This window comes from Daktulosphaira vitifoliae, unplaced genomic scaffold (genome assembly GCF_025091365.1).
Source record: "Daktulosphaira vitifoliae isolate Bord-2020 unplaced genomic scaffold, ASM2509136v1 Scaffold_5, whole genome shotgun sequence".
Classification (NCBI taxonomy): domain Eukaryota; kingdom Metazoa; phylum Arthropoda; class Insecta; order Hemiptera; family Phylloxeridae; genus Daktulosphaira; species Daktulosphaira vitifoliae.
The window spans coordinates 23812586-23913904 of record NW_026099576.1 but is presented as its reverse complement, the minus strand read 5'-3'; the positions used below and the strand labels follow the sequence as shown (position 1 = coordinate 23913904).

The 101319-nt window shown below is 27.3% G+C and overlaps 10 protein-coding genes and 2 long non-coding RNA genes across 19 annotated transcripts in view; 1 reads left to right on the top strand and 11 right to left on the bottom strand.

Annotated features, from left to right (window-relative positions):
- Positions 1-4780, bottom strand: part of LOC126908250 (uncharacterized) — a 5122-nt gene extending 342 nt beyond the window's left edge. The window contains exons 1-2 of the mRNA XM_050690162.1: positions 366-4780; positions 22-332 (exon numbers count right to left, since the gene is read on the bottom strand). Coding sequence (XP_050546119.1) covers positions 22-332; positions 366-3084 — 3030 coding nt within the window. The 5' untranslated portion in view covers positions 3085-4780. The remainder of the gene's footprint in view (positions 1-21; positions 333-365) is intronic.
- An 8647-nt stretch (positions 4781-13427) lies between these two features.
- Positions 13428-23679, bottom strand: LOC126906967 (uncharacterized). 2 transcript variants are annotated; one of them, XM_050687940.1, is made up of 9 exons: positions 23540-23679; positions 23385-23429; positions 23247-23297; positions 23121-23150; positions 21125-21172; positions 20809-20862; positions 17722-17782; positions 17582-17658; positions 13428-14481 (listed from the first exon to the last, which is right to left on the bottom strand). In XM_050687940.1, exons 1-9 carry the CDS (start codon positions 23627-23629, stop codon positions 13723-13725), a joined length of 1215 nt encoding a protein of 404 aa, XP_050543897.1. In that variant the 5' UTR covers positions 23630-23679; the 3' UTR covers positions 13428-13722. The 2 variants fall into 2 exon arrangements, with proteins under 2 accessions (XP_050543897.1, XP_050543898.1); XM_050687941.1 differs by lacking the exons at positions 23121-23150; positions 23247-23297; positions 23385-23429; positions 23540-23679 and adding an exon at positions 22607-22636.
- Positions 14845-15981, bottom strand: LOC126906994 (uncharacterized). Its single transcript, XR_007704402.1, has 2 exons — positions 15229-15981; positions 14845-15166 (listed from the first exon to the last, which is right to left on the bottom strand). It is a non-coding gene; the product is annotated as an uncharacterized LOC126906994 (long non-coding RNA).
- A 5149-nt stretch (positions 23680-28828) lies between the features above and the next one.
- LOC126906971 (uncharacterized) lies at positions 28829-37092 on the bottom strand. The gene is made up of 9 exons (XM_050687950.1): positions 37003-37092; positions 36805-36849; positions 36667-36717; positions 36538-36567; positions 35355-35402; positions 35046-35096; positions 31881-31944; positions 31685-31761; positions 28829-30480 (listed from the first exon to the last, which is right to left on the bottom strand). Exons 1-9 carry the CDS (start codon positions 37078-37080, stop codon positions 29725-29727), a joined length of 1200 nt encoding a protein of 399 aa, XP_050543907.1. The 5' UTR covers positions 37081-37092; the 3' UTR covers positions 28829-29724.
- A 1928-nt stretch (positions 37093-39020) lies between these two features.
- Positions 39021-47525, bottom strand: LOC126906969 (uncharacterized). Its single transcript, XM_050687944.1, has 9 exons — positions 47408-47525; positions 47213-47254; positions 47090-47140; positions 46960-46989; positions 45140-45187; positions 44844-44894; positions 42723-42783; positions 42582-42658; positions 39021-40526 (listed from the first exon to the last, which is right to left on the bottom strand). The coding sequence occupies exons 1-9, from the start codon at positions 47495-47497 to the stop codon at positions 39771-39773; spliced, it is 1206 nt and encodes a 401-aa protein (XP_050543901.1). The 5' UTR covers positions 47498-47525; the 3' UTR covers positions 39021-39770.
- Positions 47526-48029: 504 nt separating this feature from the next.
- LOC126906977 (uncharacterized) lies at positions 48030-53740 on the top strand. Of its 4 annotated transcripts, XM_050687959.1 has the most exons (9): positions 48034-48212; positions 50148-50217; positions 51450-51587; positions 51685-51816; positions 51914-52045; positions 52143-52274; positions 52372-52503; positions 53067-53198; positions 53275-53740. In XM_050687959.1, exons 1-9 carry the CDS (start codon positions 48210-48212, stop codon positions 53571-53573), a joined length of 1170 nt encoding a protein of 389 aa, XP_050543916.1. In that variant the 5' UTR covers positions 48034-48209; the 3' UTR covers positions 53574-53740. The 4 variants fall into 4 exon arrangements, with proteins under 4 accessions (XP_050543919.1, XP_050543916.1, XP_050543917.1 ...); XM_050687962.1 differs by lacking the exon at positions 51685-51816 and having other exon boundaries at positions 48030-48212; XM_050687960.1 differs by lacking the exon at positions 51914-52045 and having other exon boundaries at positions 48035-48212.
- A 2488-nt stretch (positions 53741-56228) lies between these two features.
- Positions 56229-66295, bottom strand: LOC126906962 (zinc finger MYM-type protein 1-like). Of its 3 annotated transcripts, XM_050687930.1 has the most exons (9): positions 66121-66295; positions 65815-65859; positions 65666-65716; positions 65556-65585; positions 64254-64301; positions 63816-63872; positions 62923-62986; positions 62721-62800; positions 56259-57235 (listed from the first exon to the last, which is right to left on the bottom strand). In XM_050687930.1, the coding sequence occupies exons 1-9, from the start codon at positions 66208-66210 to the stop codon at positions 56501-56503; spliced, it is 1200 nt and encodes a 399-aa protein (XP_050543887.1). In that variant the 5' UTR covers positions 66211-66295; the 3' UTR covers positions 56259-56500. The 3 variants fall into 3 exon arrangements, with proteins under 3 accessions (XP_050543886.1, XP_050543888.1, XP_050543887.1); XM_050687931.1 differs by lacking the exon at positions 63816-63872 and having other exon boundaries at positions 56254-57235; XM_050687929.1 differs by lacking the exons at positions 62721-62800; positions 62923-62986; positions 63816-63872; ... (3 more) ...; positions 65815-65859; positions 66121-66295 and adding an exon at positions 58038-60047 and having other exon boundaries at positions 56229-57235.
- Positions 66296-70637: 4342 nt separating this feature from the next.
- Positions 70638-72976, bottom strand: LOC126906986 (uncharacterized). 2 transcript variants are annotated; one of them, XR_007704395.1, is made up of 3 exons: positions 72852-72976; positions 71675-72726; positions 70638-71074 (listed from the first exon to the last, which is right to left on the bottom strand). It is a non-coding gene; the product is annotated as an uncharacterized LOC126906986 (long non-coding RNA). The 2 variants fall into 2 exon arrangements; XR_007704394.1 differs by having other exon boundaries at positions 71711-72726.
- Positions 72977-74642: 1666 nt separating this feature from the next.
- On the bottom strand, positions 74643-76121 carry LOC126908249 (uncharacterized). The gene has a single exon (XM_050690161.1). It carries the CDS (start codon positions 76119-76121, stop codon positions 74643-74645), a length of 1479 nt encoding a protein of 492 aa, XP_050546118.1.
- Positions 76122-77260: 1139 nt separating this feature from the next.
- LOC126908248 (uncharacterized) lies at positions 77261-78241 on the bottom strand. The gene has a single exon (XM_050690160.1). It carries the CDS (start codon positions 78239-78241, stop codon positions 77261-77263), a length of 981 nt encoding a protein of 326 aa, XP_050546117.1.
- A 296-nt stretch (positions 78242-78537) lies between these two features.
- Positions 78538-83589, bottom strand: LOC126908247 (uncharacterized). The gene is made up of 2 exons (XM_050690159.1): positions 83505-83589; positions 78538-79536 (listed from the first exon to the last, which is right to left on the bottom strand). Exons 1-2 carry the CDS (start codon positions 83587-83589, stop codon positions 78539-78541), a joined length of 1083 nt encoding a protein of 360 aa, XP_050546116.1. The 3' UTR covers position 78538.
- Positions 83590-86404: 2815 nt separating this feature from the next.
- Positions 86405-97783, bottom strand: LOC126906974 (uncharacterized). Its single transcript, XM_050687953.1, has 9 exons — positions 97655-97783; positions 97351-97395; positions 97200-97250; positions 97081-97107; positions 92849-92896; positions 92514-92558; positions 90602-90665; positions 90396-90472; positions 86405-87253 (listed from the first exon to the last, which is right to left on the bottom strand). Exons 1-9 carry the CDS (start codon positions 97742-97744, stop codon positions 86510-86512), a joined length of 1191 nt encoding a protein of 396 aa, XP_050543910.1. The 5' UTR covers positions 97745-97783; the 3' UTR covers positions 86405-86509.
- Between the last annotated feature and the right edge of the window lie 3536 nt (positions 97784-101319).

The window sequence follows — 101319 nt, the reverse complement described above, 5'->3', positions numbered from 1 at the left end:
TTTACGGATTATATCACTTACTGGCTCATTCCATGTAATACGTTCCTTCCATAGACTTTGTAATATTAATTTAGCCTTTATGATTACTGGACCGATCAGCCCTAACGGGTCATAAATTCGAGCAATTTCCGATAAAATATTACGCTTGGAGAGAATCTCGGCAGTTAAATTTTTATTTATCTCGATTTTGTACTGCAACATATCTTTATGCGAGTCCCAGCACAAACCTAGTATTTTTGTTATCGAATTATTTATATCAGGTAATTGGGTTAAATTCTTTTCAATGCCATTCACACTATTTATCAACGACGATTCATTCGACGACCATTTGCCTAGTTCAAGACCGGCTGCTGATAGTATTNTACCTAGTTCAAGACCGGCTGCTGACAGTATTTTGATAAGCCCGTCACGTAATTCAGTAGTTGCCGCCTGCGATACGTCACCACTCAAAAAATCATCCATATAAAAATCGCAACCTATAGCGGCGGCAGCACTGGGAAACCTGTTTTGTTCAGTTATCGACAATATCTTTAAGCAACCCGTGGCAATATACGAGGCAGGTACCGTTCCATAAGACAGAGTATTTAAACGGTATACACTTATCGGTTCATTTTCTTCTTCTCTCCATAAAATACGCTGATAATCCCAATGTTTATTTACGACTAATATTTGTCGGTACATTTTTTTTATATCGGCGGTTAAAACATAATTATGAGTTCTAAAACGCGTTAATATATAAATTAAGTCTTCCTGAACCGTTGGCCCTTTTAACAAAGTGTCATTTAAACTAATTCCACTTTCGGTTTTTGTTGAAGCGTCAAATACTACACGTAATTTGGTAGTAATACTATTTTCATTATATACACCATGATGTGGTAAATAGCAAATTTTTCCCGGTACATCTGTTGATTTAACCACTAACCTTTCCATGTGATTCAAATTCTCGTACTCTCTTATAAATTTGACATATCTTCGTTTTAGTCCTGGATCCCTACGAAATCTTTTTTCCATGGACAGTAATCTTCTTTTTGCAATTTTATAAGATTCACCCAACTGGTTTACATTTTCCTTGAACGGCAGGTGTACCATAAAACGTCCTGTGACATCTCTAATTACCGTTTTTTCAAATATTTTTTTACATGCCTTTTCTTCAGCCGTGTATGGAACCACAAGATTACATTCTTCGATGTGCCAAAACTGCTGTATTAAATTTTCTAAAACCCCACCATTTATTGAATCATCTACAGAAACAACACATGATGTCGATTTATTAAGTATGCTAGTACTAGGTATGGCACCCGATACAACAAAACCAAACTCAGTTTCTTGGTAAATAAGTCCCTTATCTGCACTCTTAAACTGTTTTTTACCGATTAAATTGAAAAAATGGCTAGCTCCAATTAAAATATCAACTGGTTGCGGCACATTATATAATGGGTCCGCTAAGGTAACTCCAGCGGGCGTGTTTTTATCATCTCCGATTTTCTTCATAGGCAACTCCCCCGTTATCTTTGGCACCACCAATAATCGAGTGAATAGTTGAAAGTCACTATTACGCGATTTTATTTTTAATTCAACCGTTGACGAAATACTTTGGGTCGTTTGCCCTATACCACAAACCATATGATTAATTTTTTGTCTTTTTAACCGTAAACTATTAGCTAACTCTACTGTAATAAAGTTGTTCATTGATGCTGAGTCAAGTAGCACCCTTGCTACGGACGTTTGGCCAATAGAATTGCTGACTTGTACTAGTGCTGTCGCTAACAAAACTTGATCTAAAGTATTAGATACATGTGCAGTGGTCGAAATAGTAGTGGCTGTCTCACTTGAATTATTTTCTGTTTGGGTTTCAGGCCGATTGGATACTACACTTTTATTTAAATGCAACAACGTATTATGGGGATTATTACACTTCAGACAATATTTACCAAAACATTTTATTTTATCGTGTTTTCGTAAACAAATTTTACACAAGCCTATTGTGTTCACCTTAGATATGCGCTCGGCTACCGATAACGCAATAAACGACGGACACTTATATATTGTATGCGGTTGATTACAAACATAACATTTAATGGCAGTAGTTATCAGAGTATTTGACCGAGTCGTTAATTTACGATGATTGTTCACATGTTTTATAAAACTACTTTTCCTGTCAACAGTTGATAAATAATTATTACTGCATTGCGAAGATTCTATGGATTCCATTATCTGAAAACGTTCGCCTAAAAATGTTGTTAATTCCTTAACAGTTGGTACTTTATCCTTGGATGATTTTATCTCCCACGACTTCAGCGTTTCTCGATCCAGCTTTGAACACACTATGTGCAACAGTAAAGGGCCCCAATCTCCTGGTTTTTCGCCTAAAGTTTCTAAAGCTTTCATATTACCATTTAAGTCGTCTATTAACATACGTAATCTTCTGGCAGTACTATCTTGTAACGGTTCTAACTCGACAATATTTCGGACGTGTCTTTGAACTAACACCTTTTTATTATTATAACGTTCAATTAATGTAGTCCAAGCGGCCTCATAGTTTGCGTCCGTTGTTTCAATGCATCTAATACTACTAGCTGCTTCTCCATTTAATGATGACTTTAAATAAAAGAATTTTTGAACTGGCGTTATCTCCGCATTAAAATGTACTAGGCGTTGAAACATATCAAAAAAGGCTGACCAATCTTCATATTTGCCACTAAAAGTTGGTATATTTAATGCAGCTAAATTAATTGTCGATTGCGTCGAAGTAGTTCCTGTATTTTGCGCTGTTTGTACAAGACCTTGCTGAATTATAGGGTTTAATACTTTCTCTGCCTCCGCTACTGCTTTAAAATAAGTATCCTCAAACTCTATCCGATATGGAAAATTCTCATTATTATTTTTTACTTCATCTGCCTCGTCTTCCATGGCAGACTGGACTTGTTGAAATTCATTCCACGTATCTTCTAACTTTTCTCTTCGTATCCTAAGTTGATATTTATCGATAGTTTCCCCATGTATAAAAGTCACAAATCGCGTTAACGTAGCCTTTAATTGACCTCTTCTTACTGTAAGTGACGCTGAATCATTTGTAGGGGCCATTATAGAGAAATGAAGCAAATCGATGATTACCCCCTGACCTTACTTTACCTACTACTTTTATCGCTACTATACATATACCGATAATAAATTTACTATTCCGACTGTTTATCAGTGCGGTCTAACATACTACTAATAATAAATACTATTGCAATTTCCCCTGATTTTTCTCTCTTTTTTTTTTTTACAACAAACGCTATTATTAAATAGCCAAACAAAAGCGTGCTTAACGAATAGGGAATTCTTTTTTCTTTTTTTTAATATATAACGATACTTAGGAAAAGAATGTAATTCTGTTACCTTGACAATATTTTCTCTCTTCCAGCAGTTTTTTCTCGAGAGAAAATGTTCGAAATGGACGGGTTGGTCACCTAATTATCCAAACTTGATACTTGACGAATACGAATTATCCCGTCTACGACTCCCTTACTATAATATTACGATTATAATAACACTTATTTGTCAAATATACACGATATTACACGATGTACTAAAATATTATTTAGTACCACGATACTACACGATGTATTAAAATATTATTCAGTACCACGAAAATACGATATGATCGTATTTAAAACGCACTTTACATAAACTGATCCGGCACGTAATTGGACCAAATGTTACGACTGTGGACTGTATTTTAACTATTTACGATAATAATATTAATTAGGTCGCTTAACTATAAATTAATAACAAGAACCTTTTCTATATGTACATAGTGGGCGTTTATTAGGAGACTGGTTTTTCTCCGCTGAGTAAAACCAATCGTTCGCTTATCACAATATAATAATAAAAAAAAATCATAATAATACTCATACAATAGAGCACGCCGTAACAGTGCTCTTATTGGCCTCTGACGTCGATAACATTCGTTTATAATAATCGGTCGTTTTCATTGTCGTAAAGTGAGTCGACTACCAATTTATCAATGATGAGCATATGCTTCCTTAACAAATTTGCGTACACTATTCGGTATACCGACTAAATTGTGCAGAGTATACACGTGGACCAATCGGTTTTCCATATTGATCGGTCTATTTAACACTGTATTATACACGAGGGATTACAAATATTGGTAGCTAATTGGCTTTTTTATGATATCGCTATCACAGATATGGAGCGTTTATTGTAATTCAAGATTTAATCAACAGATGTGCTAAAGTGAGACACATTGGTCTTACAACTACACTTTAAGCATTTCTGTAGATTAAGTCGTTAGTTACAATAAACACTCCATAACTGTGAATAAGCGACGTCATAAAAAAGAAATTAGCTACCTGCAATTGTAATCCTTTGCATATTATACATGTATATTAGCTCAAAAATATGAAACTTTAAATGTTTTTATCTAATAAACAAATAAAGTTAAATTACGTTGTATTAGTTATTATGGGTTAAGATAAAATAGTCATTCTGTATATCTATCTTAAAATCGTATAACTATAAGCTTAAAAATATTTTATTTAAAGGGTTTTGGAAAAATAATAATTTTATGTCACTCACTCTTGCTTTCTTTCGTAGGTAGTTTACAATGAAAATAACGATTTAAAATTTTGTTTACATACTAAACTGGGCGAGACGATTATTTTTGTTATTGACATCTTTAATCTAAAAACTACTAGTGTACAACTTTTATTGAGATGTGCATCAAAACCCCGTGTTCCCCTATTATTAAAACTGTAATAATGTTTACTTAAAATAATTCTCACCAATATTAAAGGACCACACTGTAAATATTTCTAAAATAAAAAATTGCACACGTTAATAGTACAGTAAAATGTTATTATTAAATATTGAAAAATAATAACACTATCTATATGGTAACAATACACAATAAAAACTTACTTTTGAAGGTTTGAACATATAGTTCTTTTCAATAAACTTAGCATCTGTATGCTATAAATAACCATCGAATGTTAATATTATTGAATTAAATTTCAAAATAGTTGATTCTTAAAATTTATTGAAGTTAATAATAATAATAATTAAACCTACATATCCAATTCTTGCGTGTGTATTATTTATAAACACTTTATCCTGTATAAAAAAACAATATTTAAAAATTTTAAATAAATATTTGATGTTTGTAATCACAATTAGCATTAAAAATTATATATTTAAATATTAATACTTTAAGGTGTATATTAAAAATTAAACTATATAATGACTATCTTAGTTCTAAGAAATTGTTAAATTTTAATTGGTGTCTTATACTAAAAATTTCACATGAAAATTAAATAAAAAATATCTATAATAAACTATTAAATAAATCACCCCCTCAATTAAAAGTATATTTCCAAAGACTTCTTCAAAAAAATGTCCACACATAAAAATTAATAAAAAAGAATTTATTTTGTAAAACATTTCACAAGAATAATTAGATTTATATAATATAATTGACCGAATACTAACTTAGAATATAGTTTAGTAAATTTCTTTTAAATTTTTGCGTTTTTATTGGTGTTAAAAGTAAGTAAATAATTGAACAGCGTAAATAAATAAACAAACATTAAAAATAAGCGAAAATTATTTTAAAGTAATAATAACATATTATTCACATTTTCTATGACAATAATATATAAATTATACATTTTTTTTTTATATATATGACGTGTGATAAAAATTGGTATTTACTTTTACATTTTTTAAATTAAAAGAGATTGAATAGAATGAATTAAAAAAAACATAATGAATAAATTCTAAATTTTTTATCAGTAAATCTAAATTTTAATATGCCTATTATACAAAGTGATTTTTTTATCATAACCCACTCAATTACTTACAGAATAATAATAATTTAAAATTTTTTTTTATTACTATTTTTAGTTACACATTATTCTTGAATTATTAACTATGTAATACTTTTTAAGTTCATCCCTTATGCTTGGTAAGGGTGTCAACTTTGTTTTTTTAAATGGTAACACGTATTTTTTATTTAATAAAATGTTTGAGTTTTCAATTCAATAGTAAATAGCATTTGAATTTTTAATGAAACTTAATTTGTTTATTAGTTATAAACATTTAAAGTTTCAAATTTTTCTTCCCTTCAAGGTTAAAAAACATTAACTTGAGTTTTTTTAAATGAGAACACGTATTTTGAATTTAATAAAATATTTGAGTTTTTAATTTAATAACAAATGACATTTGAATTTTTAATATAACTTTATTCGTTTATTAGATATAAACATATAAAGTTTTAAATTTTTGAGTTAATATACATGTATAATACACTAGGGATTAAAATTACAGGTAGCTAATTGGTTTTTTATGACATCGATATTAGCAGGTACATTGTTGTGAGTTTATAAATACACTAACTGACAATACAGAATGTATATCTATTGATAGTCATAATTGATAATAAACAATCCGTGACTGTGATAGCAATATCATAAAAAACCAATTAGCTACCTGTATTTGTAATCCCTTNAAACAATCCGTGACTGTGATAGCAATATCATAAAAAACCAATTAGCTACCAGTATTTGTAATCCCTTGTGTATTATACCTATATATTAACTCAAAAAATTGAAACTTTAAATGTTTATATCTAATAAACGAATAAAGTTATATTAAAAATTTAAATGACATTTGTTATTAAATTAAAAATATGCGTTCCCATTTAAAACCCTTACAAGGCATAAGGGATGAACATAAAAAGTTTTAAATCTTATTATATAATAGAACAAGGAAAATAGTTAATAATTAAAGAATAATGTGTAACTAAAGATAATAATAAAAAAAAAATTTTAAATTATTATTATTCTGTAAGTAATTGAGTGGGTTATGATAAAAAAATCACTCTGTATATTTATTTGTTTTTTAGCATCAATTCCAAACTTAAAAGGTATATATATAATTTTAATGTAAAGTTCATTTATGAAGCGATCTACTTAGTTCAGTGGGCAAAGTATCGTACCTCAGTGCGAAGATATCGGGTTCGATTCCTATTAGCTGGGCTATGTAGTTTTTCTTGTCATATCATGCACAGCAATACCTTATAAAAGGCACGTTAAACATTTTTAACGATAAATGAAATGTAAAATTTATTATTTTTATTTTTGATATAGTCACTACATTTCTTAATTTTCTCTGATCCGATTTTACTGGATAATACATCAAATGATCACAAATCATATCTAGTTGAAGGCATTAATATCAAAAATGGTAAAACTATCATTTCCCATAAATAGGGGAAATCCTAAAAATTTGTAATTTTTAAAATGGGTAAAATTCAACATTTTTAAATATTTTTACTTAAAATTGGCATTTTTCAAGGTAAGTGTATTGGTAAAGAAATTATATTTTTTGTATTAATTAGAAGATTTCTAATAGAATTTCTGTAACAGAAATAGAGGATATGAATAAAACATTCATTTAATTTAACGTATCAAACTTACATTTAACCTATAGCTTATCTCGTTCTCTACCAACATATCTTTACTATTATTTGATTAATTTCTTCATTTCATCACAAATGTTTCTAAAACTCCGCATCCTATTAACTTTGTTAAATAAAAGTTTATACNACTCCGCATCCTATTAACTTTGTTAAATAAAAGTTTATACATTTTGATTTTTTAAGTATATTACAATTAAATTTTCATAAAAAATGGATTCAAATTTAGTTAATTTATAAAAACTATAGTAAATATCAATCTAGTTTATTTAAAAAAACTATTTCTAGTGGTAAGTTTAAATGGAAACTTTCGTTAGTTAATTGGGAACTGTTTTGTTATTCCTTGTAATAAATAATTGTTAATTGATTTTATCAAATTACTATAAATAATTACACCGCTGAAAATAATCGTGACTTCTTTATAAGCGCGCGATGTTTTATCAATGTTATCAATACAAGCACCTATAATTAATATTGTACTACTAAATGGAGAATAATTTAAATAAAATTGTATATGGTCGATAACCAGTATTGTATTATTACCTTTTGAGTTGTTATGATTATTAGTTACAGACAAGCAAATTAAATAAATTAAAATCCTTTAAAATTCCTCAACATTTAATTAATGACTTGAAATTACTAACTAAAATGGTCGGTTTTACTATTATGTGGTTCTTCCAACTACATTACTTTTAAGCATTTACCATACAAAAATTATTCTTCCGTGTGGCCACCGACGTCGGTAATATTCGTTTATAATCTTCGGCCACTTTCGTTGCCGTAAAATGAGTGGACTACCAATGTATCAATGATGGGCAAATGCACCTTAACGAATAGTCGTGCACCAATCAGTATACCATAAATTGTACAGAGCATACTTGTGGCCGAACCAGTGTGCCACAATGATCGGTCCATTGTACTGTCTGTGCATCTCGTACGTACTGATATATTCTCCAGCTAACAACTCGGCGGATAACACGAATATCAATGTATGTGGAGCTTCTACCGACAGTAACCAATGGGACACTACCGTGCAAAGTGCTGGTATCGGTTTGTTGGTTTTTAAATAACCTGGTGTCGCTTATATAAATGCTATAAATGGTCTACGGGTCGATGATGTTGATATTCCAAATGAAAAAAAAAAGGAAATATATTCAACCTAAATACAATCATATATTTATTTTTCCTGAAATAGAAGTACTTCATTATATGAAACATTAATTCTTTTACTACTATCAGAATTATTGTTTGATTTTGTAATTTCAAACATTTTAGTTTTAATTTCAACTGTTAAATTAGTATCGAAAAATGCAAGTGCCGGTGTTTCAGGTTCTAAGTACTACAAATGTGCACATAGTTTTTTAAAAGTTAACTGAGATATAGGTTTTTAGTCGCTATGACTTTTCAAAAAAAAAGATCATGACAAGGAGCTAATGAAACAATAGGTGCATCAAACCACGCTTTAATATATAATCGAATGAGAAATGTACAAATATTGCGCAATGAATTTTCTTCACCTTTCGATAGTTTAAATTGATCACGAAACATAAAAAGATTTAGTGAATATATGNGAATTTTCTTCACCTTTCGATAGTTAAAATTGATCACGAAACATAAAAAGATTTAGTGAATATATGGCTTTAGACACCAAACGATCATGATGCATTGCTCCAGAATATTTCAAATATATGTCACGAGTAGGAGTACAATTGAAATTTTCGATTTTAAAATGCTACAGATAATTTAATACTGAAAAATAATAATATGTAGTAAAAATATGATATTTTTCATCCCTTCGAGGTTAAAAAACATTAACTTAAGTTTTTTTTAAATGGTAACACATATTTTTAATTTAATAAAATGTTTGAGTTTTTAATTTAATAACAAATGACATTTGAATTTTTAATATAACTTTATTCGTTTATTAGATATAAACATATAAAGTTTCAAATTTTTGAGTTAATATACATGTATACACTTGGGATTACAAATACAGGTAGCTAATTGGTTTTATATGACATCGATAATAGCAGCATTGTTATTATCAACGGTAGTAAGGCACATTGTTGTGAGTTTATAAATACACTAACTGACAATACAAAAAATATATCTATTGATAGTCATAATTGATAATAAACAATCCGTGACTGTGACAGCAATGTAATAAAAAATCAATTAGCTACCCGTATTTATAATCCTTTGTGTATTATACATCTTTATTAACTCAAAAATTTGAAACTTTAAATTTTTATACCTAATAAACTAATTAAGTTATACTAAAAACTCAAACATTTTATTAAATTCAAAGTATGTGTTTCCATTTAATAGATTTTATAGATTACTGTATAGTGTCCCACCGCGATTTATTAATTTCAACATTAGTATTTGTAATCCTTAGTGTATTATACATGTATAATTAACTCAATAATTTGAAACTTTAAATGTTTATATCTAATAAACGAATAAAGTTATATAGTAATACCGAAGGTATCTTTCACGTGGTACGTTTATGACATTAAGTTTTCATTTTGTGTATTGTTTTATTGTGTTTTAAGTGTATCTTTATTTTGTATGTTTTACATTGTTTAAATTATATCTATAATAATTACATTTGCGTTATTATTGAACTTTTATTACTTTAAGTTAAGACAGTAGGGTTGTTTCTTTTTTGATACAACATATCATATATTTCATTTGGTATAGCCTGAAAATTGTATGGGCGTGTCGTCGGTTTCGTGGAGGTTGGAAAATCCTAAAAATACTTTATTCAATACCTCATCTTTACCATGTGTGTATTCGAATTATCCGATTTTGATTTAGTGGTTTCTTCTAAATTATATTGTGCAAAATGCCGGCTATATTTTACTTTAGTATGGGCGGCAATTTGCGCTTGTGTAACATTTTAGTTTGTTTAATAAAAATGTTGACCATGTCTTAGCGGAAGGAAAGGAGAATATAAGATGTGAAAATTGAGCCTTACGATATATTAGATGGAAAAAGAAATAACAACATAATATATATATATAATAATCACAATATGAAATTTTCAGTAACGAAAAAATAATAAACAAACAAGAGCTAATGATAAATGAAATTAGTACACATTAATAATGGAATAAATAACATATATCTCCTGTTTATAACTAATACATATCTTATGGGGACTGTAAATCCGTTAAATAAACAATAAAAAAATTATTAATAATTACCCACTGCCGTTTGAAGGTGATGAATATTGTGACACTTCGGATGCAGGGAATGCAACAAAAAAAAAAATACCGTAACATATAACAAGCCGTTGAGCAACTCAAATTTAACAATGTGGCGACAAGGCAATACTCGGCCCAAAAAATACCTGGCGTCGATATAACCGAAACGGCCGACTAATTGGGCGCGAATTATTTAGTTTTCAATGCCGTAAGTTGCAGGGACCGGTCTAAACAGCAACGCCGCCGTGCCGTTACGAAGGTGGTGGTTTTTTAGTGGGAAAAAACACATTGGAGATCGCGGCGTATATTGAGACGCGGAATCTCCGGCCACTAGACGGCTACAGAAAATGAAAATAAATTTGCGTGGGGTCAGTGACACCACAGAAACACAAACGTGTATGACGTGATCGACTGACCTGCTTGCCCTCACTTACTGTGTTTTCATGTTTAATTAAATATATAGCGTCACATTAATGTGTATCTAACATATATTTTTGCTTTTCTTCGGGTGTTAAGATAACATTTGCGATAGTCTTTACCGTGGAACTCAAAATACGCATTTTATAAAAGTGAATGGGTCTAAGATAATTTGACTTATGTTATAGCTTAAGTAAGTGGAGCTATTCAATTTTACGTGTGCTTCAATCAATTTATTAAAAACATCATTAAAATGCTCCCAATATTCTAATGATGAACAATCAATACGTAGCGCCTCATATGTATTTGTGACTAGTAAAGCGAATACTTAAAAGTTGGTCTGTTCATGATTGTTATAGATTTTTCTAGAGTTTTATTAACAGTTAATTGGTACGTTGTTGAGTTATTAATCAATTGTTATATGGGAATGTATAGAATAATTTAATTCAATAGATCCTCTTTGGCATATTTCCATAAAGACGAATTTCCGATTTTTCTTATCGACTTATGATCTCTCTGTCGTAAATCCTATCATGATCTAGAGGTCTATTAATAGGAAGATTAAAAGATAAATTTAAATTTTATATCGCAATTGTATAAGTGTGTCAGCGGGACGTATGTAGGTAATTGTTTTTTTTTTTTACTAAAATGGTCATAAAATGATTTGTGTACTATTACTCTGTCGATTAATGATCATATACGATTTAAAAATTATAAGAATACCTTCATGTATACTTAAAAATTCAATTAAATTTAAATTTTTCTTTCCAGTGAAACCAAATTTTTTTATTTATTGAGGTTCAACTCTAAAAGAAATAAGAAGAAATTGCTAAATAATTCATTATGACTGTCGTGTTTGAACCACATAACCTGAGCGTGAAAAACAAAGTGTTACCGACGCGGCAACCGTACATCGCATTTATTGGTAGATAGATAAGTGAGAGCTGAGAAAAAGTTGCTACAGATATATATATATATACAAGATGATTTTTTTATCATAACCCCCCACTCAATTACTTGCAGAATATATATAATTTAAAAATTTTTTTTTTTTGTTTTCTATAGTTACACATTTTTCTTGAATTATTAACTATTTAAAACTTTTTATGTTCATCCCTTATGCCTTGTAAGGGTTTTAAATGGGAACGCATATTTTTAATTTTATAATATTATATAAAAAAAAAATTACAAGTAACTTTGTACGTACAATTTTTTTTCTGATTAACCGTTCGTCTGTTACGGCTTGTTAAAGTAAAGTGATTTTAGGCCAAGTTTCTATTGTTATTTTACTATATTAAATACAGAAGTCATTATTTTGAAGTCATAATAGTAATAAACTTTAAATTATTATTTTTCGATTAAATAAGTGAATAAAATAATGTCTATGTATTGTTCTTTGAAATTACGAAAAATAAAATATTTATTTATAATATATCATTTTTTTTTTTTTTTTTTACAACCGTTAGGTTGGTTAATACCAATTAAATTGGTATATTCTGAGGAAATTTAAGTGCAGTTGTGCTTTTTCGCCACCTTAAAAGCGCACGCATGGTCACCCGTCCGTTTACCTACGGTGGTATGTACGGCTTAACACTAGAGTTTTGTCAACAAATAGTGTGACCACTGCGCCACACCACGTCCCTGATAATTTATCATATAAGATGGTAAACTCTTCATTTTACAGCACAATGATTTTTTGAATTAAATTTTTCTTGCTATAAAAATCAAACAAATTATTATTGCAATTTTCTATAAAAATATATATACACTGTGGGATTTATTGAGTATATTGCCTCCCATTTTTTCGAAAAATAATCATTTTTATCACAAAATCATTATTCATGTATATATACTTGTTTTATTTTAAAATAATAAATTGCATAGTCTTAAGTAAAATTTAATTTTATCATAAATAAATATTGACAATACTTTATATAGCTATCATATATATAAATTATTTATTATTTAAATGATTATCATTTTTGTGTTACATTGATAGAAAAATGGTACTGTAAATAATCGAATACACGTTTAATTGAATTATTATAAAAGTTTTTAGATTAGAAGTTTAATAAATATCTACTATACAGAGTAATTTGTTTATCACAACCTACTAAATTATTTACAGTTTAAAAATAATTTAACCATTTTTTGTTTGGTTACTGTTTACACATTATACTTGAATTATAACTACGTAATACTTGTTAAACTGCGACTGTGATAGCAACGTCATAAAAAACCAATTTTCTACCTGTATTTGAAATCCCTTGTATATTATACATTTATATTAACTTAAAAATTTGAAACCTTAAAATTTTATAAAAAAAAAAAAAGAATAAAGTTATATTTTAAATTCAAATGCCATTTATAATTAAATTAAAAACTCAAACATTTTATTAAATTCAAAATATGTGTTCCTATTAAAAAAAATAAAGTTAACACCCTAACAAGGCATAAGGATGAACTTCATAAGTTTTAAATAGTTAATAATTCAAGAATAATGTGTAACCAAAGAAAACCAAATAAAAAAAACGTTTAAATTATTTATATTCTGCAAGTAATTGAGTGAGTTATGATAAAAAAATCAACCTTTATAAACAAAGTGATCAAAAGTTATTAATTTTCTTCAGGACATTTTTCGTACTCTGTGTCAATAAGTTCAAAAATTATAAACAATTTTTCATTTATATCATCAAGTGAAAATGGTATGACATCAAAATCGTATGCGAAGTCGTGATTTTGTAGAGGTTTGGGAAATCCTATAAATAAATCTATTAATATGTCTTCTGTTAATATGTGTGTATTCGTTTCGTTCGATTTTGATTCATCAGCCTTAATTAAATCTTCTTCATTAATTATCCTAGACCTTACAGTATATTTTACGAATTTTGTGACCAATTGATTCAAATTAAACAATTTTTGAGTGCTATAGAACGTAAAATCCATTAGACTCAATGCATATGATATGTTTATAGAAAAAGAACTTTTTTTGTGACAGCCTTCCAAATATTTCTCTGCTTTACCCAATTTTTCTAAATATTGTATTACTTTTTCCCAATTTCCTGTTAGTGCTTCATTAATACGTAGTGCTTCATATGCATATACGACTAGTAAACACGCATATCTAGCAGTTCGATGTTTCATGATATCTATTGCCGTAATTAAGGTTTTTTCAATAGTTTTTCGATATGTTGTTGAATTATTTATTAAATGTTCAAGTGTTATATTAGGACATGAAGGATATAAAATTGAAACAAGATCCTCTTTGGCGTATTTCCATAAAAACAAATTTTCGACATTTGAAAGTTGATTTCTGATTTCTTCATCATAAACCGTATTATTCACTAAATTTCCATTAATAGGGAAATTACTATTCTGTAAAAAATACAATTATAAATTATATAAAATTTTACTATAATTATCTGTCTTTATTAATAATATATTTTACGACAGCAAACGTTTAGATGAGATTAAAAATTAAAATAATTTGATGTATCTTGTTTGTATACGACACAATGTCATCGGATATGTTTACCCCGTACGCCACTTACTCTTCACTGGATCGGAGAAACCTTAGTGCTGAATAGAGAGACACTAGTATGGTCTATGAAATATGAATGCAGTTAAAGAATAATCTGTCCGTAGCAGTAGAAGTATTATAAATTGAACATAACGTTTTTCAAAAACTCGACTTTCTACGATTTCTCATACTAGAACAATCGCCATAATCATCGGAAATTTTTTTTTTTTTATAGTACACTTTAAATCTTTAATTTGGCATAGGTTAGACGTTGTCAACAGCAATCATACAGTCAAAAATCAAGTATAAATCAATGTAAAATTATTTAAACATTTTTTTTTACATGCTTAAGTAGTCTCTTTCAAACACTTCCTGTGCTTTTTTTTTATTGGACTTTCATAAAAACTGCATCAAAAGAATGCTTAATACCGTCATGATGTACACAATATATCATTAATGTCATAATTTACTATTTAAGACTTTAATTGAGAAACCGCGCAAAATGATTTGTATACCAATAAAAATACGATGTAAATATACCTATTAAATGTATAAAAATATACTAATGAAGCTTNCATGTAAATTTTATTATATAAATATACCTATTAAATGTATAAAAATATACTAATGAAGCTTCGCAGAAAAAAGGCATATAATAATTATATAAAACAAACAGGAAATAACAAACAATATGTAACGGTAGCACATAAGATTTAGGGTAATCAAATTTATTATAAAAAGCCCAAAATATGAAGCATTCTGGCTCAGATACGGTCAATTATTCCTAGAGGCACTCAGTACGTTAAGTTACGGTCAATCAGTTGTGTCATAGTGAAATTTATACGAGAAGTGATCTACCGTGTTTCTATTACAACATCTATTTATTTCAAAGTGCCATTGAAAATATCGAGGTAGGAAAGTAATAATTATACCAAAAATATAAAAGGTTTAGAATTATATTTTATGAATACATAGATTAAGTATACAGGAAAATCAAGTGATCATCAATAATAGGAAATATACAAAGTAAATTTAATAAATCGATAATGTTTTTACAGAGTTACATCTTCGATACGTGTATGTTTTAGAAGTTAGTTATATAGCCATCATACCACTCTAAGTAGACACACGAGGTGACTAAATCTCACCTATTATCGATATCCGTCAAAACTCGTGGCATTATTGATATTAAAAATTGACAATTAATCACAATAAATCTCATATTAATAAAATTAAGGTCACTTTATCTTTCTATCATCTTCTATCTTTCTTACAGACCCTGGTACTCATTCCCCGAGAAACAATATTATTAATACAACAAAGACAGTAGCTCAAACACAACATCCTCTATTCATTTTATTTTATTCTCTCTTTTTGATTTACTACAATACTTCTAGTATATTTACTTAGATGAGTGTTTTAAAAGTTACATGATTTTTAAAATGCCAAAAAATCGACAGACATTTGCACAAAGAAGATAAGTCGTCGGAACAAATTTTTTTTTTTTAATTTAAACTATATTACATAAGCTTAAATTTGACATATGTTTTAAAAATGCAGTGTTTCTGGAACATTTTTAAAACTTAAATTGAAAAACTTTAGTTTTGTAAAAAATTTGCTATTTTAAATCACCCTCTGTGGGCAGGTAAAGGATCAGGTTTTCAAAAATATTATATCAAATAAAAGGGAAATACATAAGGTTTCAATAAAAAAAAAATGATTTCGGTTCGTTAATTATTCAATAAGTTATGGAAGTTTAAGCACCGAAATAACATTAATTTTTTACACGAAAATTACATTTCTCTTCAATTTTAATGGTCATTTGCACATAGAAGATAGGTCGTCGGGAAATTTTTTTTTATCTAATAGTGCATAATGTAAGCTTTGATTTAAGATATGTTTAAAGGACGCAGTATTTCAGGAACATTTTCAAAAGTTAAGTTGGTAAAGATTTATTTTGTAAAAAAGTTACTATTTTGAAACCCTTCTTGTAGGTAGATAAAGAATCAGATTTTGAAAAATATTATATCAAATAAAATGGAAATGTATGAGGTTTCATTATAAAAAAAAATTATTTTGATTTGTTCATTTTTAATAAGTTATATAACTTTTCAGTAAAACTTTTAGAGAAAAAGTAAAAAAAAAGTCGAAATTTACTAATTTTAAAAATCATAATTTTTAGGAGATTTTCATCATTAACGGGGAACGAAGGAAAAATTTTCAATTTTTTAGGGTAATATCTTCAACTAGATACGATATGTGATATTTTAACGTAAATATATAAACACATCATGATAAAATTAATATGTTCTCAGCTTCGCATCGAAGCTAATAATATGTATTATTAAGAGTAAAATTTATAAATTACCGAATTTATTTTATATGATCACTAAAATTCACCAAAAATAAGCTTAACCCGCTTTTTAGCTTAGTAACAATCAAGGAAACCTAGTTTTAGTCATTAGATTTTTGACCCCCCCACGTAAAAAATAGTTCCGACGCCCCTGACATTATGTACATTCATTAGATTCTGTGATTAGTCCGGCATTTATTTTAAAATTAATTTTATTCAAAAAAGATTGAAATGCAAAATCAAGTACACGAAGTGGTCCAAGTGAGGATAGATGGAAGAGAACGGAGCCCCCTTCTTATTTGAAGAACAATCTAGCAGCACTATAAATGGAATACCCAAATGCCGAGGGGGCGCTTTAATTTTGAGCACTTAATAGTAGAAAGCGTATTAGATAGGCAACAATCTATTACTTTATTGAGATAATTTTTTTTTGAGTAAGTAAGTATATTTGATTATTATAATAAATATCAGTTTTAGTCTTTGAGGGAGACAATTCAGTGTGGCTCAGGAACGTCCCTCATTTTTTAAGAATTACAGTTGTAGTTTTTTTAACTTTAACTACTGTGATCACGCAAATATTTTAAACATAATGATAAACTTACATAGATTTTAACTACTTTGAAATAAATGTTTTTGTTTATATTTTCAAGAGATGTCTGCAATGCATTAAAACCATTTGCTGTAAATAAATGATTTCATAATATGATAAATTATTCAAAAATATTACAATCATGATATTTACCATTGTATAAGAACTTATGTTCATTTTTGTAAGTTAAAATAATGTTTTGATTTCCAAAAGTCTTAAAAATACAATTAACAGTGATTAAAAAATAATATTTTGTGGTATCTGAAAAGGTCAAAGGAAAATTCAATTTTTTTTCGAAAAGAATGTAATTTTAGACAACAAAATAAACGATTTTAATTTTCTAATATTTGTTCTGTGTTGGTCTTTTATAGGCCCTGTAGAAAACCACAGTAATTTTACACGTGTTGAAATATTATGCAATAATATCGATATTGATATTATTATTATATATTGCGATTTTATTGAAATCGGTTTAAATAGGCTAGTCAAAAATATAACTTTAAGTTTAATTTAATTTTATTTTATTTTATAATTTCACGGGCAGAAGCCCTTTTTACAAATAATACAAGTACATAAATTAGGTTATTGTAACATAGAAAGATATATACTAAAAATATGCAAAATAATTATTAAACGTAAAGATAAAAAAAAAAAAATGAAAATTAATTTAATTATAAAACATAAAGAAAAATACAAAAATTAAAATGAAAAGTTAAGGTCAACATTGGCATTAGTCATAAGACGCCTAAGTGGCTCATTTTTTGCATAATTAGTTAGGTAGTGAGGGACAACAAGTGGAGCATTATTTCTTGTTGCGCGCTGAGGTACTCTGAAACATATGAGGGACAACAGGCTCGGCGAATCAATATTACCATTCAATAAACCAATTAGGAAATTAATTCCAGCATTGCGCCTACGCTCAACTAATGAGGATAGGCCAAGCAAATACGAGACAGGGGCATAATCGTGGTTTGGACAGACTATGTTGTGCGAGTAGCTGACAAAGCGTAGGAACTTTCGCTGNAACTAATGAGGATAGGCCATGCAAATACGAGACAGGGGCATAATCGTGGTTTGGACAGACTATGTTGTGCGAGTAGCTGACAAAGCGTAGGAACTTTCGCTGAACTCGCTCAAGCTGTAGCGAGCCCAAGGCAGTATAAGGATCCCTACTACACTACTATATTCTAGAATAGGTCTGACTATAGAACAGAATAGCACTTTAAGTGAAAGTCTTTGCTTGAATCTTTGGCCAAACGCATAATAAATATTATAATAATAATTTGAATTTAACATAGACCAATTATATCTGTTTCAATGTTAATTCTAAATCATCTAATTTGAACATGACGTGAATTTTTTGAAAAAAAAAAACTATATTTTGTTTCTTCTTCTTCCTCGTCTTGACCCAACTACTTAGGATCCACCCTTATCCTAAACTTCCAATTGACACGATCTCCCACATCAGCTGTCCTCAAATCGCAAATATCATATTTGTTTATGAATTATTTATTCTCATATCACTTAAACATATTACCAATACATTAAAACTCAAAATGTAGTTTTTTCACATTAAAATATTGTAGGTCGTCTATTTAATTAAAAAACATTAAACTATGGAAATCATAAAATAACAATAAACACTGTGTTGCACAAGCACTGACAGATCTGCCACAGCAGCGGATACTAGTACTGGACCAATACTGACATGTCAGAGATTTGATAAAGTTTACCGATGTCAGTTGATAACGAGCCGTCATCCAGGGACGGCTAGCGAATAGTTTCACTGTCATAATGGAACTAATCGCTGCACTAATTAGGAAATCTGAAAATTTAAATAAATACATTAAAGAAACACTTCAATACAATGTTGAATACGCGTACTGTGTGTGAAATTAAAAACTATTTATAATAGTGTAAATGTAATTTCGCAAAACCGCATATTAAGTTGGAAAATTTGAAAAATTACATCGAACGGTAAAAGCGGCATGTGAGTGCTGTCACGATAGGGACGAGACTGATATGTCTAAGATGATGAAATTTTATCACAATTTTATCCTTCTCACTTGTCTTTTTATTTTATTAAGTTTTGAGTTACGATATAAAAAGTTTTCGGGCGAAAACAAAATGTATAATAATTATTTTAGATCCCAGTGACTAAAAATGAAATGTGTAACGGCTTTGATATAAAGTTAAAACCACGAGCGAACCTAATACTTAAAATTATTAATCGTAATAAAATATTTAATATTTTTGGGATAAATATATTAAAAATCATCTAGAAACAATGATCACTATTTAGAATAATATGTCTAAAAGAACAAATCTTAAGGAAAAAACATTTACATAACTCATTCAGATTTCATGTAAGAATATTTATTGACCAAGAACTCTCGTTTTTATTAAAAAATCGACTTTTTACAGTCTGCAAAAGTGTTTTAGCGATCTCTAGTGAGATTCTTTAGATATGTTTATTTGGATTTGATTAGTCAATTTAATAAAATCTTTTGAGTTCCGGTTTCATGGAATATTTTTTTGACTTAATTTTTTTAACGAACATTAATATTATGATTTCCATAATTTCTTAGTTAGTGTGAAGATAACATTTTTTAACTTCACATCATATATGAAAAATACAAATCATATAATGCATATTATAATATACATCAAAACAGCAATAACAAATTAACAAAAAAATCACCGTCAATTAGTTTATGTACCAAATCAACAATGTGTTTAGTAGTATATATAATGAATATACTCTATAAGTGATTATTTAATTAATGACACTTTAATTAACCAAAAATAAATACATAATATTATATAATATTATAAACTTATAATATTGATAATTTTACTAGTGATTTCTTTTAGTGTTATGTTTTTAGTTAATTTACAAATCATTAAGTATTTTTCATATTCTTCCCTTTTACTTTATAAGAGAGACAACTTTATTTTTCAAAAATTTAAAGTATTGACTAGAAATGACGAGCGGGTCCTGCAATGTTTTCATTTAACGTTTCTTAGACGCATACTAAAGTTAATAAATAAAGTGGATAAAATATGGAACTAAAATAAATCAAAAGTAAAATTCTCAATACTATATTCATTTTTTTTTTTATTAATTAAATGATTAGTAATAAACAAATCACCTTGTATTTGTGTTTGAATGATACATGATACATATTACTTATAGATGTAATAAATAATGCGAGAAAATATATAATAAAAGATACATACGATTATAATATCTATAATGTCTTTTTTTTTAATTGAAGTACCACGGTAATCATCCTATAATAATAAATTAAAATACCTATAAATTTTCAAGTTTTTACTAAAAGTTAATATTTACATATTTTATTTATAATTATTATTGTTATTTAAGATAGATGCGAGCTAAAGACTTTTTCATATAAAAATGTTACAATTAAGAAAAATTATTACTGCCCTCACCCATCGAAATAATGTACCCACACCAATTTTATTTCTAATTTTTTGGGTGGGTTGATTTCTACCCTCTCTTGCTAATCACACTTATGGTCAAGATACTTACATAACGCAAACGAATTTCTGCAAAAATGTTTGCTTCGTTTACAAAAGTCTGAAATAAAATCCAAAAGTACAATTATTCAGTTTGGTAATAGTTAAAAGTTTTATTCTGGGGAGGCAAAAGCAAAAACTTAAAATAAAAAATACTATATATCTAACAGATATACATGGATATTTGGCTTTTTTTATAGGCGTAGTGGTCACACTAGTTGTTGACAAAACTCTAGTCTTAAGTCGCGCCTACCGCCGTAGGTGAATGGATGGATGACCTTTTACGGTACCGAAAAAACACCATGTTCCCAGTGTAAAAGACAACGGAAAACCACTACACTTGATTTTTCCAGGATATACCAATTCAAATGATATTTAACCAACTTGATGATTGAAAAAAAAAGAAATTAGCCATAGATAGTATAACTTATAACAAAATCTCATAAGGCACAAAAATGAGCTTTTAATAAAATCTTTATTTTTTAATTCAATGCAAAGGTAAGAAGGTATTGTTTTTGTAATAATGTGTTCTTTTATGACTTTTCATGAAAATTCTCAGCTCTCTTTGTTCCGAATTTAATGATCAATACGTCAATAGAACCCGATTTCATCTATTTAGACTTTAAGTTGCTAAAAGTTGAAAAGAAACTTCAATTTTTTTTAATTTAGACAAATATGTCATATTACACTGCCGTTAAAAGTGGCATTTTCAAAAAAAAAATTTTGCATTTTAAAACTACTATGACTTCTTCAAAAAAACACCGATCTTAATAAGATTTCAAAAAGGCATACTAGATACAATAAAGTTTTCTTTTGCAGTGCATTTTTGTGATAATTCAATGAAAAACCAAAGTACTGGAAGATTTTAAAAATAACCACCCACGCATGTTAAACTTTTTTTTCAACTAAAATTTTAAAAATATTCCGAAAGGTCTGACAATGTCTAACCTATATCAAATTGATGCCCTTGAAGTTTACTCCAAAATTAAAAAAAAAATTTGCTCGGCGATTGTTTTACTATGAGAATCGTAAAAAAATCATATTTTTGCCAAAGCGATAATATAACGTTTATTTCAATAAAGCAAATAATCAAACAAGTATTTACTATTCTGATGAAATTTTAAATCATTGAAATTGTAAAATAAATATAAATATAAAAATCTGAAATCGAACAGATTCGAATTGAACCGTTTTTTTATGATACAGATGTTAATCGCTGTAAATTGTCATTTATACTTGTCCCAACTATCCCACAGTACTGCGCTTATAAAGCCGTTTATACACATTTATTTTTTTTTGACCTGAGTTTTTAATCCAATATTATCTCTGAGGCTTGTATCCAAAATAATAAGCCACAAAATTTTTATTTTTTGTTTGATAGAGCATCGTAGAACCTTTCAAGGAACAAATTACAATACCCCCCCCCTTTTATGTTTTATAAATTACTTCAAGTCACTAAATACAGAATCAAGAACAACCACACGTTTTTCCTTACCATTTTTACTATCATAATAATTTTCAAACAAATTGCGTATTATTCTAAAATAATGAGAAGCAATGTTTTATTAGTTGTGACAATTCTCGTTTAATTTATTCGCATTATTCCCTCAAAACAATGACACAGTATTTTGCTAAATGAGTTTAAAAAAAATATTCTTTATAAATTTCAAATATTATTACACTAATCAAGAACATAATTAAATTAAGGTAAACATTTATGTAATGTATAATTATATTATAATTATTGATAATTATGTGATAAAATCATTAATTTTATTTTAAATTATTAGACTTAGAGGTTTTTGAAAAATTTTTAATTTTATAATGCTCACTTTCATTTATACATTTTTGGTAGTAAGCAATAAAAATAAAAACAATTATGCTATCACATTTTATGATCATGTTAAACTGGGTTAAACGATATGGTCAAACTAAAAACTATTAGTTTGTTCCCCGTGTTTCTCATATTATATTACTTAGTATAATGCCTGCTTAAAATTAGTTCTCACCATTTCTAAAGCCTTGCACCTTACAAACTCCTAAAATAAATTAAAACATTTGTACGACAAAATAGTTTTATTAAACATTGTACAATGATATCACAATCTAAGTGATAACAGTACGATAAAACTTACCCTTACGCCATATATACAACTATCTTTCTTAATAAATTTAGCATCAAGCACCTAAAATATAATTAAATTTTTAAATTATTAACATTCAATAATTTAAATATAGATTAATTAAAAAAATTTATTGATACTGCAACTTACAAAGTGATTATGATATAAAGACTCAAAAATATCTATATATTCTCCCTATATGAAAAAAAGATACTTTAAAATTTAATAAAATATAATAACAGTAAATGTGTTTTATATATCAAGACGTCATATAAAATTAAATGAACAAAGTTTATTTAAATTACTTGGCCAATTACAAGTACATTTCCAAAAACATTTTCAAAAAAAAAACCATACACGAAAATTAATAAAACGAATTTTGTTTTATAAAACATTTTTTAAGAATTTAATTATTATACCGATTTATACCTTAAGATATATTTTATTATTTTCCATTAAAATTTTCCTATTTTATAGGTATTAAAGTAAATAAAATATTAATAAACATAAATTAAACAAAAAAAAAAAATATTAAAAAGATGTGAAACATATTTTTTAATTATTTGTTAATATCGTATTTTCACATATTAGTCGATAAAAATATATAAATTATTTTAATATTCATAAATGGAGTGTGAAAAAAATGCTATTTACTGTTTCGTTTTTAAATTTTAAAGACTATCTAATAGAATGAACTTTAATGGATCTCAATAATAAATTTTAACATTTTTCTTTTTAAGTGTTAATTTTTATATTATGTCAAATAGGTAACTATAGTTCTAATTATAGCTATAATTAGATTACAACTTAGCAGGGAAATTTGTTATATTTTATTATTAATATTATTTCTTTTTTTTAATAAAACTATAAAATAGTTTTAAAAACGCATATGGATTACCAAGAAATCTTTAAAGAAACTTGAAGAACAAAGGTATTCTTAAGAAAATTTAGTTGTCATATTTTAACCCAAAATATTACTTACCGGTAAAAATATAAAAATAAATTGTTTTTCAATTTGCATTACTCGTTTAAAAAATTTATACACGTTTCTCACAGTTTAAACAGACTAACTAAATATTACACATTTTATTTATTTTTAAAATAAATATAGATTTAGTTACTTAAAATTTAAGAGCTTGAAATTTTTATAAACGGAATATTATATTGTTTTCAAAAATAAAAACGAAAAATATTATAGTAATTTAATTTATTTATTGTATTTATAAATTTTGATAAGTTATTCCAAACACATCATCAGCCACTATAAATTTGTACTAATATGTCTGAAAACTTAGTTATGTGATCTAACTGGGATTGTAGTATTGGGTGGCTGGTGTGGACTAACAAGTGGGTAAATGCTATTGCCGCAGAAGAATCGCTACGCATAAGCAAAACGTAGCCAAACAATTGGCAAAGAAATATCTAAAAATATTTCACTTATAATTTTTGTTAATTTAAGTACAAACACAAAGGGGATATTTGTTAACAAATTAAACACTATCCACAAATTTGCTATGAAGCGTTTTTTATGATAGTGATTTTAATCACTATCAGATGTCATCTGTACTTGTTCCACAACTAAGCCACGTCCCCACTGTGTTGTATTTTTTTATTTATACTTAAATGAGTCAAAGGAGCTGAAATTTAAAATTTTAATAAGACCTATTATACATTATACAATGTATAATATATTAAATAATATTTTCTATACGATAAATATGAAATTACTCGATATTTTTTATAAAAATTTAAAATGAATGGCGAAATCTGCTTGGGGTTCTAATGACTTCTTGCTATATATCCAAAGTACCACCTCTTGTGTCTCTTAGGGCAGTAGAATTTAAAACGTAAAAATAAAACAAAGTTAGATATTACAGGCAGTTACAATGAAACAGCTTTTGATCCATTTAGAAACATTGAAATGTGATGTTTCAAAAGTAACAAGCAATATACATTCCAGATATGTTGGAAACAACAAATGTTTAGTGGATATGTTTCACTTAATACCTTTAAAAACACAAGTGTTAAAAACAATTTTTTTTTAAAACTTTATGGATCTTTGATGATCTGTTTCACAAGAAAAATTAAATTTCTATCATCATAACTTGTACTTAGAACTTGTATAAACTTCAGATTTGCAAATGCCAACCCCATGATATTTTTATGTTTTTGTTCGTCATAAAAAAAAAAAAATTAAAAACTTATGAATTTTAAATAAGATACGCTATTTTAAAATGTACGATATTTTAAGAAAAAATTCAGTATTTATCCAACGCGGTGACATTATTATTTTATGTAGCGATAAAAGCTACCTGTTTACTGTTTCAACGCACATAGTCAGAATAGCGCTTATCGAATTACGACCTGTAATGTTCGAATCTGTTATAATTTTTTCTTAATAAACCCTAAACTTTAGAGAGCCGTGGAACACTTAATATTAAATAAATAAAATATTTTTTTTTTATTAAACTAAATCTAATGGCGTAAAAAAAAATAGGGTTGCTATTTGAAAATATGAAGTGATATAAGTTTTAAGCATAAGAGATGATGGACAGGGACGGCGTCATAGGGGGGCGAGGGTGGGCAGTCACCCCCCTAGGACAGATTCTCGCCCTTCTCTCGCTCACTCAGTCCTCACAGAAATTTTGATTTGAGTGGGTGATTTATCGGTTATTGTTGTATAATATGGTCCGTGGTATTGAAGAGAGTAAATAATCATATTTTATCGTCAAGTAATATAGAAATAGTTTTCATTTGTCGAAATGCCGATATTATTGAAATTTGTACGATTTAAATTCAAAAGAATTATTAATAACCACGTTCGTCTAAATTATGTTAAACGTGGATATTCTACACAGCGTGTCCTCGTACAGTGTGTACAGTTCACAGTTGTGTGTGTGTGTGATAATATTTCCGTTGATGTATATATTTATAGGTATTTTTGTGTCTTATTTTTAATTTTATTATCTAAATTACGACGTCAAGCGGACGATTGACGAAATGACAACTATTAGCTGAGTATTACTACACAGATATTAAAAGATTATTTTTATTTATTTTCAATTTGTTATAAACGATTGTAGTTCGTAATAGGGACTGTAGGTACTTTTGCTGTTTTATCGCATAATGCGTATACTGTCCATGTGTTCGATCTATCGTTCAATAAAATTATTTCCTTAATATATTTTAATAAATTAACTATAAAATTGAATATCCATAAAATAAAATTCCAACATTAGTATTCGATAAATTGATTTCTACTATGGTCCTCAAACAAGTGTTTCAAATGAGTCAACTAATGATAATAGATTACAAAAAAAAAAAAAACAAAAAACTACAAATACAGTGGCTGATATTACAAATTTGGTGCAACCGTGGGACGTTCAAAGTGATTTATATGTCAACATAAGTAAGCATNGATTAAAAAAAATTTAATCATTTTTGTTCAGAATAAATAATTTTAAAAATAAAATATGAAGTTTATTATGTTTTGTGGGAGTTTTTGGGCAATTTAATTTTAAATTCTTGATTAAAAGCCTGAAAAAAATATTATTATTTCTATTATCTAATAACAGAAAAATCACAAAAATTAGGTATTATAGTCATGATTATTCTTTTTTTTCGGTATTGAAATTAAAATTGTCTTTAAAATGAATATTTTTACATAAAATAANTAGTCATGATTATTATTTTTTTTCGGTATTGAAATTAAAATTGTCTTTAAAATGAATATTTTTACATAAAATAATGATGTTTTCAATCAAAAATTTGTACAACTTTGAATTTTTTATTCAATTCACATTTGTTTTGCCAAAATAACCGCCACATATTTTCTAAGTTTTATAAAGTATAGGTAACAAACTCAACAAATTTTTTTTATATTAATATAATGTTTGAATTTTGAAATTGAATATTTCAAATGACTTGTTTTTATATAAAATTTGATATATATTTTTGTTTTTAAGTTCCTACATTTTATTATTTTTATTTGTTACTTATTAGGTTTTACATTTTTAAACAAGCTTTTCTATATGTAGGCTTAGCAATATTTGACATTAGTTCCTTGTATTTAAATACTTTTATTTGGTATCAAATATCCTATAGATGTATTTTAAATTATTTTATTTTATATCCTTCTTGTGTGTTGTAATTTTATTCAATATCAAAATATTAAATCTTCTAGATAATAATTTGATGAATAATGATCAATGAATTACAAAGAAAATTTTCTGATAATAATCCAATATTATCTGGTATTAGTTCTTTAAATCCTCAAAATAATTTTTTTTAGACTTGCAAGTATTATTACCTTTTGCCAAACATTATAAAGTGGATATTGAAAGCTCGGAATCTGAATTGAAGTTAATACCCAAACTCATAGATAGACATCAAAAACAAAAAAAAACTAAAATTAATACTATACTTGATTTCATACAGTTGCTTGAAAATTACAAATTGGCCTTTTCTGAACTATATTTGTTGTGTACTATAGCAATTATCATACCTCCTTCAAGTGCCGGTGTTGAGAGAACATTTTCTAGTCTCCGACAAATTAAAACTTATATGAGAAATAAAATAATCAATACAGGATTATCAGATTTAGCAGTTCTTTCAATAGAGAAAAATATTTCCAAAAACCTAGATTTGGAATCCATTGTGGACAAATCTTCTGCTGCTCATGACAACCCCAGAATAATGCTTGTTTAAAAAAATCTTACATATTTCATTTTAAACATTACTAGTGTGTTAAAATTTTATATTATATGCAGTAGGTTATGCAAAGTTAATTAGTGTATTATATATAAATCATTACTTTTTTTTTTTTACCAATAGATGTAGTGTTGTGTTCGCCCATTCAAAAAAATTGCTTGCCCTTTACCGCCCCTAAGGAAAAAAATTCTGGCGCCGTCCCTGATGGTGGACAATGATCAATGATCCAAAATGTTTATAAACACTTTTATTTTTTAAGATATGACGTGAAACATAGTTAGCTAATCACGCTGTATAGTATCCTGTTGTAACACTGGCCCCTTTTTTAACTCGTCATTTAGGATCACACGCGTTCCTGTTTTACTCAGGACATCGAATACTACACATGATTTGGTAGTTGTACTATTTTGATTACGCACCACGTGCGAGCCTAGTAGTAACCTTTCGTTGTTTTTTTATCCTGTGTTTACATATATCAGACCTGCTTCTGTAGGCATACCTGAGATCCTTTCATTTTAATGTTATTATTGCCAGTCACCCAACTTATCCCTATGTCGACTAGACCAATAGACCGCCAACAGGCCGCTACCGCCTACCGCCATTTATAAAACTATGCCCCACTTTACTTTTTGTTTATTACAGCCCGTACTAGTATAGTATTGGCTGGCGTTTTGTCTAAATACTGTCCTAGTATTAGTGGTCAGTACTTAACTGTCATTGCTGACAGCTATACAGAAAATCTTCATCATCTCAGATATTTGCCAATATTAGTCCAGTACTAGTTAAGCGAAAGTGAGTAAGTACTACTAAGCGAAAAAACTCCATTTTGAGAACTAATCTATTGGTAATATATTTAAGTGATATGACAATAAATAATTCATAAACAAAATAATGTGTTGGGACCAATACATTAATCGATTTAACGTTGAATAGATTTAAAATAGTGTCGTACTGGAGAAACAGTTACACGCGAATTTATTTAGTACTAAAAGTCGCATAGTTTCAAGTGCGTACAAGGACGTATGTGCACACATATCGCTAACATCGACTACAAGAGTCCTTACAACCGAATATTTGTGTTGTTGTGATAATTAGAGAGAGTTATGTGAAACCATTTGTTTATATAGTAAACCTTCACTGAAAGAGTTTTAGTAATATACAGTTATAAGTTGTCGGAGATGACTAAATAGCTACATAAAATATAACGATAGTCACAGATCATACAGACTCGTGTGCATAATATTTTTTATGTAGGAGTAGTAACCTTTCATTGGCCTTTTATCTTATGGTCATGATAAAAGAATCACTCTATGTATAGTATATTTTTTTTTGTTATAACAAAAAGTAAAAATCATTTTTAATTTATCATATAAGATGGGTTAGATTCTTATCTTACCGAGGCATATGTTTAAAATTGATGGGTTTAATTTTTAAACTATTGAAATCTTTGCGAATTATTCAAGTATTTTTTTATAATTTGTATACCCCGATTTTCGATAAAATTGTAAAGTAATCATTTTAATGATAGAATCGTTTTTTGAGTTGAAGCACCTCTTCCACCTCAGTGGCACTTTTCTGTTTTATATTTTTTTTTTTTGAACCACCTACTGTAATCACCTACGTCAGTAATATACAAATTACTTCTTATCTAAATGATTATCGTATTTATATTACATTAATAGAAAATTGGTAATATATATAATAGAATACACGTTTAATTGAACTATTGTAATGATTTTTAGAAAATTAATATTTATTATACAAACAAAATGATCAAAAGTTATTTATTTTCTTCTAAAAATATTTCGTACTCTGTTTCAATAAGTTCAACAATTGTAAACAATTTTTGATGTATTTTATCGAGTGAAAATGGTATGACATCAAAATTGTATGCGAAGAAGTGTTTTTTTAGAGGTTTGGGAAATCCCTGGAATAATTTTATCAATATGTCTACTGGTAATTTGTGTGTATTCGTTTCGTACGATTTTGAATGTTTGGTCTCTTTTAAATCTTCTTTATTAATATCCTTAGATGTTAAAATCTGTGTTACGAATTTTTCCACCAAAAAATTCAACTTGAACAATTTATCATAAGAATCAGGATTTATTTGATTTAAGGCATATGATATATTAATAAATAAAAGACTTCTTTCGTCATGGGCCTTCAAATATTCCTGTGCTTCACTCAATACATTTAAAAGTTTTATTACTTTTTCCCAATATTCTTTTTGTGATTCATTGATATATAGTGTTTCATATGCATATACGACAAGTAAACACGCATACCTAGCAGTTCGATAATTCATGGTTTCAATTGCCCCAGTTAGGGTTTTTTCAATAGTACATTGGTATGTTGTTGAATTATTAATGAAATTTTGAAGTGTTACATAATGTACTGAAGGATATAAAACTTTAACAAGATCTTCCTTGGCATATTTCCATAAAAACAAATTTGCGATTTTTTTTAGTTGGTTTATGGTTTTCTCATCATAAACTGTATCATTCACTAAATTCCCACTAATAGGGAGATTACTATTCTGTAAAAATAAATTTAAAATTATATAATATTGTACTATAATTATCTATCTATATTAATAACATATTTATTGCAGAAAACGTTCATTTGAGAGTGTAAAACTACAATAATATGATTTCATTAGTTTGTATAAAACACAATGTCATCGGATCTGTTTATTCCATATGTCACCAACTTAAATGGTCAATAGTGAGAATAGTATGGTCATGAAATATAAATGCAGTTTAAGGATAATCTTTTCGTAATAGTAAAAGTATAATAAATGAAAAATCAAATATTATTATATTGTAATATTTATAGACACAAACTTATATTACACATATATTAAATAAAAAAACCCAGCACAGTATGATCACTAGTAGTGGGAACACGACAGAGTTGTAACGAGTATAGAAAACATTTTATAGCGATTCCCATCATTATCATTAAATGCGCTTCGATGCGAATCGGATAAATTTCATAATTTGTATATTTGTAATTTTAAAACTTCAACGATTTAAAATTTCACTGGAATATTTGCTTTATTAAAAATAACATTTTTCGTTTATCAAAAATACGCCTTTCTTCGATTTCTCATAGTAAAACAATCGTCAAAAATCTTAGGGAATTTTTTTTTTCAATACAAATGTATCAAAATTTCCGGAATATTTTCAAAAGTGAAGTAAATATGTTCAACATTTAATACACGTGTTTCAAGTTTTGAACTCCTCCTTAATAAGGAAATAGATACAGATTATCAAAAAAGTAATGTCTGATGTATAAGATAAGTCGTTCGTTATAAAGAAAATTGTTTGAATTTAAATATTTTTCAAAAATTCAAATGTTAAAATTAATAATAAAAATATACACACATCATTTTTTTGAATACGTTAGCCATTTTTACTACGAAAACAAGTGCTGAGTTCCAAGTTTTTATTTCAAAATAATGTATAATATTACATTAGATTTAATTTAATATGCATATAAAGTTGTTAGTATTTCCGTTGAAAGTTAAGTTAAGTTGAATAATTTAATTTATTGTGCTCAATTTTCCAAATTCTAATAAACATTTTATTTAAAAAAAACTCATTTATATCAAGTTTTATGTATATTCCTATACTTTTCGCGATTAGTCCTGCATTATCTTTAAAATTAAATTTATTCACAAAATATTTATATTAAAAATCAAGTACACTCAATTATTTTTAATATAATGATCAACTTACATAGATTTTAACTACTTTGAAATGAATATTATAGTCTATGTTTTTGATAGATGTCTGCAATGTATTAATACCATTTTCTGCAGATAAAATGATTTCATAATTTGATAATTTTTCAAAGATAATACAATGAATGATACAGTTATAAGTTTCAACGGTTGATATTAAACAGAATTTATTCAATATGATCTATACTTACTGTCGTATGAGCAATATACATGTCTATTTCCGTGACTTAAAATAATGTTTTCTTTTTCAAAAGTCTTGAAAAAATAAATAACAGTAATTAAAAAAAAAAAAATTATATTATTTGGGAAAATCAAAGAAACATTGATTTTTTTTTTTTTTTTGAAATGACGATGGAAAATATTACAAAGATATGTAAAAAAATATTGTACTTATCATAAAAATGAATATATCTTAAAATGTAGACATTAATAATTAAAGAAACAGTAGCTCGATGGAATCATGGCATAGTGGGATAAGAATAAATGATATCTGACAATATTTAAAATCACTATGTAAATTTATCACTAAATATGTGGATAATCTTTAATTATAAGAAATTGGTTGATTATTTTTAAAGCTAAAATAACTCCTATTTCTATCATTATTCCTAATTAGTAGATGCTTTGAAAGTATAATTTATGAATAAATATCTATTAATGTAATTCAATGTAGTACAAAATTGATATTTAATAATTTAGTATAGTAATTTTTTCGGATATTTATAAAAAAAAAATAAAGCAGTTATTACTTTTATGGCAAACGTATATAAAAATTAAAGCACTTGACTCAGAAATGTTTAGATAATAATTTCTTGTTAACTATGAATAAATGGTCTGCAAAAAATTTTCTTCTGTGTCGAAAATATACTATAATTATTCAATTTTTCGTGCTAATTTCAAATCAGCAATTGTATTTTTTCTATCATCAATAATTTTTTATATTATTATTAATTAATTAAAGCCTATAGGAACTGTGTAACTATATAAATATAAGAAAAATAGTTCTGAATATTTCAATTGTAACATCTATTTAAAGACCAAGAGTTACATAGATATTATTAAAAATTCTTTTGATGATTTATTACGACAATAAAATAATTAAAAACACAAAATAATTGTTTTTTAATTGTTACAGATTTTGATTTTTAATATGTTAAACATAATCATTGCAAAATATAATTTTTAACCTATTTTTTTGGCCTTTCAAGTTAATTTTTTGAATGTTTATAATAACAAAAAGTTGAATTTGTTACAATAACTTTTAGCATAACGTTAAGTTTAAAATTTACATTATTAAATAGAAAATTTTATGATAATAAAAAAATAGTATTTTTAAGATTAATATATAGTGATTAAGATTACTATATAGTGTAAATTTATCAGAAAATCTCAATATCTTTTTTGCATTTTTATTGTAGTAGATCACTTAAATAGAAATCATAGTAATCATTTCTAAGTAATTTTTGGTGTTTAAAAAGATTCTACAATTGAAATATTTAGAACATAATTAATCTTAATGATTTAGTTTAACTAAAAAACCAATCAAAATGTTGTTGAAAATATCTATTCAATTGAGTGTAAATACAAAATTTTATTATAATTGTAAAATTTTTTTGTTAAATTCAGGCGAAACTAAAAATTATTTTTTTTTAGATTTATAGACTTTATGTTACCAAAAAATTTGGAATATTATAGACTTAGTAACACACACACAAATAAAGTTCAAAAATTAATATATTACGAAGTACAATTATTTAATTTTGTAGTTGAAACCTATCAAACCTAATTCGACAATAAATTATTTAAAAACATTACAAATTAATGATTTATATGAATTGTTTGTATGGGGAATGTGGGTTAAGTAACTTTCTAATTGATAAAATAGAATCTTTTTCAATTTATAAGGACAATATCTTTAACTAGATAATAGTTGTGATTATTTGATGTATCGTTAAAAAAAGTTGGTCAAGTGTGAGATTTAAATGAGAGCCATAATAAAAATCACATAGTAAAGAAACTTTAATATGAATAAGAAATTTCTTCGAACGAGCGGAGATTATAGTGACGGGGTCCTTGATTTAAGTTGTTGAATATAAATGAGATAAAAATCAAATAAGTAAAAATTATATTTCTAACTTAAAAACGTTGTAAGGTATTTTAAAATAAAAAAAAAACATAATAAAATCGAAAATTTTAACATAAAAATAGCATATGGTAGCCTTTTTCACCATCAAGTTGGAAATTTTTTTTTCCATATTAATGTACATTATATTAGCTTTAATTTAAGATACAAATAAAGTGTCAGTATTTCCGGAACACTTTCAAAAATTAAGTTGAAAAAGTTATTTTTGTGAAAAAATTGTCACTTTGATACCCTCCTCGTGGGCAGGTAATGGGTCAGATTTATAAAAAAGATATACAAAATGATAGGTGATTATTTCACGTACTTATAAAAGAAAAGTTACATGATGATATGGTGATGTACAGGGGTACAGGGGACTCGCAGGGCGAATTTACTACATTTGCTTACTAAGGTACACGCGAATCGATGGGGCGATTGTCTATATAAAAACTAACTATTATATATGTAAAGGCATTATAGAACACTTTGGCAAGGGCTAAAATGGTAACAGCGACACATACACTGCGACTCAAAGGATTTCCACATCGACCGCGTAATGAATCTCTCGCACAACAATCCTAAATAGAAAAAATANCTCGCACAACAATCCTAACAAAATATTTACACATACTGACGCAGATTTCATGAAAGGAAATACTGACCAAGAACTCTCGTTTTTAGTAAATAAATGCCTTTTTATAGTCTCCAAAAGTGGTTTTAAGATTTATGGTGAGATTCTTGAAATATGTTGAATTGGATTCGTTTGGTCAATGTGATTAAATGTTTCTAATGTCGGTGTTGTGGATTGCGTAAGAAGTTAGTTGATTGTTGTGTAAGAAAACGTATTATTTTGTTTTTGAAATATCTTATCCACAGGGGAATACTAATTTAGCGGTGTACTTTTATTAAGTATATATAAAAAGATAATTAGTTATTACATGAGTGACTACAGGGCTAGCTAATGGTTATTTGTCAATATCCGTGCTTGGGATTTAAAATTAAGTTGACACTATAGTAAAATATAAGAAATGAATACAAAACTTTTTCTTAATAAACAAATTGAATAAAATATGGAATTAAAAGTAAAATTATCAATAATGTATTAATCTTTTGATTAATTTAGTGATTACTGATGATACAAGGTGATATACGACTAACATTGTATTTATTTTAATAATATGTGATTTATAAATGTAAAAATGACGTATTTAAATATTCAATAAGACATACATACGATTATAAGATTTATTTTAGTTTTTGAATGACTAGTACTACTGTTATCATCCTATAAAAATAAAGTACAATACCAATACATTTTTAATTTTTCACTATAAATATTTAGAAAATTTTAATTATAACTATTATTATTGTCAAAAATATCTGCGAGCCAAATACATTCTCATTTTTTTATGTAACAAATAAAAAAAATTACCACCATCTCCCATAAAAAAAAAAATGAACCAATAACGAGTAAATTTTAATTTCTTGGGAAAGTTAATCTCTACCCACTCACACTGGGCACACTTATGATCAAGATACTTACATAACGCAAAAGAATTTCTGCAAAAATTTTTTTCTCATTCACAAAAGTCTAAAATAAAATCAAGTACAATTATTCAGTTTGGTGATAATAGAAACATTAAATCAACAGCACTACGTATATTTATGGCTTAATAAATAAGTCACAATAATAGTTTTTCAAAATTTTATAGAGGTAAAAGAAAAAACTTAAAATAAACTTCTAATAAAAATATAATAGATATACATAGTTATTTGGCTTTTATTATAGCAATAAATAGTATTATAACTTATAACAAAATCTAATAAGTCTCAACTTCTAAGAAATATCTAATTGTACTACAATATTAAAAGTTTCCCTGACCATTGTTTTATTATGAGAATCGTAAAAAATACTATTTATTATCAAAGTGAAAATGAAACGGTATTTTCAATAAAGCAATAATTTAATAAGCATTATATTCGAGTGTAAATCAAAGAAATTATAAAATTACAAATATATATATATACAGAGTGATTCATTAAGGATAAGACACTCGTTTACTCAGTAACTATTGAAAATTTTTAATTTTTGGTTCCCATTTATAAAAACTCGAGTTAATGGTTTTTAACCTAGAAGGGATGAAAAATATCATGTTTTTACTACATATTTTGTAGTGTTTTTTGAATCAAACAATATTTTCCTTACCAAAAATTAAAAATTTTCAATAGTTACTCAGTAAACGAGCGTCTTATCCTTAATGAATCACTCTGTATATATAAAAAGATAGCATAGTGTGGACATGGCATAATTTGCTGATTTCAACTAATTGATTCGCTTGATTACCCTAAACTAAATGTAAAGTATTGCAGTAAATGAGTAAAAAAATTAATATTCTTTATAAATTTCACTTAATATTACACTAATTAAAAACATATTTTTATTAAGAGTATGTGCTATATAATATATAATTATATAAAAAATCATAAATTTTATTTTAAATGTATTTGGTTTAGGGTTTTTGAAAAATTAGAAATGTTATATTGCTCACTTGCATTTATACCTTTTTGATAGTTAGCAATAAAAATAAAAACAATAATGCTATCAAATTTTACAATCATATTAAACTGGGTTATACGATATGGTCAAACTAAAAACTATTAGTTTGTTTCCCGTGTTTCTCATATTATATTACTTAGTATAATGCCTGCTTAAAATAAGTTCTCACCATTTCTAAAGCCTTGCACCTTACAAACTCCTAAAATAAATTAAAACATTTGTACGACAAAATAGTTTTATTTAACATTGTACAATGATATCACAATCTAAGTGATAACAATACGCCATAAAAACTTACTCTTAGGCCTAATATACAACTTGGAATGGTAATAAATTTAGCATCAAACACCTATAATATAATTAAATTTTTAAATTATTAACATTCAATAATTTAAAAATAGATTAATTTAATTAATTTATTGATGCTGCAACTTACATATCTACTACCGTATAAGGACTTGAATATATTTATTCTTCCTTTCTATATGAAAAAAAAAAACTTTTTAATTTGATAAATTATAATAACAGTAATTGTTATGTTTTATATTTCAAGATGTCACATGAAAATTATATTAAAAGCATCTTATCTAAATTATTAAATTAATCACTAATTATTAAACTTTATTTAAATTACATTGTTAATTAAAAGTATATTTCCAAAAAAAAAACTAAACAGAAAAATTAAAAAAACAGATTTTGTTTTATAAAACATTTTTTAAGAATATGATAATTTAATTATTATACCCTCTTAAATTTTAGAATATATTGTATTGATTTTATCATTTTTATGGATATTAAAGTAAATAAAATATTAAAAAACATAAATTAAAGTATTAAAAATATTGGAAAAATGTTTTTAATATTTTGNAAAACATAAATTAAAGTATTAAAAATATTGGAAAAATGTTTTTAATATTTTGTTAATAGCGTATTTACACATATTAGATGACAAAAATATACAAAGTATTTTATTATTTATACATGAAGTGTGAAAAAAATACTATTTACTTTTTCACTTTTAAATTTAAAAGACTGCCTAGTAGAATGAACACTTATGAATCGCAATAAAAAATTCTAATATTTTTCTCTTTAAGTGTTAATTTTTAGTGATTGGCATTTTCGAATATTTTAAACTATCGAATAACTATTCGAATAGTTTTTATACAACCGAATAGTTTATTTTTGGCATAAACTATTCGAATAGACTATCGAATAGTTTGTTGTGGTTGATGATTTTTACCGCACTCGCGTTAAAGTACTAAGGAAAAGAAACACAACACCTTTTTTTGGTTCCAAGTAATGTTGTAAGATTATTTGATGTTGAACAAAACTTTAGATTGCTCTATATAAAATGTATAACGGAAACAAAACACAGTAAGCAGTTTTGACGGAAGATATACACATGTGTGTACGCGGAGACAACATATCGTAACGGCGTGTTCGGCGCTGTGTTGCTGACGGCCAGCGATCCAATCTGTACGGTGTCGCGGAGATGACTTGACGTACATTTGCGGCGGGTCGTAGATGGACGTGCGGCACTTGCTGGACTTTGTACCGTGGCGTATGGCACGCGGTGTTAGTCAGTCAAACTACCATATGCACGCAGTAGGGCGACGGCTGATAAAGGTGTCACGGGGCTCCGTGTATAGAGAACGCCGCGGGACCGTGTCGAGTTTTAAAGACTATTCGAATATATTGTGTAACTATCGAATATTTTTTGAATGACTATCGAATAGTTCGATAGTTTCTATTCGATATTTCCCATCACTATTAATTTTATTATTATGCCAAATAAATAAGTATAGTTTTAGATATAGCTGTAATTAGTTTACAACTTAATAGGGAAATTTGTTAAACTTTGTTATTAATATTATTTCTTTTTTTTAGTAAAACTATAATATAGTTTTAAAAATGTATATGGGTTACCAATAAATCTTTAGGGTGTCTTTAATATGATTTTATAAATCACATTCAAATATTCTAATATTTTTCTCTGTAAACGTAAATTTTCATAATATACCAAATTCAGAACTATAGTCCTAATTATAGTTACAATTAGAGAACATCTTAACAGGGAATTATTTTACTTCTTTCTTTTAATAAAACTATAAAAAAATTTTAAAAACGCATATACATTACCAAAAATCTTTAGGGTGACTCGAAGAACAAAGGTATTCTTAAGATGTACATTTAGGTCATCTTTTAACCTAACCCAACCGGTAAAAAATTAAAAATAAATTGTTTTTCAATTTGCATACTCGTTTAAAAAAAAATCTATACATGTTCTTGACAGTTTAATCAGACTAAGTATTATAAATTTTATTTATTTTTAAAATGAATATAGATTTAGTTACTTAAAAGTTAAGAGCTAAAAATGTTTATAAACAGAATATTGTATTGTTTAAAAAAAAATTGAAAAGTATTGCATTATTATAATTTATTTAATGGGTATTATTAAAAAGCAAATTTACATGCATTTATCAAATTTTTTAAGTTTTACAAACATATCATCAGCCAGTATAAACCAGACCGTAGCATAGTAGAATTTAAATGTAAATGACCCACCTGATTTTTTCATATAGTACTATGTTCGACGTACTAAGTTTTTTCCATAACTCTAGGGAAAAAGGAATAAAAAAACTGTCAGACTAGTAGTATGGGCGATGACGATCTATTTTAATACAATTCAAACAACTAATAACAATTTAAATAAATTGAAAAATACATTGTTCAAAATAAAACCAAATTTACAAATTCTTATATTTTTAACACATTTCAAGTCGTGATTAACAATTATTACAGATTTTGAAATGACATAATGACAAATAAAATAAAATAGGCGTAAGTTTGGATAACCTTTGATATTGCTGCATTGACTGTGTTCTATTGGACCATGGAAAATTATTTGTATTTAATACTATTTAGTATAATAAAATGGTTATCATTGCAATAATGCTCAAACAGGCGACTTGACATCGGTCAATATGAATGTAGGTCTTTTATACCGAGCCTTAAGATTGCAAAGCACGTCTTCATTGATAAAATGTGAGGCTTACTACACTCGACATGACAAAATAGTTAACGTACTAATTTATGAAAAAATTTTTATTTTAAAATAAATAATTTACGAATATTCAATGAGCAAAAATAAGCAATGTGTCAGAATGATAAGGTAGAATAGAATAATTATATTAAAATAATTAAAGTATATTAATTCAATTAAAGTTCATGTTTCATAGAAAAACTCGTGGCAATGTACGTGTAAAAATGAATGGACTAAATAAAAGAAGATTATTGTACAGATTTAAAGTTTGATTAATTGCAAGTAGAAGATCGGTCGTCGAGATAATTTTTTTTTTTTTAATCTATAGTACATAACATAAACCTTCATTTGACATATGTTTAAAGGTCGCTGTTGAAAAATATTTCATATTCTGTTTCAATAAGTGTACAAATTTTAAACAATTTTTCATTTATATTATTTAGTGTAGTTGGTATTTCCTCAAACTTGTATGTCAAGACGTGTTCTTCGAGAGGTTTCGGAAATCCTTTAAATAATTTTTCTAATGCATATACTGGTAATATATGTGTATTCATTGTGTTACATTTTGAATGTCTGGTTTGTATTAAATCTTCGTCGTTTATTTCCTCAGATGTTAAAAGAATTTTGGTGAAATTTGTCACCATAACAGACAACATAAACAATGTATCATAGCTATTGGTTTTCAAACCCATTTTTCTAAATATATCTGATATATTTAAAAAAAAATATATATTTTTATTGTGCCGGGACAAATATAACTGTGCTGCGTTTAATATTTTTATAAACTTTAATACTTTGTCCCAACATAGTGTTTGACTAATATATAGTGCTTCATATGCATATACGACAAGCAAACACGCATACTTAGCAGTTCGATAGCTCATAATATCCAATGCCGTAGTTAGAGTTTCTTGAACAGTTTTTCGAAATGTCGTTGAATTATTAATGAAATTTTCAAGTGTTATATTAGGACATGAAGGATATAAAATTGAAACAAGATCCTCTTTGGCGTATTTCCATAAAAAAAAATTTTGGACCTTAAAAAGTTGATTTTTGATTTCTTCATCATAAACCGTAGTATTCTCTAATTTTTCATTAATATAAATATTACTGTCCTGTTAAAAATAAAATTACAAATTATATAAAATTTTACTATAATTATCTGTCAATATTAATCATTTATTTAACAGCAACAAGCGTTTAGTTGAGGTAACAAAAACTAAAATAATATTATTAACACAATATCATCGCATATATTTACCCACTTACTCTTAGCTGGGTCGAAAAAACTCAAGTTATGAATAAAGAGGCTAGTATGGTCATGAAATATGGTTGCAATTAAAGAATAACGTGTCAGCAGATGTATTATTAATTAAAAATAAAAATTTTCTAATTTTGTAATATTTATAAACTATAACATTAATTACACATTTATTAAATAAAAAAATCAGCATAGTGAGATCACTATTAGTGGGGATACGGAAGAGTTGGAACAAATATTGATAAAATTTTACAGCTATTAACATCATTATCATACAAACGATTCAATGCAAATCTGTTAAATTACATAATTTGTACATTTGTAATTCTAAAATTTCACTCGTATATTAAATTATTTGCTTTATTGAAAAAATAACGTCTTTCGTTTTTCCAAAATACGACTTTCTACGATTTCTCATAGTAGAGCAATCGTCAAGAAACATCAGGAAAATAAATTTTTTTTTAATACATAGGTATCAGAATTATAATAAAAGAATTAGTCGTAATAAAAAAATTGTATTAATTCAAACATTTATCAAAAAATCAAATATAAAATTAATAATTAACACATCCACACACCCATCTTGTTTTTAAATACGTTAGCCATTTTTAATACGAAAACAAGCACTGAAGTCAATTTTTTTATTTCAAAATAAATTATAAAATATATTATATTAGCTTTAATTTAAGATACATACAAAGTTATTAGTATTCTCTTAACATTTTTAAAAGTTAAGTTGAATAAGTTTTTTTTTTGCAAAATTTATTATGTTGAATCTCCTCTTTTTATTCGATTTTATAACGTATAAATTAAGTTAATTTAAATGTTATAATTCAAAAGCATTTTAAAAGTGAGTGTGATAATAGAAGGACGGAGTCCCCCTACTTATTTGGAGTACAATCTGGCTTCCCCTTTAAGTGGAATCCCAAAAATCCGGGGAGATGCTTTAATTTTGAGCACTGAAGAGTAGAAACCGTATTAGGAAGTTACTAATATTTTCCTTTATTCTTTTCTTCTTCTTCCTCACTTTAATCCCAACTACTTGGAATCGGCCACCTTTATCCTAAACTTCCACTTGACATGATCTCCCACATTATCTACGCTCACATCAGCTATCCTCAAATCGCATTTAATAGCATCCGTCCATCACTTTTTTGGTCTTCTTCTACCTCTTCTTCCTTCAACATTCATTTCTATNACGCTTTAATTTTGAGCACTGAAGAGTAGAAACCGTATTAGGAAGTTACTAATATTTTTCTTTATTCTTCTCTTCTTCTTCCTCACTTTAATCCCAACTACTTGGAATCGGCCACCTTTATCCTAAACTTCCATTTGACATGATCTCCCTATTATCTACGCTCACATCAGCTGTCCTCAAATCGCATTTAATAGCATCCGTCCATCACTTTTTTGGTCTTCTTCTACCTCTTCTTCCTTCAACATTCATTTCTATAACTGTTCTTACAGCTTCCGATTCTTCTTCCTCATAACATGACCAAACCAACTAAGTCTATTTTCTCTCATCTTATCCTCGACTGACGCTACACCTATACTCCCTCTTATATACTCGTTCCTTATTCTATCATCTCTAGTCACTCCACTCATCCATCTAAGCATTCTCATCACTGCTACACTCATTCTCTACTCTACTTACTTATCAACCGCCCAACACTCTGAACCATAAAATATAGCTGGCCTTATTACAGTCTCACTAATCTATTCCTTTAATGAGATAATTTTTTTTAAGTAAGTATGTTTGCTTATTATAATCAATACCATTTTTAGCCTTTGATAGGAGAAAATTCGATGTGATTCGGGAATTTTTTAAGAACTATAGTCCCCTCTCGTAGTTTTTCCAACTTAAACCACTGAGTTCACGCAAATATTTTAATCATAATAATATACTTACATAAATTTTAACTACTTTGAAATAAATGTTTTTGTTGACTTTATTAAAAAATGTCTGCAGACCATAAAAACCATATGCTGTAAATAAAATGATTTCATAATTTCATAATTTTTTCAAAAATATTACAATCATGATATTTACCATCGTATGAGAACTTATGTTTTTTTTTGTAACTTAAAATAATGTTTTCTTTACCAAAAGTCTTAAAAATACAAATAACAATGATTAAAAGATAATATTTTATAATATATGGAAAGGTCAGGCAAAATTGTGTTTATTTTTTCGAAAAGAATATTTAATGAAATTTTAGACAACAAAATAAACGATTTTAATTTTCCAATATTTTTTCTGTGTTTGTCTTTTTTGGGCTCTGTTGAAAAACCATAGTAATTATACATGTGTTTAAATATTGTGATATTATCGACATTGATATTATATTGAAAAATTTTGATTTTATTGAAATCGGTTTAAATAGGCTTGTCAAAAATTTAATTTTAAGTTTAATTTGAATTTTACATAGACTAATCATATCTGTTTCAATGTTAATTCTGAATCGTCTATTTTGAATATGACGTGAATTTTTTGAAAAAACATATTATCAATACATTAAAACTCAAAATGTGGTTTTTTGGTATAAACAATTAAAAGTCGTCTATTTAATTAAAAACATTAAACTATGGAAATCATAAATTAATAATAGACACTGTGTTGCACAAGCACTGACAGTTCTACCACAGCAGCGAATACTAGTACTGGACCAATACTGGCATGTCAAAGATTTGATAAAGTTTACCGATGTCGGTTGGCAATGAGCGGTCATCTGGGGATGGGCAACGAATAGTTTTACTGCCATATTGAAACGCCAGTGTTCTGCCAGCAATGGCAGCCAATTATTGATCACTAATAGTAGGACAGTATTTAGACAAGACGTCAGCCAATACTATACTAGTGTGGATTCTAATAAACAAAAAATATAGTGGGGTATAATTTTAAAATGGCTGTCGTTGGTAGAGGTCTAATAACGGTCTAACTATCGGTCTCGTCAACACAGTGGTAAGTTGGGTTACTAACAATAATAATATTGAAGTAAAAGGATCGCGGGTTATGTGTGCTTACAGAAGCTGGTCTGATATATGTTAACATAGCAAAAAATTTTAATAACATTTAATATGGCTCCTATATAAAAATATTATACACATAAATCAGAATAAAGATTTGATATAAAGTTGCAAACACGAACGAACGCTAAAATTTTAAATAATATTAATTTCTTATGGAAATATTTAAATAAAAATGAATTGAAAAAAACTTATTTTGGGTAAAAATATGATAAATCATCTAGAAACAATGATCACTACACCCAGAGAAAAACCTCGATCTATATAATAAATTCATTGTTCAATTTGATAAATATATCATTACTATTGAATCAATGATATCTTTATCAATATGATATTTTTTTTTCTTGTCTTGAACAATAATTATTTATAAGAATAGTTATTTTGTTCGTATTAATAAAACATTATCATAAACCCTTGATAAAATTTCACTTTCAATTTTGATTGAGGTTTTTCTTTGGGTGTAGATGAAATAATATGTGTAAAAACAAAGTCCTAAGAAAAAAATATTTACATAACTGACGCACATTTCATATGTGAAAATATTAACTAAATACATAATATTTTTTCTGTAATATATAAAAATTATCTGTATAAGTGATTTAGCGATCTCTGGTGATATTCTTATGATATGTTTAATTGGATTTTAATTTTCAATGCAATTGAATTTTTTTAGTGACGGTGTTATGGATTGTGTAAGAAGTTAGTTGATTATTGTGTAAGAAAACGTATTATTTTGTTTTTGAAATTTCTATTCCACTGAGGAATACTATATTAGGGTTATATTTTTATTAAGTATAAATAGAAAGTTTATTAGTTATAAAATATATGACTACATGGCTAGCTAATAGATATTTGTCAATACCGTTGCTTGACAACAATTTTTGCTTGGAATTTAAAATTATTTGTTAAAATAAAGTTGATACCATTAAAAAGTATAAGATATGAATATAAAACTTTTCAAAAATAAACAAATGGAATAAAATATGGATTAAAATTATTTTAAGCAAAATTCTCAATAATATATTTATTTATGATTAATTAAATGATTACTGATAAACAAATAACCTTTTTAGTTTTTTATTATACGTGATTTTTAGATGTTAAAAATGTTGTGTTTAAATTTATAATGAAAGATACATACAATATTAATATGTATTGTGTTTTTTTGTTTACTCGTACTACTGTCGTCATCCTATAAAAATAAAATAAAATACTTATACATTTTTTACTAAAAATAAATATATTTAGAGTATTTTATTTATTATTATTATTAAAGATAGCTGCTAGCTATAGAAATTTTCATGTTTTTTTTTAATTATTACCCACCTCTCCCTTCAAAAAAAAAAAAAATTAACTCGTAACAAGTAGATTTCAGATTTTTAGAAGGATTGATCTCTACCCTCTCACATGGAGTACACTTATTATCAAGATACTTACATAACGCAAACCAATTTCTGCAAAAATTCTTCTCTCATTTACAAAAGTCTGAAATAAAATCCAGTACAATTATTCAGTTTGGTAATAATCAGAAATTTTATTTTGGTGGCACTACATAAATCTATGGCTTATAATAAAAGCTCATAAGTCAAAAAATAGATAATATAATTACTTATGACAAAGTCTCATAAGTTTCAACTTCTAACTATAATATTGTATTATTACTTATAATATTAATATATGATAATATGATCTTATCATTTTTACATGTATGTCAACATATTATGATAATACAAAATTACTAATACTTGGTTCTCTTATTTAAAATACAAAATAACCAGTTAATTATGGGAAAAAATCTACTTATTGTAGAGTTTATTAAGTATCGCCTACACACAGGGCCCACATTATAATTAACCAATAAAAATTGAAAGTCCCTGCTTCCAAGATCACGCTAAGGATTGCTAGATTACCCCTTCTGAAAATAAAAAGCCATTTTTCAACGTCAATATCAGTTCTTTCAGTAATTTTAAAATACACAAAATCTACAACACTCTACTCAATATTTCACTCTCCGAGACTTGGTCGTTTATTTTAATTAATTTGGATTTAAATTATTTTTCTTTAAAACTAAATGATACATAGAAATTTCAAAGTGAATTTTTAATTTTTGTTAATTTATTCATTAAATAATAATGTTTTATTTTTCTTATTGTGAAAATAAATATCAAATAATATTTTAAAAAATTAAACTTTTTTTTAATTATTTTATTTTAATAAAAAATCCAACCCAACTTTAAATTTTTATGTAATAGTAAAAATTTTTTGTGAGCTTTTCTTATTGAGTAGCTAGAATTAGATTTTAATGTCTTTGTTTTAGCGAACATGCCGCCGATTTCTGACGATTTCTTTAATCGTAAAAAATAGTATTTATTGTCAAAGCAAAAATAAAACTATATTTTAAATAAAACAAATAATTTAAAAAGCATTTGATATTCGAGTGTAAATCATAGAAGTTATAAAATTACAAATTGGAAATACAACAGATATGCATCGAACAACTTTATGATTTTTACCACTGTCTAATATCATCTATACCATATTGCAATCTCACAGTGTTAAGCTACAAAATTTTTATTTATTGTAAGATAAAGGATCGTAGATTGTTTTTGGGAACAAATTACTTTATTTTCTTGATCAGTCTCCAATTTGTGTTATAAAAATTACTTGGAGTCGCTCAATCCGGAATCAAGAACATTTACAGATTAATAATACAATATTTACTAAAACTACATTAATAATAATTATCAGAAATAATTATTTTTTAACAAACTGTATATTGTTCAAACGTTATGTAAATCAATGTTTTATTAGATATGACAATAATCGTTTCATTAATTCGCTTGATTTCCCCAAACCAAATACACTGTATTGCCCAAAATGGGTTAAAAATAATTTCTTTTTAAAATTCCACGTATTATTACACTAATTAAGAACATATTTTAATTAAGAGTATTTACTATGTAATATATAATTATATAAAAAAATAAATTTTATTTTAATTGTATTGTTGGCTTAAGGTTATTTAAAAAATTAGATATTTTATATTGCTCACTTTCATTTATACTTTTTTGGTAGTTAACAATAAAACAATATCAATAATGTTATCAAATTTTATGATCATGTTAAACTGAGTTATACGATATAGTTAAACTAGAATCTGTATAAGTAAAAAATTCTAGTTTATGAGAGTGTCATTCTCCCATTTTCCCTTATTATTTTTAACTCGGTTATAATGCCTGCTTAAAATAACTTCTTACCATTTTTAAATTCTTACACTCAACATATTTCTAAAATAAATAAAAAAAAATTTTGCAACAAAGTATATTTGATAAACATTGCAAAATAATAACACAATCTAAGTGATAACTATATATGATAAAAACTTACTTTTAAACTATTTAAACAGTTTGGTTCATAAATCGAATGAGCATTTGAATTCTATAATATAATTCATGAATGTTAATAATTTATAATAGATTAATTTATAAAATTGTTGATGATGCAACTTACATTATTATTATTTATAGGCGAACTAATAATTATTCCTCCTTCCTATATAAAAAAAAGATACTTTTAAATTTGGTAAATTATATTAACAGTAATTGTTATGTTTTATATTTCAAAATGCCACGTGAAAATTATATTAAAAGCACCTTAACTAAATTATTAAATTAATTATTAATTAATAAACTTTGTTTAAATTACATGGTCAATTAAAATTATATTTCCATTAACATTTCCAAAAAAAAAACCATACGCAAAAATTAAAAAAACAAAATTTGTTTTATAATTCATTTTTTAAGAATATTATAATCTAATTATTTTACCGACTTAAATTTTAGAATATATTGTAATAAACTTCTATTTTTATAGGTATTAAAGTAAATAAAATATTAAAAAACATAAATTAAAGGAAAACAACATTATTTTATTATTCATGTATGAAGTGTGAAAAAATGCTATTTACTTTTACGCTTTTAAATTTAAAAAACAACCAAAACGAATGGACTTAAATAAATCACAAAAAATATTCTAATATATTTTTCTGTAAATGTAAGATTTTATAATATGCGAAATTAATAACTAATTATATTACAATTATAATAACAAGTGTTATTGTAGATCTAAAAATTGAAATTTTGAGGTACGGTTTTCACTAGTATATACAGTACTATACATTGAATAACGCCGACATAAAAAAAAGATAAGAGCTTCACGCTGCTTGAAATACAGAATGTTCAGTAAGTCAGGAAACGGGTATCTATTGTTCTCATTGTTACAAACAATGAGAACAATAGAAACCCGTTTCCTGACTTACTGAACACTCTGTATAATCGATTGAAAAATAATGTAGAAATGACGCCAATTGGCGTCAATCGCATACTACGAACGAGCCAAATGGCGTCATCCGCAATAAACGTGTTAAAGTTGCATTCTCACCACCAGCACCCACGAGCCACCACTGGGTGTACTCCTATAGAGGATAAAGGACGAACCATAACTGCAAATGGTAAGGGTTTAAATTTACCTCTTCCCTTCAACCTTGGTGAATATGTGAGTATATTCGATGTTATGTATAGAACCTTCCTTTACTTCCAGGAAGGAAAAAAAAACTTTTAGGAAAATGAAAAGTTTTTATTAATTTATCGATAGTTTAAATATCTGTACTTAAGGTGTTTCTGAAATGAAATTTGATGCGTAACTGTAAAATGAAAATTGACATATTGACTGTTTATTACCCTTTTAAGGGTAATCAAACAATTTTTATTTAAACATTTCAAAGTTCAACATTTTATTCAAAACCATATGTAAATACTTTAAATATTATAATATAATATTTAACGTATTTTATATAATAACTAAGACCCATTTTTATTCAAACCTCTAATGTTTTAAATTTCTTATCGTAAATTACTTCTGAAAGACAGATAACTTGGTATTTAATATTACCAAATTTGAATTTAAATAAAACTAATAGATTACTATAAACTACTTCAAACTTTCAGTGTTACATTAACGTCAAGTAAACAATTTTTCCGGAGTAGAAGTGATAACAATTTAAAATCTCAATTAAGTTATGAAGTGATTGATTTATGGTGGACTACCAAAATTTCTCCTAAAATTTTAATAAAAAAAAAAATTTTAATGTTATCTTGTTTATTATAAGGATGTCAACTTTTTTTTTAATTACAACATACATATACAGGGTGTTCAGTAAGTCAGGAAACGGGTATCTATTGTTCTCATTGTTTGTAAAAATTGACCTGTTTTTTTACTTAACAATTATATATCTAGTTTTATAATAGAAAATTATCAACTAAGAAAATGGACCTGTCATTTTCTTAGATAAAGCAGTAAAATATGAACATGACGATTAAAAAAAATAAAGTTGGTACTCTAATAAAAGCTAATGCTAACTTAAAAAACGTTTATATACTTAAAATCAAGAAATAAATAATAATTAAAAAAAAATAAAAATTTACTCGAATTATTACTATTTTAGGCGAATCTAGTAATCAACGATAAATCAATCGTCCTATATACTTTTATACTAAGAGAATATTAATTATTCAGAATTTTTATCTGGATACATATTAAATAATTTTAATAATTATTAAATTTCGTCTATGAGTGTTAAGATGAGATCGACTTACATGACGGATATAACAAAATAACGATAGCTGTTTAAAATTAGTTTAACACAAACTGTATCAGCAATTTTTACAGAAAACAGTAATAATTAAAAAAAAAAAAATTAACTTCAGTAGGAGACTGCAGCCCCCCTAACCCCTCTAGCTACATTACAGCAGAATTTACATAAGTATATTTCCTACTAAAGAAAATTTCCATCAGAAAAGTGCAATTGAACTTCTCTGTGAAAGATTTCTTAAAGAATATAATTGAATATTTTGTAAAATATTGAGTAGTTGGTTCAAAACAATTTTCATAGAAACTATACATGTATATATTTCATATGTATATATATTTACTAACGACGTATATTTCGATTAAAACCTTAACAATTTTCTTTCAAACAAACTGCTACATTTAGATTCAAACTTTTTTGTAAGTTGATAAAATGTCTACTAATAAAAAATCTACCGTAAGTATATTACAATTGTATTTTATATAGTTTTATCGGTTCCATTTGAAATAATATAATTTGAATAGTTTTTAATGTTACATAATGTAACTAAATCGTTAAATTTAATTATTACCATTCTTGCACAATTTACTTCTAATTTAAGAATAGATTTTATTTATATAAGCGAGTTTTAAATGCTGTTATGACGAAAACTTGAAAGCATTTCTTTATAAATTAATAAAATTACTTTCGTTTATAAAAGATAATCTTTTTTTTCTAAATTCTATTTTTTTTTTTTGTTATATATTTAACATTTAAAACTAAATTTATACTTAAGTTATTTAATTACTTCTATTTTAGACGCCTAACTTTTTACATTCAGCGATTAGAAAAGTAAAGAAAAGACTTGGCTTCAAATCAAAAAAAAAGGGTAATACATGTATTTTAACTTTTAGAAAATTGACACATACCTCGTTATAGGAGATATTAAAATGTACATATAAAGTTCAATAACGGTAGTCAACACGCATTTGATATAATTTATGGACCGTTTATTGAAATGAAAATAATTTAATCTATGAAATTGATACATTCACTAACATTATTATTAAAGATGTGCAGAGTACCCGGCCTTCTTTTTTAGAACTTTGTTTTTACCTGGTACTTAGGTTGTAAGCATTTTTTACTTAATTTTTTAATCGGTATTGGATATTTTTCCTAAATATACCTAAAAAAATTAGTATGTTATACAGGAATATTTTTAATTATAGTTTGTTGTTTTTCATTATTATCAAAAATAAACAACTTTTTCGAATACCTAGGAATATTTTTTTGAGTTATTATATTAAATATAAAAATGATTTTATATTTTATTTATTAAATAAAACACATTGTTCAGCCCAAAATAATTAAAATTGGTGCCCAAACATTATTAATACTCACATTTTGCATTTAAAATTTTCTCTTTTTTTTTTGCAAAGTATTCCTAAATATTATAAACCGTACAAAAACTCGAATACTTATTGAAAAATATAAATTATACATTAAAATTTTGGTATTTAGAATAAAAATACATCCGTTAAAATTTTATAACATTGAATACTATTATTATATAATTCCATAATTTAGCTTTATTAATAATATTATTTAGATTACTTAAAAATAATGGTAGTATTATGGTTATTGTTATCTACAATCGTTTAAGTTTCAACTATTGAGTAGATTAAAATGTTAGTTATTTTAACTCCCAGGAATCACAAATATTATTTATGATATAACCCTACGCCAATAATTTGGTTTTGATTTAAATGAGGAGGGAATGTTAGAATTTTAATATTTTTAACCTCTTTATATCATTAATACTGATCATTTGGCTATCCGGATTTTACTCAATAGTCGATCTGTACATATTTTTTTACTTTACTTACGCAGTACCCTCTCAAGTCGTAATAAAAATATTTTTACAACATAACAATTTTTAAAAATAAACATTTTTAAAAATGCTATCAGACTGTTAGTACATGTATTTACTAAACAAAACATTTCTAATTATTAACGAGAGATAGGACATGTAAGGGAGATCTATAAATCACAGATATAAAATTTAATGATATATAAATCACAGCAAACATAACGTTTACCGAGATAATAATTATTTTATAGTAAATTTAGCTAATCGTACCACCGACACTGCTGTGAACTCAACCGAAAATGAATCACAAGCAATATATACTGAAGTAATTAATGCTCCTCATCCCTCTACAATCCAAGAACCAAACACAAACCCATTACTGTTGCAAGGTATTTATTATAATAAAAATATAATATTTTATTATTTTTTAATCAACGTTTTGTATTGATTTTCTCACTTCAATTTATACTAATCAATTTTTATAAGATTTGCCACATCGATCCTCGGGTAAGAACATTGAGGTTAACTCAGCTAAATACGAATCACAAGAAAAATATGTAGAAATGGCTAATGCTCCCATTCGCTCGACAATCCAAGAAAATCCATTATTGTTGAAAGGTATTTATTGTAATAAAAATATAATATTTTATTATATTTTAATCAACGATTTATGTTGATTTTTTCATTTCAATTTATACTAATCAATTTTTATAAGATTTGCCACATCGATCCTTGGGTAAGAATAATGAGGTGAATTCAGCTAAATATGAATCACAAGATAAATATGTTGAAATGGCTAATGCTCCTATTCGCTCGACAATCCAACAAAACCCATTATTGTTGAAAGGTATTTATTGTAATAAAAATATAATATTTTATTATATTTTAATCAACGATTTATGTTGATTTTTTCATTTCAATTTATACTAATCAATTTTTATAAGATTTGCCACATCGATCCTTGGGTAAGAATAATGAGGTGAATTCAGCTAAATATGAATCACAAGATAAATATGTTGAAATGGCTAATGCTCCTATTCGCTCGACAATCCAACAAAACCCATTATTGTTGAAAGGTATTTATTGTAATAAAAATATAATATTTTATTATATTTTAATCAACGATTTATGTTGATTTTTTCATTTCAATTTATACTAATAAATTTGTATAAGATTTACCACATCGATCCTTGGGTAAGAACATTGAGGTTAACTCAGCTAAATATGAATCACAAGATAAATATGTTGAAATGGCTAATGCTGCTCATTCTCCAATTCACCAAGGAGAGTTATCATTCTTGAAAGGTATTTATTTTATTGAAAGTATAACATTTGATGTTTTTTATTTAACATTACATGTTGATGATTTTTTCACTTAAATTTAACTTAATAAATTTTTTGTGGTGATTGAAGTGATCTCGGCGGAAATGTTTAGGGTCTTAGAAAAACATGTTGAAATTGAAGGTTAATTTATTAAGGATTAAAAAATAATCAGTTTTATATCCTTCTATTTCCCGAACTTAACATGCTATAGTGTTGTGATTCTCTTTCACATATTAAGGAGTCAAAGATCATTCTTGGCAAGGCCAAAGGTATACGGTCAAGTATTATAGCCGGCTTGCACCTGAGACCAGACACCTCCCCTGAGAAGATCAAAAGCGAATCTCATTTGTTACTCTGGGGATCGAACCCTAGAGTCCGTGTATTGATGTATACGTTTCTATCTACTAGGCCGACGGATCCTGAAATATTTTCTCGATATTAAACAACAATTTTTCAATTTACATTTTTACGCTAATTTAAACATTTTTATATAATCAGTTAAATAATTACATTTTTTTTATAATATTATTTAATATTAACTCTAGATATACATCAAGAGTGGTATTTATGCTGCTCAAAAGAAGTCGACGAATGTTGCTGCATGAATAATTTAAGAAAATCATATGTTAATGAACTTCATATTAAACAAATTATTTTAAATTTAGAATTTAACAAAGGTATTATAAAAAAACTTTACTGAACTCTCAACAAATTTAATCAAATTTTTATCCTATTAATTATACTCTTTGGTAGAAAAAACTGCATCAATATTAGTCCGTGCATGTCAGCTCCTTGAAAAAGTTGTGAAATTACAATCAATTTTCAAATTGCATAACATACCTAAAGAAATAACAGAATTGAGCGTAAACAGCTGTTTAAAAATAACAAGACAACTTATAAAAGCTTCTACTCGTGGTTGTATGGAGAATTGCTATTCATCGTCGGGAGTTCTGAAAAATTTGGAAATTTTATATCATGAAGCTTTGATAAAAATCGAAGACCTCATGATCTTAGTTGATAAAATTTTTATAAACCAAAAGGCACAGGATTAATATAAATCACGATTTTTCAGTAATGTTAAAAAAAAATAAGCTACTTAAGCAGTTGAATTTCTATGTCATCTTTTTAGTGTTATTTACATATTTTTTTTACAACTAAATTATAATTCAAAAATTGATCATCATTACTAATATAATAATTATTTTTCTTATAAATGATGTTACGCAAAAAATATATATTTTTTGTATTATTTTACCAATAATTTGAAATAACATCCAAAACCTAATTAATGTTCAAAGTATTATATAAAACAAGAGAATTTATATCTCTATCAAAAAATAGTATTAAAATTTAATTACTAAGCAACATTATAAAACAATTAATATCAAATGAATTTTATATTTAATACAGTTAGTATACTAAATATGAAATACATGAACTAGTAACAAAATGTTTTCATAAACACTTATCGTTATCAATACAATAATTCTATAATGATAAATCGTCGAAACAAGAATGATGTTTATTAAATTTTCATTTTTTATGTTCATTATAAATTTTAGTCTTATAATAAAATAATTGACATAGTAAATCTACTCAATTTTTTTTATTTATTAAGCTCTTTTTATTTGCTATCTTTATTAATTTTAATTTAAAAAGTATATTTTTTGAATAAAATTAAAAATGTTTACACAAGCGTGATATAAAAAATTGAACACGCGCAGGAGAAAGTAATTTATATGTTTTAAATATCACGTCATATATATATGCAAAATATGTTTATAACTCGTCATATGTGTAACAACTATTTTTTTTGTATTGAACTTTATAATAATAAGACGACAATTGTGTTATTGTAGTATCCTTGCACCTCGTAATTAACCTTTTGAAAATTTTCCTTAAGTTTTTAGTGAAAATTATTTATGTATTTGTATATNTAAATTTTGGTCTTATAATAAAATAATTGACATAGTAAATCTACTCAATTTTTTTATTTAAAAAGCTCTTTTTATTTGCTATTTTTATTAATTTTAATTTAAAAAGTATATTTTTTGAATAAAATTAAAAATTTTTAAACAAGGGTGATATAAAAAATTAAACACGCGCAGAAGAAAGTAATTTATATGATTTAAATATTACGTCATATATATATGCAAAATATGTTTATAACTCGTCATATGTGTAACAACTATTTTTTTTGTATTGAACTTTATAATAATAAGACGACAATCGTGTTATTGTAGTATCCTTGCACCTCGTAATTAACCTTTTGAAAATTTTCCTTAAGTTTTTAGTGAAAATTATTTATGTATTTGTATATAAGAAAATATAAGAAAACACATGTCAGGTGATCACAGTGTCGTAGAGACATAATAAATACATCAAATTAAACATGACAAAGTTATCTAACTTCTTTAAGTTATCTAACTGTNTATAACTGTTAAATTCTGCACAGGGATGATTTTTGGCTAATCAATTTTCAACAAAGGCATAACAGTTAATAAGAAAAAACACTAATAGCCCTACTGGTGTTGACATTGTACATTACACACCTGCAAAATTGTGTGCGCAATTATTCGACACTGAAATTCTTAAGCGGTTTATTTATCAATTGTATAGTTTTAACTAAATTAAAATTTTATCATGCCACTGCATCTAAATGATGACTGGACTAAGTAACGATAGTAAAAAACCAAGTATACTATACATTAGTGTCGACTTAAATTTTGATAACAGTCTACTTTCATTCTTTTCGAATTCTTCATTTAACACTATCACAGGTAAGTATGCCCAAGAACGCGTACCATCACAGAACCATTCGAATGGTGTAACAGTTTGAAAAAACTTACACCTCTGAACAACAACAGATTACTTAAAATACGAAAACACGAACGTAATAAATAGAAACCTTTCAATAATATCGCGGCACTGTCACAGGAGTCGGCGGCACGGTGACCGACTCGATCATAGGACGTCAAAAGTTGGACACACTGATGGTGACGGTGCGCTGGTGCGGTATCAGTTCGCCGTGTCCGGTCGTACGGTACGTTCGGAGCTGATCCTCGAAGACTTGAAGAAGACTAACGTATGCTTACGGCGGGTCGTCGTCGGGCGTACGGCATTTGCTGGACTTTGTACCGTGGCGTATGACGTGCGGTGTTGGTCAGTCAAACTATCACTTACACGGACTATCTAAGGTTGGTATTCAGTGTATCAAGAAGCGACGCTAGACCGTGTAAAGATCTTAACGTAACGCCTATCCGCTGGGTTCCTATCATAATTAGGCAATCGCGGTTACAATTCTTAGCTCCCAGAGTTATGTTAGAGATAACTGAACACGCTAAGTTTACTGTAAAATGCAATTTTTATTAACGAAAAATACTAGTATTTTACTAAAATACTAGTTCCGTCATTAGATTAAGAAAAATAACTGGTTGTTTACAACTTTTGGACTAGTAATTTATAATTTTTTAATATATTTAACCTCCAGGCAAATACATTAAATTTTTATTAACTTGTAAAATATTGGTCCAAAAGTTGTTATCGAACAGTCATTTTCTTAATTAGATCGCAATTTATCTCATAAATAAATAAGTTAATTAATGAAAAATTAAGTAGACACCCTTATAAGGTGTAAGGAATATTAAAAATACTTCATGATCGATTAATTGAGAAAGTATAATACTAAACATAAAATATATAAACATTATTTTTACGTTTCAAATAAATAGGTGGATTATGATAAAAGAATCACTCCATATCTTTCAATGTAATTATGAAAAATAAAAAATATTTATTATTTATTAAAAATTTATGATTTTCAATTAATTTTTTTTATATAAATCCACCAAATTACTTTCATAAATTTTTATTAAATTGAACAATATGTTCTTGGCTTATTTTAAAATAATAAATTATACAATCTTTAGTAAGAATTCAATTAATTTTTTTAGAATATTAGATAAGACATTATTAAAAATCAAAATTTTATTTCTAAAATATGTGTGTACTCTACTTTAATTAAGCTAATAATTTTTTGAAATTTTTCCTCTATATCACTTATATTTGTTGGAATGTCATAAAATTCCTCGTCTTTGTGAGGTTTGGGAAATCCATTTAATATTTTTTTTAATAGATATTGTGGTAATATATCTTGTTCATTGATATTAGATGGTGTAAAGTTGTTTTCATTTAAATCATTCGAGTAGGTATTTTTTTCTTCGGGCGATAATAATAATTGCACGTATTCACATACCATGGATTTTAACTTATTCATTTCTTTATATACAATCTCTTCAGGGTTAAGTTTATAAAATTTTTTTCGTATGACATTGTTGTCTGTCATTGTTATCAGCGCGTCACTTAACTTATTTAAATTTTCTTTTATTTGGTCCCAATATGGGTCCATAGACTTTCTAATTCTTATTGCCTCAAAGGCATAAGAAATTAGTAAAATTGCATACTTAATAGTTCGTAATTCAATGATTTTTATTGCTCTCGTAATAACAAATTCAATACTTCTCTTGTATATTGTTGAATTATTAATGAAATTATTAAGTGTTGTAAGAGGTAGTGTAGAATCATACGATTGAACAAGATCCTCTTTAGCATATTTCCATAACGACAAGTTCTGGATTGTATATAAATGATTTTTGGTTTCTACATCATAGACCGTATCATTACATATGGGTGTGTTATTATCCAGATTACTGTTCTGTAAAAAATTAATTCAAATTTTTTATAAAATTGTACATTAGCTGTATTAAATTGTTTTATTACTATAATTACATTAAATAATAAAACCTAATACAGTCAGTACCCCACATAATGAATATAAGAATAGATAAAAATCTTATACTAATATATATATATATATATATCACTATCATATTACGCTCGGATAAAAGTGTGCACTGAGAAAAATTTTGGATTAAAATTAAAAAATTTCTAATTTTGACTTAGGCATAAAAAAGAGATCTGGTAAAGATATTTTTCCTATAGTTTTCAAGTACATTGATAAAATGTAATAAAATTTGTTGTTTAATTACAAAACAGAAAAATGTTTTTTGATTTTCTAAAAAAAATAATTGCTTTATGCTTATAACAGTAATATTATACAGTAAACCGAATGCGAAAACAATTTCTAGCGATTGTAAATTAAACGTTATTATATATGTTAATGATTAGTACAGGTTAAAGCTAAAATATAAATTAATAGTCACAATTGTTATTAAAATATTACGTATTTGCATACTTTTTAACTTTATATTTAAGTAATAAAAGAATAAGTAATAAAAAGAATAAACACAGCCAGTGGTGGAACTACGTTTACTGAGGCCCGTGAATACAATTTTTCGGAGGCTTTATTATATCTGTAACCAAATTCAGCTGACATAAGGATTTTAGTTTATACACATTTAAAAATGTGTATATAATTATGTATACTGTATAGTTTATTAAGAACTTATTGAATTATAAATTGAATTAAAAAATTACAAATATGAATATACTTATACTTGAAAACTTTTTTTTCTGCTACGATCTTGAGAAAATAACTTAACTAATGACGACAAATTCAATTTTTTAGCCCGTTCATTTTCAATTGAAATCATTGCAAGGCCACTGAGCCGTGTTTGGCACATGGTGCTCCTGAGATAATTCTTTATTAATTTAAGTTTTGAGAATGTCCTCTCTGCGCTTGCCACAGTAACCGGTAATGTAAGGAACAAATAAAATGCTGTTAACAAATCTGGGAAACTAGCAATTAAATTATTATTATCAATTATTAGTAATTTAGTCATATCAAAAACGCTGCGACAAGATTTAAGCTCAGAAGCAAACAGAAATTTAAATGATTCGATTTGTGTTGTAAGTTCTGCTGGATTAAAGTCCTCAAATGCCTCTGCCAACTTTTTTGCACTCTTACCGATCTCTTCATCAGATATTACAGTTGGTCGTAAAATACAACTAAATAAATCATTTATTTCACTAAGGCCTACAAATCTTGTTTTCAATTGTGTAACAACAGTATCAATACATCGATATAAAACTTGAGTTTTAAAATAATGGTTTCCTTCTGAAAGACGTTTATCTTGACATAGCTCACCATAAAATTTTTTTACTTTTCTCGTTCGTATGCAAGAAAACTCGGGCGTTACATTCCATTGTAATGCTTTAGAATTAGCTTCTTCTATTAAAATGTTAAAGTTATCGCGAATTTTCCCCATATTTTCCAATGTGCTTTTTATCAAATCAACAGCTTTGCCAATATCAGCTCCAGGCGATTGAAGTATTTTAGATGCTAAATTAATTTTTGACAATATTTTATACATCAATAGAATTAAAATAATTGTTTCATAACTTTCGAAATATTTTTTGAGTGTGGAGGCATTGTTTTGTTCATCCTTATTACGCCCGGTCAACGTAATGTTGTTTAAAACTTTCATAACATCTGGGTACATATGGTTGAGTGATATCAAACAATCAGTTCTAGACGACCATCGTGTTGGGCACAGCCTTTTGAGTGATCTAGAAATTTCACAGCTTTCTTTTTTCAATTTTGCCCATCGAAGTATACTGTTTCCGAAAAAAGTATATAGAGTTTCTAACATCTCAAAAAATTGTCTGATTTCCGTAATATCTTTCACAGAATCGTTTATCACCAAATTTAAATTATGCGATGCACAATGAACATATTTTGCTTTTTTCTGTCGTTTCCGAAGTCGAGCCTGCAAGCCATTATGTTTACCACTCATACTTGCTGCTCCGTCTAATCCAATTCCTCTAAATTTACCAATATCAAGACCATTATCTTTAAATGTTTTAACTGTTTGTTCTTCTATTTCTTCACCTGTATTTCCTTCTGCTTCAGAAAAACCTATGAAATCTTCTTTTATTTCAATACTTTTAGGAATTCCAAGTTCATCTATATGTACATACCGATATATCGTAGAAACTTGGTCAACCTTGCTTATATCTTGTGTTGAATCTAGAATTAAGGAAAAAAATGGCGCGGAGGTAACATCAGATATTATATTTTTCTTTATTTCACTTTCTATTAATGCAATTATTTGATTTTGAATTTGGTGGCTAAGATATTTTATGCTTCCCTTTGGCTTCTCTAGAAGTGTTGCCAATATTGGATCATATTTGGCTAGAAGTCTTATTAAAGCCATAAAATTTCCATTATTTTTGAAGTTAGCATCTTCTCTATGGCCTCTGAAAGACAAATTTTGGCCACCTAATGTGATCGATATATCTATTATACGTGTCAAAACTGCGGTCCAATATTCAGATTCAGAAGCGTCTTGCTTTTTTATTTGACAGTCTATACTTAAATTTTTATGATACATATTATAAGCTTTACATGACACAAGATGAAATGTAGAACTTTCATGACGGTTCATAGCAATCGTTATGTGATCCCAGTCATCAAATCCGTCAATCCATGACGTTTGTTTATTTTTTAATCTATTCCCGAACAGAGTACATGGCTGGCAATATGCAACTTGACGAATAATCGAATAACTCAACCANTATTTATTTTTTAATCTATTCCGGAACAGAGTACATTGCTGGCAATATGCAACTTGACGTATAATCGAATAACTCAACCATAGTCTAATTGTCTTTCCACCAGACATTGATGACCCAGAATAATAATATTTCTCATTGAACGATAAATTAGATACACGATTATCTGAATATCTATAGAATGGTCCTTTAGGTTGGCATGGTCCATATTCAACAATAAATTTTTTTGCTGCGTCAGGCAACTGATNACATTTTTTTGCTGTGTCAGGCAACTGATTTAGATGGCTAAATGGCCAATATCAGTAGGGTTTGGTAACATTAGAAGCTTAGTAAAAAAATTTAAATCTGATATATTGTTACGTGGGGACGAAGATGAAGAGCTGGATGGTATTTTACCTAAAAATTCGTTGGTCGATAAAGGTGAGAAACTAGATGATGTTTCGTGTGCAATAGTGGTGACTGAAGAAGAAGGTAAGGGACTTGATGGCATATTTTGTGTTACATTGGCTGAAAAAGAGTTTGTAGAAAAAGATGGTTCAATTTCCGAATTTTTGATAAAGTACTTTGAAACAGACGGCAACAATTTAATCTTTTGCTCTTCTTCTGCTTTACGTTTTCGTTTACTCGCTCCACTCTCAAATCTTTTTTTATTCGGACCATTCATTATAAAACGAAATTCTCAAAGTCAAGTTGTGCACTAAAATTATAACACAAGAACAATACGTTTTCTTTCTATATTTTATATTATTATTAATATTATTTGTATAAGCAATTAGAATTTTAAATGAAATATCAGAATAAATTTAATATTGAAATTTCAAATATTATGTTGAAAATAATTAACCCGTCGTTGGTAAACATGTGAGCGCGGCGCTCACACAAATAGCATTTTAAACGTCAGTCACATAAATGTTTGTTATTTTGCTTGATTCTCTTATTACCTTCAAATAAAAGCTTACCAATAATTACAAAAAAAAAAGCCGCTATCTGTATTTCCCGAAGTTTTCAGTGTGCAAAATTAACTGTACCAATAAAGTGAGCGTCGCTTTCACAGTTTATCAATTTCATATTTTTTGAATTGCTTATACGTTTATTTTTTTTCAAAATAATGGCCAATAAAGTTTAATCTTTGTTGGAGAAGACTGTAGAACAGTTTTTAGAAGACTTATGTCAACCCAAGTGTTGACCCCGTCCAATTTTTTGAAAATGAATCGGACAGTGACATTTCTGAACCTGCGCCTGGTACTCACAATACCAGTCGCATAAATAATAAAAATACTAGTATTTTACAAAAAATATTTTACCAATTGGTAGTGAGCAAAATGATACTTTTCTATGTATGATTCAATTTTTTGAGTTGATCGAGTAATTAATAATAAAGGAAAAAGTAACGTGTGAGCGCGGTGCTCACAGTTTAGCAATCGTGATCCGTAACATAAGTTTACCAACGACGGGTTAAAAAATTAAAAATTACATAGACAATAATAACATCAGTTCTTTAGATTAAATCTTAAGTCTACTTTATAATGTTTTATGATGTATTAGATTAAATTAAAAACAAATAACGATACTATTTTATACCTACTAATACTATGTTTAAACTTAAATAATTACATGTTATACCTTGTCGGTAAGTACGTAAAAAAATATATTCAGTCATTAGTTTTAATATCAGATTGTTTAATTTTAGTATTTACCTAAGTACTACAAATGACGTCTAAGACGTTGATTTTCTCTGTCGCCGAATAATAGGATCGTCTTAAAAATGATAATTTATAATCACCAAAGTTAACGTAGTTCCGCCACTGAACAAGTAAAATACATTTCGAGTAACGCATCGCCGCCTAACAGCGATAAGAAAATATATTTTTATAAATAATTCTCGTATTGACATCAGATAACGCATATACACAACACAAAACACGTTTAAAAATATACTATAGTCTATACCCTTATCGGTTCGTTTTCGTGGTGAATATTAGAATAATAATATTTCAATATCTCATGTTTTTGTTTACTTGAAATGTTACAAAATGCATTGCATCTAATATTTCTATGATTAATACAATGAACTAATTTTTTTATTAAATAAGATAAATAATTAAAAATTTCGCTATGAGGCCCCTTTAACAACGAGGCCCGCGGAAAATCCCGCCTTTACACATATGTAGTTCCGCCTCTGAACACAGCGTGTCAGTAAAATTACTTTCAATGTTACACTCCCAAATCAGAACCCGAATTCACCAGTATATGAATTTTTTATAAACGTTTGAGAGTAATATTTTAAAAATATAATAAATTAACAATTAAATGATTATTGAATCATTGACACGGCTACGGTGTTGTCTCACCGGAACCCCGGGCCTAATAAAAACTCCCCTCCCCTTCCCTTCCATGAACACTAGGCGGATCATGACCACCCACCCCATCAAACATACAACGTAAGTATTGCGGCTTTTTACTGTGTTTTCGGCATTAACATATTTGACTATATATATATATAGTGTTAATTTTTATAAGTAATTTATATAAAAAATATAATTTGTATCATATTTACAGTCGTATGCATTCCGTAATGAGTCCTACATCTACTTTAAATTACATTTTAACGGCGTAAAATTGTAATTCTAATTTAAATACACGTATATACATATTCATGAACTTACTTGGATTTTAACTATTTTAAATTCAATATTTCTGTCTATTTTCTCCAAATAATAATTTAAATATTCATTCGTTTCTTGTGCTGTAAATGAAATTATTTCATAATTTGACAATTTTGATATATACATTACATGGAATTTCTGTTTTGTCTTAATGAAACATTAATATGTTTCAACAAGTGACATAAACATGACATATACATACTATTGTATTCGAAAATTGTATCTCGTCCTTCATAATTTAAAATAATGTTTTTTTCTTCGAACGTCTTAAAAATATAAATAATAGTTATAATAAAAAATTAGATAAAATTATAATTTTTGGAAAGTGATACGATCACATAAGTGTGATTATATCTAACATTATTATTGTAACGCTGACTAGGCTTAAATCGTTGACACTGTGACAACTTATTACTACAGGAGGACAGACTGCACACATAAACACTTTTGCAATTCACGGTCAATGTACCATAATAATATATCCCTAACGCTAGTTGACATTTTACCATCATTGCGATTCTTGTCTTTTATTTAACTTAACTGAACTTACTAACACTTGAATAGTGTGTGTGTGTATCACCGTTGGATTATATCATCTCTAGGTGTCCAGCAGGTTGTACTATTTATTTAATATATCTTTACTTAATAAAAATTGATATCGTTGTCAAGCAAGAGTGTTTTATATATATATTTTGGTGCAACCCTTGGTAGTTCCTCATGAGAATATAAATTAAATAGGAAACCTAAGTACCTAATGTAGATATAGCCTAGCCAGCTCCCCTTATTGGTCCCTTAGAATACTGTTGACGGGCAATTAGGTTCAACCCCTAAATAGCGACGTAACAAAAGTTAAAGAGTATAATTGTATCTTAGGGCGAGAATTTCTAATCTTTGAGGATAAAGTTACCAACTGGATAGTTTGGGTTCCCTTGACGTATTATCAGTTTAGTAGAAGCTAATAATCGAGGCTTAAAATAGTTTACCAGTGATTACCGAAAACCGATAAAAAAAATTACCTCATGAAATACGGTAATTGATTTGCATCATAAATAAATTAAAACTAATTATTCAACATTTATAATAAAAGTAACATACGATTTTAAATTGTATTATTATTTTTGGTTTATCGGTAATATAATTTTGGGTCTGGCGCTAAAAAATAAAAATATAACAATAATTATTTACTAAAAATAAAATCGTCAAATGGCCATCTTGGGACATTTTGATCATTTTAACAATATTTGTTATGATTTTACTAATATTGTAGATTGATACAACTAGAATGACATTTAAATGTCCCCTGTTTATCATCCTCTCTAAATAGGCCCATCTGACGATACCTTAAAATTTAAAGTATATTATTTATAATTTTTATTATAAAAAGTTTAAGAATTTATTATATAAAAAGTATAAAATATAAGATAAATTACCCACTCCCATCAAAATTAAAATACACGAAACATTTTTATTTATCTATTAGGTAGCTGATTTCTAACTTCTCTTACTGAGTTCACTTATGATAAAAATACTTACATAATTCAAATAAATTTCTGCATTCATTTTTTTTTTAATTACAAAATCCTGAAATAAAATCCAGTACCATTATTCAGTTTGGTAATAATCAGAAATTTCACTTAGGAATGATTCAAGCAGTAACTTAAAATAAACAGCATTATGTATAACTATGGCTTTTAACAAAAGCTCATAAGTAACAAAATTGGGTTTTTAAGACTTTGGATTTGTATAGAAAAAGATGTGCTCTGTCATAACCTACAAATTATAGGCAAGTTTCATCAGGAAGGATTACCTTTTGTACTATTGCAATGGATGAATACAAGCCTATTTGCTGTAGCAAAGATACGTATTGTTGTAAACGAAACGAAATGAATTGATAGCGATATGTTTTTTATTATCCATGATTTCTTGATAAATTTTCAATGTTCGTTGGTTAGAAGGTGTAAATCAAATTATTAAATATAATTCTAAAGAAATATTGAAAAAAATTTCATCAATATAGTTTCAGGACATTCACGCCATAAACGCTTCAATTTTTTTATATTTATTATAACTTGAAAGAAATGAGTGACTTCGTCACGATGGGCACTAAAAGAAAAAAGCGCGGACTACATAAAATGTCGACGAAAAAACACTGACTGGTTAATTGATGGGTAGACACAATAAAAATAAAATACTTCTAAGCAAAAGCTTAAAATTTATAAGTATAAAGTTATGATTATAAAATATAGTTATAGAAAACGTTGATATCCTTAATTTCAATTTACTTGATTAGTATAATAAATTGTGAAATTTATAGCAGAAAATATTTTTTAAAGTTATTTGGGATAATATTAGGCATACGATTTAGGTGGAATCATACGACCTTGTTAAATGTGGATTGTCATATTTAATAAAACAGTTTCACATTTTATTAGAAAAATGTACAAATTGTTTGAAAAAATTAGAAAAGCAAAACTTTAAAAGAATGATAAGTTATTGTTAAGCTGCTCCAAATAATTTTTAAAATTTAAAAGGGAGACTGATCAAGGAAAATAATGATAATGTTCCCTTTAAAATATTATAATACAAAGTAATTACATAGATATTAATAATTCATTCAACGAAAAGTTTGTCTAATTCAAATATAACTGTTTATAGCTCAAACATTGACTCCAATGTTAAAACCTTTTCGAATACTTGAAATGGGACTCTAGTAATTCTCGCTTTTAATAACCAAAACATTGACAAATTACACCCATTAAAAATGGAAAAGCTTTATTTATATTAAGTATTATCCGACTAAAAATTTTACAATATTTGCATTAAATAAATTCTCACCAATTTTAAAGGACCACACTTTATATATTTCTAAAGTAAAAATAAAAAAACTGTAAATATTTTAAAATGATAACGTAATCAACGTCGTAATAAAAAACAATAAAACATACTTCTGGAGAGCTGAACCAACGTGGTTCTAAAATCCCCTTAGCATAGGTATGCTATAATATAATCAATAAATGTTAATAGTATTTTTTTTTTGATATCAAAAGTGGTAATTCATAAAATTGATGTTTTATTTAATTGTGATTATACTTACAATACTATCTTTGATGATTGTTGGATGTTTAATCATTTTTCCATTCTATATGAATAAGAAATACTTTATTCGAAAATTTTATACAAAGATTTTATATTTATAATCACAGTTAAAAAATTATATTTATTAAAAAAATAATGATTTAAGATGTTTACAAAAAATAAAATTATATCATGACTTTTAGTTCTATGAAAGTGTTAAATTTTAACTGATGATTTATACTAAAACTGTCATATAAAAATCAAATAAAAAGTATCTACACTAAATTATTAAATTAATTATCATTTAATAATCTGTTTAAATTACCGTGTCAATTAAAAAAATATTTCCAAAAACATCTCCAAAAAAAAAACCACACTTAATAATTAATACAAAAGAATATATTTTGGAAAACATTTTCAAGAATACTGAGTTGTGTATAATTATTTTTTTTATAATTGACCGATTTATAACTTTGAATATATTTTATTAAATTTTCATTAAATCATTGCATTTTTATAGGTATTAAAATAAATAAAATATTACAAATAAGCAAAAATTATATAGAAATGTACCGTAATGGCATATTTTCATATTTTCAAGACAAAAAAACATAAATCATATTATTATTATATTTATGTATGAAGTGTGAAAAAAATGCTATTTACTTTTAATGCTTTAAACTTTTAATTTAAAAAATAATTCAATGAATTACAAAAACTACACAATAAATGAATTCTAGTTTATTACATTTTAGTTTATAATTATAATTTTTTATAATTGTAAAGAGGATTCTAATTGGGTTCTTGTAATTATTTTTTAAACCATATTACATAATGATTAACACGTTTGATGTATTAAGTAACCATTATAGGGACAAAAATAATACGGGTATCCTTAAGGTAATTAAGTTACAAAATTTTTATAGTACAAAATGAAAATTATTCGTATAATAATTTTAAAAATAAAGTGTTTTTTGATTTACAATACTCGCTTAAAAACATATCTAAATACTCAATTGACATTTTATACAGTCTAACTAAACATTACACATTTAATTTATGTCTTTATTTTTGAAATAAATATAAATTTATTATATTAAAATATAAGAGCTTCAAATTTTCGTAAATGGTTGGATTTGGCTTGATTTGTTTAATCAGCGTTTTAAATCGTATTACAAAAAATAGAAATACATTATTTTAAAATATAACTTAATAAATAGTTATCAATATTTTTTACCATGATTACTCTGGACACTATAATTTATTTTAAATGTATATTTAATGTTATATTTAAGATAGATTTTACGTGTAAATGTACATCTTTTTTTGCATAAAAGTAAAAAACACTAGATAAAATGACATAATTAAAAATTATTTTTATTTAATTTAGTTTTATAACGATAAATATCCTATACATAGAACATATTTACTTAATGTTGCCTTACGTATAAATTATTATTAACCCTTAAGCAGGCGCGTACCTATTTTTAACGTTCATAGTCGCGTGGGGGTCTATTAGACCCCATTTCTAAAAACGTATAAATATGTATAAAAAAGCTCATTTTTTTTAATTCAAAGACGTTATTTGTTACCATATGATATATGAATATGGATAAAAATTAAAAAATTAAAATTAAAAAATAAATAAATTACAAAATTATGTGCATTACTAAAAATTATACTACAAAAAAAAAAAACTTAATTTTTAAAATTTCATTAAAAATATTTGGTTTGTAAAAAATTTATTTTAACTGCATAACCTTANTTAATTTTTAAAATTTCATTAAAAATATTTGGTTTGTAAAAAATTTATTTTAACTGCATAACCTTAATTTTAACACGGTAAATAAAAGCTTTTACTATTTCAAAATGTATTTTATTAATTTTTCTTATATTTCTTTGAGCTCAAACACGGATTATATTTATTAGTTTTATGTGTATTTACATTTACATAATCATTTTTCTGAACTGGATTTTTTTATTATTAATATTACTATACAATTTAATTATTATAATACGAGAAGGGTTAGGAGGAGTAATTGTGAATAGTGGTAATTGTAAATGAGGCATCGATAATCAATGTGTCCACATTGCGACGGGATGTATTTATTACATGTTTTGTTCGTATTTGTTCCGTATCATCGAGTAGTGGAAATTCTCAATAGATTATTTATTTTTAAAACTTAATTGCACAGTCAGTGGCAGATTCACATAATCCCAATTCCACAATATTATATCGATTATAACATTGCATTTACGATAAATCGATATTTTGAAAAAATACAAGTCCAAAAAAAAATTGTAACGTTACAAGTCGCGTGGGGGTAAATATGACCCATTTCAATTTTGATGAATATTGTAAGTTATACATTTTTTTTTCGATGGTATTTATTTATGAAAATCGATTCAATACTACTCTAAAAACCATCTTCTAAATTTATATCTATGTACACCTTTTATGCAATATAATACATCCGTTTTTATTTATGTGGGGGTATGCTAGACCCCCACGCGACTGTTTAAGGGTTAATGTCAGGCTGCATTTAGGGGGGGAACATTGGGGGCATTTTCCCCGGGCGGCAAATTTTGAAGGGCGGCAAAAATCTTAATTGGTATACAATTTTTAAAAATTAATTATTTTTATTTAATTTGAAATTTTTTCAAACAGAACAATTTATTTTTATGAAACAAAAATATCTTTTTCTAAAAAAAATATTACTTCATTATTTTCCAACTTAAAACGTCTACAAAGATATAAATGTAAAAGAAGATATATCAAAGCTGTATTACAACATAGACTACAGTTAGTAGTTAGATAATAGTATTGATTATACATAGTAATATTTATAATCAACAGCACTACAAATAAAGTAGGCAGAAATTTATTTGATTCGTGTTTTTATCTAATTTTAACAAAGTATTGATATTTTCTCCCTTAAACTGGTTTTGTGGATGTCGTCGACCGTTGATAGTCGATTATTATTGGAATACTAAGAAAGTTAAAACACCATAATTTGTCTCTTTTTTCACAAAATTATTATTTAATTAGAGATGGAAAGTTTAGTTCATTTCTGTGAATAGTTCATTAGTTCATAGTTCATTCAAGTGAATAGTTCAAATGAACTATTCTTAAGTTCACTAATTTTATTGATCATGCTGACATTGTTTGGCAATGAACTATTCATTTTATCACTATTAGTATAGCAGTACATAGTTCGGTTGTAGTTCACACTACTTATAAACTAACCCTTAACCTGAACATCATAAACTAAGAAAAAATTATTATCAATACCCTCATGGCTCATGTTATCATTATCACCTAATTCAAGGTAGATATATTGACCAGTAGTCCTAAGTTAAATCAGAAATCTGATCTAATGTTTGTACATAGTATGAATTTATTTTATTGTTAAACAGTATTAATAAATACGTCTTCTATTACACCAAGGTAAGGCGTACAAATCAAAAGAAATGCTTTAAGCATATGTTATCTCTTCTGCGTTAATTCAGTTTTTTATAAATGAACAATTTTATAATTTTTTAGTGAGCCTCCTCTACATAGTACTTTTGAAACCATGGTAAATGAAAATCAATTAATTGAATATTCGGAAAAACAATTATTAAATACGTCTTCTATTATCCCAATGTAAGGCGTTCAAATCAAATAGAGTACTTAAAGCTCAATCTCTGTAGTCTAAAATATGTTTAACATTTTACATTCACATTTATTTTTTTCTCCTATTTAGATATATTATTTTTGATATATTAATAAAAAATTATTATATAACGATTTCAGTGTATGAATATTAAGATGACCCAAAATATTATCGATGTTTCATTTTTCAACAGCATCTTGGCTTAAAGACCTCCTCGTGCCTATTTATTAAGGGACAAAATATAGGCAATTTTTGGCTTTTTTTTATTAAACTATTGGCCACTTGGCAAGGCGTGAGAGTTTTTCCCGTAAAGCATGTTTTTGGGCTAAATAACAAGTCGTGAGCAGACCCCTTAATATCTTTAGTTAGTTAAAAAATAAGTTTCTCAAATTTTTTTTGAAGAAAAATATTTTTTAGTGCTTGCTAGTCGTAAATTTGTGTAACTCGGTAGTAGAGGTCAAAATTCCTAAAAATTTCGGAAAAAGATGGAAAAATTTCGAACAAAAAATAGTTTTTTTCTGAGGTCTCAAAAAAAATGGAGCAACTCGAACTTTTTTAATAATTTATTAAAAAAAAAATACATTTTTTAGGTCTAATGTAATAAGCAGGAAGTTTTATTTCCGTATAAATCTTACATTTTGTTTGAATAATATGTGAAATACATTTAAAATAAATCGACTTTTTTTTAATTGATGAGATCATAAAGATTCAATAAATAATGTTACAATATAATTATGAGATTCCAAATAGAATAAAATCATTTTTGACATTATCATCAAGCTAGATATACAACTATGGTGTTGTTTATCTTTCTTGATGATTATAACAAAACGAAAAAAAGATACATTATGTCATGTTTTCTAGTAGTTTTAGTAAAAAAAAAAGTATTAACCCAAATGAGTGAGGACTAAATCCAAAATAATTTTAACTTAACTAAGTCCTTATTTCAAAAAATATTTTAAGAATTATAACAAATTTTAAATTCTAACTAATTAACATAGAATATGAAAATATTTTCAAAATAGATTTTTAACTTTTAATAATATCTTATCTAGTAATATAAAAATTTCTTACTAAAGATTGTGTAGTATGTTATTTTTAAATTAAAATAAGAATATATTATTTGTTTTAGCAAAAAATGATGATAATAATTAACAGGGTTTATTAATATATTAATTTATCCTGTATTTATTTATAGCATCTTAAATAAATGGTTTTAAAAATATTATTAACAGAGTACTTATTCAAAAATTATAAAATGTTTAAATGTTTAATTTAATATTATATTGGTAATTGAAGCTTTACAGATTTTGATTGGAACATTTTCAGGATCTAAAAAAACACTAATATATTATCCTGTTAGTATGTTAGTAATATCAATACTACTAAAATATTAATATTTTTTTATGCATTCAAAACCTCTTGAGAAAATCTTGGCATATTGCTCAAGTACAAGAAAGTTTAAGAAATAAAACTATCCTATAGAGTTTGGTAGTAAATTTTCCATTCCATTAGTCCTATCATCAATTGCTACATTCTGTATGATCCTTTTTTTATTGGTTGGTGTAGAATCTAAAGATATAAATATTTCTTCTTCTTTCATAGAAGCTTCGGAATAATCATCTTAAACAAAGTACAAGTATAAATTAATTTAAATTATTTATATATAATCACCGAAATACTGAGATACTACTGTGAGGGGGTATGTTAAATCATTATCTGGCTCAATAAAATATTTAATCATGTTATTGACATTTTCTTTTTTTGGTCACTTACAAAAATGAATTTTGCCTCAGTAAATAATACATTTAACTGATACCATAGAATATTTATTTTCTGGCGAAAAAAATACAATAGTGCACTTAACAAAATAATACATACAGTATGAAATAATGAACCGAGAAATACATTTGAAAGATTATTTAAAAAGATTGTATTTATTGAAAACTTAAGTATCCAATATAATATTTTATCACAAATGTACAAGTGAAAATAATCACGTGACTATTTAATTATGTTATAAATAATATATTATATGAATATACATTAAAGACAGTGTGATTTATTAAGTGTGCTTCCCTTTTTTTTTTGGTTAAATATTGATTTTTTATAATAGCGAAATCATGATCACAAGCCAAGAGAGAGTGGCCACTTATCAAAAATTTTTGTATAATCTCATCAAATATCCCCATATTTATTAAATATAACATCAAAACTACTAACGTTTTATTTTTATTTTGGCCAGCACAGTTGTCTTACCATATAAATAGTTTTTTGCGATTTATCGTATTTTCGTTTTTGTTAATAACTTGAAAAAGACAAGAAGCGATTTCTGAGCTTCCATGAGAAACAATACTTTCATCCCACATATACATAAAGGCTGTATTGCTGTCACCGAGATGTATTCCAAAGTTATAACAACTAAGTTGACGCTTTCCTGAATTGTATTATTGCTTTTCCTGGTCCCATACGATTTTCCACTAATTCTTTTTTTAGTCTGATCATTTCTTCTTTTTTTACCACTTCGTAAAATATGTATACTTTCAGTATCCATAATAACACAATTAAACAAATGAAAAAGAAAACTTAACGAATACAACAACACCAGTATTAGTTATTTTGAAATATAACAGACTATATTATAATATTGTAATCGTCAAACTATTATATTCGCCCAAGGCACTTAGAACGTACAGGTAACAAAGGGCATGTCTCACCGAACAAATACAATCTATGAACGCAATTTTGTACAAGTAAAAAAATTTAATTGACACTTGAAACACATACAAGATTGTGACCTTTGGCTCATAGAACATAAATCAGAAATAAAACAATTTTTCAATTTTTTGGCACATAGAACGTTTGACACATTCACTCTTCATATATACATTTTTGGGATAAGAATCATTTAGCTCATTTGATAGTAGTGTTAAATTTTTTTGTAAATTATGTTTTTATTGTTTAGTTATTATAATTAATTATGAAATAAATTTACATAAAGAAAAACAGGGGCTTTATTCTTTCACAAGTAATATGTTAAGATTTTGCAGACATTTTTAATTGCTGTTGATTTTGAAAAAACTTGTACTATATATTGTTATAGTTGGTGTCGAGCTGGATAATAATTTGTTTCCTAGTAATAATTATTTTATATATTTAAAAGAGGCAGTATTTTCGGAACAATTTTAAAAGTTAAATTAAAAAAATTGACTTTTGTGAAAATGTTGCTGTTTTCAATTCACCACTGTTGACAAGTATAGAATAGAGTTTTCAAACTGAAAAATAAAGTAATATTATGTTATCTTAGTTCTAAGAAAGTGTTATAGCATTAAGAGTGAAGTTTTATGTTGAAAATATCACAGGGAAATAAAATAAAAAGCCTCTAAATTATTTTAATTACTTTGTTAACTAAAAGTGCATTTCCAGTAACATCTCCAAAAATATACCACACATAAAAAAAAAATACAAAAAAATATATTTTATAAAACATTTAAAATAATAATAAGATTTATACAGAATAAGTGGCTAAACTGTAATTCAAAATATATGCTATTAATTATTTCCATTTTTATAGTTATTGAAGTAAACAAATAAAGAAATCTATTTGTTAGACATCATTAAATTTTCTTATACTATTTTAAAATTTTATTAGCACTATTATATTTTGTACTATACTTATTTATACATTATTATACTATTATTTTTGTAAATTTTATACCGTTTAATCTATATTTTGTATGAATTTGATCATGCTATTAACTTTTGATTATTTTATATACTAATTTTAATATTCAATACCATAAAAATTAATTATTATTATTTATAAATACTATTAACTAACTACTTTTGTTTGACCGTGCCGCTCCTGACTAGCGGTTGGTGGCAACGATACTAGATCTCTCTTTAACGAGCAATAAAGTAATAATTTCTTGTTTCCTTTTTATACACAGTAAAATATATTACATTTAAGATTAACATAAACAAAATAGTATTAAAACAAATAACAATATATATATATATATATATATAAATATATAAAAGGGAGAAAAGATACTGGAACAACCACAGCGGAGCAGCTTTCTTCTTCAACACAGCGACGAGACGCTGAACAACGTGCAATATAAAAACAGCGACGAGACGCTGAACAACGAACAACTTATAAAAATCGCAGCGACGAGACGCTGAGCAACGTGAAATATAAAAACAGCGACGAGACGCTGAGCAACGTCAATAATAAAACACAGCGACGAGACGCTGAGCAACGTCAATAATAAAACACAGCGACGAGACGCTGAGCAACGTCAATAATAAAACACAGCGACGAGACGCTGAGCAACGTCAATAATAAAACACAGCGACGAGACGCTGAGCAACGTCAATAATAAAACACAGCGACGAGACGCTGAGCAACGTCAATAATAAAACACAGCGACGAGACGCTGAGCAACGTCAATAATAAAACACAGCGACGAGACGCTGAGCAACGTCAATAATAAAACACAGCGACGAGACGCTGAGCAACGTCAATAATAAAACACAGCGACGAGACGCTGAGCAACGTCAATAATAAAACACAGCGACGAGACGCTGAGCAACGTCAATAAAATAAAAACACAGCGACGAGACGCTGAACAACGTGCAAAACTTAAAACACAGCGACGAGACGCTGAGCAACGTCAATAAAACGCCGAACCAAGCGCAATAATGGCGGGACGTTATCCGAGCTGATAACGCCGCTACATAACCAAACTATTACCAGGGTAGCTCACTGGTACCAACTGACGGTATCTTGGCGTTTGCTCGAACATACTCCCCCTTGGAAGTCCCAGCTGGACTTACAATCACAGGAGGTTTCGAAGGTGTTACATTTTGTCTGATCTGACTTCTTTAAGCTAATCTGAGCTGCAATTTCACGTATCAATGGGGGGACTAACATAAAATACAATACATGTTAACAATGGACAATATTACAGAATCAATTTTAAACAATAACAATTAGGTTATACTTATCTAGTAACCATAAATGGTATAGAGCTATAAAGACATAAGTGTACAAAGAAATACTGACTTTAACTAAATAGTTAACAAAACATAAAATTAATTATATACATTAAATTAAATTATATACATAATAGATTACCAAATGAAGAAAAAGGTAATTTATGAATGATTAAATAAAAAAAAACAATTTTTAATCAGTAGGTAATAGTACCAGTTTTACTACTGGTCTAACCAGAAGCCCTTGACTAGTGAGCACTTTGACTACCCTTACCACTTCATCATCACCTGGTAGTGTTTCCTTAACACGGCCTAACTTCCATGTCAATGGAGATGCCATCTTATCTTTTAGTACTACCATCTCACCTACCTTCACATTTGGTTGAGTACCTTGCCAACGTCCACAAGCTTGGAGCGTTGATAAATATTCTGCAGACCAGCGCCGCCAAAAAAATTGGAAGGACTGCTGGAGGACCTTCCAGCGATGTCGTAGATTCAACTTCTTATCTTCACATCCTTCCTCAGGAGCAGCCAGTAAAGAGCGTCCAATTATGAAATGGCCTGGCGTCAAGTATTCTAAATCATTTGGGTCGGAGCTCATCTGCGTAAGTGGCCGAGAATTAAGTGCCGCCTCTATTCGACACAAAATGGTAGAGAACTCTTCAAGAGACCAAACCTGAGCACCCATAGTGCTAACCATCAAAGATTTAGTGGATTTAACCGCAGCCTCCCACAAACCACCGAAGTGGGGGGCGCTAGGAGGATTAAAATTCCATTCAACAGGCATCTGAGCGGTTAGGATATCTCTATTGGCAGGGTCATTGACCAGTTTACGGAGCTGATTACTGGCCCCCACAAAGTTTGTACCACAGTCTGAAAAAAGGGCGGAGGGTAGGCCTCGTCGAGCTGCGAACCTATCCAGAGCTGCCAAGAACGCTTTAGTGGTCAGATCCAGAACCAACTCCAAATGAACCGCCTTCGTAGTCATGCAGACAAAAAGCGCAATGTAGACCTTGAATACCCTGGACCTCCTAAGACTTGTCTCTTTCATGGTAATGGGTCCTGCATAATCCATTCCCACTTTGGAGAAGGTCTGACAACCTTGAACTCTAGCAGCTGGCAGATCTGCCATAACTGGTTGCGGGTTCGCTCCTGTAAATTTAACACAGGTTATACATTCCCTTATTGCTCTATGCACAACCAGCCTGATGCCGACAATCCAAAAGCGTTGATTGATAAGAGCCGTTACCAATCTTGGACCAGCATGGCAAGCGAATGAGTGCCAATGGCGAGCAATCAAAAGAGCCAAATGTGATTCTTTAGGTATTAGAATAGGGTACTTTTGGTTATCAGGTAAACTAGAATTCCGTAAACGACCTCCAACACGTACTATTCCATGAAAATCTAAGAACGGACATAATTGCCTTAACGATTTTGAACTTACTGGTTTCCTCTGGTGCAGTTCTTGCACTAGATCAACAAAAAACAATTTCTGAGCCTGCTTCACAATAGCATATAACGCTCCATTCAATTCTTGAGTAGAAATAAAATCCATATACTCCTTTCCTTTCGAACATAACCAACGTCTAATGCGTGCGGTAACTCTGAACATGTTCATATAAGAGGAAAAACGTCTATACCATTCCTCTGGATTTTCCATCATACATACCATTGAGACCTGAACTTCTCGAACCTCTGGGAGCCGATCTGCTGGAACAGAGGCCGATTTCAGATTCTATTCACTCCCTGGTTTCTTCAAAAACGTCGGACCAGCCCAATAGAGCTTACAACTAGGAAGATCTGACGTTTGGGTTTGGGTTATCTTCAGACTTAACATAAGCCCATTGAACATCAGGCAATAGTTGCTGGATGCGATTTATACGGTTAGAGACGAACTGCTTGAACGTCACTTGCGGGTTACTCAACCAGAACAGAACAATTGACGAATCTGACCACGCGTAAACTTTGGGAATATCTAGCCGAGCTGCTAGTATTCCCCTGAGTCTAGACAACCATTGGGCGAGTAGTACTGCACCACAAAGTTCTAGCCTGGGAACTGTACAAGCCTTGATAGGAGCTAACTTGGTTTTCGCTCCCAATAGATAAAGACGAACGCTAGAGGACGGATCAGTCACTCTCAAATAAACGACCGCCGCGTAGCCTTTCTCTGACGCATCAGAAAACCCACAGAGCAGATAGGAATTACCGGATGCCACTCCAACATGACGAGGCACACGAATGGTGGCCATGAATCCTAGAAACTAACGAACCTGTTCCAATCATCCCCTAAGTCGGAAGGCAAAGGTTCGTCCCAGCTGATTTTTGAGATCCATAATCTCTGCATTAGAGTTTTGGCATAGAATGTAGCAGGCGCTAAAAAACCGAGCGGATCAAATATCCTTGCAATTACTGACAAAATGCCTCGTTTGGAAGGTACACATTTTATAGCGCTGATGTCGTAGGTGAAGTAGTCACTATCTGGAACCCATTGCATGACTAACACCGGAACACCATCACCACGGCTAAACGCCAAAGGAGAACAAACACAGTCTTCATCCGGAACATCCTCGAGCAGTTCCAACGAATTACTAGACCACTTTTTAAGGGTCAACCCTGCACCTGCTAGTACTTCTTCTAGATTCCTCTTTAATTCCTTTGCCCTTCCAACTGACTCAGCCCCAACACATATGTCATCCATGTAGGTATGAAACTTCAATGCGGCACTAACATCCGGAAAATCTTTATTAATGCTGTCAGCTAAATGTTCCAATACTCTGAGAGCCAGGTATGGAGCACAATTCACCCCATACGTTACTGTGTGAAGGGTATATTCTTTGACGATTCATGAGCGAGCTCTATCCATAGAATGTGTTGGTACCCCTTGTACTGATCATGTACCTTTATCTGCCTATACATTTTACAAATATCTGTGGTAAAGGCAATTTGGTGGATACGGAATCCAGACAAAACATCAACGATATCTTGTTGAAGTTTAGGACCGACAAATAGCTTATCATTAAGAGAGTATCCATCCTGACACCTAGCAGAAGCATCGAACACTACCCGCAACTTCACCTCATCACCTACCATTTTATGTACGGCATGATGAGGTATGAAGTACTCCCCAGGTTCCTCTGACCTTGACATATGCCCAAGTTCTTCATATTCTCTCATAAATTTCTTATAGGCCTCGTGTAACAACCTATCCCGCTGAAGCCTGCCTTCGAGTTGGTAAAATCGACGTAGAGCCACCTCGCGCATACCCGGAAATAGTCTGTCCGAGCTAACAGATCTAAAGGGTAGAGGCACAACATATTGTCCATTATATTCCCGGTACATCTCCTCCATGAAAATAGCTTCACATTGGCCGTCCTCTGTAAATCTTAGCGGAGCTGCTGCCGGCTCTTCGATCTGCCAAAACTTCTCTATTAGGGTTTCTATTGAAGTAGTAAGAGATACTGCTAACGATTGAGGGAATATAACATTAGGTTGCTGGATCGGACCAATCAGCACCCATCCGAAAACCGAGCTGTAAGCGGAGGGCAGTCCATGACCTAGCTGTATGGATTCATTGCTCCATATCTGAGGGAAAATATCTGCACCCATCAACATGTCCACCGGAGCTGGGGAATCAAAAGATGGGTCCGCCAACGACAGATGATCACATTTTGAACGAATTTCAGCTGGCAACCGACGTGTAGGCAAAATAGAGGAAATGGTCGGTAGTACCCAAGCCTTCACATCCAATAAAGGTAACTGTGATGATAGCGGCTTGACAGTCAAATCAACCATACCTTGAATGTCTGTCACTTTCTGACCAGAAAGACCAGTTACTGGAATAGTCCAACGAGATGGACATAACCCTAATCTTTTACAGCACTCACCACTCAAAACACTGATTTGTGAGCCAGAATCAATCAAGGCACGAACACATTGATATTGTCCCACCACATCCTTTATCGATACCAACGCAGTGCCTAACAAAATTGAAGGTAATTCTTGCTGGCCAAACAACGATACCTGAGCTGTATTGGATGTAGATGGTTGAGACTTCGGTTGGTCTCGATGCAACAGGGCGTGATGACGCTTCTAACAAATGGAGCATGCCGAAGGACACTTATAAGACATATGGTTTTGATCAAAGCAAACCAAACACAAACGGAATTTACAGACAACATCATAACGACCATCAATATTCAACTCTCTGAATTTAATACAATCTTTGAGTGCATGTGTGCCAGCGCAACAATAGCACTTACCCGAGCTGGCTGACTGTTTTACATTTTTCTGTCCCTTTGCTGTAGAGAGGAATGCAACCCGCCTTTCATGCTGTTGTATATATTTTTTATTATCATTAGCGTTGGGTTTTTTAGTCCATACCTGAGCTGGTTTACTTAATGCTGAACTGGGTAGACTTGCCGGTCCTGCATTCTCCAAAATATTAATTCTAGCTTTGACAAATTTGATTACATCTTCAATCACTGGATACTCCCGGGTATTATCTGTCTCAAACAAACGTCTACTGTTGGCCGGTAAGCACCTGGCTGCTATTGAAAATAATAAAAAAGAAGCAAAATCTGGAATCTTCATAGCGTTTAAGGTAGCGATGCCTTCATCGAAAGTGGTAAGAAATTGTTGCAATGTGGTCACATTTTCTGCACCACTAACCAGCGCCTTCAACATATCCTCAATGATACGGACCGCCAATCTTGGCTTATCATATGTCTCAATTAAGGTAGACCAGGCTATAGCATAGGTCTCTTCCGCCACTGTAATCCCTTTAAGAACTTCAGAGGGGTCTCCTTGCAAACAGCTTAATAGATAATAAAATTTATCGACATTTGTAAGTGAAGGCCTTTGATGAATAAGTGACTTAAAGCGATCCCGGAAGTCAGGCCAATTCTTCAACTCTCCATCAAACTTAGGCAGAGGTATATCAGGTAACTTTGACACACAGGCCGTGGTACCGAGCTGTACTTCAGGCTCTGTCGCTCTGTTTTCTACCTCTAAAACTTTAACCGAAAGATTTGACTGCCGAGCTACAGTTTTTGCCTCTACACATTCTTTATGAACTAAAAGTAACGCCGCTACATAACCAAACTATTACCAGGGTAGCTCACAGGTACCAACTGACGGTATCTTGGCGTTTACTCGAACAACTTTTTACAAAAATTTATTATTATAACCTTATTAAGACAAATTTTTTTTTGACCATGCTAAACCTCAGTTGTGAGGACACAACACTTATAAAAATTGGGGTGGATGTTGTAATATCCACACATATATTTAAGCAACCTTCACACGATCAATATTACTGACAGTATTTACATAACTGGCAGTATAGTTCTCAAACGGTCATTACAAATTACAGTCAATACTCAGTATTTTTTTACTTTCACAGTAGTTCAGATCGATTGTTGTCTATTGATTACTGTAAATTAATTAATTATTTTAATTGCCTAGCATAAATATTTTTTAATTAATTAATTAGTTTAAATAGTTTTAAATTAACGAAGATGGATAAAAAAAAGGCATGTATTGCAATTATAATTGCTGTTTCTTAAACAAAAAAAATCAGTCAAAACGTAAACGATGGATAAAAGAATGGATTTTTAAACGAAAAAAGTACACTCACTTGAATATTTTAAATGAAATAAAATTAAGTGAGAGTAATTAATTTTGTTGACTGATAGAAGATTTGGATTTTTTTGGTAACGGCCGAATAAAATTAGGAATAATGGCATAGTTTTCGTATAACCACAACAAAAATGTATAAATTATATTATTATTTTTATGTATTAAATGTGATAAAAAATTGTATTTTACTTTTACACTTTTTATTTATAATGTTAACTACTGTAATGAATTTTATTTAAACACAATATGTAATGCTAACATTTTTATGAGTAAATGTAAATTTATATAATTGCCAAATAGATATTAATTAGATTCTTATAATTAGTCTACAACTTAGCAGAAAAAATTGTAATATTAACACACAATTAGTTCGGTGGTAATAAGAATATATAAAGAAACGACACTAGTTTTGATGGTAGAGACCTGTGGGTCGTTTATTATAACACTTTGCGATATTCTTTAACGTTATAACATAGAAAGAAAAGCAAAACGCCGAGTTTACAATAACGCGAATTTGGACTAATTACTGGAGATGATCTCTAATTACTGCCGTTGTGCGCCGAGGCGTTGACGAATCGAACGAACTAAGTGATTTTTGTGGTGTCCCAAATAACTGAAAATGTATCATTTGTGGCGGGTCGTCGACGGACGTGCGTTACTTGCTGGACTTTGTACAGTGGCGTATGGGACGCCGTGTTGGTCAGTCAAACTGCCAAATACCCCAAGTAGGACGACGGCTGATAAAGCGACACGGGACCGTGTCAATATTTATATTATAATTATTATATTTTTAATTAAAACTATTATACATTTTAGCTGCCACATATTATTTTACTCAAAAATAAAAAATAAATAAATAAAATAAAAGCGAGAAAAGGGTGAAAGGTGGAACGAGTTTGTTGAGTCTACGATTTTTCTAGAGTACAATCTGTTATATTAGGAACGTTGTCCGAGACGTCTGTGTAGAGTTAGTCTGATGAGGCTAAAAACATCAGTTTATACATTGGAACCTCTTAAATTTATTCTAACTTCATCACTGTGCAATGCGTATTATTAAACTGCTCAGTTATTTATAAAAATAAAAAGATTTAAATGGTATAATTGTAATCAATTAACATACAACATAAAGTTTTAAAAAATTTCGATTTTTTTATTCATTCAAAACACTTTATTAAATTTTTTTTAATAAATATTAAAAAGTATATTTCAATAATTATTAAAAGTAAAACTATCGATGGTTAAAGTTTAAAAAGTTTAAAAAATCAGTTAAATTTGTTAAAAACGTATCCAGCAATTTTAATTTGCTTGTCCAAAACCTAATAAAACGTCTTAAAGCTCAAATGTAATCAAATATATAAAAAAAACGCTGATATTTTTTTTCGGTTATTACATAACATCATTCATGTTTAATGTTGGTTGTTTTAATGGTTTCAATCGAGTAGAAATCATATGAAAATTTCAAAAACTTTTTGATACGATATGTACACAGAAAGATGATTTCTATGAATATTTTATTATTTCTTCCTAAAAAGTTTTATTTGCAAAAGATATTATTATGATTTTATTATCGTAAAATAGCTGAAATTAATATATTAGCTTTCAAAAATAATATTCAGTTTGATTTATTAAAAATATTGTCCCCGTTTTTTCATTAGGGGAGAGCAGACAAGTTGAAACTTGAGACAAGAAATGATGGATTTAAAAAAATTTAGTAATATTTGTGAATATTTTGTGAAAATATTTAAATATATTGATTAAACATTAACAAATTTTTCAAAAATAATTTAAATGAACACGTTTGTTTGATTTGAATATCACATGCAATTTATTTTCAAAAACGATATAGTATTGTATTACAGCGTAAGGTTTTAACTTTAGTATGATAAATAAGTAACGATTTTTCTATGGTAATAACTAAAAAAAACTTCACAAGTAAAACGTATTTGTGATATTATTCTTATTCGAATTAGAGGAATACTAAGTGTTATTTGAATATACATAAAATGCGGAAAATGTTTTTTTCTGTCATTTGCATATTTAATATCTATTTATAATATCATTTGCTTATAATTGTTAAAAAATCTCAATTACTAAAAAAAAATTTCATTATAATTATCTAAAAGCATACTCTAAAATGTCATAAGATCAATTTTTTCTTAAAAATATTTTTAAATTACTTATTTTCTTTTTAATTACTGGATAATCCAATAAAAAATTATATAATATATGTATACAATTTTTTAAGAGGCTAAAGGTAATTCCAACTTAATTGTGGAATACATATATAATAAATTTTTAAGCCTAACCTAAATTTAGCTAAAGTATGTTTTTAGATGATTTATAATATTTTTATCCAAAATAAATTTTTTTATTCTCTTTTATTTAAAATTTTTAAATATTATTGCGCCTTCTAGTTATGGACAATCTTAAATGTACCGAACAGAGTTACGAGTCTTAGTATTTTAATTAGAATTCATTTTTATAACAATAGAACTCTATACCGTTTTAGGCGCCAGTCAAAAGGCTGATACAAAAATACAAAAGTGTTTTAGAAAACTATTATGAACGCTAAGAATAAATTTGTACAGTTTGTGATGTTGTTCATGTTTAGTTAAAAACAATCAAAATGTAGAAACAACAAAAGTAAAATTTTTTTTTTCAAGTTTATTAATATCCATTATATTATAAATTCTAAAATTGTAACATCACGCTTTTATTACAATTGTTTTACCATATATTTTACCATTTACTATGTTTTATTACATTTAAAAAATTCCACTATATAATTTTAATTGTCCATAGGAATTAAATATTTAAAACCCTTGGTTATAAAGTTATAAGCACAAAAAAGTGATAATGGCATAATGATATTCATTATTTAAGCTTCGAATTAATACTGAGGAGTTATTATTTTTACTACGATGCGTTTATTTATTTTTTAATTTTTTGTGTCTATCACCACTTTTTCTTAGCTCTCAGTAGACATTTTTTTTTCAACTATACATTTGAAATTTTGTAACAAAAATATTTTTCTTGTTCTCGTAAATAAGGGAAATCCCTAAAATAATATGACTTTAAAAATCTATAAAATTTGACATTTTTAATATATTTCTCCTTAAAACAATTGTTATCCCATTATAAATTATTAAAATTCATAAATCTCAGTGGAATATTTTAAATATTAAATTTAATCAAATATTACATGCCATATTAATCTATGTATGTATACGGGCTACGGTATGTTTTACATATCAACCACATACAACTTTAATTATCATAGTTGTGGTTAATAGGCCACGAGGTATTATAATCATTTATACATATAACGACATATTAACTTAGATTACACTTTTAATTAACTTAAAATTAAAGTACATCTATGGTCCGGTAATCATATCTGATAGGTATGATACCTCACCTAGGTGGTGAAGACCCTTGTTACTATAGCTAGTCGTTATGCAAGTGGCAAACCATATTGTTGTTACAGGCCGAAAAAAGCCCATCTTGCAACTTTTTATGAGTCATATCACTCTGAATCCTATAGTAAATAAGAATCACTAAGTTGAATACTTAGATCATGTACCATATAAATTTTGTTTTCAATTATGATAATGAATTTAAAACTTGGTCTTCTTTGCCTTGGTTTTTAATTAACTGCGTAATCTTATTAAATAATAGAACAAGGAAAAAATGCTTTGTGGGAAAATATTTCGCATGATTCGATTTTCAAAAAATTTTTTTCCAACTAAAGTATTTAGTCATGAGACTGTGAGAAAATTATTTGCAAAGGTCAGAAAATATTTACCGATCACTCGCGAAAAATATAAAGTTTTTAAGGCATTAGTATTTTTTTAATTTATCGTGCTTCTCTATTAATAAAACCAAGCATCTTAAAAGCTCTTTTAATAAAGGTATTATTATGGGTGGAAAAATCCAAATTAAAATTAAAGATTATTCCCAAGTCTCTGATAGAGAAAATGCTTGTAACTCTATTAGTTACAAGTCTCTATTAGTCAAATAATTATAGGTGATTGTATTATTTATTCGGAAAAACGTAGTCACACTACACTTATTTATATATAATGGAAGGTGATTAGCACGACTCCATTCAACAAATTTATCTAACTTTGACTGCAATTTTATTGCATCATTTGGTAATTTAAAATAATACTATTACAACATCAAATAGTTAAACAGAAAATAAGTCTTTATTGAGAAACAATATAATTGTTTATTATGTTAATTAACATATTAAATTATGTTAAACTTATTCAATAGTTGATATTCAATTATGTTAATTGTATGTGTCAGTGGTCGCACTCACGAGTAATGGACAATCCCCACTACTAATTTATATAATATTTATCAATACGTAACACCTCTTTCCTTATAAAATTGTAATACACTTATATTTTAAATAATTATTAACATATAAATAAATATTGAAATTTGATGAGAGTGTAAGATTTAGCTTATAGTTTACCGTTTATAACCAGATAAGATGTTCATTCATATAGACAGAGATGTTTATATAGTGTAAAATTGTTTGTTGTCATTTGTAATGGGATGGAGAGAAACGCTGAATAGGTTTTTTAATTCTAACAGATCGGGGAGATTTATTGCAGAGCGGTAAGATTAATTCTGTGTAGTCATTGTTGTATATGTCAATATTTTCACCTACGGGGAATAACGAGCCGCTTGTTTTGTTTAATGGTCAAAATTTGGTTGTCGTGTCTTGTCTACGTAGGACCTTGATTTAATTTAACTTTGTGTGTTTTGTCACTTGTGTTTTCAGAGACCGTAGCTTTTTGCCAGTTTTCTCCTATATTTCTATAATCTTTTACTAGTACACAATCACCCTCTTTTACGTTAATGTTTCTATTCCCCCCTTAGTTTATTTGAGAAATTTGACTATCTACTACTACCTCATTAGTGCTGGGTATTAATAAATCAAATATTGTTCTAGTAGAATGCTGTAATAGATATTTAGCACTTATAATTTTATTTTATTTTATTTTTATTTTTATAATGATGATTTTTCTAATAAAACAAGTTATTATGGGAAATGATAAATATAAAACATCAATACCCGTATGTAACATTAACTTAAAATAATAGAATAATAGGTTGCGCACGTGTCCCTTTAAGTTTAATTGACTAACCAATAAGAAACATTTTTCAATTAAAATCTAAAATATTGATTTTCCCCCACAAAAATTCGCCTATAAAAGAGCAATGTCAGGCTCATTCGTCATCTCATTTTTTCCAAAAATTTGGTCATGAAGCATCTCTGCACCAAAATGTTTTGCGATTATGCTCTCTCGGACTGAGAAACTTTTTCACACTTGGTGTTTTTCATCTAACTCTCTTATAAGTAATGTAATAAAAACAATAATAACTTAAACTTTTTATTTTTAATATTAAGACAATTAATTTTTTTTTAATTCTTCAATTCGAGTGTCTATTTAATAAGTGCATTTCAAAAATCTACCTTAGCACATCTAGCGGTTGAAACTGTTGGTAAAGTAATAGTTTGTAACGTGTCACTAAGGAGATGGTAGAGTGTATCTTGAATATGGATAGATATGTGTTTGATTGATTCCACAAGATACTAATGGTTTATTAGAATCATTACCCTAGCACATCTAGCGGTTAAAATTATTGATAAAACAATAATTTGTGATATGTCACTAGGGATTGATTCTTATAATCTATCTGGTTCTATAAATTTAATTTTAAAATATAAATGAATATATATATATGTATTCAGATACGAAGTGTAGATATATTATATATTATATATATTATATATTACGAAGTGTAAATATATAAGTGTACACTTATATATTAAGTGTAAATATATATATATATATATTTACAATAAACGATCAAACTAGCTGGACACGAATTAAGTAATCATATTTCTAAGCATGTCATAAAAAAATTAAAGATAGATTTAAAATAAGTTACGAATAATTTTTATCGAGGGAATAATAGAATTAACTTCTAAATGTACATAAAAGTTATAATAACAATTGACCTTTTTACTTTCGTAAAAATTAACTTTCAAGAACCAAAAAAATAGGTTAAATAGATTTGCACTTATTTTTTTAATATATTGAAAATTAAAATCAATTATAATTTGAAAAACGTTTTTTTTAAGTTCTTAAGTAGATCTTTATAGAATAAAGAAGTTACTTTATTATGTTTGTTGCTGTTTAAATAATTGAAGTTAAGACCTTTAATAGAAAAAAAGGACAAGTATATAATTACTTCATAGGTTAATATGCAACTAAAAGAAGTAATATTTTTTTTTTACTTTATTTATATTCCATATTTATTTTATTTTTCGATTACATAAGTTGTACATAATGAAATAATCATTCTTTATCTTTTAATGTAATTAGGAAAAAAAAATACTTTTTAATTTCTCGAAACATTCGAGTAAGAATCGTTTAAAATCTCGTTATAATTTTCTGATAAAAATGAACTGTATTGTGAGGCAATTAACCCATAAAGGAGTTTCAAATTTATTACTATAAAGGTTGGTTGATTCGGTATAATCTCAAAACAGTTTGATTCGCCGAAGTCTTTGCAAGGATCGGAAAATCCCTGAAATCCTTTACTTAATACATTTTGCAGTGATTTGTCTGTAATATTTAAAATTATAGAAAATAATTCTGTGTATTTCTGCATCAATTCTTTAACAATTTGCTGACGACTTTCTGAATCAATAGTTTCAAATATTTTAAAATCAACGCGTAAGTCATAAAGTATATTATTAAAGTTTTTCGAATTAATTTGTGCGTTACTCAATTGTCTAGAAACTTTTATAAATTTTTTCCAATCCATTATTCTTGCACTATCATCATGTTTTAGTGTCATATGGGCATATACGAGTAGTAAAAACGCATACTTAAAAGTTCTAACATCCATGATTCTTTTTGCTTCCTCAATAGTAGATATAACATTTTTTTTATACTTTGTTGAATTAATGATGAAATCTTCAAGTGTTATATTGGATTGAGTAGAAATATCCATGTTAACAATTTCCTCTTTGACATATGGCCATATAGACAGGTTTACTATCATATGTAGTTGTGTTTTTAAATGATTATCATAAACGGTAGAATAAGCTAAAGTTCTATTATTAGGAAGATTACTCTCCTGTAAAAATTAAATATGTAATTTATATCAAATCGAAGTTGAAATATCTTACTTCATTAAAAATATATTCTATGCGTCCACGTGAAATCATTAAATATCATCGGTTCTATTTACCCTGTAAGCCGCCTACTCAAATCTAAGTCAAAGAAACTTCAGTGATAAATATACAAACTAGTATGGTTGTGAAGTATTAATTTAATTAATGGAATTATCTGTCCAAGACAGTCAGAACCCCTCACAGTGAACTACAATATAAAATTAAAACAAATAACGCTTCAATACGACTATGAATATAGGGAAATTAATTTTTATAATAATTATATATGTTAATTAGGTATAAAATTTTAAAATTTCATATTATTGATTTATTATACACGTATAATCACGAAGGATTACAAATAAAAGTGCTAATTGGTTTTTTATGACTTCGATATTCGCAAATACGCAGCATTTATTATCAATAGTATTATGGCATATTGTTGTGAAACTATAAATACATCAACTGGTAATACAGAAAGTATATCTATTAATAGTCATAATTGACAATAAACACTCCGTGATCGCGATAGCGACGTTATAAAACACATATTAGCCACCCGTATTTGAAATCCTTATTCTTGTATTATTCATGTATATTAATTCAAACATTTGAATCATTAAATTTTTATATCTAATAAACGAATAAAGTTATATTCAAAAATTCATATGTCATTTACAATTAAAATAAAATATTTACTAATATTACTCAAATATTTTATTAAATTCAAAATTCAAAAGTTCCCAATTAAAAAAACAAAGTTGATACCTTTACAAGTAATAAGTTGTAAACTTCACAAGTGTTACATAGTTATTCAAGAATAATATGGAACTAAAGTTAACCAAAAAAAAAAATGTTTAAATTATTTTTATTCTTTAAGTAATTGAGTGAGTTATGATAAAAAAATTATTCAGTATAAGTAGAATGTCATCGGTACTATTGGGCCCTTATTACTCCTACTATTACCTGGGTCAAAGAAACTTAAATGCTGAATAGAGAAACTAGTATACAGGGTGATTCATTAAGGATAAGACACTCGTTTACTCAGTAGCTATTGAAAATTTTTAATTTTTGGTAAGGAAATTAATTCAAATAACACTAAAATAATATGTAGTAAAAACATGATATTTTTCATCCCTTCAAGGTTAAAATACATTAACTTGATTTTTTTTAAATGGGAACACATTTTGAATTTAATAAAATGTTTGAGTTTTTAATTTAATAGCAAATGGCATTTGAATTTTTAATATAACTATATTTGTTTATTAGATATAAACACTCAACGTTTCAAATTTTTGAGTTAATACAGATAGCTAATTGTATTTTATGACATCGATATTAGCAGGTACACAGCATTGTTGTTATCAATGGTAGCAAGGCACATTGTTGTGAGTTTATAAATACACTAACTGACAATACAGAAAGTATATCTATTGATAGTCATAATTGATAATGAACAATCCGTGACTGTGAAAACAATGTCATAAAAAACCAATTAGCTACCTGTATTTGTAATCCCTTGTATATTATACATGTACATTAACTAAAAAATTTGAAACTTTGAGTGTTTATATCTAATAAACGAATGAAGTTATATTAAAAATTCAAACGTTTTATTAAATTCAAAATATGTGTTCTCATTTAAAAAAACTCAAGTTAATGTTTTTTAACCTTGAAGGGATGAAAAATATCATGTTTTTACTACATATTGTTTTAGTGTTATTTGAATTAATTTCCTTACCAAAAATTAAAAATTTTCAATAGTTACTGAGTAAACGAGAGTCTTATCCTTAATGAATCAACCTGTATAGTTTAGAAATACGAATAATCTCTTTGTCGTAAAAGATAAATTATAAATTAAAATAAAAATTCTCAATAGTTCGTAATTTTTTTCCATTATAAATTTAATCACGATCTTATATTAAATTTAAAAAACCAGTACAGAGGAACCCTACATAGAGAACTTTAATATAGAAAAAAATTTAATATTAATATTTAATCGAAGTAATAGTGAATATCATAAAAAAACGCATCGATACAATTGTATATAAAGAACTTATTTGCATAGTAAACTCCGACACAGTGCCATATGTTTTTCGATACGTTTATACACTCTCCTTCAACAGCCCTCTTATTACATCGTGATACCGACGTGATAAGAGTTCCCCCGCTATCTAACATGGTGCAAAGTCTAGTTACTGGAGCACGATCGACTTCCGAGCGCCTGCGGTGAACGCTCTCTCCGGTTTAACACGTTTTACATGCCCTTTACGCGTTCCTATATACTGTCTTTTCTCTAAAAATTGGACTTACTTTTTTTTTAAATCAAACCATTTCCCTATATATGGGGTGGCTTAAAATATAAAAAATGCATATATAAAGAACTTTTTCAACTTAACTTTTGAAAATGTTCCGGAAGGTCTGACACTTTTATATATATTTTAAATTAAAGCTAATGTAATATACTTTAATATGAAAAAAAAAATTTGACCTCTGGATTTGTCTTCGTGGTGAAAATGGCTACCAAATGCTATTTTTATGAGAAAATTCTTGATTTTATATTTTACATTTTTTACTTTAAAATGCTATAACTTATTGAAAAGTGAATTAATAATCCCTTTTTCATTTGACATACTTTATCTTAATCAAGATATTTATAAAGAACTAGCAGATCATGTAGCTTTTGGAATAATACATCAATTTTTTAAATTAAACACTATCTAAAGATTTGCATTGAAGCGTTTTTTTTTTTATAGTGATTTTAATCACTGTCAGATATCATTATACTTGATCCAACTATGCCACGTCACCACTGTGCCGCGACCCCCTTGTGCTGGGTTTATTTAATTTTATACTAAACGCAAAATAGCTATTAAATATTTATGAGATATAATTTTATAAAGTTTAAATTGATTCTTAATTTAAAATAATTATTATTTTAAGTGTTATTTTATTGAAAAAAAAAACTTTCAATATCGAGTCTTATCTACATTGATATGTATTTCGTGAGTAGTGCTGCATTTACTTTAAAACTAAATTTTTCACAAAAGATTTAAATTCAAAATCATTTACAGGAAAATATTTTAGATTTAATGGTGTACTCACATAGATTTTAATTACATTGAATTGAATTTTATTGTTTAATTTTCGAATAGAATCCTGCAATCGTTTAATTCCAACATCTGTAAATAAAATGATTTAATAATTTGTTATTTTTCAAGAAATATTACAATAAATTTCTATATTGTCATAATGATACAGTAATGTGTTTCAACATCAAACAGAATTTTTTTAACACGATCTATACTTACCGTCGTATGAATAATTTTTATATGTTTTTCTGGGACTTAAAGTAATGTATTTTTCTGCGAACGTCTAAAATACAAATAACAAAAATTAAAAAAATAATAATTATTATATTATCTACAAAAGTAAAAATTGAAACATTTTTACGGATATTTTTTAATTACCATTTGACATATTTAATGCGCGTGAGTCACAAAGATATAACAAATCCAATAACTCTTCATTAAACAATCATTTTTATGTAACTTTTTTTTTTTTTTTTAACAATTTTTGGATTTTTAGTCTTCGTTACATTTTTACTTATTTGTCTTTAATAAGAAAAAAATTTAAAAATTTATTTTTTTTCATTTTTTCTGAATTTCAAAATAGCTATTTTTAACTCTTTTTTTTTTTTTTTTTTATTTGATTGATTAATAACAAATTTAGGACAATTATTTATCGAGCTTAAAGAATTTCAATACATTGAGTGGGTATATGCACGTATTTTCAAATGTTGGTAATCTCCGAAATGGATTGTTCTGATTAGCTTATTAAAAACAAATAAGAAAATTATGCTTTTACGTAGTCTAAAAATGTAACAATTATAAAAAATAATAATAATAATCACTGTTGGAAAAAAACTAATTGGATTTGTGATTTTTATGATACATACTATATGAATTTCTATGAAAAAATTTCTTTTAGACCGCATAAAAGATAACATTTTAAACTTTATCATTATCTTAAAAAAACATCAATCAAGTAATTATACATTATATGACAGCAATAAATAATTAAAATAAAAAAAGAATACCGTCAATGAATTTTAAAACCAAGTCAGTGATATATTACAATTATATTTATAATTAAAAGTGTTTTTATAGTGATTTTTTATCATTGACCATTGAATTAATCAAATAGTAATCATAATATTGTACTTTTTATTTTTTTAGTTTCATATTTTTCACAATTTATTAACCATCAGGTTGTGCAGATATATATAATATTTCATAAAATTCAACTTATTTTATTGTAACATGTATTAATTAATGTTTTATGCGTTTAGTAGTATGCATTTTAATATATACTTGTATATGTGTGATGTGTATATTCGTATCTCTTGAACCATATAGAGAATCAACATTATTTTCAAATATTTTAATATATATTTAATTATTTAATAAAATAGAAAATGATCTAATTTAAAAAATGTTTGTTTGATAATAACATTTGATTTAGTATTTCACAAGTTATTAACAATATAATGTATGGACTAAAAGTGAGACGAAGGTATTGTTATTTTTATCACTAGATATTTTTAGTTAAATACATATGTTCTCATTAAAAATAAATAAAATACACTATTATAAGGTTTTATGAAATTATCTGAAAATTATTTTATAATAGATAAATAGAGATATAATTGTAGGTAATCAGCAAAAGCCAAAAAAAAAGTTCTCATAATAATCATCATTATAAGAGAACTTGATTGACTTATGTTAAAAGAGTAAACCTGTATTGACTATATCAGTTATTAAATGAAATGTGTTTTTAATGGAACATTAATAAGCTTTAAAAATACTATTAAATAGTAAAGAAATATTCTTAAAATTGCATTTTATTTAAATGATACTTCAAAACTATCGATATTATATATGTTATCGATAGTTTTAAATAATGTGTATACACATTATCTATATTGATTGATACACAATCAAAGTATGAAAATCATGAAAAATACTTTATGATTGATAAATTAACTAAAACACGAAACTAAAAGAAACCAAAAAAATAATGTTAATATTATACTTATTTTTTAGTAATTAAGTGGTCCACAATAAAAAATAACATCGTATGAATATTTTAGTAATAAATTGATTTATGGATGTAAAAAATTATATGCTTATATATTCAACATTTATAATACAAGTTACATACGATTTTAATAGTTGTTTTATGAGCTGAATCTATAGAACTATTATTCTGAAAAAAAAATAATATCAGTACTTTATTAATTCTTTACTAAAATTAAATACAAAATATATTTTTAGTATTTAATTAAAAATTCTTCTTATTATTATTATTATTATAGATATATACGAGCTCAAGATATTTTCTTATAGAAAAACTACAGATAAGAAAAATTAGTACCAACCTCTTACGACAAATTAAAAATCTACTTACTAGAAGTCACTTTTTTCATTTTTTTTTTTTTTATAGAGGAGGATTATTATATATTCTTTAGATAAGCACATTTTTTATTAAATACTTACATAATTCACAAAAATTTCTGCAAAAACTTTTTTCTTATTTACAAAATCCTGAAATATAATTATAACACAATTATTCTGTTTGGTTACAATCAGAAATTTTATTCTGATGATTTTAAACTTAAAATAAACATCATTATGTGCAAGATGATTCACTTATTTTGTAACACTTAACTTATCAAAAAATAAAAATAATAATAATATTTTATTTATTTGCTTTTTTTAGTTCAAAATTTCCATTGACAAATTTATATCTAAGTGTGAGGAAGGGTACGGACAGAAAATCTTCAGTTATAAAAATAACAGCCTACCCTCTTAACCTCCAGTCATAATTTTAATTTTTAATAATTTATAAAAAACTGATCCTAAAGTAATTATCCATCAGTCATTTTCTTCATTAGATCATTATCTATTAAATAATTTGTTATTATGTGTGTTAACATTTGAGAAATTAAAATTGATATCCAAAATAGGGTAAAAGTGATGAACATAAAATAAATTTATGGTTGAAAAATTGAGAGAAACATTGAACTAAATGAAATAAATAAAAAAATTATTAAAATTATTTTTATTTCTCGATCATGTGGTTAAAGATTAGTGAATTACTCTGTAATGAAACCCCATTATTTATGGAATAGTTATAAATTATTCCTTTAAATATTTACTTATATAATTATTACAAACAATTCGCTCATTTTTCTAACAAAATATTTTTTTGGATATGACAATCCACTTTTAATAAGTGCGTATGATTGCTCCATACAAAATGTACAGTATTACCCCAAAATACAATTATTTGGCTTCAATGAAAGCTGAGGAGTTATTGGTATAGTTATGGTGTGTCTTATTTTTATGTAGGTTCATGAAGATTGTCAGCTTTCACTGTACTCATTTTATTGATCATAATGTCAAAATAACTCAAATTTATTCTAGTCGAACCTAATCATCGCCAAGAATTCCAAAAAAAAACCCAATTTTAGAAAAAGAAAAATATCATAAAATTAAATTGACGTAAAAATAATGTTTTCTAATAAAACCATTTTGCGTTTTAAAAATTAAATAAATATAAGCCAAAAATCGCAAAAGTTCTGTATAAATACTTCATTTTCTTTCTTTTTTCAAAAATACACTGATTCTATTAAATTTTAACATTAATAAATTAAAAATTTTTATTATGTTTTTCCTGAAAATCCAATTAAATCCTAAGTACACAAAAGATTTGAAATAGAATACTCACGAAAATATCACATACGCCTATAATTTATTAAATCGTGTAGATGTGTCGAACAGGTGAGATAATCATTATCGTAATATTAAACAAAATACTAAAGGAAGTTGACACAGGTTGATGTTGAAAGAAGAGAGTGGCGTCGAGCCGTTTATTGATTTTAAGTAACACAGGAAAACAAACAGAATACGCACAAAATGCTTAAAACTAAATTGATTAAAACTAACAATAAAATGCAGATTATGAGGTGCCGAAGTAGCGATTCTAAACTGTTCGGTATTCGGAAAGACGATCACGTATCGATATCACAGATAACTTGCGGTCGTGGTGTCACGGAGATAACTGACTGGACGTATTATTGCGGCGGGGTATACGACGCTAGGCATTTGTTGGACTTTACACCACGACGATAACGCGTGTGTGTGACGGTCCGGTTTACAGTTAAGCGGTGGCTGAGAAGGAGCTGACACGACCGCGGGGTGTCAACGTGTGACAACGCCGTGGCCGTGTCAAAGTGTAGAATAGGTACGAAGATAATGATGAGTCTGCTGCCTGTTTTTTCACGTACGTGTGACCCTACAGCAGTTACTGTGCTTGACTGACACTTCGTAATGGCCGTAGATATCAAAAAGTCGTTGTTACAAGAGAATAAGTGTAACAATTAGATATGAGGCGCAGACAAAGTGCAAAGCACTAGTACTTCAAAAAGTGGACGGGGAGCCGAGTATGAGGTGTAGACGAATTGCATGTTACAAGTACACTGAAATGTTGAGAACAAAAGTTGGTGGGTGAAAAGGAACATGACTTTATAAGACATATAAGAACGAATATTAAAAAACCCAGCAAAGTGGTGACGTGGCATAGTTGGATCAAGTATAATGATATCTGACAGTGATTAAAATCACTATCAAAAATAAACGCTTCGATACAAATCTTTAGATAAATTGGAAAAAATTTAGAAAAAAATTGGTGTTTTATTCCAAAAGCTACTTGAACTGCTGGTTCCTTATTAATATCTCGATTAAGATAAAGTATGTCAAATGAAAAAGGGATTATTTCACTTTTCAATAAGTTATAGCATTTTAAAGTAAAAAATGTAAAATATAAAATCAAGAATTTTCTCATAATAAATATAGTTTAAAAAAACTAAAAAAACACGCTTTTAAAGCAAATCGAAATTAAAAGTTAAAAATAATTTTTAAAATAAGTTTAAAATAATTATGAACAAAAAATACTAGTATTATTGCGATAAAAGCGTCGGGCGCTCAATATACGAAAAATATGGCACAAAGCACCCACGCTTTTATCACAATAATACTAGTATTTTTTGTTCATAATTATTTTAAACTTATTTTAAAAATTATTTTTAACTTTTTAGTTCGATGTGCTTTAAAAGCGTGTTTTTTTAGTTTTTTTAAACTATATTTATTTTTTACTTTTTAGTTTTATGTTATGATAGTAGTTACTATAGTTACTATATAGTTACTATCATGGTTGTAACGGGTAACGAGAATACAGGGTTCGATTCCGGTGAGGGAGTCTGAGAAACGGCTACCACATCCAAGAAAAGCAGCAGGCGCGCAAATTACTCACTCCCGGAACGTGGAGGTAGTGACAAAAAATGACGATACGGAAATCATCCCTCGTAATCGGAATGAATACTTTATATCTCTTAGAATAAATCATGTTAATATATAAATTTTAATAGTTATATGCGACAAATAATGGGACTTAAGTACGTAAACGTATCATGCACTAGGTATAGCCGTGTTTTGTGGGCTTGCGGGTCGGACTAACGTTATACCTGAGGTATAAACGGCGGTAGGAATATATACGTAAGCCGTATGGTACGCGGATGGTATTGGTCAGTCAAAATAAAAATTTGTTTATATATACATAATATTGATGACAAGCATGCGTGTACGGGTACGATAACTAAAAATAAATTTTTATAGGAATAGCGTTGCCGTCGTGTGGGGAGCGAGGCGTGGGGTGGGGTGAATGCGTTATGACAGTCTAGTCTAGACGACGGAATATGCGATAACGCGTGGCGTTTGAAGNTATGAAGTCTAGTCTAGACGACGGAATATGCGATAACGCGTGGCGTTTGAAGAGTTACAAACATACATACATACACACATACATACATACATACATACATACAGGTGAAACTAATATAAGCGTGTTAAAAATAGCATTTGGTAGCCATTTTCATCACGAAGACAAATCCAGAGGTCAAATTTTTTTTTTCAAATTAAAGTATATTACATTAGCTTTAATTTAAAATATATATAAAAGTGTCAGACCTTCCGGAACATTTTCAAAAGTTAAATTGAAAAAGTAAATTTTTTGTGAAAAAGTTGTCATTTTAAATCCCCCCCTGTGGGCAGATAAAGAGTCAAATTTACAAAAAAAAATATACCAAATGATAGGTAAAGACATCAAGCTCTATAAAAAAAAAATACATATTGAAATGTTCATTTTGGAAAAATGTACGGCAGTTTTTAGTAAAAAAAATTGAAAAAATTTCGAAAATTAGAGATTTTTAAATTTGTAATTTTTTTGGAGGTGTCCCCCATTTGCGGGGAACGAGGGAAATTTTTTCAATTTTAAAGGGTTATGTCTTCGACTAGATACGAACTGTGATCTTTTCTGTTCGGGGAGAGCTGAGAAAAAGTGGTAACAGACACAAAAAATAAAAAATAAAAAAATAAACACATCTTAGTAAAATCAATACCTTCTCAGCTTCGCATCAAAGCTAAAAACAAAGACATGACTTTATACAGTGTACAGTATGCAGTAGACAGCGACAACCGAGTACTGAAACTGACGAATGAATTGATATAATCAATTGTAATGTTTGAATTTAATTAAAAACTCATAATAACTATAATGTTATCAAATTGTGTACAAATGATGAATAGGTTGAGATGATGATTTTTGTTATATACCCCCTGATCTTATATTAATTAAAACGATTATAAAACTACTTAAAATAACTGGTTACAATCGTTATTGGTCCACACTGTAGAACCTAAAATAAAATAAAAAAATGTTTTTATTAATCATTGTAAAATGATATCACAACATAAGTAGCAACAAAAAAAATTCACAAGAAAAACATACTGTTGAAGATGAGATACAACCAGGTATAGTAATCTTATTAGTGTCATGATCCTAAAACAAAACCAATGAATGTTACTAGGACACATTTTAATTTTAAAAGAGTTTAATTCATAATATTTAATAATTAATTTTAATAATTATTGACACTTACCATAATCGTTTTATTTGTCAAATTCATAATATTCATCACTCCTTCCTATATAAAAAAAAAGAATATTTGAAAATGTGCAATACACATTTGACATTGTTAATTACAATAAATGTAAAAAACTATTAATTAAAAGAATAATAATTTAAGGTCCTTATGAAAAACAAAATTATATGATGATATTTTTAGTTTTAAGAAAATATTAGGTGTAATATATTACATTAACAAATGTCGCATAGAAATTAAATAAAAAGCAACTTAAATATATTATTAAGTTAAATATCACTTAATAAACTTTTCAAATTACTTCGCCAATTAAAATAATGCTTCCAAAAACATCACCAAACCAAAAATCAATAACAAGAATTAAAACAAAATAATATGTCTTATAAAACATTTTTCAAGAATATTAATATTTAAAATAAATAAATAATATCATAAGATATATTTTATTAATTTTCCACGAAAGTATTGCATTTTTATACGTATTAAAGTAAATAAAATATTAAAAATAAGCGAAAATTATTTTAAACTGTAATATATTAACATATTTTTTATATTATCTATGACAAAAATATATAATTTATGCTTTTACTATGTATAATGAGTGAAAATAATAATTGCTATTTATTTTTGCATTTAAATGTAAAACACTATAATATCATTATTACTTATTGTATGATTAATTATTTAATATAATTCTTTTTAATAAATAATGTTTTTTTCTCATTTTTGGTGTTGTTAGGTACAACTAGATAAAATCGAGATTCTTTGACGTATTGCTTTTTAAAATCGTTCTAGTGAGAGCTGAGAATTTTCATGGATAGACATAAATAACTAATACAGTCACAAAAACAATACCTTCTCAACTTCATATTGAACCTCAAATTTCTAACACTTTTCTTTGTAAATGTTTTGTTTTTCATAAACTCCAAATAGATAGTAATTAGTTAACAATTTAATAGGGAGATCAGTAATATTTATACTACTATTATTATTTTTTTAAATAAATTTTTAATATATTTTGAATTACATATTATGCCAAATCAATGAAATTTATTGAGAGAATTAAATGAGACGGGTATTATTAATAAAATTTGTTTATGACAATTTTAACACAAAATGATACTAAATAGTAAAAACATTTATTTAAAATATACTACACATTTTTTTTTTAAATAAATTGTTTTTCAGTTTATAATACTTGGTTACACAAATTGTTAAATACGCTCATTGCAGCAAATTCTGCTTTGTAAAAAATTACACGACTAAAGTTATTTATTTATTTCCTTTTTTTTTTTTTTGAAATTATAAAAATTGATTGCATTAAATTTTAAGAATTTGGAATTTTTATAAACGAGTTATTAAACCATTTTACAAAAAAAAACGAAAAATATTATTTTAGTTTATAATTTATTTGATGTGTAGTGTTATTAGCACTAAATAAGATGCAATCATTTTTACATGTAGACTACATATTATAAATATTTAAAACAGAATTTTTTTTTTTAATAGAAAATAAATCAGCTAATTAAGGATAAAATCTTAATACAATAACTGAGGTAAAAGTTCAATATTAAAAAATGAATGTAATTTTATAGTTATGGATTAATTGTTGATGGATTTCAAATATTAGACCATATTTATATGTATTTTTATTCGTTACAAAATTATTTTAACTAAATAAGTAAAATTGAATACTTTATATATATTGTAAAAATTTTTTTTAGTCCTATGTTATAATTCATTCTATGATTACTATTTATGTTTTTAAATAATTTTATGATTTGGATTTTTTTTGTGGATATTGAATATTTTTATTGTTGAATATGACACAATTTTATTTTTGCATACAATTTTTTTCAATTAATTAAATGAAAAAACATTTAATTTGGGTTAAAAATTATAATTAAATATTATGATATTGAATTACAAAGTAGTAAATATTCAGTAAACTTTGTGATTATTTTGAGTAAAAAATATATAATTCAACAATTTTCAGTTTATTTATTTACTTAAACTGACTCAATACTAATTGGACTCTTACACCATTGATGGACGACATGGTCCATCATCGCTTTGAGTCCACGTTACGTAACCCATCACGTTAAAGTCATCTTCTTGACATCGCCTTTTTCTGTGACGTACGATGATCTTTCGAGCAACGAATCGTGTGAGGATGTAGCAACACTGCATCTCCACACGATTGTCGGCCATTTCTTCTACTAAAATAGTTTTATTTTTTTTTTCTTCGGTATTATTGTAAAAGATAATTAATTGTTAAACGACACCTACCACGTAACGTTTGGTGTCGTCTATAGATTGTTTTACATCATTCGCTCAAAACATAGAGTAATAGTGAGTTTTATTATTAATTTTGTTTCACTTAGTCACTCATTAAATAGAGTTCTTATCTCAATATTAACAATTAATTTTAAATAGTTTATCAGGCTTAAAAAAAAAATATTGTTTATAACTACAATATAACAAACTATATGCAATAGTAAAAAAAAATTGCACACTTTTAACTCTATTATACAGATTTTAAAAAATAACCCCTACGAGCTTAATTGTATTTAACGAATTAGAATTAAATGTCTCAAACTCCAAGATCATTCTTGTGACTATACTCTATTCTATTAGTATTGTCTATTCGAGACTATACTCCTCTTACTAAATAAAAACATTTTCACCTATTAAAACAAGTTTTTTAGATATTTTCAAAATATATAAAATCTGAGTAACTCTATTCAAGATTCTTTCTCTATGGGATTAAGTTGTTAAAAAGGGTAAATTACTTATATTAGTTTTTAAACTCTTCGTAGTTTATACATTTTATTTAATTTCTAATTATAATTTATTGTAATAATGAGTGGTTTTATAATTGTTTAATTTAATGTGATGGTTTTTTTTCTCTTGTAATTCTAGATCGCACCACCCGAATTGTTAGTAGGAATCTTATAGCAGCACTTTGTCTTAACACAAAATGATGAAGTAGAGGGTGTAGAGTAGTGTGAATGAAGATGATGTTAAGAAACTATCTGGGTATTCACGTAAGTGTAATCGTACAGTAGTTATCGTGCTCGGCTGTGGGTGTCCAAAGGCCGTTGTTATAGGAAAAAAATAAGGGTAACACCTAGGTTTGAGGTGCAGACGAAACTCAAGATAATAATACTTCGAGTATAGGAGAGGATAAAGAACAGGGGTAGTCAAATATGAAGTGCAAGACACAACCACTCTGAAATGTCGAGAACGAGAGTAGGTAGGTGAAAAGGAAAAAAGCGAAGACTTGACTTTATACAGTAAGCCGGACTGTGACAATCGAATACTGAGACTGATGAATGACACAAAGCACCGAAATTGACTGACCACAATGTCCAGGTCCTTTGGGTTTAAAGAGTAATTCAGATGAATTATTCATATTTGCTCATTTAATTTTGTAACATTTTTGGATAGTAGTAAGCATAGGTGTAGGATAGTTCTCTGTATTTGGGAGAAGCTAAATTTAATTTTTCTTCTACCAAAAATAATATTATGTAACACTAAATATAAACCCGTTTTTTTTTTTTGTAATCAATGTCCCAAAAAGATATAATTCAAATTGAGATTTCTAAATTTAACTACTGACTGATGATATGTTTTCAGATAGTGTCAACTTTATTTTTTCAATAAAAATATACATTATTGACTAGATTTTTTATTTTAATTAAACATAATTAATAAAAAACGGTAGCACAGTGGGGTCGCGGCATAGTGGAGACATTGCATAGTAGTTTCCAGTATAGATTTAATCTGACAGTGATTAAAATCACTATCATAAGAAACGCTTCGATGCAAATCTGTAGATAGTGTTTCATTTTAAAAAATTGATGGATAATTGCAAAAGCAACATCAACTTCTATTAAAATAAAATACAAAACCCATAATTATCATACAAAAATAGTATATTTTTCAATATGGTAGCCATTTGCG

Excerpts from the sequence above, each read along its gene's own strand:
- LOC126906967 (XM_050687940.1), bottom strand. The coding sequence starts at position 23,629 with ATGTTTTATAAAACAAAATTCGTTTTATTAATTTTCGTGTATGGTTTT. Across the intron at positions 23,298-23,384 it reads CTTTATATCATAATCACTTT|GTGCTTGATGCTAAATTTAT; the intron begins GTAAGTTGCAGT and ends ATTATATTTTAG. Across the intron at positions 20,863-21,124 it reads CAGAAATTCGTTTGCGTTAT|GATGATTACCGTGGTACTTC; the intron begins GTAAGTATCTTG and ends TTATTATTATAG.
- LOC126906971 (XM_050687950.1), bottom strand. The coding sequence starts at position 37,080 with ATGTTTTATAAAACAAAATCTGTTTTTTTAATTTTTCTGTTTAGTTTT. Across the intron at positions 36,718-36,804 it reads CCTTATACGGTAGTAGATAT|GTGTTTGATGCTAAATTTAT; the intron begins GTAAGTTGCAGC and ends ATTATATTATAG. Across the intron at positions 35,403-36,537 it reads GGTGCAAGGCTTTAGAAATG|ACTTTTGTGAATGAGAAAAA; the intron begins GTGAGAACTTAT and ends ATTTTATTTTAG.
- LOC126906969 (XM_050687944.1), bottom strand. The coding sequence starts at position 47,497 with ATGAATTATAAAACAAATTTTGTTTTTTTAATTTTTGCGTATGGTTTT. Across the intron at positions 47,141-47,212 it reads CGCCTATAAATAATAATAAT|AATTCAAATGCTCATTCGAT; the intron begins GTAAGTTGCATC and ends ATTATATTATAG. Across the intron at positions 40,527-42,581 it reads TCAAAGTAGTTAAAATTTAT|GACAGTAATATTTATATTAA; the intron begins GTAAGTATATTA and ends TATTTTTAACAG.
- LOC126906977 (XM_050687959.1), top strand. Across the intron at positions 50,218-51,449 it reads CTTCAAATCAAAAAAAAAGG|TAAATTTAGCTAATCGTACC; the intron begins GTAATACATGTA and ends ATTATTTTATAG. Across the intron at positions 52,504-53,066 it reads AGAGTTATCATTCTTGAAAG|ATATACATCAAGAGTGGTAT; the intron begins GTATTTATTTTA and ends TATTAACTCTAG.
- LOC126906962 (XM_050687929.1), bottom strand. The coding sequence starts at position 59,927 with ATGAACCGTCATGAAAGTTCTACATTTCATCTTGTGTCATGTAAAGCT. Across the intron at positions 57,236-58,037 it reads GCAGAAAAAAAAGTTTTCAA|AACAGTAATCTGGATAATAA; the intron begins GTATAAGTATAT and ends AATTTTTTACAG.
- LOC126908249 (XM_050690161.1), bottom strand. The coding sequence starts at position 76,121 with ATGGTATGTATGATGGAAAATCCAGAGGAATGGTATAGACGTTTTTCC.
- LOC126908248 (XM_050690160.1), bottom strand. The coding sequence starts at position 78,241 with ATGGTTGATTTGACTGTCAAGCCGCTATCATCACAGTTACCTTTATTG.
- LOC126908247 (XM_050690159.1), bottom strand. The coding sequence starts at position 83,589 with ATGGGCTTTTTTCGGCCTGTAACAACAATATGGTTTGCCACTTGCATA. Across the intron at positions 79,537-83,504 it reads CAAGGGTCTTCACCACCTAG|CGGCGTTACTTTTAGTTCAT; the intron begins GTGAGGTATCAT and ends TTGGTTATGTAG.
- LOC126906974 (XM_050687953.1), bottom strand. The coding sequence starts at position 97,744 with ATGTTTTATAAGACATATTATTTTGTTTTAATTCTTGTTATTGATTTT. Across the intron at positions 92,559-92,848 it reads CAGAAATTTTTGTGAATTAT|AATAATAGTTCTATAGATTC; the intron begins GTAAGTATTTAA and ends TTTTTTTTTCAG. Across the intron at positions 90,473-90,601 it reads TAAAAATTATTCATACGACG|ATGTTGGAATTAAACGATTG; the intron begins GTAAGTATAGAT and ends TTTTATTTACAG.